This window comes from Rhineura floridana, chromosome 12 (assembly GCF_030035675.1).
Source record: "Rhineura floridana isolate rRhiFlo1 chromosome 12, rRhiFlo1.hap2, whole genome shotgun sequence".
Taxonomy (NCBI): domain Eukaryota; kingdom Metazoa; phylum Chordata; class Lepidosauria; order Squamata; family Rhineuridae; genus Rhineura; species Rhineura floridana.
The window spans coordinates 9,311,591-9,455,769 of record NC_084491.1 but is presented as its reverse complement, the minus strand read 5'-3'; the positions used below and the strand labels follow the sequence as shown (position 1 = coordinate 9,455,769).

Below are 144,179 nucleotides of genomic sequence, written 5' to 3'. Positions count from 1 at the left end.
TTGTATCCAGTGCTAAACATATTCCAAGTTAGAATATTGAAATGAATGGACATGACTAAATGGACTAACTTAGGTCCACTCATTTCAGTGGGTCTCCTCTGAGTAGAACTTAATTGGAGACAACCTTGTATTGCAAAGTTCAAAAAAGTGCAAGATCTGAAGGATAATTATATTTCAATCTGTGTATTTAGTCCGGGAGGTACAAATCAGGCTGATCTGCTTAAAATGCAGACTGAATGAAATTCTCCTCTATCCATAGAAAGCACCCGGTCACTGAATGGTTAGCCACCCTCAGTGATCCCAGCAGGCAATGAGTAACTGCATGTTTTCACAGTACTTACTGAAGCACCTCCTGCCTCTCTCATTGCATCCCAACAGTTACAAGTAAGGCCAGGAATTCCCCTCCTCCTGCAATCACTCTGTAGCAGTAATGGATGATTCCCAATAGCAAGCCACTTCATTGACTATTGTTGAATATATATAGATTATAGATATAGAATATATACTCCAGTTTGGGATCCTGGCAACCCAAGTCTTGGGCTATCATGTTCCTCACTTTCCTCTCCTCCTCCAGCATGGTTATGGGAAGGAAATCAGATGCTTCCCTTCTGTTTTTCGATAAACCTCAATTTGGTGTTACATCGGGACCCTAAACTGTGGTTAATTTGAACAATGGTTTACCAAACTGAGCCAGCTTCATAAACTGCACCTTGAGGTTGGCTTCTTTTAGTCCACCAAAATTAAGACCAACCATAGTTTGTCCAGGTTTGGATATTACAAGAAACTGCGGCTTGTCTAAGATAAACACTCCTTGTGGCCATGCCAGAGGAGGAGGGGGAGTGCATAAGCCTTGCACAGGCACATCTTCATAATGTTAAACCATGCTTTAGTAATACATGTACATGCATACTCAGGAATATAACTGATTTCCTTGCGGTACCAAGCCCTCTTCGGTGCAGAAAGCTCAAACCACAGCAAGCTGTTTATGTCACATTCAGTTGAGATGGATGTTTGCATCCAGCCAAGCAGTTGATCTCATTTGTGTCCCCCGCTTCCCCCAACAAGCTCATGGGGGAAAGGGTTATCCTTGTCGTGAGAGAAAGCCAGATTCTTTCCCATGAACATTTCCCCCTACCCCCCCTCTCTCTCTGTGACTTTGGGAGTTGTGAATTGATAAAGGCTTCCTATCAGTCTATAAAATCTGCCAATCCTCGAACTTGGCCATAAACTCATAATTGCATGCAGACTATGCCGTCCCCGTAAGTGCTAGCAGATGTATCTCCTTGCTGAAATGCTAAATCAAAGCACAAAGGTTCTCACTGTTATCTCCAATCATCAACTTACATGAAAAGTAAAGAACAGATTGTTATTTATTTCTTTATTTAATTTTGTAGGGCAGAACTGGGAGATGAAATTCCAAGAGAAGCAAGATTCCCTAAATTTTGCTGCAAAGAAAACAAAATAACTCAGAGAACAAAGCTGCGGTTTTTGGAATGTGTTTGTTTGTGGGGAGTTTTTAAACCACCCTGAATCCCATTCTAAATGAAGGACAAGTTTGTCAAAAGGAATTGCTTCCCAAGCCTGTGGCAGGTCTTCTGGAGCTGAAGTAATGCTCAGCAAAGGTTAGGTTATCAAGCTGACATCTTTTTAGCATTAGCTTTCTTGCCCTACACAATGTCTAAGCAATGCTGGCTTTCAGATGTCTATATTAGCATGTGCAAAACCGAAAGCTGCCTCCCAATGTGCTGCATGCAGGAGCTGGAGGGCCCCCAGCCACAGGGAGCCTGCAGGCCCAGCGGTGGTCCCATGTAGTGTCTCACCCAGGACCTTCCTGCCCTTTACTGAGGCTCTCAAAAGCCTTGGGCTTCCAGTTGGACAAAGGACACTGAAGAGCCTTCCAGCGAGCAGGAAATGGGGAGCATTCATAGCATTCAGGGGCAGTCACCCAGCAAAAAAGCAGGAGCAGAATCTAATCTCCTCACAGTTACCCAGGGAGATTAACCATTCTGTGCAGTTTATTGTGACAGAAATTGTCTGTGTTAGTGACAAGGCGAATTGAACCTGCAAGGCTTTGGGGCCACCAATGCCCAAGGCATTTCTATGTCATTCAGAGACAGACAGAGAGAGAAGCTTCCCCCTTTCCAGTCTTCATCCTGGGGGATTCTGGACATGGATGTTTTGCCACTGTTCATGGAGGGTAGCAGGCTGGGACTCCAGGCCAGGAATCTTGCTGAGTTGCCAGTTGCATTCTATTCCCATGGACAGGTGAGATTGGATTCTCACCTATCTCGGGATGCTTCTGAAATTCTCCTCCTTCAGAGTTCTCCCTGGATCTTGCAGTTCCAAATTCCTTGGGCTTGTTTCTGAAGTGGAGGTGGTGCATTCAGAATTCTCTCCATAGTTCTCTGGCTTTATTCCTGGATTTTGTAGACATCGCCCTGCGTACTTGGCTTCCCATACCTTCTGTCCCATCCATCCCTTCTTATCTGTTGTTCCCCTCTATACTGGGGCAGGCAGAAAGGTCGTTCTTTATCTCCTGGTGGAGGTGATTTGTGGTAGATCAGCAAGGGTTTCTAATTCCTAATTATTTAACAATAGCAGCAACAAAATGACCCCCCCCCAAATTACACTGCAGAAATTAAATAAGTTTGGGATGACGTGGGTTTTTATGAGAGCTCAGCTAGCTTCCCTCAATATTTCATTTTTTCCTTTTTTTATTTTTTTATCATTAATTTTTATTCAAATTTTCAAAGACAAAAAACAAAACAAAACAAAAACAATTAAACAATAAAATAAAATGTTGACTTCCGATTTGTCACAGATCAGTTATAGGTCTACAATATATAACAATCCTGTCTCTAAAATTATATTATAAAATCACTTTCCTCCAGTAGTTATCTTAATTAATCATCAAATCTCATAAACATTACTTTATTCTTTCCACAAAAAGTCAAAGAGAGGTTTCAATTCCTTGAGAGATATATCTTTCAATTTTTCTCCAAATAAACATGTCGCTTAATCCATCTGATTCAAATCTGTTAGGCCCAATAATTTCAATAGCCATTCTTCCATTATCTGTATTAATTCCATCTTCCATCTTCAATAATCCTGTTAAGTCCAGTAATTTCAGTAGCCATTCTTCCATTATCAGTATCCCATAATAATCTTGTTATCATAGCCATAGTCCAAATAAACATATTGATTAATCCATCTCGTCAAATCTGTTAGGTCCAATAATTTCCATAACCATTCTTCCATTATCAATATTAATTCCATCTTCCATCTTCAATAGTCCTGTTAAATCCAGTGGTTTCAGTATCCATTCATCCGTTATCAGTATCCCATGATGATCTTGCTGTCATAGCCATAGTCATATAACAAGAGTCTAATGGGAATTTCCCCCATCACAAATATGTCCTTGCCATCAATTCTGAATATGTTGCTGAAATATTGTTGTAAAGTCACATCTCTGCTCTTCTTTTTTACAAAATGCACTGGCTCATCTCTTAAAAGTTTTTCCATTGTCACATATTTGTAGTTAATTCCATAATTTTTTTCTATGTCAAGCCCCATCACATCATTCCAGTCAAGAATTCTGAATATGGTGCTGAAATATTGCTGCAAAGTCATACCTCTGTTCTTCTTTTTTACAAAATGCACTGGCTCATCTCTTAAGAGTTTCTCCACTGTCACATATCTGTAGCCAACTCCATAGATTTTTTCTATGTCAAGCTCCATCACATCATTCCAGTCCAGAAAATTATCCAAGACATTGATAACTTAACCACCAAAATCTTCATTAATTTCTTCAGAGACAACGTTGAATTCCAAACAGTAAACTTTATTTCTAACATCCATAAACTCCAAATCTTTTTCCAATTTCACATTTGTTCCAATCTCCAGGGCTTGTAGCTTCCCTTTAATTTTTCTTTTCTCATCTCTAATCTCATCAAACACCTCTCTCACAGAATCCCCGATTTCTTTAAGCTCCTGCATCATTTTGTTAAATTCAGTTTTCATCTCCTGTCTACCCTGTCTCAGGGTTTGTTTCGTTATCTCAATCTCACCCATTATTTTCTGAAACATAATTTCTTCCATGGTCTCAATCACTTTCCTGGTTGTCATTCTTAAAACCACAGAAACAAAAATTATTTCAGCCACAATTGGGTTAATATTACAGGCTTGCTGACATCAGTGTAGACAATACAGCCTGCCTTATCTTTTATGTGTTCAGGAATACAAAACAAACTTAGTTCCCAACATCAAAACAATTAGTGGCGTCATGAACAAGCAGATTCGTCAAAATGAAATAGACTCAAAAAAAAATATTTTTTTTTCCCCTCCTCGAAATAGAAATCCCTCTTCCGTTGGTATCTTTAGAATGCACCTCCAGGACAGCTTTTTGCAATAAAAACAAATATAAGCTTTTTCAATTTCTTTCCTCCTTAATTTCGTGAGTGAAAGAGAAAAGCCATAACTCACCCAGAAGTTCTTCACAGCTGATTCATTGACAAATCTCTTTTTTGCTGCAACAATTTAAACCAAGTGAAAAAAGAAAATAGAAAGAAGGATGCTTATCTGCCTGTTAGAGTCCATTTTTCTTTGAAGAAAAGATAAACGTGTCGCTGTAATCAGCTAGAGCTTGATGAAAGTCCGTCCGGCATTGCAGTTTGAACCTTCTCTCATAAATAAATGAAATCCAGTCCTCCCCACAAAAACAGGCTTTGTGGTTAATCTCTACGTTTCTCCCTGTCCAGGAGAAAATCTTTACCAGTCAAAAAGAACGTTTTGACTGATTTTAAAGCTGAAAAAGCTTCTTCTGAGACGAGAGCTCGACTCAGAGGTAGCACAGGCAAAGCAACCCTTCCCGGAAGTCTAATGTTTCATTTTTCCAATCTAACAAACAGTTCTCCACATTTCTGCAGCAATTTGCAATGAAAAAAACCTCACAAACATTTGTGAGCAATTTAGTGCAAACATCTAAGAAACATATTTTGTATGCCATTTTCCCTAACGTAATGCATTTTTGCATGTTATGTTCACTAATATGTTCATTTTATGCACACTTGCCCTTAATATGTGCATTTTTGTAAACATTGGTTGGAGAACTGCAGTCCAAATTCTGAAAGATGGGTGCGTTGCCATTCTCATCTTGTTTTGAGTAGTGGGAATTAGGTAGCTTCTCATTAAAGGCAAAAAACAAAAACACTCCAAATTTCTCACCTATCCCTCATGTGAGCTCTGTTCAGTTCTGGTACTCAGAACAAATTCCTGGGCTCAGAATGCTTTAATTCAAAGTGTTTGTCTTTTGAACCAAGTTGTGGGTGATGGATCTCGGGGTTCTAGTAAAAAGCAAAGTAGATTCTGCAAGCCTAGTGTGCCATCTCCTTTTCGACTTTAATGGCTCATGTGCTTTCTACAAGAATGTGCCCTCAGAAGCAAGGCACCCTCACAATTGGGGAGAGTGGTGTCTTCTGAGTTCTGCATTCACCATTGGCACATGACTAGGAAAATGGGCCACCCTCTCACCTTGAAAACACCACAAGCATTGCTCTGGCACTATCCCAAGGACCCGGCACCCAAGTGTTCTTATTCCAGCGGCAGAGTGCTGGATCACTGTGGTCAGCTTGCAAGAGTATTGCCTTGCCTATTCCTCAGCTTTCCTTGATTTCCCTAGACCAGTGGGGCAGCAGCTCCTGACATGATTTCATGAGCTTCTCTGGACATGGTGAACCCAATGGGAATCACTTCCTCTTCCACATCATATCTGTCTCAGGCCCTAATCTGCTCTCTCCAGCTTCAGCTTTGACTGTTTAGCCCACACCCTTATCTCAGCACCCAACCACCGAGAGCAGACCCCTGCTAAGACCTGGCACAACTGAACCTTCCAGATTTGGCCCCTTCCACAATCAAACTCAGCCAGCCCCTTCTTTGAACCTGGCAGATATGGAGTGCACAAACTGCACAAACTGAGAATTCTCATGCTGCCTCTGACCTTCTTGGGTGGTTCCATGTAAAGTAACATTTCTCTGGGGCAGTGAGTGGTATGTCCTTTTGTCAAACTTGGACCCAACAGCAAATGCCCAATATTGCTGCCCTCTGCGGCTGGTCTTGAATTATTGTCAAACAAAGTCAAGCAAATGATGTCAAACAAGCATTGGCTACTAAATTACCTACCCGGCTAAATTCAAGGTGCTGGGTCTGGTGTATAAAATCCTGTACGACTTGGGACCAAGATATCTAAAATATCATCTCAACTCTTATATACCAATTGATCATTGCATTCTGCAGGAGAAGGCCTCCTGCAGATATCATCTTGTCAGGAGGTCCATTCCATACAATGTAGGAATCGGGCCTTTAGTGACACTTACCCTTTGGAATTCCCTCCCCTTAAATATGAGACAGGTGATGTTTCTGTTGTCTTTTTGACACCTACTGAAAACCTTCCTCTTCCAACATGCCTTTTAAGGAGAGACCTTTATCCCGGCCTGCACCTGTATTGGAATTGTTTTTAAGACGTTTTAATTGTTTTATCGCTTCTGTGTTTGCTGCCCTGGGCTCCTTTGGGAGGAAGGGCAGGCTAAAATTTAATACATAAATAAATAAATGATCACATTAATATCCAAGAGAACGCCTTGTCACATACCAACCTGCCCATATCTTGATGTCAGCAAATTATGTCTGTCTGGTGGTCCCTGCTCAGGCTGACATGCATAGCACCAGGTTCTGTAGAAGGGCTGTTTCAGTGGTGGCTCCACATTTGTGGAATGCTCTCCCCACTTGAGGTATATCTAGCTACACCATTGTTTTCTTTTAGGAAACAAGTGGAAGCACAACTCTATCATCAGGATTTTGGATGAAGGTATCCGTGACTATAATACTTTATGGATAATTTGACGCTGCTGTGTACTTTAACCTTTCATTTTATTTTATTTTATTTTGTGGATGTTATTGGGGATGGGGAGAAATTTGATTCAGTTCACATTTCAAACCGCATCTATCAAATTTGCACTTTCTGAAACAATATGAGAACCAAAACACAGCCATAATTCAAAACTCACACTTGTTGTCTCCCAAATGGGTCCGTTGCCCGATGCGCAGTACAGCCAAATGACCACACCCAGGTTGAAGGGTCCAACAGCTGAGCTTGGAAAAGTTACTTTTTTGAACTACGACTCCCATCAGCCCCAGCCAGCATGGCCACTGGATTGGGCTGATGGGAGTTGTAGTTCAAAAAAGTAACTTTTCCAAGCTCTACCAACAAGTTTATTTCATTTTGGCCAGAAAGAGGTGCAAGGCGATAATTCGCAAAACAAACACACCCCTTATAGGGGTGCTACACTTTTATACATTGCAAGCAAAAATTCATGGCACATTCTAATTGGCTTCTTAGTGCCAACTTGTCACCTTTCCATTGGTTGATCTTCTAACTATGCCCTCTACTTCTTATGCACATGGCACATTAATTTCTCCTCCCATATCTGCATTCCAGTTCACCATTACAGCAGCAGCTTACAAGCACGTATTTACTCATAAGCTTCAGTAAGCATGTGACTTCCCTAGGCCTTGTAAAATTTAGTTTTTCTTCTGTTCATTTCTCTTAAAAACGCTTGCTCTGAGTCATCACACTTATCTGAATTTTGTAATGCAGTTTGCCAACCAACCAATGTCTACAAAAATGCATATAGTAGGGGCAAGTGTGCATAAAAATGAATATACAAGTAAAAATAACATACAAAAATGCATTATAGCAGGATACATTGCTTGCAGAAATGTGTACATTAGTCAGAACTGCACAAAAATGTTTTATTAGGAGAAATGTGCACTAAAATCCTAAAGAATTTTCATGAGGATTTTAAAAAAAAAATCCCAAGTTGCTGCAGAAATGTGGAGAACTGAATTTAAGCAAGGGAAAAATGAGAAACTGAAAGAACAAAACTGGACAGATTAGACTGTCCCTAATATGTGTGTTGCGTTGCTTATTATGTCACTATGTTGTCAATCACCCTGTGACTTTTTGGCAAAGGGCAGTATCAGCACTGGCACCAGACTGCAGTGGGCCCTCAGCAGTGGCAGCACAGCACGTTGGCACACCAATGCGGTAACACAGAAAGTGGCTGGGCCTATTTTAAGCCTATGCTGGTGGGGGGAGGGGTGTTGCCTGGGAGGGTAGCTCATTTCTGTGATCAGTGCTAGCATCATGTTGCGGGGTGCATGGTCCATGACCCGATGCTGGCATGGATCATGGAGCAGGAGCTACATCTACCCATCCCCAGCAGCAGGGGCCCCTCTCAGCCACAGGGGCCCTCGGCCAGTGCCCAACCTGGCCACCCTCTGGCGCTGGGCCTGGGCGGAATATTTATTTACTTATTTATTGTATTTATATACCGCCCCATAGCCAAAGCTCTCTGGGCAGTTTACAATAACTAAAAACATTAAAAACAAATATACAAATTTAAAAACACATCTTTTAAAAACAATTTAAAACACAGTTTAAAACACATGCTAAAATGCCTGGGAGAAGAGGAAAGTCTTGACCTGGTGCCAAAAAGATAACAGTGTGGGCGTTGTAAGTCACACAGACCCTAAGGCAGTTGCCCGGGTCTCCCGCTGAGACCCTGCCATGGATCAACTAATTACAGCCATTTGCGCTCACATAGCTAAAGCCAGTAGAATGACCCTGCCCTCTGAATGGGAGACTGATCTGACAGGCCTAATCCCTTCATCGCCCATTAATTCTGTTCGAGGAACTCACAGCGTCTTGCACTGTGGAGCTCTTAGGCCCACATTCAGGAGTCTGGGGCAGGGGAGGCAGGTCTGCTGAGGAAGGAGCAAATTTCTCACTGTTCTCTCAAGAGCCGAAGACTACATCTGTCTCCCCACGGCCCGGGCAGTCTCAACTGAAGTCGAACTGACAGGGTGTTTAGCAAACATTTAAACCCAGGAAGCTTAATAGCTGTTTCAGGATTATTAAATAAACATTTAGAATGAGTGAGAAGGCAGGCACAGGAAGTTGGGGGGGGGGAGAGAGAGAGAAACTAATGTAAACTTTCCAAGGCTCGAGGCCAGGGTAGGTGGATTTGGGTAGAGTCTTGCCAAGCCACGATGTCCCTTTAATAATTTGAGAAATGCCACAAATTCTTGAGATTTTGCACCACCAGGGAGTGTTAATTTTGGAAGATAGATCAATGCAAATGTTTAGTCTCATGTTAACGTTTTGTCAAGGTCAAGGCTGCATTCAGGAGGGATGCCAAGGCCTCCATCTCCATCCCTGTCAGCAGGGCTTTATGAAATTCAATTACATTGCATTTTACCACAAAAGAGATATGTGTTGGGGGCATGGCTTTGACCTTTACATATCAGGACACTATCCGCCATTTGTTTTGGGGAAGGGGGCTTATTATATTTCAACAAACAGATCTGCTGTGTCATAACTTGAGCTGAAGTATAACTACTAACCTATTGGCAAAATAATCAGTGTTTGCAAAACCCGGGGGGGGGGCATCTCCAGTTTTATTTGGGTCACCTCTGGCTCAAGGTTTGAGACAGCCTCTCGCAGAATGCCCTGTGGCTGACCTCCTTCTACACTGGCAGCTCCCTCACACACACACAACACTCCTCCAGGCAAACTTACCTGATTCAGGTTAGCAGCACTGCAATCTGTGAGTCACCTCCCACTTAAATTACCCACAATGCCCCCGATGTAGCCTTTTCCCCGCTATTGCTGGTTTGCCAACTACACCTCCCCTCGTTTTGCACAGAGATGACCTGGCCATAGTACTCCATGCTTGGGTAACCTCCAGATTAGACTAGGCCAATGCACTCTACCTGGGGTTGCATTTGAAGACGGCTTGGAAACTTCATCCAGTCCAAAATAGAATTGCCAGATTGCTAGCCAGGATTCCATTTAAAGCTCATATGACTCCTGTGTTAAAACAACTGAACTGTTTGCCAGTTTGTCTCTGGGCCCAAGATGCTCACTTGTGAGGGGAACAGCGGCCCGGGAGAGGGCTTTCACCATGGCAGCCCCTAATTTGTGGAACTCCCTGCACAGATGCATCCAGCATCTTTGTTGTACAATTTCCATCGTATGATGAAGACATACCTCTTTACCCTAGCCTTTGACAGCTAAGGTTGTTTCATTGCGTGAAACCCACCTATTTTATTGTACAAACAGTATTTATACTGTTCTGTTCTGGTTGGAATGGGTTTTACTTGTTCTTATAATTGTGCTTTATTTGTTTTTATAACTTCACATTATATTGTTGTAACCAGGGTTGGGCGAATCTGTCAACTTGTTTCTCGCAGTTCCCCACATTTCCGCAGTTCTATATGCAAACCAGTTGCCCAGTCACTGAACTGCAGCCCCACCATGGGACCATTACAGAAGGAAAAGAGAAAGAGACCATTGTTACAAGAAGCAACTATTTTCAAGTCAGTTCTCCTGCTTTGGGTGTATAATGTCCAGTTGCACCCAAATGGGGGGGGTCCCTCCTGTAACTCAGCCTAAGCACATACAATTAGGGGTGGGGGGTAGAATTTGTTTAGTCTGCTCTTTGCAGCAGACCGACCCAATCAGATGCTTTCCAGCTTGAGGTCGACCCAATTGAATCGCAACTCCCAGAGGGAACTCCAGATTTTGCAATGCAGTTTTGGTGTGGGAAAAGGATGACAGCAAGAGTACAAGTGACGAAAGACATGCTGTGATGCTGATTGGGCATGAGTAAAACATCATAACCGTGCCTACTGTGTGTGGTGAGGGTGGTGAAGAAGGCCCACTTCTCAGCCTCCATCATATCCTCAAGTGGCTGTCCAGTGGAGCTTTTCCGTATTGTCAGGGGTCTATTAACATCAACTCAAGGAAGTTTTTTTGGAAGCCCACTTTGAATTGTTTGCAAGGCACTTTGAGGGTAAAGTTGCTCACCTCTGTAGCAATCCTGATGCCCCATCTACATCTACTGTGAGTCCTCAGTGAGATGTCCAGTGCAGCATCTGCCGCAACTTCTTGGGATCAGCTTCAGTTGATGCGGCCTGATGACATAAACAAGGTGCTTGCAATGATGCAGCCAGCAATGTGTCCTCTCAACCCTTGCCCTTCTTGGCTTATTAAAGCTTACTGAAGAGGTGTGAGTGAGTAGATCTAGGGTGTGGTCAATGCTTCTTTGTGAGAGGGAGTGGTCCCAGCCACCCTGAAAGAGACGGTGATCCAACCGCTCTTGAAAAAGCCCACCTTGGACCCATTGGTTTGTGACAACTATTGCCCAGTTGCAAATACTCCCTTTTCAGGGAAAGTGATTGAGAGGGGTGTGGCGCAGCAATTGCAAGTACTCTTGGATGAAACAGATTGTCTTGACCCATTCTAAACTGTGTTCAGGCCTGCTTATGGAACTGAATCAGCCTTGCTCACCCTTTATCAGGAGAAGGACAGGGGGAGAGTGACCCTGTTATTCTTACTTGATTTCTTGGCAGCTTTTGATACCATTAACCATGGTATCCTTCTGGGCCGACTTGGTGAGGTAGGTATTGGAGGCACTGTTTTACAGTGGTTCTTATCCAACCTCCAGGGCCGTTTTCAGAGAATAACATTGGGTGACTGTCTTTCAGCCCCCTGACAGTCGAGCTGTGGGGTGCCGCAGGGTACCATCTTGTCCCCCATGCTGTTTAACATCTACATGAAGCCCTTGGGAGTGGTCATCAGGAGATTTGAGGTGAGGAGTAAGCAGTACGCTGATGATATCCAGCTCTATTTCTTGGTAACATTTGAATCAGGAGAGGCTGTGAAAGCCCTGGACCAGTGCCTGGACTCTGTGGTGAGTTGGATGAGGGTCAATAAACTGAGTCTGAATCCTACCAAGATGGAGGCACTGTGAGTTGGTGGTTCCTGAGTTCAGATTATTGATCAATTGTCTGGTTTGGATGGAGTAGTGTGTGTACGTACTGCCTTCAAGTCGATTCTGACTTATGGCAACCCTATGAATAGGGTTCTCATGAGGCTGAGAGGCAGTAACTGGCCAAAGGTCACCCAGTGAGCTTCATGGCTATGTGGGGATTCGAACCCTGCTCTCCCAGGTTGTAGTCCAACACCTTAACCACTACATCACACTGGCTCTTGATGGGGTAGGACAGCCTCTGAAAGAGCAGGTCTGTAGTTTGGGGGTGCTCCTGGATCCATCTTTGTCGCTAGAGGCCCAGGTGACCTTAGTGGCTAGGAGTTCCTTTTACCAACTTCAGTTGATAGAACAGCTGTGGCCATTTCTAGACTGGGATAGCCTGACTACTGTTGTCCATGGACTGGTAACTTCCAGGCTGGATTACTGTAATGCGCTCTATGTGAGGCTGCCCTTGAGGTCGGTCCAGAAGCTGCAGCTGGTGCAAAATGATGTGGTGTGACTGCTCACTGGGGCAGGGTGCTAAGGTGTGTGTGTTTTACATGAAAACGTGTGTCATTTTTTGTACATAACGTGTACGATTTAAATGCAGACAGTGCTTGCATGCAACTAAGCTCTACTCACAGTAGGCCCATTGAAACAAATGGGCCTGTTAGTCATGTTCATTCATTTCAATGGGTCTACTCTTAGGGCTAAGATTATACAAACCCTTTTGAGCATTTTTCCCACAAAAGTCCACACAGAGCAGAACAGAACTGCTATGATTCGCCATCGATGACTTTGAAATGGGACAGAATTAGCTGCTCAGCCCTGTATGCAACTGAAACAACCATGCATGGCTTCCCTATTCAGCACCTACCCTTCCTTCCCTCTGTTGTTTCCCCGGTTGAATTTTAGATCTTAAGCTCTTGGAGCAGGTACCTGTCCTCTTTTACTCCATAACACACTATGGCCATCTTCACACCATACATTTATTCTGCTATTATTCTGCTTTCAATGGTCATGGCTTCCCTCAAAAACAATCCTGGGAAGTGTAGTTTGTGAAGGGTGCTGAGAGTTGCTAGGAGATGCCCTGTTTCCCTCACAGAGCTAAAAGTGCCAGAGCAGTTTAATAGTCAGCCCCTCTTGTCAGGGAACTCTGTGGATTGTAGCTCTGTGAGGGGAAGAGGGCTCTCCAATTCTCAGCTCACTTCACAAACTACACTTCACAGGTTACTCCAGGGGGAAGCTATGACTGTTTAAAGTGGAACAAATGTATGGTGTAAATGTGGTCTATGCTCCTTGATGGTGCTATATTATCAGTATTATTATTTACATTGATATAGGGTGGTATTCAGTGCTAGTCCTATTCAAAGTAGACCCAATAAAGTTGATAGACAACTAATTTGGGTTTATTCGTGTCAGTAGGTCTACTGTGAGTAGTACTTAGTTGAATACCACCTATTGTTCTTACTGAGTGTTCAGAATGTGTCACATCTCTGTAATCCTTATAACAACCCTATAAGGTCATCCAGTGTTGTTATCTCTGGGCCTGTTTACATGCCAAGAAAATGTGCATCTGGTGCAAAATGCAGATCCTTTTAATTTGGACCATTTACTTGACGTTTTAGCCAATGCGTGCACATCCTACTGCTTTTGCCTTTAACTTCGGATTAAATGGATGCGACAAAAACCCAAATTTGCTTTTAAAATCCGCCTCTGCTCCTACCGTGTATTGCCTTTAAAGCGCCTTTTTTTGGCTGTGCAGTTTCTTTGGCATTAGATCCTCCCTTTTCACCGCCCCTTTAACTGTCCCTGGGCATCATTTAGTTTCTGGTCCTTGACGAAGCAACTTCCGGTTGCTCTCGCCTTCAGTCAAGCTCCGAGAAAGAGAGAAGGTAGGGCTTCCATTAGTGCAGAACAGTCAGATCGGAGACCTCATTACGGGGAAGATCAACCTGCGAAGCCCAGGCTCTGAAAGCAGGCACTGGACTTTTGTGAGCCAAGAGGTGCTGCAACATGCACACAGGCACACATGTGCCCACACCTCTGCATGTGTCGGATGCCTCTGGTGATTTCTCTGGGTCCTGCCTGCCTGTGCTTCCTCCTCCCCCTGCCCTCCCGTGATCTGCTCTCTCCTCCTGAGCTCTGAAGACCGAGAGAAAAAACTGTGGGCTGCAGGCTTGCTCGGGCTGGCTCCTTTACCGGCCGCCTCCATTTCCTGGAGTGGGGACTGTGACATCCTTCCCTGGCACCACCTGTGTCGCTCTCACTCGTGGCTACCAGCAGTCAGGATCGTCGTGTTTATTTTTACCTCTCTCCACCCTAGCACAGATCTCAAAAGATCCCCCTGCTAGGCCACACTACACAACACTCTGTGTATCCAATATAACCTCTAGACTGTGCCTTAGTCTCTTCCTGGTTATTTTGATACCTTGTGCCTGTGTGTATAGGTAATTCCCAACCCCCCTGAAGCCTCTTGCCTATGAAGCTCATAGCTCTGGGTTGCTCTGTGGTACTGGATGTTGATACAATATCTCTTCCTTCACCGCTGCCACCATTCGATACTATTTCTTCAGCCTTGGTTACTCTGCCTCCCCCATGGTCTGTGCCCCTCCCAGCTGAGGAATCAGGCTTTAAGTAAACCAAGAAAATATTTATTGATAACACTAAGAATAACAAGATTACTTATAGATTTCATTGACAAGCATATGGTCTCATATATGTTTCTCTTACGTTCCTAAATCCTACTATTTGCCTCAGAACTCCCAATCCAATATCTCAACAGCCACCTCTTACTCTCCACATCAGCCTCCCTGTCCACAACCACCCTGTCCAACCCCCATCCTGGCTCAACTGTCATCCTCTCATTTATACCTTCAGCCATTCAAACACACAGCCAATCATCATCCAGCATTATACAGCCCATGTACTCCCCCTTCTCACTCACTCCACTTACCGTATTTCCTATAATAAACCTGCACTTACCATATTTACATTACATTCACATACAGGAACATCACAGGGACGAGAGCCGGGGCGAAAGCGTGCATGTGTGTCTTTGCGCTTGCATTTTTGGGGATGCTGGAGCCCCGGGCTGCGCATCTTCCTTTCTCCCGCTTCCCCCCAATACATTTCCTCCCCCGTGTGTGTGTGGAGGACCAGCCTCTTTTGAATAAACTGGCAGACCCTCTAGCCTCTGCTGCAGAGGATTGCATTGTATGACTGCAATTGCTATGCACACTTTGGCAAAGAGCCCCATTCAGCATTTCTGAATTAATATGCTTCGTATGCTATCGTTGCTGGACTTTTCCAAGTTCTCACTGCTCACCTAAACTACTCCTGTCTGACGTTGTTGGGCAACAAAACAAAACAAAATAAGAAACCCTACTGGGGCCAGTGTCTGTGATTTTCTCTCTCTAAAGATGATTTTGCGCAGGGTGGGAGCGATTCCCTTTCTTTCAAGCACCTATTCCTTCATTTAGGGAAACACCGCCCCTTCCCCTCCTCTGCAGTTAACATGCTAATGTGTGGGTGCAGCAACAAGGAAACGCAATAAAGGCACACGAGTGTGAATGCTACAAAGAAAAATAGCCAATTTATTTGTAGCAAGGGCGGAAGTATGTGAACTGTCAAAATCAATCACGATTGAAAAAGCAGCATGTTTAAAGTGGATCTTGGGTCTCATGTAAACAAGCTCTCTGTGTTGCAATGGGGAGCTGAGACTGAAGATTAGTGGCTTGCTAAGGCCTTTCCTAAAGGTAAGATTTGAACTCAGAGCTTCTCAACTCCTCTACTTAGGGAATATACTGCATTAAGTGACTGGATGAATTGATGGGGGACACAGTCACTTTTGGGGAAGGGGGTTCTAGTCAGAACACTCCATTGTGGACATGACCAAGCCAAGACATTTTTGGTACCCAAGGCGGAAAATGGGAATAGCTTTCCTCTTACATTAGAAATGTAATCATGAAAATTAGCAGACATGGTGACATCCTTTAATAGCATTTCCCAGAAAGCTGCTGGCCTGATTGAATGGCCAGCCACAGTATTGGCCTAGCTGACCCAGGCTGTATTCGCTTGACTCTGTGGGCCGTTCTTCACACTATTATCAGGGATGAGAAACCTGTGGTCTTCCAGATGTTTCTGGACTACAATCTCCATCACTCCAGAAGTATTGGCCATGCAGGCTGGGGCTGATAAGAGCTGGAGTCCAACAACATCTGAAGGGCCACTGTTTCCCATCCCTGCTCTATATCCTTTCCTAAGGGACCTTTAGTGTTCATTGGAAACATTGCAGATCACATGTGTGCTTGGACCCTCATGCAGTTTGACCTTCTTTGCATGGTGGGATAATCAGGATCTGAAGATGTGTGAAACTATGATGGGCAACAGACTTATGACATCTAGATCTCTCTTGCCATTTCATCTAGCCCTGGACTCAGGACTTAACCTTATACTTTGGTGGTGAAACAATGTAGGATGTACTTCAGGCTGCAAGTGAGGACCAACATGACTTAATATGCTTCCATACTGGGGGTGGGGGTAGGGAATCCTTGGCCTACAACCTGGGAGGCCAGGGTTTGAATCCCAACACAGCCATGAAGCTCACTGGGTGACCTTGGGCCGGTCACTGCCTCTCAGCCTCAGAGGAAGGCAATGGTAAACCCCCTCTGAATATGGCTTACCATGAAAACCCTGTTCATAGGGTCACCATAAGTCGGGATCGACTTGAAGGCAGTCCATTTCCATTTCCCTACCATGCAAGATTTCTTTGTGCATGTTGTTTGCATGGAGGAGCATCCAATTATGTGAATGCCCACCTGCAGTCTGAAGTGGTACAGATCAGATGCACACAATACTTCGGGGAGTCACTGGCCAGAGTGGGGATGTGTGTAAGCCATTTCAAATCTCCACTGCCAGAAGCAGTGTGCTCTAAATCCCAGTTGCTGAGCATCACAGGTAGGGAGATTGTGGTTACATTCAGGTCCTAATTTTAGGCTTCCCATTGGGGCATCTGGTTGGCCACTGTAAGAACAGGATGCTAGACTAGATGAACCTAGATGGTCACAGAAGGTTTTCATCCTTTCCTTTCCGCTGTGGCCCACAACTGTATAAATAAGAAAATTGTCTTTAACAGAGTCAAAATTGTGGTTTCCCTTGGTGGTATATACACAAACACACACTTTCTTTTGCCCCATTGTCACTTCTGACCAAACAGGTATTGCAGGGTTTTGCAGCAATGCAAAACCCTACAAAACCTCTTTACCAGAGATGAAAATAGGCAGTATGAGCAGCCCATTACAATGAGTAGTAATCCTACTTTTAAACTGTTTTAAGGTCTGAAAAAACCAACAAACCTATCATCTGTCTCCAGCCCCAGAAATGCACCTGGTCCTCAAGCTAAAAGGGGAAAAAAAGGTATATGCAGATACAAAATCTTAGTACGGATTTATTTACAGACAGGTGATTAAGTCCACGGCCACTTGGGCCATTTGAAACACCACAAACCAGGGTTAGAAAACAACATCTCTTTATAAAAACACACAGAGGAACAGGTTAATTCAGCAACTTTAGTTAAATGAATGTGAATACATGGCAGACAGTGGTGGCTGGTCTCCATTGGAACTGGTGGAGTATAAAGCAGGGGGCCCAACCATAAGTGAAGTCAGAGCCAATGACAGGCTGAGCCAACCAGTTCTAATTTTAGCCCCATACTCCTTCCTGCTGAGTTCTACAAGGGAATCAGTGAGACTCAAGGGGAGGAAGCTGGAAACCAGTGCCAATCCCCTTGAAGTGGATGTAAGATGGCAGGCAAGTGGGGGCTGGCTGAGGGGAGTCTGAGTTTGGTGAGGCATTGCCCCCCTAGCCCCAATGGACCAGCCTCCACTGATGGCAGAGAAAGCACTTGAGAGGAAAACAAAAAAAGCAATCAGCCTTGCTATGTATAACACTGAAGTGGTTCCACCAGAAATGTCGATACAACTGGTACAAATGTGGGTTCTTGTTTTCAAAAAGAAAGGTACCACCACACTTGTCACAGTATCCAAGCCTCTTCCGGAAGAGAGATTTGACAAAGATGCTCCTATCATTCTTCTGGCAGTCAAATATGTTGTTGGACTAGCAATTCTCACCAACACCAAAGGAACACAAAAATCTTGTATGTCTCCAACAAGAGCTAACCATCATGAGACACATCTTTTAGGCATGCTCTGTAATAATGCTCCAGGTTGCCAGCCCTACCTGGAGATGCTAGGGATTGAACCTGGGACTTTCTGTGTGCAAACTAGATGCGCTACCACTGGGCTACAGCCCTGTGTTTGGAGAATTTGTGACTTTTCACCTATAGGAGAATATTCCGCCCACCCTAAAATTGCTGTAGAATCTGCATTGGGGAATCTCACTGCTTTACTTTGCAGTGGACTTTGTGACACCACCAGCCACCATTACATCAATCATGGCTGCGTACACACCATACATTTAAAGCACATGATGTCCCCCAAAGAATCCTGGGAACTGTAGTTTACCTCTCACCGAACTACAATTCCCAGCACCCTTAACAAACTACAGTTTTCAGGATTCTCTGGGGGAAGTCACGCACTTTAAATGTATGGTGTGTATGCAGCCTATCCCCCACAGACCTACCTGCATACCTAGCAACTAGCTCATCACACTACTGTATGGGTCAAATACTACCGTTCAGTGTTTGAAAAGAAAGAGTCAAGAATTAATGAGAGTGTTCAGGGGTGAGGAAAAATCAGCACAGCTATTGTCTCCCAACATTGTTCGGCTTGAGTGCAAATATGGAAACCTAAGGAACCCATTTTACAGATGAAAGACTGGTGATGCTCAGAAACCACCAACTGCAACCAGGCCAAAGATTTACACGCACACCCCAAACATATAAAATGCAAGAAAAGCAGGCAACTCCCCACAAAAAAAATTTTTTTAAAAATGGGAGGGGCAGGGGAACTTGCTGGGCACAAAGAGGGGCATCTGAGGGCTACATGGTGCCCACCAATGCTACTTTGGAGACCTTGGCCTAGACAGACAACTGAGGGAGATTTTCTTTCCCATATGGGGAAGCAAGGACACTTTATCCAAGTTGTGGGCAATCTGACAGAATAAACAACAAGAACTCGATTCACATTAGGCAAAGGGCCATCTACTTTTCAATGGAACTTTCTATACCATTTTGGTGGGCATCCTGCTATTTTTATTTTAAGGCAGCTCCTGTCAATCTATATGGAGAGTGGTTTTGAAACTGTGTTCTGGAGAAAATCTTTCAAGATTTTTTGGAAGCTTCCCCAGGGCTCCTCAGCGAGATGATCAAATTTCTCTGCCTACAGCGACTGAAACCTGCATCCAGTGGAGGGCATTTGGCATATTCCACATGAACTGAGAGGGCATAAAGAATAATGGAAAGTCCTTACAGGCGAGTCCAATACCCCCAAACATGATCCAGGATCCTTTGCAATGCCTAGGGCTCCTTGGGGGATGAATTGATAGAGCACAGGGCTGTCTGAAGGTAGGCAGTGTGGAACCTGCTGCCTCTTTTGAGGACATCACAAATGGTGTCATCAAAATCTATGCATTGATAAGAACCAGATATAATGGTATCGGTTACTTGCATTAGGGTATGTTGGTTTTTAACCTTTTGAGTTTCCAGAAGAGGGTTTTGGAGGGTTGAAATGTGGGAAAAATGATCAAAAACTCCAGGTATTGTTGGGAATGGAATAGGGGCTGGAACCAGGGCTGGTGCCAGCATCTGGCATCCTTGGGCAGCTGTCAGGGCTCCAGCATGCTAGCAGGACCCAGTTCTGATTCCTACCCTCAGCCCCTTTAATCTTTTCCCCCAGCCTAGTACTCCAAGAAATACCAGGTAGCTGAGTGTACCCACCATTTTAACGTCCCACAAGCCCACTCACCCAGTGCTGCTTTCTCTGCATGGCGGCAGAGCTCCAATGTGTCAGGCAAGGCCCATTTGCAGCCCTGCTACGTTAATATCCTTTTAGCTGGGAGATGCTGGGTATTGAATTCAGAGCCTTCGGCATGCAAGGCATGGCCTCTACCGCTGAGCTAGGGATAGGAGAAGCTGCCTTATACCAAGTCAGACTGCGGATACATCTATCTCTGTATTGTCACCATTGACTGGCAGTGGTGTTCTGCAATTTCAGGTAGGAATCCTTCCCAGTCCTATCTGGAGATGCCAGGCACCGAGCTTGAGAGCTTTTGCATTCAAAGCAGCTGCTCCACCACCCGTAGCATAGTGGCAAATTCAGAAGGGTCCCTTCGTGGTAGTCGCAGCTACACCCCCTCCTGGCTTCCCCCCCCCGCTGGTTGAGATTGAGAACCTTGTTATATGCCTTCTCCCACAACAAGGGAGAGCCTGGCTGTGAGTCCAGAGTCTGAGTTCAAATCCTCGTTGGTGTCTCCTGGGTGCCAAGGGCCAGCTAAAGATCACCCCCATAGCAAGTGGCTCAGGGTTATGGTGCCCTGCCACCTGTGCAGCCGTGGGCAAGCTGCATAGTCCCAAGGAGCCCAGTTGCCCCCCAGCTGGCAGTTGCAGACAAGGAAGGGGCTGGCTTGTGCAGCTGTGGCAAGCTGAGCAGGCCCTAGCCAGCTGGGGAGGACTAGCTTCAGAGGGAGGCAATGGCAAACCCCGTCTGAATACCGCTTGCCATGAACACCCTATTCATAGGGTAGCCATAAGTTGGGATCGACTTGAAGGCAGTCCATTTCCATTTACAACAACAGATGCCCCTAGGAGCCAATAAGCATGAAAGGAGAGTGTGAGCTACTGAGAAGAGTCTTCTCAGTGGCTGACTCACCTCTTTTCACTCTGATTGGTTCCAATCAGCAGGAAAGAACAAGGAAGCATGTTAGAAGATTCTTCCCAGTGGCTAACATGCTCCCCTTTTATGATGACTGGCTCATATGATGCTGGAGACCATTGGGACCCTGCTCCCAAAAAAAGTAAGGGGTCTAAGACCCCCCAAGACCCTAGATGACTACACCTGTCCACCACTGAGGTACGGCTCTTCCACACTGTTTTTTGCACCAATGGTCATTATTAACCGAATTATGGGCTGGCAGACTGCAAAAGGAAAGCAAAAGGAAAACTTAAATGCACTTGGCCCAAACCATCCCTTATGCAATGAGCCACACACAGATACAGCTAGGTTCAAATTAATTGCTGATGGGGCTGAGGGGGTCCAGGGGGTGGGGACAGCCAAAGCCTAGTGATGGTTCCCAAGAGGAATGTGCTGGGCCTTCCAGAACATTCCAACACATTTGCTTGATTAGTTTGCTGATCCGGTGACCTCTACTTGCACTTCTTAAAAGATGTACGGCCACTATGTATGAGGGCTGTGTAAGGGAGTTACGAAATCCAGATGGTTTGTTTTCCCCATCATAATAGGCGCTTGCCTCCGGAGCCAAAGCTAACTCATCCCCGCACGTGTCACTCAGCGCTTCCCCCATCAACAAGAATGATCATTCCCCTAAAGAGGTATGCCAGAGAAGGAGACTTAGCACTTAAAAAAAAAGATAGTACAGAAAAGTGAAGTGGGGGAGGGCCAACCGCCAGGCTACCTTCACTTTGCCAAAAAATAAGGTCACCCCAAGAACTTTGAGGGCTGTGCAGTCTGATCCATCACATATTTACTGTGAAGTAAGTCCCACTGAGTTTAGCAGGGTTACGCCCAAAAGATGTGCATAGGAGTACAAGCTTTGGTGGAAAACCCATATATTGCCATCTAGCCCACTTATCAGCACTGGGCACAATCCACAGGAAAGGTTCTCCTGTGTAAGCCCCATTGGAATGGGTGGGAGCACAACAGTGCTCTTTAAAATGTAAATGTACTGCCTTCAAGTCGATTCCGACTTATGGTGACCTATGAATAAGGGTTTCATGAGGCTGAGAGGCAGTGACTGGCCCAAGGTCACCCAGTGCGCTTCATGGCTGTGTGGGGATTCGAACCCTGGTCTCCCAGGTCGTAGTCCAGCACCTTAGCCACTACACCACATTGGCTCTTCAGTGCTCTTTACCCACAGCAAAAACTAAATAAAATAGCATTTGAGTTGGGCCAGACTCTGCACAGAATAAATCCAATACTTTTGCTCACCCTTTCCCAAAGATGGAACTTTATTGTATTACTATGCAAACCACCAAGTTCTGGTTGTGGAATCTCTCGCCTTGTCTCCTGTTCCCTCAAAAGAAATCCATTTGTAATATTCCTGCTCTTCATGACCTTGTATTTGTTCATTTCTCAGAATTGCCCCCTTCATTCTTGGTTTGCCACCTTTACATTTGAGGGAATCTAAAATTCCATTCGCTTTTTTCTTTCTTTTTAAAAGCCACAGTAAAAATGCAAAACTTTATGCAAATTGGGCATATCTGCAATTATTGAGCGAATCTGCAAAGAAGGCTCAAAGAATACTATGTCATTTCCCAACCAGATTTCCTCCACGTTGCTGGACTTCAGCTCCCATCATCTCTGACCACTGGCCATGCTGCCTACCCCAGATGGGAGCTGCAGACCAGGGGTGGCTGGTGGGTCTATGTCAGTGGGGCAGTGCAATCTGCTCTGTGTTTTAGTCCTAACTTTCACCTTGGACAGCTCCCTGAAAGTCAGGGCTAAAACCCAGAGCGGATTCCACTGCCCCACTGACATGAAGCCACCAGCCATCACTGCCAAGAACATCTAGAGGGCACCAGGTTGGGAAAGGCTGGAATATTGGGTCAAGTTGAGGATGGGACAGGTGCTGGGTTAAGGCAGTTGAGGATCATGCAAAAAATATGCTGTGCTGAGTGCACAAGTCCCAAACACCCCATTTGCTTTCTCATCTTAGAACTGTAGATGTGCTTTCTGCTAGATCCCTGACCCCATTTTAAAACGAATCTGGATTTGTGCTAGAAGCCTTCTGCAGGCAATCATAGGGTTGTATTCAATGTTAGTCCTACTCAGAGTAGACCAACTGAAGTTAACAGCAAAGGGCAGAGCCACACCATTCGTTTAAAGCACATCCAGTGCACATTTAAAGCACAGGACTTCTCCCGACGAATCCTGGGGACTGTGGTTTCCTCCTCACAGAGCTCAAAATTCCCAGCACCCTGAACAAATTATACTTCCCATGATTCTTTGGGGGAAGTCACGTGCTTTAAATGTGTGCTGGATGTGCTTTAAATGTATGGTGTGGATCTGCCCTAACTTCGATTTATTTATTTCAGTAGGTCTGAGTAGACCTAAATTGACAATAATCAGTGTTTTTTTGGTATAAAAAAAAATGTGGTGCCAGTAGTACTCATATTTTGATAAAAGCACTGTGGGTTCCAGCACAAAATGGTTGCCATGGGCAGTAAAAAAAAAAGTGGTGCTGGTATTCCATACCAGTGAATATTGTCACACAAAAAAGCCCCAGATATACTAGATATAACCCATGGCGCCGTTGTGGATATGCAGATTGTGAGACCACCAATCTGTACAGGCTTGGCTACAGGGTTGGGGGACCTTCATTCCTCCAGATTTTATTGGACTCCAACTCCCATCAGCCCCAGCCAGCATGGCCAATGCTCAGGGATGATGGGAGTTGGAGTCTAGTTAACCTCTGGAGGGCCCCATCCTTGCTTCTCAGCACAACACAAATGTTTATTAGTAGCCTACAAAGATTGCAAAATGACATGGAAGGTCATTTTAAAACGAATCTGGATTTGTGTTAGAAGGTCCTCTTCTTAGGTGCTGTTAGTGTTATGGAAAACAATACTAAAAGAAAAACAAAACAAAACAAAGTCTCTTTAGAAACACAAACTCCATGCTTAAACCTGAAGGCATCGCAGTTAACAACAAAATAACTGAATAAAAAAGGGGAGCCAGGAAATAAGAAAACAGCATACTTTAAAACTAGAAAAGCTTTAAAAAAAAATCAAGGAAGTCTTTCATGGGGAAAAAAGGATTATAAACAATTAGGGTACTTGTACCTGCTAGAAAACAACAGGAACACAGGAAGGACCAAGCACTTGAGGCTGTAATTAACGACACTTCATTCGATTACACTTTTAAATAAATGATTAGGGGAGGGATGGCAATCCTGAGCCAGTTCCAACCCCCAGAGCAATTTTAATCTAGCCCCTGGTGACACTCTCCACATTTCAGTCAGTGTAGTCAAAAGCGTCATTCATAAGAGAGATAAAAATGTTTTCAAGTTATAAGGCATATTCCACTCGTCAATGTTACATCTCTTTTTGGATCCCCTACATAGTTTCTAAATGTAAATTCCACTGGCATGCAATGTGCTCTCCCTGAGTGCATGATGTGCTCCATAAACTGGTAATGCTGGATGGCACCAACTTCATGATGAAGCCTGAACACTCAAGAGGGATCGCTTGGTGCGGCAAAGAATACTCCTCCCACAAACCCCTCAGACCACCATCTAGAGCAGCCTCTCCCAACCTGGTGCCCTCTAGATATTTTGGACTACAATGCCCATCAGCCCCAGCCAGCAGAACCAATGGTAAGGAAGGATGAGAGCTGTGGTCTAAAAACATTGGGAGGGTACCAGGCTGGGGAAAACTGACCTAGAGAATAGAACAACAACAATACACTGAGAATACAGACGTTGGTCATTTCTGAACTATGGTATTCTTCAATGTATTCTACTCTCATTCTGCCAATGTAACAAGCAACTCCATTACTTTTCTTAATCCTATGCCTTGCTTTAGCAAGGCACAGGACAAACAGTGGGTAGAGAAATGTTTTTCTCCCTTTCTCATAACACTAGAACTCATGGACATCTGATGAAGCTGAATGTTGGAAGATTCAGGACAAAGAAAGTCTTTTTTCACACAGCGCAGGACATCTGATGAAGCTGAATGTTGGAAGATTCAGGACAAAGAAAGTCTTTTTTCACACAGAGCATTGTTAACCTACAGAATTTGCTCCCACAAGAGGCAGCGATGGCCACCAACTTGGATGGCTTTAAAAGAGGATTAGACAGTTTCTAGCTACTAGCCATGATGGCTGGGCTCTGCCACCAAAGTCAGAGGCAGGATGTTTCTTGATTCCAGTCGCTGGAAAACACAGCAGGGGAGAGTGCTCTTGCATTCCAGTCCTGATTGTGGATTTCTCATGGGCATCTGGTTGGCCACAATGAGAATAGGATGCTGGACTAGATGAGCCATTGGGCTCATCCAGCCAGCTCTTCTTATGTTCAGTCACAATGACTCTAGAACCCAACTATTTTTAAAACTTTTTGAACTTGGGTCTCCCCTAGGGTTGCCAGGTTCAATCCCTGAGTCTGATCCTGTATCTTTAGGAGAAGAGAAAGTCAGCCAAGTGCAGGTGTTCTTGCAACCCTGTAATGGGAAAAACCACAAGGTGGAATTCTCCCTCCCCCCTGCACAACTTTTAAAGCTATAGAAGACCTCTTCATTGCCAGGCCTGGCCTCCAAGAGGTCTTTTGTATCTTTAAAAGTTGTGCAGGGGGAAGGGAGAATTCCACCTTGTGGTTTTTCCCATTACAGGGTTGCAAGAACACCTGCACTTGGCTGACTTTCTCTTCTCCTAAAGATACAGGATCAGTCACAGGGACTGAACCTGGCAACCCTAGTTTCCCCTCTTCCTTGTGAAGGGTCCCTCACAACCCAACTCCTTCAATATGTTCCACAGGAGAATATGCAGAGATTCTCATGCGTGATTTCACACCACCTGCTGCTGGTCCATGTGAAGATCTGTGGACTTAAGCACTAGTCCAACTTAGAAACATAGAAAGCTGCCTTATATTGAGCCAGACCCACTGGTCCAACTAGCTCAATACTGTGTACACTGACTGGCAGCAACTCTCCAGGGCTTCAGGCAGGGAGTCTCTCCTAGTCCTACCTGGTGATTGAACCTGGGACCTTCTGCATGCAAGGCAGATGTTCTACCAGTGGGCTACAGCCTTTTCCCTTTGGAGAGGAACCAGACAGGCCACTGAATTCCACCTTTCTACATCCAAGCCTGAAGAAAGTTTGTTAGAACAAAGCAACTCTTCCAGGCTTCCTTTTTCCCAAATAGGTTGACGAGGAGACATTACTACAAATCCAGTATGAATCAATGAGGGTCCTCTGGCAAGGGACATTCAACTAGGCATGGGGGGGGGAAGCTCAATGCAGTTTGCCTTTAAAGGCAAACCTACCGAATTTGCACTTTCCAAAACAATATGAGAACTAAAACACAGCCATCTTTTGAAATTCACACTTCTCCAAATTTTGCAATGCAGTTCTCCAGCCAAGTAATGTGTACTAAAATGCATCTGCTCAGGTAAAATGTGCATAAAAATGCAAATGTTAGAAAATAAGATGAAAAACTACTTTATATTAGGGAAAACTGCTTTGCAAAAATGTGTATATTAGGCAAAATGCATATAAAATGTGTATATTAGGATAAATTCACACTAAAATATTGATACATTTTCATGAGGACTTTTTTTTTAAAAAAAATTGTAAACGGCTGTGGAAATGTGGAAAACTGAAGATTGCAAAAATGAGAAACTGAGAGAAATCTAAACTGACAGGTTTACCCACCTCTACATTCAACCCACCCATTTGTTGGCTGGAACAGAGAGAAGGAAGCACCCACCTGCCTTGGGGGTCCCTGGAACTTTGCACCTCATCTCCCTTCAGATGGATGCCTACCGAAGGGCAAATTTCAAAACCATTGCCACACCACTCCACTGACCACTAGTGAGCGATCTGACATTAGCTTTAAACAATGAAAAAACAGCATCAACATATCTGCAGACATTAGATGTCAATACTAGGGCTAGCCCAACATCTTTTGGTACCCATAGCAGAGAATTAAAATAGCACTTTCCTTCCTCCTAAAGTAGTGGAAACTAGTGGCGCCAATGTCAATGGGGCAGTGAATCTGCTCTGGGTTGTAGTCTGAGCATTTCATTTCAGCACTTTGGACAACTCCTTGAAAGTTCGGACTAAAACCTGGAGTGAATTTGCTGCCCCACTGACATCAGAGCCACCAATCTACACTGTGCTAATGAACATGGAGCATGGGCACCAAGAAGTTCTGTTCCACAACCCTCCTTGAAATGGATTGGCCATGCTCCTGTGCGCACAGGCACAGAAAGAGAGAGAGAGAGAACTTTCACACCATACATTTATTCCACTATTATTCCATTTTAAACAGTCATGGCTTCCCCCAAAGAATCCTGGGAAGTGTAATTTGTGAAGGGTGCTGAGAATCATTAGGAGACTCCTATTCCCCTCATTGACCTACAGTTCCAGAGTTCTCTGCAAAGAGGGACTGACTGTTAAACCACTCAAGGAATTGTAGCTCTGTGAGAACAGGAATCTATTAATAGAATAGGAATGTATAATAGGTCCCTGGATACTGTGGGGGAAGCCAGGGTTGTTTAAAAAGGAATAATAGTGGAATAAATATATGGTGTGAATGTGGCCTCATGCACACCTTTGTTTCAACAGAATGGAGATCTGGCCAAGATACCAAGTCCTATCAGGAAAGATTGAAAGAGTGGGGTAGTTTTAGCTTGGATGGAAGATGATGAAGAGATAATATGATAGACACCTTCAAATATTTGAAGGCCTGTCACTTAGAGGATCGAGCAATTTTTCTATCTGACCCCAAAGCAATAGATTCAAGTTACAAGAAAACGGATTTAGAGTTATCATTAAGAAGAACTTCCTGGTGTTACAAGCTGTAGAACAGATTGACTTGGAAGGTGCTAGACTCTCCTTTAGGGTTTTAAAGCAGAGGCTGCAAGGCCACCCATCAGGGATGCTATAGCAACATATTTCCTGTATCGGCAAAAGGTGTTAGATGACTTTCTAGGTTCCCTTCCAAAGTTATGATTCAATGAATAATCAGATAGTCTGCTTAAAACTTTGCTTGTGGTAAAATATTTGCTTGTGATATTTTGGGGTACTTTTTTTTGGCATTACATGTGTGAATGGTCTTGCGGTCCTCTTGACTTCCTGTTGTGTATGTGATGCACCTTCAGGCATCCCAGACTAAAGCTAAATTGAAATTACTCACACTTTTTTGCCATTGCTTCCTGCAGTGACAAGGGAAAAAAAGAAGCCTTCTCTTACTTGCAATTTCTGGGCTTGCCTTGCCAAAAAATAAAGAGAAAAGAAAAAAAGAAACATTGACTTATTCATTTTATACTGTCCTGCCTTACCTACAGTGACATCGTCACAGAGCCAAATTTAATTGGCTACGTAGCCCTATGACATCATCCAGTTCACTGCATGATCCCTAACTTGGGAGAGGGGACCATCCATGCTTCTTTTCAATATTCCCTAGAAATTGCTGTGTTTGTCATCCCAAAACTACCTACCTACCTTCTGAACATTCTCTAATGGGGATGTAACTGGGGTAAGATTAGGGCAGGTCTGAGGAACCTGGGGCCCTCCAGACATTGCTGAACTACAACTCCCATCAGCCCCAGCAAGCATGGCCAATGGCCAGGGATGAGGGGAGTTGCAGTGCAGCAACACCTGGAGAGCCGTATGTTTCCCCATACCTGGCTGAAGGTGAAAGAGTACAAACCAAGAAGCTCTAAAGCAGGCATAGGGAATATTTTTCAGCCTGAGGGCCACATTCCCTTCTACGCAACCTTCCTGGGGGCCACATGCTAGTGGCGGGCAGGGCCTGAGGCAAACTGGGCAGGGAACAAATGTAATGTTGATCTTTGCACAGTAGGTTCGTTCTACATACACGCACACATCTTCCTGTATCCTCCATCGGGGCAAGCAAGCAGCATAATCAGAGTTCAAGGCCATATTCCAGCCCGGCAAAAACACTCAAGGGAGGGTTACCTGGGAAGAGGAGCCTGGCTGAGGAGGAAGTGTAGCCTGGGGAGAGTACCAAGGGCCAGACATAGAGGCTTGGAGGGCCGCATTTGCCCCTGAGCCTGAGATTTCCCACCCCTGTTCTACAGAAACAAACAGAAAGAAACACCAAGGAATCAAGGTACGGTGTCCGCTATGAGCTACCAAGTCAAAAAGTCTGTGCAAGTTCAGGTCAGCCAAAAAAAAAAAAGAGCAAAAAACAAAGAAGAAAAGAAAAGAAACATCCCAATTCTGGTGCCATCTGATCATTTGAAGACAGACTGAAATGTGGGGCACTCGGGACTTTTCATTTTCTTCATGAACTTTTTGAACTCTTTGCTTTTCTTATCCCACTTGTGGATGGCCGTCAGCAGGTACTGAGTCTTCACCTTGCGCCCCATGATTAGAAACTGGTTATTGAGGTTGTCCAGCTGGTGGCAAGGACAGTCTGCCCCATTCTTTAAGTACAGCACCAGCTTCTTGAGATCTTTCTTCTTGATGGTGCCCAACTTCAAGGGTTTCTTCTTCTTGGGGATGATCTTTTTGTCTCCGTTTTCTTTTTTTACCTCTTTTATTTTCATCTTTAAAGCTGGAAGTCAAGAGAAATGGGAAAATGAAATTAAGGGACGCTTGGTCAGCAGATACATGTGATCAAATTATGAGAGAAACCAGGATCCCATTTCACTTATGTTGAATGACTGTATTTCTTATACTAAGAAAAACAAAGCAACAAGACAGACAGACACAGACACACACACACACACACCTAAAAAGTATGCTTAATTGTGGAAATATTAATGGTGGCAGGGATGGAAGGGGCTGTCAGTTTCAGTTCTCTCAGTTTCACATTTTTCTATTCTTAAATTCAGTTCTCCACATTTCTGCAGCCATTTGCAGGTTTTTTTTAAAAAAATCATGAAAAATCCAGCATTTTAGTGCAAATTTCTTCTAATAAACACATTTTTGTATGCAGTTTTGACTAATGTACATAATTTTGCAAGCAATTTCTCCTAATATAATGCATTTTGTATACTATTTTCACTAATATATTTATTTGTACGCACACTTTCCCATAATATATGCATCTTTGTAAACATTGGCGAACTGCTCCTTGGACAGCTCCTTGGAAGTTCGGACTAAAACCTGGAGTGGATGCCACTGCCCCACTGACATGGAACCACCAGCTGCCACTGCACAAAGGGATTCACTTTTGAGTATAGGATTGCACTGCAATTCATTCTAGACATGGGTCCTATAGCAGCGCACAATCATTGCTACTGTGAAGCAGAATGGCAAGGCTGCTTCCAAACCTCTGGTATCCAAATGACTTTTTGTTGCCCAACAGGCAGTATCATTTCTCCCAGCCGTGTGTGTGTGTGTGTGTGTGTGAGAGAGAGAGAGAGAGAGAGAGAGAGAGAGAGAGCATATACCCACTTTTTATGGGGCATTTGCATGATATCTTCTACCCATGTTTTTCCCCATAACGTTTTTTCCCCATAGAGGTCAGCTGCACAACCTTCCTAGATGTAGATGACCCATCACCATGCAGTTATCTGGCAGCTTTTTTGGCCAGTGATGGACTCTGCAGAGTGCCCCAGCCAGTTCCATCTCTGTCCTTCCTCTCTGAGAATCAGCTCTATTGCCTTGCTTTAACTCTTCCCTTTCCAAATAGCATTGCCTTTACATCCCCTTCTTTTCATTTCCTAAATGGCAGCCGCAGGTTAGAATGTGAGATTCTACTTGAGACTGTGCAACAAAAAATAAATGCAACCCCCTTCAGGATCCTGGAGCAAGCCTTTCTGAAGGTATGCTGACAAAAAGGAGACTGGCAGGGGACTTCCGGGAAGGGTGACTGGACTTCCGGGAAGGGTGACTTAGCCTGTGCCTGCTTTTGAGACGGGCTCCTGCCTCAAAAGAAGCTTATTCAGATATATCAGTCAGTTTTTTCTTTTTTTTTTGACTGATTAAACTTCTCCCGGGTAGGGAGAAACGAAGAGATTAACCTCAAAGCCTATTTTTGTTGGGACGACCAGATCTCATTAATTTATGGGACGAGGTCCAGCCGACGAAGGTGGGACGGATTTTCAACAGCAAGCTCTATCTGTTAAAGCGAACGTTCATCTTATCTTCTAAGAGAGAACGCACCAACAGGCAAGCACCCTTCTTTCTATATTTTTCTTTTACTTGACTTAAATTGTTGCTGTTTAAAAGAGATTTGCCAGATTGATCAGTTTTTGACATCTCACTGGGGAGCCATAACTTCTCTCTGCTACGCACTAATTAATAGCTTATCTCTGTTTTTGTTGCAAAAAGCTGTCCTGGATTTGCATTCTAAAGATATACACAGAAGAGGGATTTCTATTCCAGATTTTTATTTTGAAAAATATTATACTGTTTTGAGACTACTCTCTTTTTGGTCTATTTTATTTTGACGAATCTGTTTCTTGACGATTGCCATTAATTGTTTCGATCCTGGGAACTGCATTTTGTTTACTTAACTATTGGAGAGATAAGGCTGTCTGCACTGTTTATACTGTGATGTCACCAAGTTTGGAGTATTAACCCAATTGTTGCTGAAATAAGAAGTGGTTTTCCTATATTTTTCTTTTAAAATGGCAATTAAGAAAGTGGCTGAAAATCTGGAAATAACTATGTTTCAGAAAATAATGGATGAGATTGAGATAATGAAAATTGAATTGAGTAAAATGAAGCAGGAGATTAAAGATATAAGGGTCCCTGTGAGAGAGGTGACCCTGGAAGGGGTCCCTGTGAGAGAGGAGACCCCGGAGATTGGAACAGGGGTTCCTGTGAGAGAGGAGAACCTGGAGACTGGAATAGGGGTCCCTGTGAGAGAGGAGATCCCGGAGATTGGAATCAACGTGGAACAGGAACAAGATTTGGAGTCTATGGACTTTAGAAATAAAATCTATTGTTTGGAACTCAATGTTATCTCTGAAGAAATGAATGAAGATTCTAGAGATAAAGTTATCAATGGCATGGATAATCTTCTGGACTGGAATGATGTGATGGAGCCCAATATAGAGAAAATCTATGGAATTAACTGCAGCCATGTGACAATGGAAAAACTTTTAAGAGATGACCCAGTGCATTTTGAAAAAAAGAACAGAGATATGATTTTACAGCAGTATTTCAGCAACCTACTCAGAATGGATGGCAAGAAAATATTTGGGATAGAGGTAATTCCCATCAGACTCTTACTATATGACTATGGCTTTGACAGCAAGATTATTATGGAATACTGATAATGGAAGATTGGATATTGAAATTACTGGACTTAACAAGACTACTGAAGATGGAAGATGGAAAATGGAACTAATAGAGATAATAGAACAATGGCTACTGAAATTATTGAACCTAACAGATTCTGATGTGATAGATTAATTGAAATGTTTATTTTGACTATGGTTATGACAATAAGATTATCATAATTAGTAATGAGATGGATTAATCGATATGCTTATCTGGAAAAAAAAATTGATAGATATATTTCTTAAAGAATTGAAACCTCTCTTTGACTTTTTGTGGAAAGAATAAAGTAATGTTTATGGGATTTGATGATTAAGTAAGATAACTACTGGAGGAAAGTGATTTTATAATATGACTTAAGAGACAGGATTGTTATATATTATAGACTTATAACTGATTTGATCTTTGACAAATGGGAAGTCAATATTTTACTCTTTATTTTTTATTTTTGTTTTTTTTTTCTTTTTTTCTTTTTGTTTAACTATTTTTGATTTTGTTTTTTGTCTTTGAATGTTTTATGATTTTGTCTTGTATGTTTTATGAAAATCTGAATAAAAATTATTGAAAAAAAAAAAAAAAAAAAAAAGGAGACTGGCAGGGGGCAGTCCCACCCACCTGTCAAATTTGGCCCACGAGGAATAGGGCAGCTGGCCCACTTGGGGAAAAGGTTCCCTGTCCCTGATGTACAGACTTCAGGCTTTTGTATGGCTGAAATGAAGCCTACTTTACAAAGATGACACCCATTGACCCACCCATTTTTGCCTCTGGCTCAACCCACTACTGGCATATAGCCCTCAGAAGGTTGCCCATGAGGGAATTTGGTCCTTCGGCTGAAAAGGGTTCTCCACTCCTGACCTAGATGGTGCCACACCTCTCTCTCCCCCCCCTCTCCTTTAATTCCCTCAAAAAAACCACACCATTTCTTTGGATTAACTCCTTTGCCCCTCTCCCCTTTCAGAAATTAAACCTAAGTATGTGGAACTGTATGTGTCCAAGCTGGTTCTCTGTTACCTTTGCTTCTCTATTCACCCCATCCTCCCTTTCCTCTGTCATTTCCTTTCCTTTGAAATTTCTATTGTAAACTCCTCAGGACAAAGATCCATCTTTCCTTTTGCTTAATGTTGGAAGATTCAGGACAGACAAAAGGAAGTACTTCTTTACTCAGCGCATAGTTAAACTATGGAATTTGCTCCCACAAGATGCAGTAATGGCCACCAGCTTGGACGGCTTTAAAAGAAGATTAGACAAATTCATGGAGGACAGGGCTATCAATGGCTACTAGCCATGATGGCTGTGCTCTGCCACCCTAGTCAGAGGCAGCATGCTTCTGAAAACAAGTTGCCGGAAGCCTCAGGAGGGGAGAGTGTTCCTGCACTCGGGTCCTGCTTGCGGGCTTCCCCCAGGCACCTGGTTGGCCACTGTGAGAACAGGATGCTGGACTAGATGGCCCACTGGCCTGATCCAGCAGGCTCTTCTTATGTTCTTATGTTCCCTTGAAAACTTTTCTGCATTCCAGCCATTGCCAGTCTAGTCTAACCACGGTAATTATACTTTCTTTGCATATCTTCCTGCCTGGCTGGCTTTCTCTACAGTTTAACAGTCTGACCCAGCCTTTCCCAACCTTCGGGTCCCCACATGTCGCTTGACTACATTTCCCATCATTCCTGACCATTGGCCAGGCTGGCTGGGGCTGATGGGAGTTGTAGTCCAACAACAAGTTATAGGAAGCCAGATTTCAGCTGAACATCAGGAAAAACTTCCTAACTGCTAGAGCGATACAACAATAGTGTGGTAGGTGGTAGGCTCTCCAACACTGGAGGCCTTCAAGAGGCTGCAGGACAGCCACCTGTTGGGGGTGCATTAAGCTGGATTCCTGCACTGAGCAGGGGGTTGGGCTTGATGGCTTTAGAGGTCCCTTCCAACTCTACTACTCTATGACTCTAAAAGCCATAGGTTTTCCCTCTCCCAAACCGAATGCGATAGGACTTACTTCCAAGAAGGGATGTAGGAAGACATAGCTTGATGGCCTTGGAATCTATGGCCTTACTATTCTATTCTATGATTCTATGAACATCTGGGGATCCAAAGGTTGGAAAAGGCTAACCTACATGATTTCTTGAGATTTGAAGTGGTGACTAAACTTGCCAGAAGGAACACTCCAATCCAATCAATTGTTCTGCACAGCATGGATTCATTCAGTTTGACAATGATTTTGTGCTCAGTGATGCCTCCAGCATCCCTACCTCTTGCTTCACTCGGCCCTCAGCTCCTGCCTTCAGAGGCTTTTCCCTTTTCCTTACAACCAACTTGTCTCACTGGGTGCTATTCTCCACTTTCATTACATCAGCTGATGTTGGGGCTCTGTCAAAAGATCTGAAGCCCCAACTGTGCCATCGAACTCAATGTTTTGGGGGAACAGAGCCACAGATCAGTGGCAGAGCATCTGCTCTCATGCAGAAGGTCCTAGGTTCAATTCCTGGTGTCTCCAGGTAGTGCTGGGAGTGTCTCCTGCCTGACACCCTGGAGAGCCACTGGAGGATAGTATAGACCAGGGATAGCCAATGTGGTGCCCGCCAGATGGTGCTAGACTCCAGCTCCCATCAGCCCCAACCAGCATAGCCAAAGGTCAGAGATGTTGCCAGCAACATCTGGAGGGCTGCAGGTTAGTCAGCCCTGATGTAGACATTATTGAGCTAGAGGGACCAATGGACTGAATCATTATAAGGCAGCTTCCGATGTTCCTATTGGGGGGCAGCACAGATACTGAAGCATTTTGGTGGAGTAACTTACCTTTTAAAAACAGTTTTCTAAAGAACTGTTTGCTATCACTCCTTTCAGGGGTGGCAAGAGAGCTCCTTGTGTCAGCAGCCCACCATTTTTCTCCTTTGAATCAATACTGGTGACCGGCAGCCAGCTGTCATGAGGTTTCTTTAAGCAGAGTAAAGTTCAGACTAAAACCCAGAGTGGATTCACTGCCCCACTGACATCGGAGCCACCACTTTGGACAGCTCCTTGAAAGCTCAAACTAAAACCCAGAGCGGATTCACTGCCCCACTGACAGCGAAGCCACCAACTTCCCCTGCTTGTAGGTCAACCCTGACATTTGTCTGCCTGGCTCTGTTGCATTTTTACATCTAACTGTGCTTTCCACCTGCTCCTAAGGCTCCTAAGGCACCACTGACAGGCAAAACCCTCCCCTTGTCGGGACACTGGCCTGGCCACTGCAAGGACCTTGTTGTCATCGGTAATTACCCTGGCATCTGCAGAAGCCATCAGGCAAATTGTCAGAGGGGGGAAATGCTGACGTGGATCTCGCCACTCTCCTCTGGAAAGATGCCTTCACCCTTCAACGCCCCACCCCACGTTGCACAAGGGACAGAGCAGTGTTTAAATCCAGCCACTTATCAACAAAGATTGGATCTTGGCTTTTGGCCTTTAGCAGAGCTGCCAAAGCAAACAACTCCCCTTCGCTGGGAGCCCAGCTTTCCCATCAGCTCAATGTATCCAATCCTAGGAGGGACTCCCAGAGCACAAATGATTGAGAAGCTAGAATCCCATCCAGGTCAACGGCGGGTTGGTCACTCCACTCATCCCGTCACCGTCAGTCATCCCTCGTCCAGCTCATTATTCACCCAGAAAGGAGCTTGGCAAATTTTCATTTACAGCCTCACCAAATAATGTGCAGGAAATACACAGCTGGATGTAGTCAGAGAAAGAAAAGAGAGTGAAGGGCCATAGCTCGGCAGCAGAGCATCTGCTTTGCATGCAGAAGGTCCCAGGTTCAGTCCCTGGCATCTCCAGGTAGGGCTGGGAAAGAACCCTGTCTGAAACCCTGGAGAGAGACTGTCAGTCAGTGTAGACAATACTGAATTAAATGGGCCAATGGTCCGTCTCAATATAAGGCAGCTTCCTATGTAAGAACACACAGTAGGCTATAGGCAGCAAAGCATGAGGTACTGGAGCTGAAATGCAAGCAGGGCCGGTCCAAGTCAAAGGGCCAACGGACACCCCCCTCCCCATTCCACATACGGAAGCAGACTAGACTAGCAGTTGGCTCTTGCTTCAGCGCTGGTGTGAGAGCTTTCACCATCACCCCACCAGAGCACCAGGGGTTCTCTTGCTTTCAGAAAAGGACCTTGGTGAGCGCTTCACTCACATGAGCTTAAAGCCCTTCTGAGATCTGCTTATTTAAGCAGTCTTGCTCCCTCAGTACTCTCCCTACCATTAGGTTTGTAAATAGCCTCTACCTTCCTGTAGTTTACCCTTCGACTCGCCACTGGGCTGGCTAGCCCCAGAAATGCTGCCTTCTCCTTCCCTGTCCTGTGTCTCATGTCGCTGTGGCAAGGCTTGCCCATAGCCTAGCTCTTTACTCTTTCCTTTTTCTGCTACTTCTTCCCGATCATTGCTCCCTCTCTGCTTGGAACTCCCTCTAAATGTGCCGCTCGCCATGCCTTTCTCCCCCAGCTGACCACGCATCCATCCTTCTCCAGTGGGGCCACCCTGCCTAGCCTCTTTTGGTCTGTTTGACTCACCCCTGCAGCTGACCGTCAGGTTGGCAGCATGACCAGAAAGCTGCTGCACCAGCCTGTCCTGATAACTGCTGCCAACTGGACAGTGTCCTCTACTGCACCTGAGGGCAGACAGGCATTCTTAGGGGGCGCAGAGCGGTCTGCATGGCACACACGGCCCTGTCCTCCAACATTCCATCTCTGCTTGCACACCATACCAGCTGGTGCCTGCTTGCTGCCGGTTTGAATAAATGTTACACTGCAGCAGTGGTGCCAGCATAGATCATATGAGCAGAGCAACACATGCTCAAGCACATGCATACCAGGGATGGGTGAGAATTTCAATTCAGTTTGCATTTCAAGCCGAATGTATCAAATCCGCACTTCCCAAAACAATATGGGAACCGAAGCACAGCCATCATTCGAAATTCACACTTATTTGAATTTTGTGATGTGATACACCAATCAAAGTTTACAAAAATGCATATATTAGGGGGAAATGTGCATAAAATTAACATATTATTGAAAATAACAATGCAAAAATGCATTATATGACAAGAAACGGCTTGCAAAAATGTGTACATTACCTAAAATTCCCTACAAGTATGTGTTTATTAGAAGAAAATTGCACTAAAATGCTGGAGCATTTTCATGAGGATTTTATTTTTAAAAAATAGCAAATTGCTGCAGAAATTAATTTAAGATTGGAAAAAAGAGAAACTGAGAGAAGCGAAACTGAGAGATCTTTCCATCCCTAGTGCACACAAAAAGTCTGCTGGGATGCACAGCTGAGGCTGGCTGTTTCCCTGTCTCCTCATTCATTCAGGGGAGTTTCCCAACAGTGCTGTCTGTGAATGCAATCGGAGAAAGTATCTAGGTGGCCCATCTGTTCTGATCTATCAATAGCACAAGACATGGCAAGATGGTGGTTGCACCACTGTGGAGAGCTACAAGTGACCAACTTCCTATAAGGATGGATGGAGGTGAATTGAGGCCTTATGAGCGCCCCCTCCAGTCTATCTCTCCTAAGCTCCACTCTCTGCCTGAAGAATCCTTGAAGAGTCCACTCTCTGGCCTGAAGGTGAGCACTTCTCCTTTCTGTAGACTCCTGCCGGGCAAACTCTTTCCACCTTTGGGGAGCTGTAGCTTAACCACTCGCTAATAATAGAGTAATAATAACAGAGTAACAGGGTAATAGCTTGCAACAAAAGTAATTTAGCCACTAGCTAGTAATAGAGTAACAACTAGTAGTAAAAGTAATTTAGCTGCTAGCTAGTAACAGAGCAGCAAGCTAGCATGCTGCTGCGCACAATGAAATTTAGCAAATGCCCTAGGAGCGGTGGGGCTTATTGATGTGCTGTTGCTTGAAGTGATTCTTACATTTCTGCTTGAACAATGATGCCAAAATTTTGGTATTGCGGAACTTGCATATGTAACAGTGGCTCCTGATGATTCTTCCTGTTACTCTTTTGTATTTATGGTTGCAAAAAAAGAGTAATCACCCCCCCAACCTGTGCAGATTTTTAATGATTCATGCCGATTTGTCCTTTAAAACTCGCACGACGATGAGATGAAACTGACCTTTGCACAGCCCCCTGATGAACTGGCCCAACGTGGATTTTGTCCTTCAGCCCAGCTCTAATCACTGCTCCTGGAGTACCAGCTCAGGAGAATGGAAACAGCTGAAGGATGCAAGCAGATTGGCCAGGAAGGTCTCCAGGGGAACAGCGAGGGGAACGCTGCCACTACACCCCCCCAACTTCTACTGCCCCAGGTGGCTGCCTTTTAAAACTTTCAAATAAAATAAAAAATGGCAAGGAGCCACTGCTGTGACGTTGTTGTTGTTGTTGATGATGATGATGATGATAACCCATCCTTCACCCAAAGATCCCAGGGTTACAACCATTTTTAAAACCGTAAGCAATCCCCTGCTGCGGTAACAAAATTGAAATGGCCACTCTAGTTCGCCATGTTTCAATGCAGCCCCAGTCCACATACACCTGTTGTTCAACCCACTGCTGCCTCTAGTGAAACAGGGCTTGACGGTTTTTGAAACTATGCAAAAACCTACCAAATATATTGACCAGGAACAAAAGCGCTTACACATGATGTTCCACAAATGAACTCTCCCATCTACCAAGCCTCAACAAATGAGAAGTCATTAGCTTCCTGTAGAGACCTGTCACAAACAGGAACAGAAAGTAATTGCTGCCCATTTTTCATGGGCTGCTCCAAAAGGAGCCATTCTTCAAAGCTGTCCATCTCACTGCTGAATGCACTGCTCTCACCATTCCTGGGAGATTCTCAAGGCTTCCAAACGTTTCCAAAACTGGGAGTTTCCAAAAGTTTCCAAATGATCACAGGGATGGAGTGTCTCCCCTATGAGGAAAGGTTGCAGCATTTTGGGCTTTTGAGTATAGAGAAAAGGCAAGTAATAGGCAGCATAATAGAATTGTTTAAGATTATGCATGGCATGGAGAAAGTGGATAGAGAAAAGTTTTTCTCACTCACTCATAACACTAGAATTCGGGGTCCTCCAACGTAGCTGATTTTTTCAAAGATTCAGGGCAGACAAAAGAAAGTCCTTCTTTGCGCTTGTTGTTGTTGTTATGTGCCTTCAAGTCCATTATGACTTACGGCGACCTCCAAGAGCGTCTGTCATGAACCACCCTGTTCTGATCTTGTAAGTTCAGGTCTGTGGCTTCCTTTATGGAATCAATCCATCTCTTGTTTGGCCTTCCTCTTGTTCTACTCCCCTCTGTTTTTCCCAGCATTATTGTCTTTTCTAGTGAATCATGTCTTCTCATGATGCGTCCAAAGTATGATAACCTCAGTTTCATCATTTTGGCTTCTAGTGAGAGTTCTGGGTTAATTTGTTCTAACACCCAATTATTTGTCTTTTTTGCAGTCCGTGGTATGCACAAAGCTCTCCTCCAACATCACATTTCAAATGAGTTGATTTTTCTCTTATCTGCTTTTTTCACTGTCCAACTTTCACAGCTTTCACCTGTCACAACTTTCTTTGCACAGCGTATAGTTAATCTATTGAACTTGTTCCCACAAGCGGCAGTGATGTCCACCAACTTGGGATGACTTTAAAAGAGGATTAGACAAATACACAGAGGATAAAGCCATCAATGGCTACTAGCTCTGATGGCTATGGTCGGAGGCAGTATGCTTGTCATGGCCCCGTCAGAGGACTCCTCAGATGAGGACGACTCGGGAGTAACAGCAGCAGACCCAGGAGCAGCAGACTCAGAAGGAGACACGGAGGAGCCTCCTGAGAATCCAGCTCCTTCTGCCCCTCTGCTGCAGAGCACCCCAGATACAGCAGAGGCCCTGCAGCCAGACACAGACAGTGCACAGGATACTCCCCCCTCACCTGCAGAACGTAGACAGCAGAAGGTCAGGCAGAAGAGGGGCAGGCCTGTCTCCTTAAGGCCCAAACGCTGAGGGCTCACACCTGCTGTCAACCCTGCTCTTGATAAGGCACACCTTGGCTGCAGCTTGTTGCTGACTGCAACGTCAGGCGTGGCTTGTGTGTTCCTAGTTTCCTGGCACCCTCTTTTGGACTGACCCCTTGGCACTTGATCCTGGACCTCTACTGACCTCACTTCTGGACTCCTGACTCGGCAAGTACGCTTCAGACAAGCCTGGCCCTTATCAGCTCCCCTCCTCCTAGACCTGGCAGATTTATGGCCAGACTGCCGGCTAAGGACTTTGCTTCCCTGCCAACCACCCAGGAATTTCCAGCCCCCCACCGGCACTGCTGACGCAGTGTAGAGCTGACAATGCTTCAAAATACCAGTTGCTGGAAACTGCAAGAGAGAGTGTTCTTGCCCTCAGATCCTGCTTATAGGCTTCCCATAGGCATCTGGTTGTGAGAATAAGATGCCGGACTAGATGGGCCACTGGCCAGATCTGGCAGGGCTCTTCTTACGGGCTTATGTTCCCAACCTCTTTGGCATGGTGACCCACAAGCCCAAACTTACTTGATATGGTGACTCATAGACTTCTGTCTTCTCTGCTGCCAGCTATCAGAGTAAGTTTTCCAAATGTTAAAATGTAAGATTCGAGGTTTTCCAATGTTCAGTTACAAGTGTCAACTAGTGGTGGCTGATAACCCCGTATCAGTGGGGCAGTGGAATCCACTCCAAAGTTTGAACTAAACCCTAGAGCGGATTCCACTGCCCCACTGATATGGAGCCACCAGGCACCACTGGTGTCAGCACAGCATTATATCATGCCAAAAAAAAAAGTTGTAAGAGGTATTCATCATACTAGTTAAGGATTACAAGCAATCATTTTGGGTTTACTTATAAAGCCTGTGACCCACTTGCATAGGCTTCATGACCCCATTATGGGTTATGACCCACAGGTTGGAAAAAGCTGCTTTAGAAGACCTTTCTCAAAATGCCTTCCAAGGGGAAATGGCAGCAAATCCTGCTCTTCCCTGCATTGCCGACAATGGGCAGCTTGCTATGCACAGGGACCCCAGCTGCTGCAAAGAACCCAAGAGGAGTGCTTCACTCTGTTAAGAGAGCAGAGTTTCCAAAATTTAACAATTGCTAAAGCACATTCCTTCCCATGTTAAAATTGGAGACACACTTCATTCTCTCACTGAAAAAGTTTCACTTCTGTAGCGTGTGAAAGAGTAAGAATGATCCATCCTCAGAGAAGCCAACTCACCTCTTTTGCTTTTACATGGCTCACTGCTCTGGATGTGATTGGAAAGAGACAAGCCCAGTGCTATGATTCATCCAGAGATGCAATGGGAAACCTCCTCTGATGGAAGGTAATTCTGCTGAAACATCCCCCCCCCCGAAAAAAACTCCCATCCATGATGGGCCTGATAGATGCAGCAGAATTAGACACCTACCTGAAGATAACTGGAAAGAGGTAAGGCCAGAGGAATGAATCATGCAGATGCACAGTGGGCACGCTTACCCTTAATAAGTGGGTAGTTTGGGTTTACAGGTGATTGAATCAATGCATTTATTTCTCTTGGCATGCCGGCCATTCTCTTGAAGCTCTGTAGCATACTATGCCACATCATTTAGTTATTACATTTTGGCAATGACCATAACAGACCACAACAAAGCCCCTATCAGGACTTCAAGAGGTTACACTGGTGCATAAGCCAGCATCACCACTCTCCCATGATGCAGCAAAATGTTCTAAGGTGGAGGGCTCTGACTTGCTGCTGTTCAGGATGCCAGCCATGCCTTTTCCCAAGATACTCTATTTCACCCCCCCTTTTCCATTTTTTTCTTCCAAACGTCAGCAAGCATTCCATGGCCACTGAGCATGCTCAGTCCTCTTTGGGCTACTATTTGCCCCCTTAACTTATTTTCCTAACTTTTTTTTTAAAAAAAATGGGTTTTTCTGAGCCAACTGAAAGCTCTCCTCCCTCACATGCATGGGCGGTACTATTTTGTCTATGTAAATATCAGCACTTAGCACTGACCACTGAACAGATGCACTATTTACCTATCAACACACATACACAAGCAAAGTTTTCTTCAAGGACTTCAGGAATGCATAAAGAAGGAACTCCAAGTTTATCCTTACAACAACCTTGTGAAGTAGGCTTGACTGAGAAACTGCTGGGTGTCACCAGGTTGGTGCTGACCATGACAGGGCCTTCCCGGTAGTGGTTCCCTATTTATGGAATGCCCTCCCAGGGGAGGTGTGACTGGCTCCCTCATTATTAACATTCAGGAGAAATTTAAATACATTCCTGTTCACACAGGCATTTGATGGCTGAAAGACACTGTGTTGTATCGAACTCACTTCTATTTTTTTAAATTAATGGACCTAAGTTAGCCACGTTTAAGGTTCAAGGTTCTGGCTTTAGTGTACAAAGCCCTATAGAGCTTCAGACCAGGATACTGAAATATTGTCTTACCCCTTGTATACTCAGTTGATCACTATGCTGTGCAGGTGAGGGCCTCCTGCAGATACCATCTTATCAGGAGGTCTGTTCTGCACAACACAGGAAGTGGACCTTTAGTGTGGTGGCACCAACCCTTTAGAATTCCCTCCCCTTAAATATTAGGCACCCTCTCTATTATCTTTTTCAACAGGTTTTAAGTAGAGACCTTATCCCAGTCTACATCTGTGTTGGAATTGCTTTTTAATATATTTTAAACCTTTTAAAAATGTTTTTAAAGCTTTTTAAAAATGTTTTTAAAGATGTTTTGTTTTAATATGTTTTTAATGGTTGTTGTGTTTTAATATATTTTGAATTCTGTTTTTATGATGTTTTAAAGTGCTTTTAGTGCTTTTGTTCGTTACCCTGGGCTCCTACTGGGAGGAAGGGCGGGATATAAATTTAATAATAACAATAATGTTCATTAATTTCAGTGGGTCTGCTTTGAGTAGGACTAGCATTACACAGAATCTTGAAATTATTAGCTATGAGGATATGGACTAATTTTAAATGCTTTCAGATGTTACTTAATGCAGTGGTTCCCAAACATTTGACACCCACAGATAGGGATGGAATCTGTCAATTTTGGTTGTCTCAGTTTCTCATTTTTCTAACCTTAAATTCCATTCTCCACATTTCTGCAGTGACTTGCAATTTCTTTAAAGAAAAATCCCCATGAAAATCCTTCTGCATTTTAGTGCAAGTTTTTCCAAATAAATACATTTTTGTATGCAGTTTTGACTAATGTACACATTTTTGCAAGCAATTCATTCTAATATGGAACATTTTTGTATGTTATTTTCATCAATGTATTTATTTTGTCCACACTTTCCCCTACTGTGTGCATTTTTGTAAACACTGATTGGTGAACTGCATTACAAAATTTGGATAAGTGCGAATTTTGAAGGACAGGTGTATTTCAGGATTCATACTGTTTCTGAAAGTGCAAATTTACATTTAGGTTAGGATTGTGGAAATATTTTTATTGTTAATATCAGCGAGCAATGTTTTTATTTTTCCCCTTTCTCTTTCCTTCTTCTATATTTACATTATAATTTTTTTAAAAAAAAATAAAGATATAGGCTGATCTGCCCATCCCCATCTGCCACTGAGAAAAGTGGTTTTCCAACTAAAAGACTGGAGACCTTCTGCCTGACCCAAGAGAGATGGATGGAGCAAAGAGGAATAGGGAATCAGAAAGCCCACTTCAGGCAAGCCTCATTATTCCTTGGAAGGAAAGCTGCCAAGACATCCATTAAATCTGAAAGACAAGAAGGCTTCAGGCTACGACCTGCCAGTCAGAGGGTTAAGAAAACAAAACAGTGCACTGATTTAATTTCAGTTTCCATTGCAATTCCTAAGAACACAAGAAGAGCCCTACAGGATCTGACCAGATGTTCATCTACCCCAACATTCTGTTCTGGCACGGCCCAGCGAGATACCTGTGGGAAGCTCAAAATTAGGACCCGTTATGGAGAAAGCGGACAGAGAGATGTGTTTTCTCCCTGTCTTCTAATGCTAGAATCAAATGGAGTCATCTGATGAAGCTGAATGTTGGAAGATTCAGGACAGACAAAAGGAACGACTTCTCCACAGCGCGTAGTTAAACTATGGAATTCACTCCCACAAGAGGCAGCGATGGCCACCAACCTGGTTTAAAAGGGGGTTAGACAAATTCATGGGGGATAAAGGCTACTCACTATGATGGCTTTGTACTACCCCTGGTATCAGAGGGGGTATTTATTTATTTATTTATTTATTTATTTATTTATTTATTTATATCCCGCCCTTCCTCCCAGCAGGAGCCCAGGGCGGCAAACAGAAGCGCTAAAAACACTTTAAAACATCATAAAAACAGACCTTAAAATACATTGAAACACAACATCTTTAAAAACATTTTTAAAAAAAGCTTTTAAAACATCTTTTAAAAAGGGTTAAAAACATTTTTTAAAATCATATTAACAAGCAATTCCAGCACAGACGCAGACTGGGATAGGTCTCAACTTAAAAGGCTTGTTGGAAGCCTCTGAATGTCAACTTCTGGGAGTACAAGGGAGGAGTGAGCTACGGTACTCAGGCCCTGCTTACAAGCTTCCCATTGGGGCATCTGGTTGGCCACTGTCAGAACAGGATGTGGTAGGCAGGCCTCTGATCTGATCCACCAGGGTTCTTACATTCTAATGACACAACAGCACTCTCCCGCTCACAGACCCCAGCAACAACTGGTATCCTGAAGCATACTGCCTCCATTAGTGGAGGTAAAAGGCAGCTATCATGACTAGTACCCATTGATAGACTTCTGCACCACCGATTTGTCTGATCCACTCTTAAAGCCGTCCAAGTTGGCAGCCACAACACCTTGTGGTAGTGAATTTCACAGTTTAACTACATGTTGTACAAAAAAGTACTTCGAGAAGGAACTCCGCAGACTGGCTGAATTGCAGAAACAAAATGAAGAGATCTCTCTCCAAGGAAAGTGGTGGTGGAAGGAGTGAATTCGGAAAGTTGCAGGATGAACTGAACAAACACGGTGTGAGAAATGTAGCGTGTTCTCCTCCTGCAGGTAGGATTGCTGAGATTGCAAAGGTTAACCAAGATGCAAAAGAGACAGAGGTGGCTGTGCTTGGCCGTTTGTGGCATCTGACCAGAGAAGTATACACACTCCCCAAGTGAAACAAACAGGAACGCTCAAGGTTCTCCTGGATCCATTGCTGTCTGGATCCATTCCTGAGGCACAGGTGGCCTCAGTGCCATGGAGTGCCTTCCATCAGCTTAGGCTGGTGGTCCGACAATGACCCTATCTGGACAGAGATACTCTGGCAGCGGCAAACTATGCTCTGGTAACCTCAAGGCTGGATTATTGCAATGCATTTTATGTAGGGCTACAATTGGTTTGGAAGCTTCAATTAGTGCAGAATGCAGCTGCCTGACTGTTCATGGGTTCAAGACGAACAGATTTAACCCCAATTCTGTTCTATATGCTTCTGAGCCCAATTCAAAGTGCTGGTTTTGACCTATAAAGCTTTTTATGACCCAGGCCCCCAATATCTTCTGGAATGCCTCTCCTAATATGAACCTACCCGGCAGGACCAGATTGAGCTGAGGAGGGCCCGTAGGCTGATTGGTGTTTGGGGGGCCCTTCTCCTCTTAGGCACGCATGCGTGCCATCAACCAAGATGACAGCAGAGGCTTCAGCCCCTTAGGGAAACCTTGGCCGCCATCTTGATTGATGGCAAACCGCAAAAAACAGAGGAGAAAAAGGTAAGTGAAGCGAGGGATGGTGGGCAGTTCGAAAGCTCTTGCATGGACCCCCAAGAGCTCCGGGCCCCTAGGCTTCAGCCTACTAAGCCTAATGGATAATCCGGCCCTGCTACCCAGACCCCTACATCTTCTGAGGCCCTTCTCCAGGTCCCCCCTCTGAAGGAGGCTCAGAGGGTGGTGACAAAGCAGAGGGCCTTTTCAGTTGTGGCTCCCAGTTTGTGGAATGGTCTCTCCAGTGAGGTGTGCCTGGCACCTTCACTGACATCTTTTCACCATCAGATAAACACTTCTTTCCCCCCAGACTTTTAATAGACTAAGATGATATTGTTTGTTATTAGTGCATTACCAAAGTTTCCGATGGCTGTAGGGGCAGAAGTTGTTGTTGCTGTTTTATTGTTTTGCTTTTATGGTATGATATATTTATTTATGTTTTTAACAATGCTGTAAGTCACTTGGAGACCTTTAGGAAACACTCAACTAACAAATATTATTATTATCAAGCTTTTGTTCAGCTTTTGAATTTTTCAGTGAGGTTTCTAATGAGTTGGGACTTGTCATTATTATTATTATTATTATATTATATTTATTAGTTACCCATCTGGCTGGTTGACCAGCCACTCTGGACGACGTACAAGATAAAATACATTGAACATTAAAAATTAAAATTTAAGAACCCAACAGTAAAACTTAACCCATTCCAAAGGCCTGCCGGAAAAGCCAAGTCTTCAAAGTCCGGCGGAAGCTCATCATAGAAGGGGCATGGCGGAGATCATTTGGGAGAGAGTTCCATAGTGTGGGGGCCACTATTGAAAAGGCCCTCCCTCTGGTCCTCACCACTGTTTTAACCGGTGAGATCGAGAGAAGGTCTTCTGAGGCTGATCTTGTTGAGCGGCATCCCTGCCGATGCTGGAGGCGCTCCTTCAGATAGACTGGTCCAAAACTGTATAGGGATTTAAAGGTTAAAACCAACACCTTGAATTGGGCTCGGTAAGCAACCGGTATCCAGTGCAACTCCATTAACACTGGAGTGATATGGTCCTGCCAGCGGCTGCCTTTGATCAGACGAGCCGCTGCATTCTGTACCAGTTGCAACTTCTGGACCGTTTTCAAGGGTAACCCCACGTAGAGCGCATTACAGTAGTCTAGGCGAGAGGTGACCAGGGCATGTACTACTGGTGGGAGCAGATGGTTGGGAAGATAGGGGCGCAGCCTCCGTATCAGATGGAGTTGATACAGCGCCGCCCGGCTCACAGCCAAAACCTGAGCCTCCATGGACAGCTGGGAATCAAGGATGACCCCCGGGCTGCGGACCTGGTCTTTTAGGGGCAAACAAACCCCATTAAGCACCAGGTCTATATCCCCCAACCTTCCCTTGTCTCCCACAAACAGTACCTTGGTTTTGTCTGGATTCAGTTTCAGCTTATTCCTCCCCATCCAGCCACTCACCGACTCCAGGCACTTGGACAGCGTTTCTACAGCCAACCTTGGTGAAGATTTAAATGAGAGATAGAGCTGCGTGTCATCCGCATACTGATGACACTACAGCCCAAATCTCCTGATGATCGCCCCCAGCGGCTTAATATAGGTGTTAAACAACATCGGAGAGAGGATGGAACCCTGTGGCACCCCACAAGTGACAGGCCAAGGGTCCGAAACCTCCTCCTCCAATGCTACTCTTTGGTATCTACCGGAGAGGAAGGAGTGGAACCACTGCAATACAGTGCCTCCCACGCCCAACCTCTCCAGGCGGTCCAAGAGGATACCGTGGTCAACGGTATCAAAAGCCGCTGAAAGATCGAGGAGGACAAGGAAGGTGCCTTCGCCCCTATCCCATGCCCTCCTCATATCATCTACCAAGGCGACCAATGCTGTTTCAGTCCCATGTCCAGGCCTGAAACCCGATTGAAATGGATCCAGATAATCTGCTTCCTCCAAGTGCGCTTGCAACTGCTTTGCCACCACCCGCTCAATGGCCTTGCCTAAGAATGGCAAGTTTGAAACTGGGGGGAAGTTATTCAAATCTCGAGGGTCCAAGGAGGACTTCTTTAACAGTGGTTTTATTATTGCCTCCTTGAGCGCTGATGGCATTACTCCCTGTTCAAGTGAAGCATTTACCACCAGCTTGATCCCCTCACCCAGTTTATCTTTACAGCTCATAATGAGCCATGATGGGCAAGGATCAAGTAAGCAGGTGGTTGGCTTTAAGGTTGAAAGCACCTTGTCCACTTGTCATGTGGAATTAGGACGGGTTGGGAACCTTTTTGGCTGTGTAGGCCAACTTTGACAGGTGGCGGGGGCACCCCGCCTGTCAATTTATTTATTTATTTATTTATTTAATTACATTTCTAGACCGCCCTATAGCAGAAAGCTCGCAGGGCGGTGTACAACAAATAAAATCACAATTAAAATATGAGCAAGTGTGGAAAATATATATATATATAGTACAATTATAAAACATTAATAAAATTGCCATTGAGATTTATAAATTAAGATCATATTAAGTTTAGAATGTTAAATTTAAAATATTTAAAAATTTACAAAATTTAAAAAGCCTGGGCGAAAAGGTAAGTTTTTGGCTGGCGCCGAAAAGATAACAGAGAAGGCGCCAGGCGTATCTCGTCTGGGAGGGCATTCCATAGTTCGGGGGCCACCACCGAGAAGGCCCTAGATCTAGTTGTTGATCTCCGGGCCTCTTTATGGGTTGGGACCCGGAGAAGGGCCTTCGACGTCGAGCGTAGTGAATGGGTAGGTACATAGCGAGAGAGGCGCTCCATCAGGTATTGCGGTCCGATGCCGTTTAAAGCTTTATAGGTAAGAACCAACACTTTGAATCTGGCCCGGAAACATATCGGTAGCCAGTGCAGCTGCGCCAGGACAGGTGTTATATGGTCAAATTTCTTTGTCCCAGTGAAAACTCTGGCCGCAGCATTTTGCACTAGCTGAAGTTTCCGAACCATCTTCATAGGTAGCCCCACGTAGAGTGCATTACAGTAGTCCAATCTAGAGGTTACCATAGCATGGATAACTGAGGCAAGATGCTCCTTGCTCAGATAGGGTCGTAGTTGGGCTACCAGCCGAAGCTGGTAGAATGCATTCCGTGCCACCGAGGCTACCTGAACCTTAAGTGACAGGAGCGGATCTAATAAGACCCCCAAACTACGTACCTGTTCCTTTAGGGGGAGTGTAACCCCATCTAGGACAGGTCGAACGTCAACCATCTGGGCAGAGGGTCCTCCCACCAACAGCATCTCAGTCTTGTTAGGATTGAGTTTCAGTTTATTAGCTCTCATCCAGCCCATTATCGCGGCCAGGCAGCGGTCTAGTACATCAACAGCCTCACCTGAGGAAGATGAAAAGGAGTAGTAGAGCTGCGTATCATCAGCATATTGCTGGAAACGCACTCCAAAACTCCTGATGACCTCACCCAGCGGCTTCATATAGATATTAAAAAGCATGGGGGACAGAACTGAACCCTGCGGGACCCCATATTGGAGTACCCAGGGACTCGAGTAATGTTCCCCCAGCATCACCTTCTGGAGACGATTCCCGAGATAGGAGCAGAGCCACCGCCAAGCAGTGCCTCCCACTCCTAAATCCGTAAGTCGCTCCAGAAGGATACCATGGTCGATGGTATCAAACGCCGCTGAGAGATCAAGGAGAACCAACAGAGTTACACTCCCTCTGTCTTTCTCCCGACAGAGGTCATCATACAGGGCGACCAAGGCCGTTTCTGTACCAAACCCCGGCCGAAAGCCCGATTGAAATGGGTCTAGATAATCAGTTTCATCCAAGAGAGCCTGGAGTTGGCGAGCGACCACACGCTCTAGAACCTTGCCCAGGAATGGGACATTTGCTACCGGCCTATAGTTGTCCAAATTATCAGGGTCCAAGGAGGATTTTTTTAGGAGCGGTCTCACCACCGCCTGTTTCAGGCAGGGTGGGACCACTCCCTCTCGTAAAGAGGCATTAATCACCTCCTTGGCCCAGCCGGCTGTTCCATTCCTGCTAGCTTTTATTAGCCATGAGGGGCAAGGATCCAGAGCAGAAGTGGTCGCCCGCACCTGTCCAAGCACCTTGTCCACATCCTCGAGCTGTACCAACTGAAACTCATCCAATAAAACAGGACAAGACTGTGCTCTGGACACCTCATTAGGATCAACTGCTACAATAATGGAGTCAAGGTCCCGGCGGATGTTCATGATCTTATCACGAAAGTGTCGCGCAAACTCATTACAGCGGGCAATTGATGGTGTTATTGCGTCCTGGGGACCAGAGTGTAAAAGTCCCCGGACAACTTTATAAAGTTCCGCTGGGCGGTTAAGGGATGACTGAATAGAGACAGCAAAGTATTGCTTCTTTGCTGCTCTCACTGCCTTCACATAGAGTTTGGTAGAGAGCTTCACAAGTGCATGATTACAGCCGTCGGGAGTTCGCCTCCATTTGCACTCAAGCTGTCTCCTTTCTTGCTTCATCACTCTTAGCTCCGGAGTAAACCAGGGAGCCAATTGAGCTCTGCAACGGAGAGGGCGCACCGGGGCGATCGTGTCAACTGCCCGGGCCATTTCCGTATTCCACAGCATGGCCAGGGTTTCGACAGGACCGTCAATTCTATCAGCCGGAAAATTCCCTAGAGCCATCAGAAAACCCTCAGGATTCATTAGTCTCCGGGGACGGACCATCTTAATTGGTCCTCCACCCTTGCAGAGGGGAGAAAACAGTGTGAGTCTAAACCTTAATAGGCGGTGATCTGACCATGACAAAGGAATAGATGAAAAATCCCTCACTCTCAGATCACCATCCCCTAATCCAGTGGCAAAAATCAAGTCCAGAGTGTGCCCCAACACATGCGTAGGGCCAGTAACAAATTGAGACAGCCCCATGGCTGTCATGGAGGTCATGAAGTCCTGAGCTGCTCCAGATAAAGCGGCCTCAGCATGAATGTTGAGATCCCCCAATACCAAAAGTTTGGGGGAACGCAACAATAGATCCGAGACCACCTCTGTCAGCTCAGTTAGGGAGGCTGTTGGGCAGCAGGGTGGACGGTACACCAACAGAATTCCCAGTCTGTCTCGCTGTCCCAATGTTATGTGCAGACACTCTAGACCATTAGCCATCTGGATAGGGTGCCTAACAAGAGGGATGGAACTTCTATAGACCACAGCGATTCCCCCTCCCCGACCCTCGGATCTACCCAGATGCTGAACCAAATACCCAGGTGGGCACAACTGGGAGAGATTAATACCTCCCAGATCGCTCACCCAGGTCTCGGTAATACATGCCAGATCGGCCACCTCATCCACAATTAGGTCATGAATGAGGGAGGTTTTATTATTTACCGATCTGGCATTAAAAAGCAGCAACTGGAGATCCGAGGGTTGGCTGATAGAACTACCAGCAATCCTGTGGGTGTGAGGAGGACCGGAACACGTCACAGCCACCAGTTGTCTGGGGCGAGTTCCCCTTAACTGGCATGTCCTACACCCATTGTATCATGTGTATCACATGATACACCCATTTGGATGATGTCACCTGATTGACAGGTGGGCATGGTTTTAAGAAAATGGCCTTGTGGAACAACCAGCCAGATGGACAGCCAGCCAGATGGGCGACTAATAAATTCTATAAATAAATAAACTTAGAACCCCTGGTGGGCCAAGGTTGGCCCATAGGCTAGAGGTCCCCCACTCCTGATTTAGTAGGAGGAAGAGCTGCTATTTGGTTCCCTACCACCACAGGCATAAAAATATTTCAAGCTGGTCTTGACAGAAGAGCTGCCACAGGATTATCTCCTTCCATTTCTTCCTGTGAGCTGAGAAACTCAACACTGGTGAACCCAAAGCAGCAAACATGGATGCTGGACTTAAGTACCCAAGAGCAAAGGCAAACTAGAGATGGTATGGAACTTTATGATTACCTGACTTGGCATATAAATATCTTCCACTTGTAATGCTTGGCTGCCATTTCCCCCAAAATCTTTCTTTGGCTCAGATCAATAATCTGAGTCCATGAGCCTCCCTCCCAGTTACCTTTTGTAATGGTAGTGACTTAGGTGGCAGGGATCCCGGGACATGTAGATTCCAGGGCATGTGACATTCATGCTAAAGACTCAGTGACCCTGGGAAAGTTATATTTCCCACTGTCCCTGGAGCCTTACATGCAGCTGCTGCAGCAGCAGCCTTCAAGGCTGCCGGCGAAAGGCCTCCAGTGAGACTTCCTCTCAGCTGTGAGTGACCGCCAGCTAAGTGGGAAGCCAAGAGAAGGGCAGGGTGGGAGGGGAGGTCATCATACCCCTAATCAAGAGTGCTACAGGGCCCAAACTAGTTTTGGAATGAGGGGGAATGGGACACGTTTCTTCCCAATGGTGAAAGAAATTGCTCAGTTTACTAAGCCCAATTCCAAATGAAAGATGGGGGTGGAGTGAGGAGAGAAAGTGTGTTGGCCCTCTCTCTCTCACACACACACACACAGATACACACACACACGACTCAAACGAGGCTGGTGTTGGTTCCCAGTTCCTTATGTGATTCAAGTCCCAGTCTGAATAAGAACCTATTTGTTTATGAATAAGGCTACTAGCCATGATGGCTTTGCCTCCATAGTAGGAGGCAGTATGCTTCTTTTTTGCTAGAAAACCGCAGGAGGGGAGAGGGCTCTTGCGCTCAGGTCCTGCTTGCGGGCTTCCCATGGGCATCTGGTTGGTCACTGTGAGAACAGGATGCTGGACTAGATGTGCCACTGGCCTGCTCCCGCAGGCTCTTCTTATGGTGCAGCAGACAAAGACATTCCAAAAGTGAGTCTAGAAGGTGCCCCTGGACAATCAACAAACAACCAGGGGGCCGCAGGAGGTATGAAGCTCAGTGGTAAAGCACCTACTCTGTGTGCAGAGAAGTCCAGGTTTCAGACTCTAGGTAGGAGCGGGAGAGACCCTAGTCTGACATTCTTGAGAGCTGCTGCCAGCCGGTGTAGACTAAGGGTATCAGTGTGGTGCCCTCCAAATGTTGTTGGACTCCAACTCCCCCAACATCCCCAGCCAGCATCAGGAAAGATGGAACAGAGCTTGGAAAAGTTACTTTTTTGGACTACAACTCCCATCAGCCCAATCCAGTGGCCATGCTGGCTGGGGCTGATGGGAGTTGTAGTTCAAAAAAGTAACATTTCCAAGCTCTAAGATGGAAGGTGTAGTCCAACAACATCTGAAGGGCACCATGTTGGCTATGACTGGTATAGGCAATACTGAGGCCAATGGGCCAAGGACCTGACTCGACAGCTGCTTCTCAGGCTTCATGCAAGTGCAAACGTCTGTGGAAGGCAGAGCTCAGACCGAGGGGTTCAGAGGATGCCAAGACCATCTCCTCTCACTGCTGGGGTTGCATTCCAAAGCTTCCTTGGGGAGGGGGGTAAGGGGAGAGACAAACTAAAACCATCTCAGACCACTTCTCCCCACAACTCACACGCACCATGACAATGTAAGCTTTCATTGTACGGACCTGGCTTTCTCCCCAGAAACTGTTACCTGCCAGCTAACAGTGTTTACCTTGGTGGGAATTCATGAGAATGCTGAATCTGAATAGATTAGAGTTTATGTTAAGTGCCAGGCATATGGCTTTGTCTGATAAGACACCCCACTGGGGAATGGCGTCCTTCAAAAGACTAGACAAAAGAACTAGCCAGACTTCTCCAAGAGGATTCCCAAGGCTGGAGGCTGCTCCAGGTGGTGGTACCAGCAGAACAGGCCAGACGCTGAAATGTAGGAAATGAGATTGTATTCTTTATGTTCTGTACTTGCCAATCTGTGAGAAGACACTGAGGCCCGTGTCAATAGTTCAGATTTATTTATTAAATTTATACCCCGCCCTTCCTCACAGAATGAGGAACACAGGAAGCAGTCTTATGCTGAGTCAGATCATGGGTCCATCTAGCTTAGTACTGCCAACACTGACTGGCAGCAGCTCTCCAGGGTTTCAGGCATGGGTCTCTCCCAGCTCTACCTGGAGCTGCCAGGGATTGAACCTGGACCTTCTGCATGCAAAGAAGATGCCCTACCACTGAACCATGGTCTTTCCCCAGGCACATGTTTAACAGGCTGTAGTCTGAAGACACATGAGGCCAGCTCCCTGCTGAAGCTAAGCAGGGTCAGGTCTGGTCAGTGCCTGGATAGGAGACCACCTGGGAACCAGATGTAAGCCGCCTTGGGTTTCTAGCATGAAAAGAAAGGCGGGGTAGAAATGAATTAAATAACTAACAAATAATACTTCCTTTATGTCCACTCCATTTTCTTTCTCTTAGACACACCCATATAGGCACATTATTTGCACATGTGCCATTCACTCTAGGCCAGTGCCCAGCCTCCATACACATACAACCCTCTGAGAGGTGGCGGGGATGAAGTGAGCATGCTTCTGAAAAGGACAGAAGGGTACAGATTTTTTTTTTTTAGGGTCCAGAGTGTGTGAGTGCTTGTGCTAACCTTACAAATGCAACGAGATGGCCAAAGGATTTCCCTCCCCCCACCTTAAAACCGGTTTTAAACTCTCCTTTCACACTCATAGCAGTGCAAGGCTCATTGGAGAAAGGTTTCCAGCCCAGCAGCATTCCTGGAAAGACCATGCAACGTCACATGGTCACAAGTCTGGGGTTAAGAGCATGGCACTCGCAGGTGCATCCACCAGCACCTCCTATAGCATCCCATCACACTGGCCCTGTCCACCCCCAATTTTCCCACACCAGTGCATAGGAAGCTGCCTTATACTGGGCCAGACCATTGCTCCATTTAGCTCATTGTTGTCTGCACTGACTGGCAGCAGCTCTCCAGGGATTCAGAAAGGGAATCTAGCCATACCTGGAGATGCCAGGGATTGAATCACGAACCTTCTGCATGCAGAACAGATGCTATGGCAATGAGTGCAAAGGTCTGATTCTATGCATATTTGGCTGAATGCACTTCGGATTCTCCCTATGATTAGGAGTCCAGACGGTGCCACATTCCCAGTCGCAGGGAGGCTTCTAAGCACATTCAGCTGAGCATGCTTAGAATCTTTTTTCAGATGCACAAAGGTCAGGATGGGGCGGAATGTACAGGGAGATTGGGCAGGACTGGGGCACACAATCCCATGCCCCCTACACAGTTTATGCCCTCGCACATTATTTTTGAATGCCTGAATAGGACCTCTGGCTCAGACACACTCTCAAAATGCAGCAGACCAATATTCCCTTCTAACCTACAGCACGCAGCCTCATTTGACCCTGGACCAGGTGCGATGACACTGCATTTTACCTTTCTGAGCAGCTGGCATTTTTGCAAACATCCTATAACCCCCTCAGCAGCAGCTAGGGAGGGCTTAGTTCAATATACTGAAGCTAGAAGTACTGAATGTTTCAAAAACTGTAAGGAAGGCATGATAGAGATGTACAAAATTATGCATGGTGCAGAGAATGTGGATAAGAAGACACTTTTCTCCCTATCTCACAATAGCAGAACTTGGGGACAGCCAATGAAGTGGAATGTTGGAAAATTCAGAATATATAAAAAGAAAACACTTCTTCAACATAAACTGTGGAATTTGTTTCCACAAGTGATAATGATGGCCGCCAATGGGGATGGCTTTAAAAGAGGATTAGACAAATCACAAAGGATAAATCTTGCAATGGCTACTAGCCACAATGGTCACCATCAGAGACCTCTGTATACCTGTTGTTGGGAATCACAGGTGAGTAGACCGCTATTGCACTCAGGTCCTCCTTGTGGACTTGCCTTATGCATCTGCTTGATGCATCAGGATGAGCTTCTGGTCTGATCCAGCAGCCTGGCTTTTCTTAATGTTCTTAACTGCAGCCTGTATTCACTTCAAGGTTTCCTTGTGCCAATTTTCTCTTATCGAGGAGGTATTTCTGCAATCTCAAGTTCAGTTCTTCACATCAGTCAGATTTTTTTTAAAAAAACCATCAGCATTCTCTTAATATACATCTTTTTTTGCAATTTTGCCTAATATGCACATTTTTGCAAAGGAATTTCTCTTAATATAACGCATTTTTGCTTGCCATTTTCACAAATATATGCATTTTTGTGCACACTTTACCCTAGTATGTGCATTTTTGTACACATTACTTGGCTGGAGAACTGCATTGCAAAATCCAAATACTGTAAGTGCGACTTCCAAAAGGATGTCTGTGTTTTGGTTCTTGCATTGCTTCAGAAAGTGCAAATTAGGGAAGTTCACCTTTAAATGCAAACTGAATCAAAATTCTCTCCCATCCCTACCTACATGACCTGCTAATAAGCTAATAAGCTGCCCTTACTTTACAATTCTGGATCTGGCAACCTTATCCCAGAATTACAAACTAGCCACATTCACACAGTGTAAACCAATTAAAGAAGCACTTCCAGATTTGAAGTCACACGCTGGGTTTTTGGCAATTTAGCAAGATAAGGCTAGCTATGACTGCTGGCCAATACTTGAAGAGAGAAGGGGGGAAAGCCCATTGTACGATGCCTGGCTTGGCGGAGTCTTTTGATTCCCCTTTCCAAAAATCAATAGAAGCTATCAAAAGAAAAACAAAGCACAGAATTGCCAAATAATTCCTAATAGGCCTGTCTGGAAGAACACTGAGCCAACTGCAATTAGGACCAGAAGACAGGAAAAGCAGCAACGGACTCTGCCAAACAACAGTAATAATAATTTGGCTGCAATCCACTGCAGCAGGACTCCTCAAGAGTAACTGTTCCTCCAACCACAGCATTCAAAGCAGCTGTTCCAAAACTTTGCCTTTGGACCAAACAAGCATGGTGTGGGAGTCACAGTATCTTATTTCAGGGGTTCCCAAACACCAGTGGTCCGTGAACTTCATTCAGGTGGTCCGTGGCATGTCTATGAAGAACGCTGGCAATCTGACGTCTCTAGAATTTCATGGAATTAGGCCTTCCTCCTGTGTGCTGTGACCCTAACCCAAATTACACCCTCCCCCATTGCAGCTGTGTGTGCTTGTTGTTAGAAATGAAATACATAAACCTAGGAAGCTGCCTTATACTGAGCCAGAGCATGGGTCCATCTAGCTCAGTATTGTCTACACTGACTGGCAGCAGCTCTCCAAGATTATCAAGCAGGAGACACTCTCCCAACCTGGAGATGCTGCCAGGGATTAAACCTGGGAGCATCTGCAGGCAAGATGCTCTGCTACTGAGCCACAGCCCTTCCTCAGATATGGGGGACTAGCCTAGATGGCCCTTTGGCCTGATGATGATGATGAATTTATATCCCACCTTTCCTCCCAAAGAACCCCGAGGAGCTCTCCTACCTGCTGAACCAAACGGTGACAGCTCAGCCAAGTTCAAATGATTGTAAAGTCTTTTTAAGCTACAGCACACATACACACACTTAAACAAAAAGAAACCCATGCAAGGATATTGGTTGTTATGCATAATGGTCTCTTTACCTTGCAAGCACCAGTGACCTCCAATTGCTCAAGCATTCAGGTCCAACCTGGGTCCAGATCCTCCCCCACCTCCCGCTACTCCAGCAATAACTTAGTACCTTCCTTATTAGTTTTTCTTCTATCGGAACATAGCCTTTTTCATGAGAGGATAAGGCTCTCAGCTGATACTAGCCACAATGGCTATGTCCTACTTCCGCTGCTCAGGTCCTGCTTGCAGGTCAACCCTGCACATCTGATTGGCAGCTGTGAGAACAGGATGCTGGATTAGATGGGCCATTGGGCTGATCCAGCAAGACTCTTTGTGTCCCCTTTTGATATCTCCATTTGAATCCGGGCATCCCTTTCCAATTGGCTTTCTAGACTTTTAGCTTCCCCTCTGTGATAACCTCTCACTCAATTTCTTGCATATTTCTTGTAATATGCAGTTACTTATTATAAACAATTTTTGTCTCCCAAGACAGTAAACCAGACCGTCATAATTCAGCCCCATTCCTTTTTTCTTTATTTAGACATTTGTCAAACTGTCCTGCCAAAAACCCTGATCTATGCACATTTGCTACTGAAAAACAGCATTCACCAACTTTTTATTTAAAGATCTTCCACGAGAATGAGCGCTTCTGGGGAGAAATTTGATTCAGTTTGCATTTAAAGACGCATCTATCAAATTTGCACTTTCCTAAACAAATATGAGAACTGGAACACAGCCATCCTTCAACATTTGTACTTGCCTGAATTCTGTGGTGCAGTTCTCTAACCAAGCAATGTTTATAAAAATGCATATATTAGGGGAAAGTGTGCACAAAATGCATATATTGTTCAAAATAACATACAAAAATGCATTATATTTGGATAAATTGCTTACAAAACTGTGTGCATTATTTTATTTATTTATTTATTTTAGTCAAAACTGCATACAAAAATGTATTTATCAGAAGAAATTTGTACTGAAATGCTGAAGCATTGTCATAAGGATTTTAAAAAAATTAATTCACAAATTACTGCAGAAATGTGGAGAACTGAATTTAAGATTAGAAAAATGAGTCCATCCCTAGACTTCTGCTTATTTTGAGTTCTGTCTGCTTTTAGTTATCATTCTGTGTTAGTCCCCATGATTTTCCTTCTTTCTACCTATAGTTAATCAAAGTACAATTTATGCGCTATATCTATATATCTATGTGTGCATGTGAATTGCTGCATGATTGTCATGTTACTCCCACAGATGGCAAAGAGCTTAGAGCAGCACCTCCATCAAATACCTCTGAGTCCAAAACCATAGGGAGATATTCACAGCATCCTTATTCTATATCAGATGTAAGGGAATCTTTGGCCCTCCAGATGTTGTTGAACTACAACTCCCATCAGCCTCAGCAAAAATTGCCAATGGCCGGGATGATGGAAATTATTTATTTAGTTAGTTAGTTAGTTACATTTCTAAACCGCCCTATAGCTAACAGCTCCCAGGGCGGTGTACAACAAGATAAAATCACAATATTTAAAATACAAGCAGGTGAGTATTGCGCCATACAATTATAAACATATTAAAACAGAAATAAAATTAAAAATAAAATAAAATAAAATTAAAATAGGCTTAAAATGCCTGGGCGAAGAGGTGGGTTTTTACCTGGCGCCGAAAAGATGACAGAGAAGGCGCCAGGCGTATCTCATCTGGGAGGGCATTCCATAATTCGGGGGCCACCACCGAAAAGGCCCAAGATCTAGTTACTGTTCTCCGGGCCTCTCTATGAGTTGGGACCCGGAGAAGGGCCTTGGACGTCGAGCGGAGTGAACGGGTAGGTACATAGCGAGAGAGGCGTTCCATCAGATATTGTGGTCCAGTGCCGTTAAGGGCTTTATAGGTAAGAACCAACACTTTGAATCTGGCCCGGAAACATATTGGAAGCCAGTGCAGTTGGGCCAGAATAGGTGTTATATGGTCGAATTTCTTCGTCCCAGTAAGAACTCTGGCCGCGGCATTCTGCACTAGCTGATGTTTCCGAATCGTTTTCAAAGGTAACCCTACGTAGAGAGCATTACAGTAATCCAATCTAGAGGTTACTAGAGCGTGAATAACTGAGGCTAGGTTCTCCCTGTCCAGATAGGGTCGTAGTTGGGCCACCAGCCGAAGCTGGTAGAACGCATTTCGTGCCACCGAGGCTACCTGGGCCTCGAGTGACAGGAGCGGATCTAATAAGATCCCCAAACTACGGACCTGTTCCTTTAGGGGGAGTGTAACCCTATCTAGGGTAGGTCTGACATCATCCATCTGGGCAGAGGGCCCCCCAACCAACAGCATCTCAGTCTTGTCAGGATTGAGTTTCAGTTTGTTAGCTCTCATCCAGTCCATTATCGCGGCCAGGCAGCGGTTCAGTACAGCAACAGCCTCACCTGAAGAAGATGAAAAAGAGAAATAGAGCTGCGTATCATCAGCATACTGCTGGAAACGCACTCCAAAACTCCTGATGACCTCACCCAGTGGCTTCATATAGATATTAAAAAGCATGGGGGACAGAACTGAGCCCTGCGGGACCCCATATTGGAGTATCCAGGGACTCGAGTAATGTTCCCCCAGCATCACCTTCTGGAGACGATTCTCAAGATAGGAGCACAGCCACTGCCAAGCAGTGCCTCCAACTCCCAAATCCGCGAGTCGCCCCAGAAGGATACCATGGTCGATGGTATCAAAAGCCGCAGAGAGATCAAGGAGAACCAACAGAGTTACACTCCCTCCGTCTTTCTCCCGAGAGAGGTCATCATACCAAGGCTGTTTCTGTACCAAACCCCGGCCGAAAGCCCGATTGAAATGGATCCAGATAATCAGTTTCATCCAAGAGGGCCTGGAGTTGGTGAGCGACCACGCGCTCTAGAACCTTGCCCAGAAATGGAACATTTGCTACCGGCCTATAGTTGTTAAAATTATCAGGGTCCAAGGAGGGCTTTTTTAGGAGCGGTCTCACTACCGCCTGTTTGAGGCAAAGTGGGACCACTCCCTCTCGTAAGGAGGCGTTAATCACCTCCTTGGCGCAGCCGGCTGTTCCATTTCAGCTAGCTTTTATTAGCCACGAGGGGCAAGGGTCCAGAGCAGAAGTGGTCGCCCGCACCTGTCCAAGCACCTTGTCCACATCCTCGAGCTGTACCAACTGAAACTCATCCAGTAGAACAGGACAAGACTGTGTTCTGGACACCTGATTAGGTTCAACTGTTACAATATTGGAGTCAAGGTCCCGACGGATGTTTATGATCTTATCTTGGAAGTGCCTCGCAAACTCATTACAGCGGGCCGTTGATGGTAATATTGCATCCGGAGGACCAGAGTGTAAAAGTCCCCGGACAACTTTATAAAGTTCCGCTGGGCGGTTACAAGATGACTGGATGGAGGCAGCAAAGTATTGCTTCTTCGCCGCCCTCACCGCCCTCACATAACGTTTGGTAGAGGCCTTCACAAGTGCATAATTACAGCCGTCGGGAGTTTGCCTCCATTTGCCCTCCAGCCGTCTCCTTTGTTGCTTCATCACTCTTAGCTCCTCGGTGAACCAAGGAGCCAGTTGAGCTCTGCAATGGAGAGGGTGCAGTTGATTGTGTCAACTGCCCGGGTCATTTCCGTATTCCACAGAGTGGCCAGGGTTTCGACAGGATCGTCAGTTTTATCAGCCGGAAAATTCCCCAGAGCCCTCTGAAATCCCTCAGGCTTCATTAGTCTCCGGGGATGGACCATCTTAATTGGTCCTCCACCCTTGCAGAGGGGAGAAGACAATGTGAGTCTAAATCTCAAGAGGCGGTGATCTGTCCATGACAAAGGGATAGATGTAAGATTCTTCACTCCCAGATCACCTTCCCCCATCCCAGTGGCAAAAATCAAGTCTAGAGTATGTCCTGACACATGCGTCGGGCCAGTAACAAATTGAGACAGCCCCATGGCTGTCATGGAGGTCATGAAGTCCTGAGCCGCTCCAGACAAGGCGGCCTCGGCATGAATGTTGAGATCCCCCAATACCAAAAGTTTGGGAGATCGCAACACCAAGTCCGAGACCACCTCTGTCAGCTCAGTTAGGGAAGCAGTTGTGCAGCAGGGTGGACGGTACACCAACAGTATTCCCAGTCTGTCTCGCTGACCCAACGTAATGTGCAGACACTCCAGGCCATTAGCCACCTGGATGGGATGCCTAACAAGAGAGATGGAACTTCTATAGACCACAGCGATTCCCCCTCCCCGACTCTCGGATCTACCCAGATGCTGAACCGAATACCCAGGTGGGCATAACTGGGAGAGATTAATACCTCCCAGATCGCTCACCCAGGTTTTGGTAATACATGCCAGATCGGCCGCCTCATCCACAATTAAATCATAGATGAGGGAGGTTTTATTATTTACCGATCTGGTCAATCAGCAATATCTGGAGGGCCAAAGGTTCCCCACATCTGGTCTCTATCTAGAAGTCGACCTTTTGGGGCCCATGAGCACATTTGCAAACTGGAAAAACTGCTGTAACCACCACCCACACGTCGCAACCAAGCATATACCACACAACCAATGCTATTGGCTACAACAGAATGCTTCTGTAAAGCCTAATTTCAGTGGGGAGGGGGATGGAGAAGAGACCCTGCAAGCACCATGGAAAACCTCTGTGGGTGTACAGTATATATACCTGGAAGATAGTCTCACCCCTTATATACCTAGTTGATCACTGCACTGTGCAGGTGAGGACCTCCTGCAGATATCATATCAGGAAATCCATTCCACACAATATAGGAATTGGCACCTGCCCTTTGGAATTTCCTCCCATTAAATATGAGACAGGTGCCATTTCTGTTGTCTTTTTGGCACCTACTCAAGACCTTCCTCTTCCAACAAGCCTTTGAAGTAGAGATCTTTCCCAATCTGCATCTGTATTGAAGAAGAAGAAGAAGAAGAAAGAAGAAGAAGAAAGAAGAAGAAAGAAGAAGAAGAAAGAAGAAGAAGAAGAAGAAAGAAGAAGAAGAAAGAAGAAGAAGAAAGAAGAAGAAAGAAGAAGAAGGAAAAAGAAAGAAAAAGAAAAGAAAGAAGAAGAAAGAAGAAGAAAGAAGAAGAAAGAAGAAGAAGAAGAAGAAAGAAGAAGAAGAGGACGAGTGCCCACAGAAGCCGTGTTGGTGACCCCTGCTCTAGGCTAAGAGATCTGCAATCCCTGTGCTTGGTCTAAAGCAGCTAAAGTGCATTCTCAATGACGGACAAGCAGATTTGCAAATGTACACTTGCCTGGTCCCTCAGGTGAACAAATACTGCCTCCAGCCAACCAGGCAGTCGGGAAGGATTAAGAGACTAAGGCTGTACTAACGGGCTCTGGCATGTTCCATTTAAAGCCAAACAACTCATACTACAAACTTGGAAAGCCAAGAAAATCCACCACCTCTGAAATGTTTGCTGTTTTATGTATAGCCAACCTTTCTTCCACAGAACTCAATGCAATATATACAGAGTTCCCAAGCAATCTCCCATCTAGGAACTAAGCAGACCTGGACCTGCTTAGTTTCAGCAAGGCTATTGCATCGCATGCCTTCAGTTTGTGCCGCAGGAAATATGAATCTGGGTGGTGAGAATGATGGATTTGGCTACAGAACAGAATGCTTACAAAAGAAGACAATCTTTACAAACATCTTTGGGGGGGATGGGGGGAATCTGAAAGTTGTTTTTGTTTGTTTTTGCTAAGTACTTCACTGCTGGTGTATTTGTTCAGACATCAGGACTGTCTCTTAGTCTTTCTGGTTCACACTTTCCATATTTTTATGATTTTTACACATTTTTACAATTCTGTAAAAATACAAACACAATTTGGATTGGTCTTTCACAGTCCACTCCCTGTGTAGCTTGGAAGAATGTGGTAACATGTGCCTCTGACCATATCATGAGTGGTGGCAACACCTGCAATCAGGGCAGCACTTCCAAAGATAATTACATTTTTGTATGTTGGTGTTCTTCTTACATTGTTTCTTGCCTGTGTCACTACTGTTTCTATAGACAACCTAACCTAAAAAATTATATTTCTCTCATTATTCATCCTATAAATCTGTGTCAAATTTATTTTTTATTAATTTCAGAGCCCTTTTATTGGTCAATATCATATGATGGTGAAGACAGCCTTTTGTGTTTCAAACTGGAGGTTATATTCTATTTCTGTTTTGGGTACATTAACAGTTGAATCTGAAACTGCAGTTTGATGTTAAATCAGACTGATTACAATATGTTGCTGGAGGGCACCACATTGGCAACCCCTAGGTTAAAGGGATCCACTGAGGGTGTAGCCCTGAAGTGTTCGGAGCGACTCAGGAGCATTGTGGAAGAAGCTGCTCCAGTTCCAAGCCTTGTTTTCTGGTCCCAAAGTGCTCTGAGCACCTCAGTGATGCAGCAGCAATAGCAATCAGTCCTGGCCTTCCACTCCAACATGGCTGTTCTGCTGCTGCATCCTTGAAGCACTGGAGGTGCCTTGGCAATACAGTTATTAAGGAGGCTGCAGCCCTCCACTACAGCTCACGGTTGGGAGGAATGTCAGGACTCATCATGATCCAGTGGTGGCTGGTACGCATTGGGACTGGTGGGGTGGAAGACAGGGACCCAACAGGAGGTGAAGCCAGAGCCAATGGCAGGTAGAGTCATCCCCTGGCTGGTGGAAGGAAGGAAGGAAGGAAGGAAGGAAGGAAGGAAGGAAGGAAGGAAGGAAGGAAGGAAGGAAGGAAGGAAGGAAGGAAGGAAGGAAGGAAGAGCTAACTGAAGTTGGTGGGGCAGTGCCCCACTTGCCCTTCTTGACCAGCCTCCACTGTTGTGACTGCCAGAGTACAATGGAACATCCACCATGGCGAGCACATGCTTTCATAGACTATAACCCACTTTGGCCAAGGCACAGAACTTCACCCTCATTTGAAAGATGTCTGTGTGTATAAAAGGGGGGGAGAACCTAGGTTCTCTAGATATTGACCACAGCTCCCATCATCCTTGACCATTGGACATACTGTCTGTGGATGATGAGAGTTGGAGTCCATCAACGTCTGGAGAGCCATAGGTTCCCCCTCTCTGCCCAGTGAGGGCAGCCATTCTTTTCCCCCCAACAATGCTCCTAGGTACAATCCTACATCATGACAGAGCAGCATTCCCATTGGGCATTTATACAGGAGACAGAACGGGTGGCTCCATAACCACCTGAAGTTGCACTAAAACTTTTTTCTTTAAAAAGATACATGTTGAGAGAATCCTTGGTTTACTCATGGTAGACCTTTGACACACACACACACACAGAGAGAGAGAGAGAGAGGGAGGGAGAAATCCCCATGTACATTCACAGTGGCATAAATAGTGAAGAAGAGAACTTTCAGCCTAGTGTTAACACAATGGGTTGCCTCCAATTAGATTGTACTAAATAGACCCATTGAAATTAATTAGCCATGTCCATTAATTTCAATGTGTCGATTCTGAGTATGACTGGGGCCATTCCCAAATCTTCTCTGAAGGGTTGGAGGGAACACCCAAAACAGTTTTAAGAGGCATGCAGGAGGAAGGAGAAAGCCTTGCATCAATAGAACAATCTGCTTAGTGCTATGTTGAATACAATCCAAAAAGTACAAAGGAGGGAAATTCAAATTTCTTTGTATTCATGCATATATATGTCACGAATGAGGATAACATTTCATGCATCTGATGAAGTGGACTCAACTCCACAAAAAAGCTTATGCCACACAATAAATCCGTTTGCCTTGGCGCCAAGTCTTTGTGCTGCAGCAGAAGAGCTTTCCGGCACATTCTGTTTGTCAGCCTTCCCTAACCTGGGGCCCTCCAGGTGTTTGGGACTACAACTCCTGTCGGCCATGTTGCCTGGAGCTGATGGGTGTTGTAATCCAAATCATCTGGAGTGTCTCAGGTTGTAGAAGGCTACTTTAGATATTTCCCAAAGACTCAAATATTTCCCATCTTGAAATATTTTAGCATTTGACCAGTGACATCATGTTTCATACATACAAGACTTGCCAAAATTACCGAGATATACAAGACAGTCAATGCACTTAAATTTCAGCGTCTGGGGTTCAGTTTCATACCCAAAAAGATTTTGACTTCAAAGATCTCACCACCTTGGCAGGATGAAATTGGCCATTTTGTGAATTTCAAATATTTGCAAATGTGCGCTACGGTTCTAGCCTGCACTCGGGTGTTGGAAGTTGGGCTGCCATTCTGAATGAAAATCTTGGCATTTACCCCATCCAGGCTGAACCAGGAATGTTCTGGACAAGCCAAGACTCAGAAGTGGCTGTGTTTATATTATTGTCCTGGTACAAAAATGTTCCCAATATGCACTCTGGACTTGAAAACATTTGGCAAAGCGGCCATCTGGGAGAGTCAAGAATTTGCTAAAAGGAAAGGAAAGTTCCGCTTTCTGCCTTGGCAAAACACAGCGCACCCAAGAGCTAATCCCTGAGGAACGCACACCTTGCTCAACAGGCTTTGTATATTCTTCCAGGAAAATTAGCTTTCCCAAGAAGGTGTAAACATGGCTCATTAGAATTAATCTTGTGCCAGCCAAATCCCAGAGCCAGTCTTGGCTAGAGGGTCATCCTGGATGGGCATTGACTGCCACAACCCACCACACGCTTGATCTCCCTTCTTCAAGATGAACTGGGGCAATACCAAGCAGAGGCAAAGCATGTCTCTCTTCTCTGGAACAACGGTTGCCAGCCAATCAGATTATAACGCCAGGTTGGTGTGGTGTTTTGCTTGCTTGCTTTCTGAGCAGTTGCTTGTTCAAAGCTGTGAACAGACAGCTTTAACATTAAGCTCTGACTCCAAATCCACCAAGACCACATTCACACCATGCATTTACTCCACTATTATTCCACTTTAAACACTCATGGCTTCTCCCAAAGAATCCTGGGAAGTGTAGTTTGTGAAAGGGTACTGAGAGTTGTTAGGAGACCCTCTATTCCCTCTCACAGAGCTACAATTTGCAGAGTTCTCTGGGAAGACGAGGTATTGATTGTTAAACCACTCTGGGAATTGTAGCTCTGTGAGAGGAATAGGGCTTCAGCCCCACCCCATCAATGACCTCCTACCATCCAAGCCCATAGACATGAAGCCCCTTACTGCTAGGTAATGCCACCTACATCATCCTTGAGTCTGATTGTTCTGGTCCCCAAGAGTACAAGCATTTGCCATCCCTGGCCTAGAGCACTTAAACTCAGAAAGGAGTTTCCTCACCAAACTCGCTGGCACACAGGTGCTCCACGATGGCGTCTGCCTTCATCTCATTGTCACAAGGAGGACACACAGCCGTGCCTGTCAAAAAAGGGGAGAACTTATTAATATGAAGGAAACTGACAGCAGTCACAAAAAAGCACAAAACAATTCTTTAAGATCATAGAACAGTAGAGTTGGAAAAGGCCTATAAGGCCATCAAGTCCAATCCCCTGCTCAATATAGGAATCGAGCTTAACGCATCCCCAACAGGTGACTGTCCATCTGCCTCTTGATTGCCTCCAGTGTTCGTTTGTTTATCAAATTTATATTTATTTATTTATTTATTTATTTATTCATATCCCACCCTTCCTCCCAGCAAGAGCCCAGGGCGGCAAACAAAAGCACTAAAAACTTTAAAACATTATAAAAACAAAGTTTAAAACACATTAAAACAAAACATCTTTTAAAGCATTTGTTAAAAAAAGCTTTCAAAACATCGTCTAAGATTAAAAACATTTTTTTAAAAAGGTTTAAGAACATATTAAAAAGCAATTCCAACACAGATGCAGACTGGGATAGGTCTCAACTTAAAAGGCTTGTTGAAAGAAGAAGATCTTCAATAGGTACCGAAAAGATAACAGAGATGGCGCCTGTAATATTTGCAGGGTTTGAAATGAACCACAAATGCTGGTTAGAAGGAACAAAGTTTACTTCACAGTGTGTTACTGCATAACCAAAAGCTCTAATTTCGTTTTCCTACTGGTCCCACCCCCAACTGATTCCCCCATACAATTACTTCTAATTCACTTGAGTTCCTGCTCACATTACATCTCCCATTTTATTTTTAAGAAAAAGATAGAAACTACTGTCTATATCGAATTGGTTGTCTGATCACTCTGCCTCTTGATGTAGTAACAGGTAACTCAGAGTCCAAAATCTTCTCTGGTATATCACTGGCACTTTGTGCTACAACTGTTCCACTTTTGTTGTCTTGAGACTCTGATAGGTCTACCTCTGATGGAGGTGCAGTTGCAGTCTCAGTAGTCTCATCCATTTTTGGTTCACAACTTGGAGCGCTTTGAAGATCTCTTATGTTCCTTCGGTAGACAGCTAAATCATCAGTCTGAACTGAATATGATCTTGGAGTCATGTTTTGTCCAGTCACTCTCGCCAGTTTCCACACTCCATTTTGCCGAACATTAACAGAATCACCACCCTGCAAAGGTGGTAAAGGCTTTGAACCTTTGTCAAAGTAAAGCTTCTGTTTTTCTTGTCTTCTCTTCAGATGTGTCTGTATGTCACGTTTTACCTGCTGAGGTAGTAACAACGGTGCTGAGGTAGGCAACCTGGTTCTTAAATATCTCCCCATTAAAAGTTGTGCAGGTGAGGCTGTATCTACTGTAGGCGTATTTCTGTAATCCAATAAACTAAGATAAGGATCTGTGTTATTCAGACTAGATTTCTTAAGAATCCTCTTTACTGTTTGGATCGCTCTTTCTGCCATTCCATTTGATTGAGGAAATAGTGGACTGGATGTTGTGTGAACAAAGTCCCAATCTTTGGCAAACATTTTAAAGTCTCTAGAGCAAAACTGAGGGCCATTATTACTGACAACTTCTTCAGGTATACCATGTCTTGCAAATATAGATTTGCAGTGTAACATTACTGATCTACTTGTAGTGTCTTCAAGCAAACATATTTCCACATCTTTTGAACAATAATCAACCAAGAGTAGATAGTCCTTTCTTTCAAATTCAAACAAGTCCATTCCTAGCTTCTGCCAAGGTCTTCTTGGAATTTCATGAGGTAACATTGGTTCTTTTTGGGTTTTATTTCTGAAGGTGTGACATGTGGTACATGACAGTACCAATTCTTCAATTTGGGCACACATACCTGGCCAATATACAGCTTCTCGTGCCCGCTTTTTACATAATTCAACACCCAGATGACTCTCATGTATAATATTCAATATCTCTTCCCTCAAATCTTGTGGTACTACGATTCTGTCACTTTTAAAAATGAGTCCATCATGAACACTTAATTCCTCTCTGTAATTCCAATAAACACATATACACTCTGGAACTTCTACTCTTCTATCTGGTCTCCCCTGCAAAATGGCATTTTTCAGGATTTGCAAAATGCTATCATTTTCAGTAGCCACCTGAAATTCTTTCAGTTTTGATTCGGAGATTGGTAAATAAGATAACATGAGGTTAACAGCAACCTCAGCTTCTTCAGAACTTATTCCTTCACCCTGTTCAAGATATGCCCTGGACAGGGTATCAGCAATGATTAATTCTTTGCCTGGTCTATAGTGCACTTGTAATTGATATTTCTGCGGTGTTAACTGCCATCTTTGGATTCTTGGAGGTGCATTATGCCAAGGTTTTCTGAAAATTGCCTCCAATGGTTTGTGGTCTGTTTCCACAGTCACTTTTTTGCCATAGAGAAATTGATGGAATCTTGTGCATCCAAACACTATTGCCAACATTTCCTTTTCTATTTGAGCATAGTTCTGTTGGGCCGCAGTCACTGCTTTAGAAGCATATGCAACAGGTGCACCTCTTTGCAACAGTACAGCACCTAAGCCTGTAGAACTAGCATCCACTGACAGAGTTACAGGTTCTTTCACATTATAATAGTTCAAAACAGGAGTTTTTGTTAATAGTTCTTTCAAGTGTGTGAATGCTGTTTTATGAACTGACATCCTGCAAAATTCAACATCTTGGACCAACAGCTGTCTTAAAGGGGTTATTACTGTTGACAAATTTGGGATAAACTTTGCTAGGTAAGTCACCATTCCTGGAAATCTATGAAGGTCAGTTTTGTTACTTGGGCTGGGCATTTCAGTGATGGCCTCTATTTTAGATGAATCAGGTTTTAGTCCTTCTTTGGTTAAGATGTGTCCTAGATATTTTATTTCAGTCATGGCAAATTTGCATTTCACTTTGTTCAATTTCAGATTCCTCTCTCGGCACCTGTCCAGAACTCTCTTCAGTCTCTCATTATGCTCCTGTTTGGTCTTCCCCCACACCAGGATATCATCTATGTAGCATGTGACCCCATCAATACCCTCAAATGTCTGTTGGATCATCCTCTGATAGACCTCAGGAGCTGAAGAGATACCAAATGGCATTCTTGTAAATCGGTACCTGCCAAAAGGTGTATTAAATGTACATAGCCTGGAACTGTTGTCATCTAGCTGAATTTGCCAGAATCCACTACTGGCACCAAGAACAGTAAACAATTCTGCTTCTGCTAGCTTACTGGTAATTTCGTCTACAGTAGGCAATTGAAAATGTTCTCTTAAAATTGCTTTGTTCATATCTCTTGGATCTAAACATATTCTTATCTGATCCCGGCCAGGCTTGTCTACAACCACAATTGAATTCACCCACTCTGTAGGTTCTTTTACCTTAACTATGACTTTTAATTGCTCCATACAAGTCAGTTCCTTTTGGACTTTATCCCTTAGTGCCACTGGAACCTTCCGAGGTGCATGAATTACAGGTGGAACATTTGAATGCTGAAGTGGTTCAGCTTGCAAGGCTTTGTATGTTTTTTAAGACATTGCATTAGCCTGTGCTCCTGTGTCAATCTTAAAGGTCACATACGTGTGATCATTTATGAGAAGATCCACACACCATTCATCTTCCACAGCTGTAGAATTCAATGTGCCAATGACGAAATCATGAGCATTTTTAGCTGTATCTGCTACTGAGAACATTTGTCTGCATTGAAGTTTTCTATCTCTAGTTTTACACATTTTAGCAAAATGATTAAGTTTGCCACATCTTCTGCATTCCTTCCCATATGCAGGACAAGCATTTATGTCATGATGACTGATACCACACTTGTAGCAGGCCTTTGCTGCCACTACAGGCCTCTGTGGCATTTCCTTTTCTTGGGGGCTGGTAGTAGTGCCAGGGCTCCATTTGCTCTGAGGCTGGCTTACTTTTGGCTTTTCAAAGGTACTTTTGCCCTGTAAGGCATCCATTTGTTTTTCTGTTGCCCCAAAATCTTTCATCTGTTTTGCAGTCACTTCTTTTGCCCTGCATATATTCACTGCACACTCAAAGATTAAATCACTCTCTCTCAGTAACTTGGCTCTCAATCTGTCTTTCTGAATGCCACACACTATGCGATCCTTAATAAGAGAATCACACAGCTCCCCAAATTCACAGGTCTGAGACAAAAGCTTCAAATCAGTCACATATTGGTCTATCCTTTCTCCTTCACTCTGTATTCTAGTGAAGAACCTGTGCCTTTCATAAGTAACATTTCTTCTGGGCACACAATAAGCTTCAAATTTATTCATCAAAACTTGAATTTTATATTTATCTGCATCATCATCAAACTGGAAAGTATTAAATACCTCTCTTGCTTCTTCACCTGCCACATGCAGAAATAATGCTGACTGGAGTCTCTCATCTTTCTTATCTGCTCCACTTGCAATGCAGTACAATTCAAACCCTTGCTTCCATCTTCTCCAGTTCTCTGCTGCATTTCCTTCAAACACCAACGTTCCTGGAGGCTTTAGCTGGTCCATTTTTCACTGTCTTATGTTTTTAGGTAGTCTTCTGACACCATGTAATATTTGCAGGGTTTGAAATGAACCACAAATGCTGATTAGAAGGAACAAACTTTACTTCACAGTGTGTTGCTGCATAACCAAAAGCTCTACTTTCGTTTTCCTACTGGTCCCACCCCCCAACTGATTCCCCCATACAACTACTTCTAATTCACTTGAGTTCCTGCTCACATTACAGCGCCTGTCTAGTATTTAAGAGTAGAGAGTTCCACAGGGTAGGTGCCGCCACACTAAAGGTCCGCTTCCTATGTTGTGCGGAACGGACCTCCTGATAAGATGGTATCTGCAGGAGGCCCTCACCTGCAGAGCGTAGTGATCGACTGGGTATATAAGGGATAAGATGGTCTTTCAAGTATCCTGGTCCCAAGCTGTATAGGGCTTTGTACACCAAAACTAGAACCTTGAACTTGGCCCGGTAGCATATGGGCAGCCGGTGCAATTCTTTCAGCAGCCTTTCCTCCCAGAACATCTTCAGTAGGCACCAAAAAGATAACAGAAATGGTTGCCTGTCTAATATTTAAGGGGAGGGAATTCCAAAGGGTAAGTGCTACTATACTAAAGGTCTGCTCCCTATGTTGTGCAGAACGGACTCCTGATAAAATGACATCTGCAGGAGGCCCTCACTTGCACAACACAGTGATCAACTGGGTATATAAGGGGTAAGATGATATTTCAGGTATCCTCATCTGAAGCTGTATAGGGTTTTGTACACCAAAACTAGAACCTTGAACTTGGCCCAGTAGTTAATAGGTAGCCAGTGCAATTCTTTCAGCAGCAGGGTGACGTGTTGGTGATAACCTGCCCCAGTGAGCAGTCATGCCACAGCACTTTGCCCTCTAGCGACAAGGATGGATCCAGGAGCACCTTCAGACTATGGACCTGCTCTTTCAGAGGGAGTACAACCCCATCCAAAGCAGGCAACTGATCAATTATCTACATTTGGGAACCACCAACCCACAGCACCTCCATCTTGCTAGGATTCAGACTCAGTTTATTGGCTCTCATCCAGCCCACCACCGTGTCCAGGCAGCGGTCCTGGGCTTGCGTGGTCTCTCCTGATTCAGTTGTTACAGAGAAATAGAACTGGGTATCATCAGCATACTGCTGACATCTCACCCCAAATTTCCTGATGACCACTCTGAAGGGCTTCATATAGATGTTAAACAGCATTGGGCAACAGCACAACTGTCAAGGGGCCGAAAGACAATCACCCAATGCTATTCTCTGAAAATGAACCTGGAGGTCGTATTGGAACCACTGTAAAACAACGCCTCCAATACCCGTCTCACCAAGTCAGCTCAGAAGTATTCCATGGTCAATAGTATCAAAAGCCGCCGAGAAATCAAGTAAATAACAAGGCCATATTCACCCTGTCCTTCTCCCAATAAAGGTAATCCATCAGGGTGACCAAGGCAGATTCAGTCCCATAATCAGGCCTAAACCTGGTGTTGGAGAGCCCACCACCTCCCTAGGTATTTGGTTCCTTTGTTCTACTGCTCTGACAGTTAGGAAGTTTTTTCTGATGTTCAGGCAAACTCTGGTTTCCTGTAAATTGAGCACATTATTCCGTGTCCTGCACTCTGTGATGACCAAGAAGAGATCCTGGCCCTCCTCTGTGTAGCAACCTTTCAAGCACTTGAAGAATACTGTCCTATCTCCCCTCAGTCTTCTCATGCCCAGTTCTTCCAGTCTCTCCTCCATCCCTGGTGCCTCCAGCTAGAACTGGAAAACACCCCTGTCTGAAAACATGGAGAATTGCTGCCAATCAGTGTGGATCAGAGGTCCCCAAACTGTCCCCCCTCAAGGACCACTTGAAAATTGCTGAGGGTCTTGGCAGATCACCTAATGATTTTTCTGCCTCTTGTAGCAATTGCAACGTGCTGAGCTAGATCCTGCATTATTATTATTATTATTATTATTATTATTATTATTATTATTATTATTATTATTATTATTATTATTATTATTTATTAGACTTTTATACCGCCCGACTAGCAATATCTCTGGGCGGTGAACACAAGAAATACAATAAAATCACATAGTATAATACAACAAAAACATATAAAAATAAAATAATCTAAAATCAATCACAGCAGATTTTAAAATTAAGTTAACTTAAATTAGTATGCCTTGGAAAAGAGGAAGGTTTTAACTTGGCGCCGAAAGGATAACAATGTCGGCGCCAAGCACACCTCCTCGGGGAGACTATTCCACAGTTCGGGGGCCACCACTGAGAAGACCCTAGATCTTGTCACCACCCTCCGGGCTTCCCTATGAGTCGGAACCCGGAGGAGGGCCTTCGTAGTAGAACGTAGAGTACGGGCTGGTTCGTATCGGGAGAGGCGTTCTGACAAGTATCGTGGTCCCGCGTTGTATAAGGCTTTATAGGTTAATACCAACACTTTGAATCTGGCCCGGAAGCATATTGGTAGCCAGTGCAGGCGAGCCAGAACAGGTGTTATATGCTCGGACCGCTTGGTCCTAAATTTTAAATTGTATTTTATCGCTGCTTCTGTTTCTTACATTGAATTTTACTGCCTTACAATTTGCATTTCATAGAATTCAAACTGAAATACAATAAAACACAAGATAAGAAATAAAAGAAGCAATAAAATGCAATTAAAAATCAATGTGAATATTTAACGTGGGCATGCCGTAGACCACCTGAATGAAGCTCGCAGACCACTGGTGGTCCATGGACCACTGTTTGGGAACCCCTAGTGTAGATAATATGAGCTAGCTAGCCCAAAGGTCAGGCTCCATGTAAGGCAGCTTCCTATTGTATGTTCTCATTGTATGCAGAGGTGAGGGGTATATTTGGCATCCATACAACACAGTGGAGTCTAACTGCTAAGGATCTTTGTGACATGTGCTCATTTCTTTTCTTTTCTTTCTTGCGTAAGGATGCACCCAGATCAATTTTTGCCTGCTCTGCAGCCAAGTCTCATTCAAAGAGACAGAATCCACACCACATCCCATGACTGGTCATTTATGGAGAGGAGGGGGAGGGCAAAGGGTTCCCACATCAAAGCTTAAAATGGCTACAACTTTCCCCCCTCTTTGGCCAAAGCAGATGAAATTTGCAGGCACAGGAGCCACTCCAAAATGGATTAAGCCTGTCCAATTGCAGACAAATTGCTTGAGGGGCTTTTTGTGGGGAAGGTGAAAGGGACTGACTTTCCCCATAATCCCTTATGATTGCTTGCTCTTTCTTATCTTGAAATAATTAAAGTAATTAAGAGATGGCCAAGTGGTGTGGATTCTTACTTGTACATATTATGAAACTTTGCAGCCTTTCTGGTGCTGGGCCTTACAAGCCTCCAACAGGCCTTCTTTCAGTGTGAGGCTGTGTAGAATGCTGCCCGCAAAATTCTGAAGAGCTCTGCGTTTATTTGTTTTTTCTTAAAGTACAGCAATGTATGATTTTCTAAAAACTTAAAAGAAGGTTTTTACTTTAAAAAAAATTCTCCACTGCTCTGCTTAAAAAAATATATCTAGAGTTCTTTAGTGCTCTGCAGGCAACATTTTGGACAGCCTCACTTCTTGCAAAGCCTATGGACCTAGATAAACATAGAAATATATTAAAACATCCAGCTATTCTGTACATAAAATGTACAGAATAACAGAGCACTCTGTAGCTTTGTGAGGGCCCTAATCAAATTTGGGGTCCTACTGGGAGGAAGGGTGGGATATAATAATAATAATAATAATAATAATATTTCAGGAGGTTATTGACAGCATGCTTTGACTCAGGAGGAAAAAGCCCAGACTCCCCCCGTTACCTCATTATTTGGCCTACAAAGACAGTCAATGTATACCCTTAATATATAGTAATAACAAACTCAGTCCTCAGAGTGTGGATCCTCATGTAGCCAAAATGACACAATGCATTCACAAAGGAAGTTATCAGGAGGCTTGAGTGAACCCCAAGATTTGTGGAAGCATGAAAAATATTTTTTAGAACCCCCCCCCGAAAGCTCACATGCTTAGTGGCCATGGAACACTGATTAATTGATGGAGGTTCAAAAAAAGGTGACTAGAGGAATTGATTGAAGTATCATGGAAAAGGGCACAGGCTGGCACCCAAAACAGAATCACTCTCAACTGCAACATTTTGTTGCAGGTCCTAGTTATATTTAATCAAATTGATGGTAGATGCCTTGCATTGCTTCGTGGTAGAAGCTTCTCTGGTTCATGGATTGGGCGCAGTCCCCTTTCCCTTGATTTTATCAGAGCTTGGAAGTAACTAGTTACAAGTAATGAATTACTTGTAATTTATTACTTTTTTGAGTAACGAGTGGGTACCTTCATTATATTTTGCTGGTAATAGAATGAGTAGTAATATTTTGAGGAGTAATTGCAATGTTTCCAGCATTACTTTTGCGTATTACTTGGGGGGGGGAGCAGGGGAAGTCTTCTGCTCCTCTGATTTGTGAATAAAAATCATGTGCTTCAAATTGGGCTTCTGTGCAGCGTTGTTCTTCCTTCATGCTCTATGGGTGCTTAAGAGGCAACGAGGGAGGAGGTGGAGAGCGAGACAGCGTGGAGAAAACAATTGTTTAAAAATTGACAGGAGTGGAAGGAGAAAAGAGCTGGAGGCAATATATATATACAAAAATATGTGTGTTCGGGTATCATCATTGCTGGGGGTGGGGTGAGGGGATGTGAGATTCTGTTATGCCATTCTGTTAATCTTATGGATAAAAAAAATTCTACTACCCTCTGTGTGTGTGCGCTTTTTAATGTTGTTTTAGGCTACTTCGATGTGCAGCAGCCAAGGCCAGCACCTTGTAGGTGTTTTCTTTTTAAAGTAACTAAAATGTAATTGTAGCAATTACTTTTGAGTAAAAGTAAAGTAATCAGTTACTTTCAGAGCAATTGTAATTGTAATGGTAATTACTACTTTTTGGGGCCATGTAACTGTAATGTATTACTTTTTAAAAGTAATCTTCCAAGCTCTGGATTTTATCTATCAAAATGTGATATGCCGCTTCCTCCACAATGGCCAAAGTGGCTCACAATAAATATCAAAATACCACATTTGAAAATAAATGTGTGTTATTAATATTACAAATTGCGTGAAAAAATGAAATCAATCCTATGAACGACACAGCATAAAGACAACATTACAATAAAACAATACAATCTGCTAGTCAACTCACACTTCATACATGGCAGTCAAACATGAAGGCAAGATCAAAATAAACGGCTACTAACCATGATGGCTGTTTTTTACCCTCCACTGTTGGAGGTAACATGCCTCTGAATACAGGTAGCTGGGAGTCACAGGTAGGGACAGTGTTGGGCTCATCTCCTGTTTTCGGGGGTCTCATTCAGGCATTTGGTTGGCCATTGTGAGAGCAGAATGCTGGAGTAAGTGGGCCACTGGCCTGATCCAGCAAGGCTCCTCTTACATTCTTTTGGTGATTAACTAGGGGCTGCCACCCCTGCTTGCTTCGCTTTACTCACCTCCCCCCCACCCAATAAACCCCCTCTTCAAACCCATTCTCTCCCCACAGAGCTCACCCAAACCCCCCCACTAACCTGAGGAAGTTGCCAGAAGTGCCGGCTGGTGATTGGCAGCAACTGACGCAGCCGATTATCAGGCTGTCTGGCTGCTTCTGGCTGTCTTCCTCCTTTCCATGCTGCTCCTCCTGCTGGACCGACTCTTCATGCTATTTAGCCAGGTGGTGGCAGAAGAAACAGATCCCCAAGCTGGCCGGGGAGGAGGAAGGTGGCCAGCAGCTGCACCGGCCAGCCTGCAGATCTGGATATCAGAGTCCAGGGCCCCATGGCCAGCAGCTGAGGAGCAAGCAGAGTTGGGGAGCTGCTGCAGCCTGTTCTGGCTGCCCCTTCACAGTTTGTCTGAGCTATCCATCCACCACTTGTTGCCATGCTGTTGTTTGCAGTGCCACTTATCTGTGGCCAAGCAAACTACAGCATGACAACATTTTAAAGATTTTTGTGTAATATGGAAGAAACGAAACAAAAACAAAATTGCTAAACAAAGTTAAGCCCTGGCTGCTGGTGCTAATCTTGCTGCATTTTCTAAGAGTCTACAGCAGCCTAGTTTATATACAGTTTGGGATCCAAGGGGAGGTCTTTTCACCAGGCTAGATGGCTGTTCAGATCTTCCTGGCTAGTCTTTTTTTTAAGAAAAAAAATCACTGTGGTTATTGTGTAATTCCTTCATACAGCACAGCCATACTACCCTGAACACGCCTGATCTCGTAAGCTAAGCAGGGTCAGGCCTGGTTAATACTTGGATGCGAGACCGCTTGGGAATACCAGGTGCTGTAGACTTAGAGGAAGGCAATGATAAACCGCCTCTGAATACCTCTTACCATGAAAACCCTATGAATATATCCAAAAAGATTCATAGATTCGCCATAAGTCGTAATCAACTTGAAGGCATGTACCAACAACAACTTCATACAGCACCTTTTGACAGCAACTATAGGACCACCCACCTGTCAAAGTTGGTCTGTGGGGAAAATAAAGATCTGGCCCACGGGGCCAAAAAGCTTCCCTACCCCTGCTCTTAGATAAGGATCTTCCAAGTTTGATTTTGTTCTAGTAAATTTTACCAAGGCTAGAGGCTGGACGACTTGACCCCTGATGATATCTTCAAGTTCTGGGTATGCTCATTCAGCATAACCAGAAATTCTTTCAGGTTCATCTGCAAACCCAGACAAACAAAATTCTTGATTGAGACCTTTTTTTAACAAGCTTCAGATATAAAACCCGGACAGCCTACCAGCCTTTTCCCATCTAAACAGATCGCCAATATCGGCAATCAAAGCCTCAGTAGTTGAACCCATTTTGTTATTTCCTGCTGGTATCTTTACAACGGAACAGTTTTCTCATCTCTGTATCCCCCCCTCTGCACACACACTTTATGTTTCACTTACCCCTTTACTCATTCCTCCTATGGTGTTTATATAGCCCCTGAAGTCAGGAATGAAAAATGTGGAAAAGAGCTATGAGATTTCCAAAGCGATATGTATCCAAAGAAAACTTCCTTTTCAAGTTGAAACTTTAGTATACAAACTCCAGCAAAGATCCTAGAAGTTCCCAGAAGGCAGCCATACCTGACTCCCTCTGTGTGTGCATATCTGCAGGTGTGTGAGGAGGCAGAGGATGTCTCTGCAACAAACAAAACCAGATTCAAATCTGGTTCTTTGCCAAGGCTCTCAGCCACATTTATGCTGGGAACTGTAGCTCCTTAAGGATCTCCAGCAGAGGATTCTCTGCAGCTTCACAAAACAGTTACAGATAAGGATATGGGAGAAATTTGATTCTGTTTCCGTTTTAAAAAGAACCTATATAATTTGCATGTTTTGAAACAATACGCAAACCAAAACAGCTGTCCTTCCAAAATTCACTCTTCTCTGAATTTTGCAATGCAATTCTCCAGGAAAATAATGTGTACAAATGCATATATTGGGGCAAAGTGTGTGTTAAAATGCATATATTGGTGAAAATAACATACAAAAATGCACTATAGTGCTTTACAAAATGTGTCTATTAGGCAAAATTGCATACAAAAGTGCAAATAAGGAGAAATCTGCCCTAAAATGGTGATGAATTTTCAGAGGGTTTTAAAAAAAAAAAAATCACAAAATGATGTGGAAATTTGGAAAAACGAAGACTGGAAAAATGAGAAACCGAAGTGGTCAGACTTGCCCATCTCTAGATACATATTAGGTTTCTTGGAAGGGACTATGGCAGTTAAGGTGACTTGAAAGTGGTTTAGGCTTTAAAATCTTGGTGTGCCAAGAGGAAGAAGAGGTAGTGGTACTTTTTTGTTTGTTTTTGTTCCTTTAGATTACTGCTGCTCTGAAGAATAAATAGGCACAAAAAAGCTGCAAATCCTCGGCAGAGTGAGACATCCTCCTTAGGCGGCAGATTCTGGCAGATGAGAATCAGCTGTGGAGGACAGACCTGTGTGTACTGTATGGCCTGTCTTGGGCCCCAAAGTGTTGGTCAGTGACACAGGTTGTGAGACTCACAGACAAGGTTTTTAGCAGAGAGAGAGAAACCTGAAGCAGAAGGGTTAAGCTGTGAGAACAGAGTTCCAGACAATCAAGGTCAGTGTGGCTGACTGAGAGTGTGATAAGGTGGGAACTGGCAGGATCTCAGAGTGTGGGGGAAGCAATGTCAATGGAGGAAGATGTCTCTAATGTCTTTGCCTAGTAAAGACTCTTACATGAAACTTGCCTGGCCTGTCTTATTCCTGTTCTAAACGGCTTTTGGATTCAAACCACGTCTGACCTACACACGCAACTTGCAACAGGGGTTATGGGCCCAGATTATGAGGCGTGGTAGCGGGTTCGAGAGCCGGTGAAGTGGCGTTGTTGCAGAGAGAAACAAAGCGCAAGTAAGAGGCAAGTAAGAGTGGGCAACATGGCTGTAAATCTGTCTTCCAGGATGCCGATGGAGAGGCTGAATGCTGTAAACTACTCCAGCTGGAAGTGGAGAATGAGAGCAGTTCTGATTAAAGAGGATTTGAATGATGTCGTGGAAAAACCCCCTCCGGCAGCTCCTTCAGCAGCGTGGCTGAAGAAAGACGAGAAAGCGAAGGCTTTTATTACTCTGGGGCTATCAGATTCACAACTGTTGCTGGTGAGTAATGAGCCGACTGCTAATCAGATGTGGGAAAAGTTAAGAGCCGCGCATGTACAGCAAATTGCGGGAAGCAGGCTGTGTTTAGCACGGAAGCTATATCAGATGCGTTTTACAGATGATGTGACTATGGAAGAGCATTTGGCTGAATTTCGTAGATTAAATGCAGAGCTGCAAGATCGAGGCATTCATCATAATGACTTACAGATGGTGTATCTCCTGTTATCTTCATTTGATCAAAAATGGGACGTGCTGGTCTCTGGTCTGGAAAGTCAACCTGACGGGAATCTAACTTTGGACTTTGTGGAACAGAAACTTCAACAAGAGTGGTATAGGAGGAAAGAGAATAAGAAAATAGATTTAAAAGAGGATGAGACTGTGTCTGTACAACAACAAAATCAAAGAAGCAGGGAAGAGACTAAAACATGTTATTTTATTTTTTTTACAATAATTTTTATTCAAATTTTCATAAAACATAGAAAACAAAATCATAAAACATTCAAAGACAAAAAACAAAACAAAACAAAAATGATTAAACAAAAAAAAATAAAATGTTGACTTCCCATTTGTCACATATCAAATCAGTTATAGGTCTACAATATATAACAATCCTGTCTCTTAAATCATATTATAAAATCACTTTCCTCCAGTAGTTATCTTAATTAATCATCAAATCTCATAAACATTACTTTATTCTTTCCACAAAAAGTCAAAGAGAGGTTTCAATCAATTTTTCTCCAAATAAACATGTCAATTAATCCATCTCGTTAATAATTATAATAATCTTATTGTCATAATCATAGTCCAAATAAACATTTCGATTAATCCATCTCATCAGAATCTGTTAGGTCCAATAATTTCAATAGCCATTATTCCATTATCCCTATTAGTTCCATCTTCCATCTTCAATAGTCCTGTTAAGTCCAGTAATTTCAGTGTCCAATCTTCCATTATCAGTATTCCATAATAATCTTGCTGTTGTAGCCATAGTCATATAATAAGAGTCTGATGGGAATTTCCTCTATCCCAAATATTTTCTTGCCATCCATTCTGAATAAGTTGCTGAAACATTGTTGTAAATTCATATCTGTGTTCTTCTTTTTTAGAAAATGCACTGGCTCATCTCTTAAGAGTTTTTCCATTGTCACATGACTGCAGTTAATTCCATAGATTTTCTCTATATCAAGCTCCATCACATCATTCCAGTCCAGAAGATTATCCAAGCCATTGATAACTTTATCTCTAATATCTTCATTAATTTCTTCAGAGATAACGTTAAATTCCAAACAGTAGATTTTATTTCTAAAATCCATAAACTCCAGATCTTTTTCCAATTCCACATTTGTTCCAATCTCCAGGGCTTGTATCTTCCCTTTATTTTTTCTTTTCTCATCTCTGATCTCATTCTCCTCTCTCACAGGGTCCCCTATTTCTTTAAACTCCTGCGTCATTTTGCTCAGTTCAATTTTCAGCTCCTTACTACCCTGTCGCAGGGTTTGTTTCGTTATCTCAATCTCATCCATTATTTTCTGAAACATAATTACTTCCAGATTCTCAGCCACTTTCTTGATTGCCATTTTTAAAACCACGAAAACAAAGCAAAACAAAAATAAAGAAGAACCACTTCTTATTTCAGCAACAATTGGGTTAATATTCCAGGCTTGATGACATCACAGTATAAACAGAGCAACCTGCCTTATCTCTCTATGTTCAAGAATGCAAAACAAATTTAGTTCCCAGCATCAAAACAGTTAGTGGCGTCGTGAAGAAGCAGATTCGTCAAAATAAAATAGACCAAAAAGAGAATAGTCCCAGACAATATAATATTCCTCGGAATAGAAATCAGGAATAGAAATCCCTCTTCTGTTTATTATCTTTACAATGCACTTCCAGGACAGCTTTTTGCGACAGAAACAGAGATAAGCTGTTAATTTCGTGAATAACAGAGAAGAGCTATATCTCACCCAGAAGTTGTCCAAAGCCGATCAATCTGACAAATCTCCTTTTGCTGCAACAATTTAAACCAAGTAAAAAAAATAATAGAAAGAAGGGTGCTTGCCTGTTAGTCCGTTCTCTCTTTCAAGAAAAGATAAACGTATCGCTTAAGCAGATAGAGCTTGTTAGGAAGTCCGTCCGGCATTGTTGGCTGGACCTTATCTCATAAATTAATGAAATCCAGTCCTCCCAACAAAAACAGGCTTTGAGGTTGATCTCTACGTTTCTCCCTGCCCGGGAGAAATTTCATCAGTCAAAAAAAAAAAATGTTCTGACCGATTTATATCTGAATAAGCTTCTTTTGAGGCGGGAGCCCGTCCCAAAAGCAGGCACAAGCGAAGTCACCCTTCCCGGAAGTCCTAAAACATGTTATTTTTGTGGATCACGTGGGCATATACAGAGACATTGTTTAAAGAAGAGGAATAACAGAAACTTTGAAAGTCAGAGAGCAAGCGTGAACTTTGTTTCTAAGGAGAGCAATAAACTGATTAACTCTAAATGGCTTCTTGACAGTGGAGCGTCTAATTGCCTAATCACAGACTCTAGTTTATTTTTCACTTCAAAGCCGACGCAGGAGAAGCTTTATCTGGCTGACGGATCAACTCAGGACGCTACTGCGAGAGGAACGCTGAAGATTGGTAATTTGGGAATTTTAACAGATGTATTATTGATTTCTGGTTTAAAATATAACATTCTATCAGTGAGAAAATTGGCTCAAATAGGTTGTAAAGTTACATTTGAAGGGGATAGATGTTTTGTGAGAAAAGATGGTGAAATATGCATGCAAGGGAAATTACAGAACAATATGTTTATGGTTGAGTGCAAGCTTGATAAAGACATGTGTGCTTGGATAGCAGTAAATAAAGAGAAACATGATAATTGTGTCCATGAATGGCACAGAAAACTAGCACACGCCCATTTCCAAAAGATACAAAACACCCCAAAATATAGTCAAGATTTGAAGTTAAAACACTGTGAGCATGTGGATGAGTGTGAGGTATGTTATAAAACAAAAATGACTGTGAATCCAGTAAATAAGAGCTGTGAAAGCACGACTTCAGAACCCTATCAGCTCATACATGTGGATTTAGCTGGACCTTTTCAGTGCTCAAAAGGTGGAGCAAGGTTTTATTTAGTGATTGTGGATGATTTTTCCAGATTTACACATGTGTTCTTATTGAAAAAGAAAAGTGATGCAGAAGAGAAACTAAAGACATTCATACAGAGAACAGAAACACAACATGGGGTTGTTATCAAAAATATCAGATCAGATAGAGGTGGTGAATTTACCAGTAATTCATTTCAAACATATTTGGAAAAGAAGGGAATAATTCAAAGTCTAACTGCTCCCTTCAGCCCATCCTCCAACGGAACGGCAGAGAGGAGGAACCGGTCATTGCAGGATTCATTGAGAGCAATGCTAGCAGATGCAGATATGAATCAATCTTATTGGGGTGAATGTATTCTGTACACTGTTTATATTCAGAACCGCCTAATGCACAGAACAATAGGCATGTCTCCCTATGAGAAACTGACTGGAAGAAAACCCAGGGTGAAACACATAGAATGTTTTGGGGCAAAATGCTGGGTACATGTTGCAAAACAGTCAAAAGCGCAGGCAGGATGCATTTTGGGATTTCAGAATTCATATTATAGAGTTTGGTTACCTGAGAAACAACAAGTAGTGTTAAGCAGAAACATAAAAGTGATAGATAAACCTTGGAGAGACAATCAAACAGTGATCTTAGAAAGTGAAAGCAAACAGGAAGCTGCTGATGTTCCTTTCGGGCAGCAAATTCCATTAAAAACTGCATTAAAAGATTTAATTCATAGTGGCAAACGTACTGTTAAAAGACTGAAACAACACATGATACAGAAATACCTAGTACTAGTGGTGCTGGTCCGAGTAAAATTGAGAGTGAAGAAGAAAAGAAGAGAGAAAAACGAAAGGTCAACCTCCTCAGAGATTTGCATTTAATGTCACACAACAGAATAATGAAACAGATGAAATTCCAGTAGAATGGGAAAAAGAGGGACCAATTGATAAAGAAACAATGGATCTAATGTGGAAGTTTTGTGTTGAAGAATGAAATGTAAATGTATCATCAAATAAAAGCAAACGTGAATCTGTGAAACTTGTGTAAATAAAGAATAAAGAAAAACTGAACTGAACTGAAACTGTAAATAGAAACTGTAAGAAAACAAACCATGTACTGAAATGTATTTGTAATGAAAAGTTAATGTTGTAGAAATGTAATAATTGTAACATGAAGTTTTGTAGTCTGTAAGTCTCAGGTGGGGGCTGTTGGTCAGTGACGCAGGCTGTGAGACTCACAGACAAGGTTTTTAGCAGAGAGAGAGAAACCTGAAGCAGAAGGGTTAAGCTGTGAGAACAGAGTTCCAGACAATCAAGGTCAGTGTGGCTGACTGAGAGTGTGATAAGGTGGGAACTGGCAGGATCTCAGAGTGTGGGGGAAGCAATGTCAATGGAAGAAGATGTCTCTAATGTCTTTGCCTAGTAAAGACTCTTACATGAAACTTGCCTGGCCTGTCTTATTCCTGTTCTAAACGGCTTTTGGATTCAAACCACGTCTGACCTACACACGCAACTCGCAACACAAAGCCACCCTGTGACCCTCAGGTGCAGTAGAGGACACTGCTCTGTTGCCAATATGTTGGGCTCTGTGAGGCGCCCTTCCCTGGCTCTCCCTGTCAGGTTCCTACCTGCGCGTGGCTACTGCCTGTCACTAGGCACCACCAGGGACTCCACCAGTCCGGACTGTCCTTTTTTATTGTTTCTCTCCCCGCTCTAGCACAGATCTCAACAGATCCCCCTGCTAGGCAACCACCAGTCACATCCTAATACTAGTATTCCCAGAGACTCTGAATACTGGTATTGTTATTCTCTTCACCGCTGCCACCATTTGTTACAGTTTCCCTTCAGCCTTGGTCATTACCTTACCCTCCCTTCTGGTCTGTGAAACCCCAGCCAAGGATCAGGCCTTTGGTAAACCAAATTAAGTATTTATTAAAGATAACAAAGCTAACAAGATTAACAAGATTTCTTCTTAAGGCACATAAGCATATGGTTTTACTCAATACTAATCCGAACTCCACCCCCCCTCCTTCTCCACTCTCTCCTGGTAAACCACTCTCTCAAACCCCACCAAGCAACCTATCAACATCCACTCCAACGTTCACCACCTCACATCCGCCCAGATTTACCTGTCATACTTCCTTTTATACTCTCAGCCATTTTAAAACACTCAGCCAATCATCCAGCATTCTACTGCCCATTCACTCCCCCTCCTCTTTCACTCCACTTACCATGTATCTTCTAAACAACAACACTTACCATATATACATTAATATAGGAACATCACAGGCTCCTACTGGGAGAAAGGACTGGACTGGAAGCTGGACTGACTGTTAAGCCACTCTAGAAACTGTAGCTCTATGAGGAGAACAGGAGTCTCCTAACCACTCTCAGCGCCCTTCACAAACTACAAATCATCCCTCACCATTGGTCATGTTGGCTGGAGCCAATGGGTGCTGGAGCCCAACAATATCTAGAGGGCCACAGGTTCCTCATCTCTGCTTCAGAGGAACTTCTCAAGAGGCAACTAAATAAATGAATGAATTATCTTCCTAAAATAGCCATAGGGTTTTAGCTCAAGGAAAAAGAGGGAATGTACAACACAAACTTGTCAAATCCATGAGAGGTGTGGAGTAAGCCGCTCAGTCAAGGCACAGCTTGGAATGACTGGGCCCAAGTTTCCCGCAGGGAGCTATGCCTGTGCCTCATTTTTAAAGGCATCCCCGCGTGACTCCCCACACAGACACTCGATACACGGATGCCAAGCCCAACCAAACATCTGAGCAGTCACAACAGCTCAACTACAGAGAGCACCCACAATTCCAATGGGCAGGAAGAACACACACCAGCCCTCCTCAACCTAGCCCCCTTCAGATGTCTTAGACTACAGCTCCCATCAGCCCCAGCCAGCTGTGCTGTATAGTCCAAAACACCTGGAGGGGGCCCGGTTGAGGAAGGCTGACATACACACACCCAGTCAAGCCCACAGCAAGAACACAAAAGAGTTTTGTTGGTGCAACGGTAACTGTGCTTCAGCAGTCCTCATGGAGATCTTTTCTCTACTCCAATTTAATCCTGCAACTGCAGTCTGTAAACCACAGCACAATGCCACCAGCCACTTCCCCGTGTGGATGGCCACAGTGATTCTATCCCATGAGAAAAGCCAGGAAACTGTTTCTTCATGAAAAAAAGAGGGGGGGGGATTCAAGAAAGAATGACCAATGGCAGAGCAACTGGAAGAAGAATACTTTTATTGGACCAATACGTTTGACCCCATCTGCACTATACATTTAAAGCAGTATCACGCCACTTTAAACAGTCATGTCTCTCCTTACACACATACCCAAAGAATCCTGGGAACTCTAGTTTGTTAAGGATGCTGAGAGTTGTTAGACCTCTCTTCCCCTCACAGAGCTACAGTTCATAGAGTGGTTTAACAATCAATCCCTCTTTCCCAGGGAACTTTGGAAATTGTAGTTCTGTAAGGGGAAGAGAGGTCTCCTAACACCTCTGAGCCTCCATCACAAACTACACTTCCCAGGATTCTATGGGGGACACCATGACTGTTTAAAGTGGTATGATACTGCTTTAAACGTACAGTGCAGAAGAGACCTTATCTTGGACCAATACTGGACTAGTTCTAGAAGGAAGCTTTCTGGTTCTATGGAATTCTTGTGGCTTAAGCATTTAGAGCAAAATATTGTATATTATCCATACATGTGCAATTTGGGTTAATATTTACTGAGCTCAAGAGTGGGGAACCTCAGGCCAGAGGGCTGCATTTGGCCCCTGGACATTCCTATATGGCTCTCAGGAACACACTTAGGCCATGCTCCCACCCCAGGCCACAACCCAGGCCACACCTTTCAAGTGATTTTACTTGGCTTGAATGTGTCCTTGAACTGCCTCTTGCTTACTTAGATAATCAGGGTTGCATGTGTGTGTGCAGAAATCTCTGAGTTTTGTGTAGTTGGAATGTAGCCTACTGCACAACAAGAGTCACATCTAAGGATGGGGAGAATATTTGCTAAATTGGATTTCTTACCAGATTTTGACATAATCCGACAATCTGCATCATTTTTGGACTGCTGTCAATTGGCATTTTTTAAAAAAAACCCACTCTGAAGTTTACGTTATTGCTTTGTAATCAGCTTTCCTCCAAGCTGATGTACTCTTAACTTCTGTCTAGGTGATAACAATCTCCATTAACAATCAAAAGTACTGCAAAACAACAAGAATGGCAAAATGAGAGGGGAGAGAGACAGTCCTCATTAAGCAGCACAGCAATTAGCCTGAGGCAAGAGACAGAATTAATGGGCGATTAGCTGCCTAATTGATATTTAAACGGGGGGGGGGAATCAGTGGAACGAGTGCCTACAGCATAAGCATTTTCATTAGCATTTTTGTTAGCAATTATGTTCTTTTTTTTGCTAGAAAAAAAGCAAATTGGCAATTGTGAAAACAAAAGGGAACAAAAAATGACAGATTGGTACTGAAAGCCGGACTGTAGGAATTCAAATGATTAAGAACCAGCTACCAAACCCCATCCCATGTCATGTCCATTGCTCCACCCACTTTTGCCTCTCTCCCAAAGGTTCCCCCGCAAGGGAATGTGGCCCTTGGACTAGAAAAGGTTCCTCACCCCTGATCTAGCTGAATCTCTGCTCCTTCTAGGCAGCGTAGTAACCAATAACTCCTCATATTAGGGTGATTGCACATATGATGAAAAAGGTAACTCATGTTCACCATCAAGTTTACACTCAACAGGGAACTTCAAAGTTTTATAAATCAGAAAATTAAAAACCATTTAAGTCATCATTACACCATCACTTAAAACAAGGGCTAAAATGTTTAATTGGTTGTTTATTATTATTATTACTAGTAGCAGTAACAACAACAACAATCTAAAAGACACAACACAAAAGGAAAAAGGGATGAGGTAAACAAGCAAACTCATGGCCCCCGTTCTTAAAGTTACCAAATTTCTTATAACAGCCAGCTTGAAGACAGTTCTGGAAAGAGAGAAGCCAAATTGTAGCTAGTCTCTTAACCCATCTGATGGAATGGGCCCTGTTGTCCCATCTTTTCCTCTGCTCCAATCATATTGATTTAAAAACATTTAAGCTACAATCCTGAAACCAGCCAAGGATCTGCTGTGGTGCTGCTGGATGTGGCTCAAGGAGGAGGGAACCAGAAGCGGGACAAGCAACAGTTACATACGCATTCTATCTCCTGCTGTGGCTAGAGATGGGAGAAAAATCCAATTCAGTTTACATTTAAAGCCAAATGTATCAAATCTGCACTTTCTGAAACAATATGAGAATCAAAGCACAGCATCCTTTGAAATTTGCACTTACCCGAATTTTGCAATGCAATTCTCCAACCAATGCTTACAAAAATGTATATTTTAGGAGAAAGTATGCACAAAAATGAATATATTAATGAAAATATGCATATACAAAAATGCCATATATATGGAGATACTGCTTGCAAAAACGTGTACATCAGTCAAAACTACATACAAAAATGGATTTATTAGCAGAAATTCACATGAAAATGCTGGAGAATTTTCATCCCCCCCCCCCCAAAAAAGCAAATTGCTGCAGATATGTGGGAAAGCTCCAGGGATTCCTGGATGAAACGGAGTATCTAGATCCATTTCAGTCTGGTTTCAGGCCTGGTTATGGGACAAAGACGGCTTTGGTCACCTTGGTGGATGACCTACGCAGAGAACTGGACAGGGGGAGTGTGTCCCTGTTGGTTCTGCTGGACCTCTCAGCGGCTTCGATACCATCGACCATGGTATCCTTCTGGACCACCTTGCTGGGATGGGACTTGGGGGCACTGTTTTACAGTGGATCCATTCCTTCCTGGAGGGACGAACCCAGAAAGTGGTGCTGGGGGATTCCTGTTCGACTCCTTGGCCATTGGCCTGTGGGGTCCCTCAGGGCTCAGTTTTGTCCCCCATGCTATTTAACATCTACATGAAACCACTGGGAGAGGTTGTCCGGGGGTTTGGGGTTTGGTGCCATCAGTATGCTGATGACACCCAACTCTACTTCTCCTTTCCACCTAACTCCAAGGAAGCTGTCTTGGTTTTAAACCGGTGTCTGTCATCAGTGGTGGACTGGATGAGGGCGAACAAATTGAAGCTTAATCCAGACAAGACAGAGGTGCTCCTGGTCAGTCGAAAGGCAAATCAGGGAATAGGGATTCAGCCTGTGCTGGATGGGGTTATACTCCCCCTGAAGACGCAAGTTCGCAGTTTGGGTGTGCTCCTGGACTCAGCTTTAAATTTGGAGGCCCAGGTTTCTGCGGTGGCCAGGAGTGCTTTTGCACAATTAACATTAGTGCGCCAACTGCGCCCGTTCCTTGAGCCGTCTGATCTGGCCATGGTGACACATGCCTTAGTTACATCCCGTTTAGATTACTGTAACGTGCTCTACGTGGGGCTGCCTCTGAAGACTGTTCGGAAACTTCAGTTGGTGCAACATGCTGCAGCCAGAATGTTAACTGGGGCTGGTTACAGGGACCATATGACTCCCATGTTACAAAAGCTCCACTGGTTGCCACTCTGTTTCCAGACACAATTCAAAGTGCTGGTGATGACCTCTAAAGCCCTATATGGCTTAGGTCCAGGCTATCTGTCAGACCATGTCTCCCTATATGAGCCTGCCCGGGCCCTGAGATCCTCAGGAGGGGCCCTTCTCTCAATACCTACATCCTCACAAGCACAACTAGTGGGGATGCGAGATAGGGCCTTTTCGGTGGCTGCCCCGACGCTTTGGAACTCCCTTCCTAGGGAAGCAAGAATCGCACCCTCCTTGCAGTCCTTCCATCGGCAAGCAAAGACTTTTTTTATTTCAACAAGCCTTTGGAACTGAAAGCTGTTAAGGACAGGACTTGAAGGGTGCTGCATTGCTATGGTCTAACTGTATTATTTTAAACTGAGTTTGAATTATTTTAACTGTATATATGAATGGTTTTAATACTGTAAATAGTTTAATTCGATTATAATCTAGACTTTTGTATGTTTTTAATTATATGTGTGCTTTTATCTGGAAGCCGCCGTGAGTTCCAGTTTTGGAAAAAGGGCGGGGTAAAAATAATGATAATAAAAAAATAAAATAAAATAAATTTAACATTGGAAAAATGAGAAACAGAGAAACTAAAACTGATCCTTCCATCCTTAGCTGTGGCTGCTGCTAGACAGCACAGATTCACACACACTGATTGTTCTGTTAATCAACTAAAAAGATGTCGCTGATTAATCAGGCATATAATTTAAGAATTTAATACAAGTACTTAAAAATAGCAAGTCTCTTCTTAAAAGAAGCATAGGAAGCTGTGGCCCTCCAGATGTCGATGGACTCCACTTCCCATCAACCCCAGCCAGCATGGCCAATGGTCAGAGGAAGGGTTGGGGAATAAATTCAATCTGGCTTGCATTTAAAGGTGAATTTATCAAATCTGCACTTTCTGAAACAACACGTGAACCAAAACACAGCCATCCTTTGAAATTTGCACTTCTCCAAATTTTGCAATGCAATTGTCTGGCCAGGTAATGTGTACAAAAATGCATATACAGAGTAAAGGGTGCACAAAAGGGCATATAGTTGTGAAAATAACATACAAAAATGCATTAGGGAAATTTGCTTTGCAGATATTAGGCAAACTTGCATATAAAAACGTGTATTTTGGGCTAAAAAGCTGGTGAACTTTCATGAGGACTTTTTAAATAAAAACCCGTAAATTAATGTGGGTATGTGGAGAACTGAACTTAAGAGAGGGAAAATGAAAAACTGAAAAGGACAAATTCATCCATCCCTAGTCAGGGGTGATGGGAGTTGTAGTACAGCCACAGCTAGCAGACCACAGGTTACCCTGATCCAAAAACATATTGTGTGCTTCCTGCTTCAGAAATATTGGTTGTATCCACATGCATATCCATATTTAAATCAACAGATTAAATGATGGATCTGCCTCAACTCATCAAATTTTCTTAAATGAGACTGCAGCCCTCCTTAAAGCCAACCTGTCTCTAATGTTAGTCCATGCCCCATCTTAGAGACAGCCAATGGCATTTGAGAGAGTTGAAAGCAGAATGTCATCATTGCATGTGGTGTCCACACCTATTTCTTTTGCCCTACTATCATTTCTGGTCAAACAAATTGTAGTGTTTTTGAGGCACTAAGAGAACTCTGCAAAACCTGTTTGATCAGGAATGGCAGCAATGGGGTGGGGAGTTCTTTGAACATTGTTGAACTAGAAATTATTCCTATGCAAATTACGTTAATTTGCATCAGAAAATGTTCAGTTTGCAGCAGACAATTTTCAGTTTGTATCGGAAGATTTTCTGATGCCATAGGGCAGGGGTTTCAAAACTGTGGTTCGTGGTCCACCAGTGGCCTGCATGCTTCATTCCGTGGCATGTCTGCATTAAATAAACTGATTTTTCATTGTATTTTTATTGCTTCTTTTATTTCTTAAACTGTATTTTATTGCAGCACTATCTGAATTCTATGCAATGTAAATTGTGATACAATAAGAACATAAAATCAAATAATAAATAAATATTTAACGTTGTTTTGTTTTAATGTATTTTAAGGTCTTTTTATGATGTTTTGATGTGTTTTAAGCATTTCTGTTTGCCGCCCTGGGCTCCTGCTGGGAGGAAGGGCGGGATATAAATAAAATAATAAATAAAATAAATAAGAATCTAAGTTGAGCCTGCTGGATCAGGCCACTGGCCCATCTAGTCTAGCCTCCTGTTCTCAAGGTGGCCACTCAGATGCCCATGGGAAGCCCGCATGAAAACCTGAGTGCAACAGCACTCTCTCCTCCTGCAGTTTCCAGCAACTGGCAGTCAAAAATATACTGCCTCCGACTGTGGACCAGAAACATAGACATCATGGCCAGTAACCACTGATAGCCTTTTCTGCCATGAATTTGTCTAATCCCCCTTTAAAGCCGTCCAAGTTGGTGGCCATCACTGCCTTTTGTGGGAGCAAATTCCATATTTTAACTATGTGCTGTGTGGAGAAGGACTTTCTCTTCTCTTCCCTGAATCTTCCAACATTCAACTTCATTGGAGGTCCACGAATTCTAGTGTTATGAAACAAGAAAAACTTCTCTCTCCGCATTCTCCATGCCATGCATAATTTTATAAATTTCATCTCTTACCTGCATTTTCTCTAAACTAAAAAGCTCCAAATACTGCAACCTTTCCTCATAGAGGAGTCACTCCCTCTCCTTAATCATTTTGGTATCCCTTTTCTGAACCTTTTCCAACTCTATAATATAATTTTTGAGGTAAGGGGACCAGAACTTTACACAGTATTCCTAATGCAGCCACACCACAGATATATATCGGTTTTATTTTCACTACGTTTCCTAATGATCCCTAAAATGGAATTTGCCTTTTTACAGCTGCCACACACTGGGTCAACATCTTCATCGATCTATCTACTGCGACCCCAACTGACTGAACACCATCAGTTTAGACCTTATAGATATGCGACCTTAATTTTTTTGCTCCAATAAGCATAACTTGTTTACAATGAATTGCATTTGCCATTTTACTGCCCATTCACTCAGTTTGGAGAGATCATTTTGGAGCTCTTCAAAATCCCTTTTTGTTTTAACAACCCTGAACAATTTAGTATCAACTGCAAACTTGGCCACCTCGCTGCTCACCCCTAACTCTAGATCATTTATGAACAAATTAAAAAGCACAGTCCCCAATACTGATCCTTGGGAGACTCCACTTTCTACATTGGGACAACTGTCCATTTAAGCCTACCCCCTGCTTTCTTATTGTTTCCTAGCTAGATCCTGATCCACAAGAAGACCTCTCCTCTTATTTCGTGACTGCTAAGCTTGCTCAGGAGTCTTTAGCAAGGTACCTTGTAGAAAGCTTTTTGAAAGTCAAAGTACACTATGTCAATCTAACTATATGCTTGTTGACACTCTCGAAGAATTCAAATAGATTAATCAAGCAAGACTTACCCTTGCAAAAGCCATGACGATTCTGCTTCAGCAAGGCCTTCTATATGCTTGGTTAATTCATCTTTAACAATATTTTCCACCAGTTTTCCCAGGACAAATGTTAAGCTAACCAGCCGGTAATTTCTGAGATTCCCCATGGATCCCTTTTTAAAAGTTGATGTTACACTACCCACTTTCCAGTCCTCAGATATGGAGGCAGATCTGAGGGACAAGTTACATATTTTTGTTATAAGACTGACAATTTCACATTTGACTTCTTCGAGAACTCGCAGGTGGATGCCATCTGGTCCAGGCAATTTGTCAGTTTTTATTCTGTTTACTAAGCCTAGAATTTCATCTCTTGTCACCAAGTATTTGTCTCAGTTCCTCAGACTCCTTTCCTGCAAAAGTTAGTTCAGGCACTGTGTCCTCCGCAGATGCAAACAATTCACTTAGCTTCTTTGCATTCTCCTTATCCTACTTTAGCACACATTTGACTCCCTTAGCATCCAAAGGTCCAACTTGCTCCCTAGACAGTCTCCTGCTTTTAACGTATTGAAAGAGTTTTAAGTTGGTGGTCTTTATGTTTTTAGCAACGTGTTCCTCAAATTCTTTTTTAGCATCCCTTATTGTCTGATTGGTATTGTTTTGCCAAAGTCTGTGTTCCTTTTTACTCTCCTCATTCAGGCAGGACTTCCATTTTTTGAAGGAAGCCTTCTTGCCTCTAATAGCATATCTACCTCTGCATGTTAACCATGCTGGGATCCTTTTTCATTTCAATAAAATACAATATATAAAACATAAAAGAAACAAATACAATTAAAAATAATACAGCATCTAGCACAGTGCATTACAATTGCTACAACAGGCAATTGAAAAATGGTCCGCCAAGACCATCAGCAATTTTCAAGTGGTCCATGAGTGAAACTGTTTTGGGAACCACTGCCATAGAGAGTGATCAAATTTAGAATGTTTATTTTACTTGTATTTAATAAACAAAACTAAAAAAAATGAAATCGCCATGCTTGCCTAATATAGTGTTTGTAATTCGCATCCATTCCTTGTAACTAATGAACTTATAAAACGGGGGGGGGAATTCCACTCCATGTCACTGGTTGAGAGTAAAACAGCAAAGGTGAGTATTTGTATCAGGGGCAACAATGGCTCTATCATATAACCAACAGCTATCTGGGGGGAAAAATTGGATTGCAACCAGGGCTGTGGAGTCGATACATCAAACCTTCAACTCCGACTCCTCTATTTTTCTACTGTCCAACTCCAACTCCTTCATAAATGGCAAATGTATATTAATTTTTCTACTGTCTGACTCCAACTCCGACTCCTTCATAAATGGCAAATGTATATTAATGTATTAATATTAATATTAATTTTATTTTGAAGTAGGAGTCAGTACATTTCTACCGACTCCAACTCCACCCAAAATTGCTTCCGACTCCGACTCCACGACTCTGACTCCAACTTCACGACTCCGACTCCAACTCCACAGCCCTGATTGCATCTGAGTGCTATTTACAGTAGACACACTGAAATCAATGGACCTAAGTTAGTCACTTCCATTGATTTCAATGAGTCTATCCTGAGTCGAACTTAGCTAGATGCAATCTGCAGTCCACATGAAAAGAGCTATCAAAGAACTGTTGTTGTCCATGAGCATGCATGGTCATTATTTTTCTGTCGATTTGTAGCCTCTGGGCAAACAAGTCCTGCAGATTTTTGAAGCGCTTACCCCAGGCAGCAGCAGCAACACCCATGCTTAATTTCAAGAAATGAGCGATGCCAGAGGTACAGTTTGTCCAGAGAAGAAACAGCCTTTGAACTAGAAGCCTGTGATCTCTGCAATTACTCAGTGGCAGGGCTTTTGGGGGGATGGTACAGTACCTCTTTTTTCTGCTACCCATAGCAACCATTTTGTGCTGCTACACGTGGCACTTTTGTCAAGTACCGGCACCGCATTTTCGTTTCACTAAAAAAGCACGAAGTGGTGAGTAAAATGTTCACGTCAGGCTACTGAATGCACTAGCCAAAAGTGCTCAGTGCTGAAGCAGCAAGAGTAACTGGAACTGTACAGACCATATGACTGATATTGTATCAATAATCTGATTCAGCATTTGTGATTTGCTCTGTATTTGATGATGCTATAGTTTTGTGATATTTTAATGATTTTTTTTTGTACACCACCTTGATCTTTTTAATGAGTTGGCAGTTCTTAAATACTCTCATAAATAAAATAAAATAAAAACTTCACTGGCTCCCAGTTGGTCTCTGGGTCCAGTTCAATGTCCTGGCATTGATCTTTAAATCCCCAAATGGTTTGGAGCCAGATCTCACCTTCTGTCATACAGGAAGCTCCCTCAATCTGAGCCCAACCATTTGTTCATCTACCTCAGTATTTTTTCCACAGACTGGCTGTAGCTCTCCAGGATGGACGTCACTTTCCCAACCCTACCAGAAGTTTCCAGGTGAAAGAATCTGGGACTTTCTGCAAGCAAAGCATGGGCTCTGTCACCGAGCTGAAACCTTTCCCCAACCACAAGGAACACAGTGAGCTGTCATAACACGGGCAATTGGTCCATCAAGCTCAGCGTTATCTACCTGGATTGGTGGTGGTATCTCCAGAGTTTGAGGCAGGGGTCCTTCCCAGCCCTACCAGAGATCTTCCGCATGGAAGGCAGATGCTCAGCTATTGGCTAGTCCTCCTTTGGCAGCCTCCCGTCATCTGATGCAAAGGTGGGGAACCTTTTTTTGCCTGAAGTCTACATTTCCTTCTAGGTAACCTTCCGGGAGCCACAAGCCAGTGGTGGGCAGGGGCAGAGGCAAAAGTGGGCAGAGCAACAAACGTGAATTTTACCTTTGTACTAGTTTCTTCACACTCCCCTCTCTATCCTATATGCAGACGAACAGGAGCCATTGTGAGAGTTCAAGGACACAAGGAGGGTCCAAAGCAAGGCCAGTAAAGTGTGGCTAGGGAGGGTTTGTGGCTGAGGGAGAGTCCAAGGGCCAGTTAAAGAGGCTTGGAGGCCAGCCTGAGGTTCCCCAACCCCAATCTGAGGTGCAGTGGGCAGTTACACACAGCAGGGCCTTCTTAGTAGTGGTGCCAAACTTTTGGGACACCCTCTCAAGGGAGATTTGCCTGGATTCCTTGCTGATGAGTTTTAGAACAGGCCTTTAAAGTCTGTTAAAATCTTGCTTTTCCGCAAGCCTTTTGGAAAGGCGCACCACTTAGCCAATTGCTTTTTCCTATTCAATTTGACTTTCTATTGTTATTCTGTGCCATCATGTTATTATGCTGGGTTTTAATGCAGTTGTTTTTATTTCGATGCATGTTGCCTTTTGTTGGGAAGGCAGAATGTAAAGCCAAGCTCCAAACTGCAGAACCACAGCGGCTCCACGATTAATCCAAGGTAGCTCGAGATGGAAAATCCAAATGGCACTCATCCACTAGTTCTATAGCCTCATTGAACTGAACGCGGCCAACCCAGGAGCCCATTTCAAGCAGTCAAGCCCATTTCGAGAGAGCCAGTGTGGCATAGTGGTTAAGGTGTTGGACTACGACCTGGGAGACCATGGTTTGAATCCCCACACAGCCATGAAGCTCACTGGGTGACCTTAGGCCAGTCACTGCCTCTCAGCCTCATAAAAACCCTGTTCATAACGTCACCATAAGTCGGAATCGACTTGAAGGCAGTACATTTACATTTTTAAGCCCATTTCAGAGGGGCTTGGACAAGAGAACACAGGAACCTGCCTTATACCAAGTCAGAGCATAGATCCATCTAGCTCAGTATTGTCTACACTGACTGGCAGCAGCTCTCCAGGATTTCAGGCAAAGATCTCTCCCAGCCCTACCCAGAGATTCCAGAGATTGAACTTTGGACTGTCTGCATACAAAGCAGATGCTCTCCCTCTGAGCTTCCATAAACTTGGCCGTGTTTTCGCCTTACATTTATAGCAGTATCATACCACTTTAAACAGTCATGGCTTCCCCAAACGAATCCTGGGAACTGTAGCTTGTTATTGTAACCTCACAGAGCTACAGTTCCCAGGGTGGTTTACCTATCAATCCTTTCCCCCAGGGAACTCTGAGATGTGTAACTCTGTGAGGGAAATAGGGGTCTCCTAACAACTCTCAGTACCCTTTACAAACCATAGTTCCTAGGATTCTTTGATGCTCTTTGGCATTTCTAAAAAGATCATTTGGTATAGCACAGTGGGGAGGAGAGCCTGGCTGGGAGTCCAGAGTCTGGGAGTCCAAATCCCCACTCGTGGCTCCTGGGCGTCAAGCGCCAGCTAAAGATCACCCCCACAGGGAGTGGCTCAGGGGTTACGTGCCCTGCCACCTGTGCAGCCATGGGCAAGCTGCAGAGTCCCAAGGAGCCCAGTTGCCCCCCAGCTGGCAGTTGCGGACAAGGAAGGGGCTGGCTTGTGCAGCTGTGGCAAGCTGAGCAGGCCCTAGCCAGCTGGGGAGGACTAGCCTCAGAGGGAGGCAATGGGAAACCGCTTACCATGAAATCCTTATTTATAGGGTCACCGTAAGTCGGTATCGACTTGAAGGCAGTCCATTTCCATTTCATTACTGCCACATGGCATTTCTTCAAACTTCTTAAAACAGGCCATCTTGGTAATCTTTACAACAACCTTGAATGGTAGCTTAGTATTATTATAATCTCTAACATGCAGGGGGAGCGGCGAAAGAGAGCACCTTTTCTTAAACTCAAGTCAGTGTGAGCCAGCATGGTCAAATGGTTAGAGTGTTCGACTAGGACCTGGGAGACCAGAGTTCAGATCTGCACACAGCCATGAAGCTTGCAGGGTGACCTTGGGCCAATCACAGTCTTTCAGCCTAACCTACCTCACAGGGTTGTTGTGAGAATAAAATAGAGAAGGAGGAAAACCATGTATGCCACCTTGAGCTCCTTGGAGGAAAGGTGGGATATATAAGAATAAATAAAATAAATAATAAAGCCTATGCATGTTTTACTTGGAAGCAAGTCCATAAAGTGTACATAAGGATCACACATATTTCTCATGGCGGAGGCAAGATTTATGCCAGGGATGTCTTGGTCCAACAGTTAGCAGGCAGTCTCTAAGTTGTCATACTGTACTAGCTCTCAGCAGAACCAGATGAGGGATGGGGGAGAAATATTATTCAGTTCGCATTTAAAGCCAAATTGATCAAATTTGCACTTTCCCCAACGATATGAGAACCGAAACACAGCCATCCTTCAAAACTCATACTTATCCAAATTTAGTGATGCAGTTCACCAACCATGCGATATTTACAAAAATGGATATATTAGGGGAAAGTGGGCATAAACATGAATATACTGGTGAAAACAACATACAAAAATGCATTATATAAGGATAATTGCTTGTAAAAATATCTACATTAGTCAAAATTGCATACAAAAATGTATTTATTGGGAGAAATTCGCACTAAAATGCTGAAGGGTTGTCATGAGGATTTTGGTTTTTTTCAAAAAAAGATCACAAGTAGCTGCACAAATCTGGAGAACTGAATTTAAGATTAGAAAAATGAGAAACGGAGAGAACCAAAACTGAAGGGTTATTGCATCCCTAGAACCTGTCTGTGCCATCTGGTGACAACCACTGCTTTGACTTTCAACGGGAAGGATGAGGAGGAGATGATCAACAGCAACCATTAGTGGCGGAAGCATCTGACTGGCCATTTTTGGGAAACAGAACACTGGACTAGATCAGCCTGCCAACCCTGGCACCTTGCAGATGTTTTCAGACTACAACTCGCATCAGCATCAGCCAGCAAGTTGGCAAAGGTTGGACTAGATGTTATCTTCGCTTTGATCCAGCACAACTCTTAGCAAGCTGCCATACACAAAGTCAAACCATCAATCCATCTACCTTAGTGTTGTCTACACTGATTGGCAGCTGCTCTCCAAGATCTCAAACAGGAGTCTTTCTCAGCCCTACCTGGGGATGCCGGGGATTAAACCTGGGATCTTTGGCATGCAAAGGGGGTGCTCTGCCACTGAGCTACAGCCCTTCCCCTCTTCTTGGGTCCTCATTAACTACACCTGCCTTATGCTGAGTCAGACTATTTGCCCATCTAACCCTGGACTGTCTACTCCAGGGTTAGCCAATGTGGTGCCTTCCCAACGCTGTTGGACTCCAACTCCCATCAGTCCAAACCAACATGGCCAATAGTCAAGAATGATGGAAGTTGGAGTCCAGCAACATCTGGAGGGCACCACATTGGCTATCCCTGATCTGCTCCATCTTTCCCACAGATATGAGTCTTTCCAAGCCCAGAGAGCTTGACATAAAGATGCTGGGGGAGTAGATCTTCACATGAAAAGCACATGCCCTTCCCCCAAATCCACAAGAGCTTCCCAAGTGGGTCCAAGCTGCCTGTCTCCCACCCTGCCACCCCAAATCTGCCATCCAAAGGGGCCATCTCAGCCTGGCTCAGTCCTGCACCTGCCCGATGAAGAAGGGCTGCTCCCCAGGACTCCTGCCTGGCTTCTTGTCGGAAAAAGATGCCACTCGTGGTGGCCCCTTACCTTGAGGTTTGGACGCCTCCGTGGCATTGGGGGCAGTCATAGCGATGCACACGTCATCCTGTGGGAACTGGTCGCACTTGAGCATCTCAGGCCAGTAGAAGCCAAAGAACTGCATGACGGGCTCACAGGAGTCGCGCACAGCCTCGCAGAGCCAACGGCAGGGGTAGATGGGCCGGTCCAAGCAGACCGGGGCAAACAGGGAGCAGAGGAAGACCTGGGTGCCAATGTGACAGTTCTTGTTGAGCAATGGCACCCAGCTGCTGGCTTGCTGCTTCACCTCGGCCATGGTCTCATGGTCCAGGAGGTTGGGCAAGACCATCTTGTCATAGCCCACGCTGTGGCACAAACGCAGGTCAGCCGGGATGGCCACACACTGCGGGGGCTTGGTGTAGAATCGCCCGCTTTGGTAGGCGCTGATGTCAGACTGGAAGCTGACATAGTCATATTCGTTGGCTCTGACAAGGCCAGGCAGAAGGAGGACCCCAAAGGCCACCAGGGCCACCCTGGGCACCTTCCAGGCGGGGCCTCTCAGCAACAAACAGGCTGTGTCCATGCTGGGAAGGAAATAAAAAGCAAATCCCCGGAGATGGGGGCTGCTTGTCACCACACTGCCTGCTCTTGCCTTCTTTTCCTACTGTTCTAACTTGATGATGCTTCACCAACCAAAGAATTAGCAGGGTGCTGGTGCGGCAATTGCAACTGCAGCTGCAGCGGCTCTTCCAAAGCTCTTCCCCCACGTTGCCTCCAAGGGGACAGGCGGGGGAAGCAAACCGCCCCGCTTCGCTCCTTGCCCGAACCCCCTTCCAGATTACAAAGCAACAGCAGGACCCGAGGATGACCACCAAAGAGTACTTTCTTCCCGAGAGTTTCTGAACCCCTTTCCCCCACCAGCCAATCAGCGCCGGGCTGCTTCCCTCCCCTTTCCCCCTCCCTCTCCCCCTCCCTCTCCCCTCCTTCCCTCCCCTTTCCCCCTCCCTCTCCCCCTCCTTCCCTCCTCTACAAGTGTCACTCACGGGCTCAATTAGCCAATGGCGTCCCTGGTGGGTCCTCGTTTCCAGGCTGCGCGGGTCACCTCCCCTCTTCGAGGCTGAAGCCCGGAGCCTCTGCGCGGGGGGGGGGGGGGCGCCGCAGCTGAGGAGGAGACTGCGCGCCCAGGCCGTGTTTTTTTTTTCTTTCGGGCAGCAAGAGCGGCGCTCCATTCGCTGCCGGCCGTTGACCGCGTTTCCTCGGAAAGAAGCTTGGCTGGTTTGCATCTGGCCGGCTTTCCAATAAGCACGCGTGGTGTTGCGACCGGGCAGCGCGATCCTGTGCACGCTTACTCCCTAGTAAGGTGGGGAGAGGGTGGAGGGGGGACTGCCTCCAATTGCAGCTGGCTTTTATGCCTGCATATTGGGAATCAGCGCCGGAGCCTAAGGAAAATGGTTCCCGAGGGAGGGCGCGAAAGATTTGCAAACTACAGCAGCGTGCTTACCGACGGGGCATGCACACATTTACGCGGAAGGGAAGCCCCCTTTGCTTGGAGGGTTGTGTTCGGGTAGCCCGGTCCTCTGCCCTTGTGCTCAAAAGGAAATGAGCAGCGCCAGGAGTAAGTCGTGTTGAGTTCAGTGGGGTTTGCTCAGATGCTGTCCGGTAAGTGGGGTTAGGATGGCAGCCGACGTGCCGCAGCGGAGTTCAAGGGAACTTAATATAGATGTGTGTGTGTGTGTATTTGTGGATGTGAATTTGAGAGATTGAGGCTCAGATTTTCGTTCCTAGCCTTCTTAGGCATTTCTGCTTGGAGATGTATTTTGGGGGGTGAATAAGACCCCCACCCTAACCCTTTTCTGCCCCTCCCCATTCATCTGCATTCAGTGTGGGTTTAGGGTTGCACCCTTTAAGCGAGATCCACTGCAGTTAACCTGCAAGGGTGCTTACACAACATATACATTTAAAACACGTTTAAAGCACTCCTATGCCACGGCCACCGCGGCTGCCAAAAGAATCCTAGGAACATTAGTTTATCCCTCACAGGTCTACCATTCCCAGCACCCTTAACAAACTACAGTTCCCAGGATTTCATATAAAATGTGCTTTATATGAAAGTTTGAACCCAAATAGTTCCAATCCACACCTACATGACTGCAGGGACTTAAGATAAATCTAAAGAGCTTGCTTTTTAATTGGGTCACAGTAGAGCATCCCATAAGCCAAGGAAACCGGCTAGTTGGCTGGTTGTTGCAAAGCCAGTGTGGTGTAGTTGTTAGAGTGCTGGATTAGGCCTGGGAGACCAGGGTTCAAATTCCCACTCAGCCAGGAAAGCTCACTGGGTGACCTTGGGCAGGTCACAGTCCCTCAGCCTAGCCTACCTTCACAGGGTTGTTGTGAGGATATAATTGGAAGGAAGAGGACCATGTTTGTACACCGCCTTGAGCTCCTTGGAGGAAAGGTGGGATATCACTATAATACCAACAGCAACACCAGGCTGCAAGGAAGGCAGAACAATCCTGGAGAGCTTCCAAAAGCAAACCTTGTAAAAGACCCAGCACCCAGATGTTCTCACACATGCACACAGAGGTTTGCTTACTGGACGGGACCACAACCAGGAGCAATGGGTCACCTGTTTTTACCTGTCTGCAGGTGTGCGCTTGGCTCTTTACCTTGGCATATAAAGTCTTTGGCAAATAAGTCAAGGACAAGGCTGGAGAGGAAAAAGACAGGAATCCAGAACAGCCAAGAGCTCAGGCTTAATTTGAGCTCATGTTGAGCCCCTGAACCTATTGTCAGGGTCAGAGCTCAGCCCTGGAATGTGTAAAGCAATCGTGAAGATTAGGATGTCTCTAAGCATAGGAACAATACAATCCTCTCACCTCTACATAACAACCACCTACCCATCCCTGCTGTGCACGGACCCCAGAGGCAGGTGGGCACAGCGCATACACACACACCAATGACCACAAAAAAAAGATTGTTCTTGTAGTCAGGGCTGATAGATGCTCCGTAAGTTTGCTCTCATACATGGCTAGTTCATAATTTTCTTTCTTTTTTTAATTCAAGTTTATGTACAATTCCGTTAAACTCATTTCAGCTATGTGGCAGCTTCTGTTATTTGTCCATTAAATATGTAGATGCAGGTATATGTTGAAAGCTGGTAGGTACAGCAGAGTGCTTTACAACACACACACATCGTCCCACACACACACACTGAAAACAGTTTTGGGGGCCCTGTTTCTGTGATTATAAAATAATTTCTGAACCCAGTGATCTGCTAAGCATCTTTTTTTCTTTTTTTGGACTGGTACTTTACACACACATACACATGCACACAAACAGATAAAACTGGAAGACTAACTGGTGTCCTTTTGGCTTCTTTTAGGCTGCAATCCAATACATGCGCTTACCTGGCAGAGAGTCCCACTCCCAACCCACTGGGGCTGCCTTCTGATTAAGAAGTAATGAAAGAGCTACACAGCAAGACTGAGGTCAGTCTGCCCCTGGCCTGGAAGCAGTTTCCTATCGCCATGAAAAAAGATGACAGAGGGCGGACAAGAGTGGGATCATCTCCAAGCATACCCCCACCCCATTTCCCTGGCAGCTAGCTAGCCATAGCAGCAGTTGGACATATTAATTAGGGGTGGACGCTCCTTCGGATGCCCTCCAGTCTTGTTCATTTTGTGATAAATCAGATGGAGACCATATATTGTTCAGCAGGAGCCTTACTGGTTTGTTTGTTTATTTTTATGTTCCAGTGGGCTGCATTCCTGCTTTCAAACTCATATGGAGGGGAGTTTTCTTCCTCTGCTGACATGTTCAGAGTGGAGGCTCCCTTTGAGGCTTGCAGAGATGCCTCTCCAGAAGCCTCATCAGAGTGGAAGAGGAGCTGCCCAAACGATAGATGCTGGAGAGAACAGCAGACCCAATGGGTGTGCCAGGGATTACCAGCCTTCTCCAACCTGGCGCCTTCCAGATGTTTTGGACTACAACTCCCATCAGCCCCAGACTCTGGGGCTGATGGGAGTTGTAGTCCAAAACATCTGAAAGGCAGCAGGTTGGGGAAGGCTTGATTAGTCAAAGAAACCATGCTTAAACGTACCATTTTTAATGGGGCGGCAAGTAGCAAATAGAACATATTGAACAGGCTTGGCACAGTTCCATGTAAATGTGTGCTAAACTCACAGGACAAGCTAGGTTTACAAATCTCTTTTCCGCACACTATGTGGGGAGGGGGGGTTACAGCATATCTATCTGTTCTTTCAGAGTCCAGCTGGTTCTGCTTGTACCCTGCTTCAAAAATATAAATTCCTGTCTACCAGTAAAGGCCCCAGATTTGTATGTGCATTTTGCTCACAGTTGCACTACATCATGGGTTTTGTAATCTAAGGGCCTCCACATAAAGAGGCTTGTGCATCACACTTCCCCAAATGGTTGCACTGCATCCATGGGTTCCATAATATTAATTACAATTATTAGTATTTGAATTTATATTTATCTGCATGTGTATAAGCTAAATATAGGAACATAGGAAGCTGCCTTATCCTGAGTCAGACCATTGGTCCATCTATTGTTATTGTTTATTATTATTTATTTAATTGGTTAGTCGTGCCATACCCAGTGGTTTTTAGGCAACTTACAGCACATTTTAAAAACATACAATATAAAATAAATTTTAAAACATACAATATACAAAATTTAAAACACAAATGAAAAGGACTAAGACAGCATACTAAAGGCCTGAGTGAAAAGGAAGATACTTGCTTGGCGCCTAAAGATAGACAGAGAAGGCGCCAGGCATGCCTCCCTGGAGAGGACATTCTACAGCTGGGGGGCCACCACGGAAAAGGCTCACTCTTACTTTGCCACTCTCTCAGCCTCATGTGGAGGAGGCACACGAAGAAGGGCCTCAGATGACAAATGCAGGGTCCCGGCCGGTTCATATGGGGAGAGGGGGTCCTTGAGATTTTGAGTTCCTGAGCCGCATAAGGCTTTATAGGTCAAAACCAGCACTTTGAATTGAGCTCAGTATTATTATCTGGCACAGTATTGCCTACCCTGCACTGACTGACAGCAGCTCTCCAGCATTTCAGACGGGTCTCTCCCAGCCATACATGGGGGATTGGACCTGGGACTTTCTGCATGCAAGGCAGATGCTCTACCACTGAGCTACGGCCCTTCCCCTACACTGTCAACTGGTGTAGCATACTGGCTAAGAGCCTGAATCAGATGCTGCCAGTTCCAATCCCTCAATATTTTTTTATCTCATCATTCTCAAGAATGAAGCAGGAAAGGGGTTTGCAGAGGGACCTGAGCACTTTAAATGGTGTTCCCTCCACCCCTCAGCATTAAAAATGCTGGCTGCAGAACCTCTTGATCCACCCTAGTCTGTTTGTGGAATGCCCTCCCAAGCGAGGTGTGTCTTTCTCCCTCAGTATTAACTTTTAGGGGAAAATTTAAAACATTCCTGTTTACCCAGGCATTTGATGGCTGGAAGTCCTGTCCCTGGCAACCCTGAACTATATCCAGTGCTAGTTCCACTCGGGGAAGACCCACTGAAATTAATAAGCATGGCTAAGGCAGGTCTATTAATTTCATTGGGTCTGCTATGAGTAGATGTTAATCGGCTATGCCCCCTGGAAATCATTTGTTTTGAGAGTAGGTGATTGTTTTTAGGAGTCCTTAACTGTTTTTCAAATGTTGTTTTTAGAAGTTTTCATTGCAATGTTTTGGTATTGACATGTTTGCCTGGAGACATAAAAAGAGCCTGCTGGATCAGGCCACTGACCCATTCTAGTCCAGCATCCTGTTCTCAGAATGGCCAAGTGGATGCCTCGGGGAAGCCCGCAAACAGGACCTGAGCACAAGAGCACTCTCCCCTCCTGCATTTTCCAGCAACTTTGGAGAAAGGACAGCATATAAATGTAACAGATGAGGTCCTTGTTTCAGTATCTCTTGTTGCAAAGAAACCCTGGATGGGTAACCTGAAAGAAACATATTGGATTATTTAGCCTCACTGCTCCTTCATCTACCATCTCACACCAAACATGAGCAAAGACATTTCTGGGGGAGCGCAGAAGATGTATCAGTTGCTGGGACAAAAATCCACCCAATGTTGCAAAGAAGATAGATGTTCGTCACTCAAATTTCGGACTGCTGGGTAACTCCCTAAGAAATCCACCTGCTGTTGGTTAGTGCTAGTTGGATCTCCTCAATCTGCATCTGAGAAATGTTTTGTTTGTTTGCTTGGAGAAAAGGAAGATTCATTTCAAACTCTGCCTGCTCCACTTTCCCAAAAAACTCTGTGAGGTCCTGAAACTCAGCCAGGCTGTGGAGCATTGCAAAGAGGGGCTTGCCTGCTTACTGGGCCTGCCGGGAGGTCCCCACCACCACAACATCCCCAAAACAACAGCATTTCTGCTTTGTTCCTGCTTGGAGCACTGATACAGAACACAGCTGTGAAATTTGGCTTCTGTGGACATGCATTAAAAATTTGAGAATTGGCGAAGGCTACAGAGCACATAGGCTGTTGCACTTGTGTTGAAATCTGTTGTTCATAAGACAGAAGCAGAATCCAAATGAGATGGCGGGAAGGGGACTCTCTCCTGTCCTGGGTATACTTTGAAGCAGTGCTTTTTTTTTGTAAAAAATGAGGAACCTGTATTCATATATTGATAAATGTTGTGGATGCCAGCTAGAGATGTGCTAGAATTCAGTCCAATTTGGATTTGGCACCAAATTTTCCATTAATTTGCTTATTCTCTGTCATTGCAGATCGGATTCTTATGTAGCAATTTACTGCAGCTATTTTCAAAAAGGGTTTGTTAAAAAAATCTGCCTCTAAAAGAATGATCATTTCATCAATATTTCCATTCATTTATCAATATTCCCTTTAAAATTACTGATATTAATAGTAATATTTTTGTGGAGGGAAAAAAGACAGATTGGTAAAAGGATTGATAAGTGGACAAACAACGAACTCAAATCGATACTGGCCTGTTCGATTGACGGAATGGTTTTGAAGCAGCACTGGCCAACGGATCTCATCCTTAGTGCCAGCAAATAATGGCTGCTATGGGCAGCAAAAAAAGAGGTGCTAGTACTCTATATCGGTGCGTACTGTCACAAAAAAAGCCCTACTTTCAAGTACCCCTGCTGAAATTCAGTCCAGGGCAGGGGTGGTATTAGGCCCAGCATCAGCATACAATATCCTCAGGCAGTGTCCAGAGCAAGGTAGCCATCCTGGTGTCCTCCAGATGTGACCTACAACTTCATCATCTCTGACCATCAGCCATGCTGGCTTGGACTGATGGGCATTGTAGTCCATGACATCTGGACAGTTGGATATCTCTGGTCCAGAGCACATACTTGCCCTGGGTCCTCCTGCAGCCGGGATTGGGAGCTGCCATTGTAACGCCCCACAATGTCCCTAACATAAGTTGCTCTGGGGCATTATGGGAAACCTAAATGTAAATATGCCTGGCAGCTGCCATTTTAATTTCCCACAATGCCTTGGAGCCTTACCACCCAGGGATATCATGGTAAATTAATATGGCTGATTCCAAACATCTACACACAGAGACACACACTGGGGCCACCTGGCACTTATTAGAGTGCTGCTGCTATCACCACAAGATGTGGAGGGAAAAACTTGGGGCTTATCCAGACCATACTAAAAATCCACATTTTCCATATTGGAATTGTTCACTGGTAGTCCAAACTTTCTTTCTACTTGAATCAAACTTTTTCCTCATCCATACTTGTAAATGTGCTCTTTTTTGTTTATAAACCATCCCTCCCTCTTCCTTATCTTGTTGTGTTGCTGATTGGCTCAGATTAGAAGGGAAGAGGGGTGAGGGAGCCAATGGGAACCCAAAAGAAGCAGATGTTAAACTGCGAGCAATGGTATATAGCTGGTATTGGAAACTCTGGATCAAGGGAGGGGAAAGTGCAGGAAGGAGAACATATGGATGAGGGAGAATTAATGGAGGCACAAGGGGCTTACATTACCAATTACAGGGATGTATGGATGAGCCCCTGGGCGGCACTACTTGAGGCTGGAACGTGTCATATTTTTAATGCTAACACGCACACACATAACCCATGCATGTAGGAAACAAATACATCCAGCAGAATAATTCAGCATTGCCTTCTCCCTGATTTGGTAGCTTAGTACAAGCAGGCATTTTTTTTTAATGCAGGGGAACATTATGAAATATGACATACCCTCCCACCTGTAGCCTGAAGTGGTACAGTTCAGAACTCTGCCCCCTCATTCTGCATTATAAAGAGCCATGAAAATCAACCCAGTTTCCACAGTTATTCCTTCTGGCTCTCCAAATCTACACTTGCAAGGTCTCAAACAGAACCAACCCAAAATGATAGAACCTGGTTGCTCTCAAAAGAGGGAGGGTGGGAAGAGAGAGAAAAAAGGAATACTTTTTCAGATACAAATGGCATTCAGCCTCAGTTTACAGAGCCCTCTATTTCCTCCACCCCTCCCTGGCCTGTGCCAGAACCCAAATAAGAATTAGCAGAAGCTCTCTCCCAAGCCTACTGCACAGCTCTTCCATTGAGAGCATGGTTACACCAAATATTGCCATTAATTTGAAACAGATGAACCAAAGCCTCAAACAGTATAGAACTAGTATCACAGAATGACCTGACCTTTGCAACTTGCTGAAAGGCACCGTGAAATTCACCAGAACACATTGCAACTTCTGTCAAGAGTTATTTACTGCAAACCCATACATAATATTTGTTATGGATTTTCCCTGCCAATCTAGAACATGAATTAGATTTGGGGTGGGGTATGTGTGGAATTGCTTGAGTGTCAGTCAGATGTGTGAGTGGTGCAGAGAGATTTTAGACGTGAACACCCGGTGATTGCCAGGTTTGTTGTTCAGTTGGCTAGATAAATTACATCAGCAGAAAGCTTTGATGATCAGTGTAAGGAAGGAAAGATTTTTCATCAACCCTTTTCAGCTCTTTCTAGTTCATGTTTGTGTGGATTGAAAAGGAAAGTCCCCACCCTTCACCACTCAGACTTTGATATTAAGAATGTAACGTTGGTTTCCAGAAAATGCTGAATCATCAATTCAATTAGCCTCTTTTTTTTAAGCGGCATTATTTGGCTTGTTTGAAAGCAATTGATTTCCAAATAAGAACCATGAAAGTCTGCCGTCAGGGATGAGTGGATTCCTCAAATCCTCTCCAGAAATAATCTGGAATAACCAGATTAATTTCCTGGATGAGGGTGGAATGTCTAGGAAATTAATCTGGACCACAGACTGAGGTCACTTCCAGACAATCTGTTTATTAGCCTTTATCCTGAGCTGGTTGCAAGGTGGTTAGATGACGTTGCATCAAGCAAGAGGATTTCCATACTAGGAATCCTCAGGAAAGGAGCTGAAAATAAAGCTGTGAATGTTATAATTATACAAATCTAGGGTGTGACCACACTTTAGGGATGGAAAGAGCACCCAGCTTTGGTTCTCTCCGTTTCTCATTTTTCCTTTTTTTTTTTCAATAATTTTTATTCAGATTTTCATAAAACATACAAGACAAAATCATAAAACATTCAAAGACAAAAAACAAAATCAAAAATAGTTAAACAAAAAGAAAAAAAGAAAAAAAAAAACAAAAATAAAAAATAAAGAGTAAAATATTGACTTCCCATTTGTCAAAGATCAAATCAGTTATAAGTCTATAATATATAACAATCCTGTCTCTTAAGTCATATTATAAAATCACTTTCCTCCAGTAGTTATCTTACTTAATCATCAAATCTCATAAACATTACTTTATTCTTTCCACAAAAAGTCAAAGAGAGGTTTCAATTCTTTAAGAAATATATCTATCAATTTTTTTTTCCAGATAAGCATATCGATTAATCCATCTCATTACTAATTATGATAATCTTATTGTCATAACCATAGTCAAAATAAACATTTCAATTAATCCATCACATCAGAATCTGTTAGGTTCAATAATTTCAGTAGCCATTGTTCTATTATCTCTATTAGTTCCATTTTCCATCTTCCATCTTCAGTAGTCTTGTTAAGTCCAGTAATTTCAATATCCAATCTTCCATTATCAGTATTCCATAATAATCTTGCTGTCAAAGCCATAGTCATATAGTAAGAGTCTGATGGGAATTACCTCTATCCCAAATATTTTCTTGCCATCCATTCTGAATAGGTTGCTGAAATACTGCTGTAAAATCATATCTCTGTTCTTTTTTTCAAAATGCACTGGGTCATCTCTTAAAAGTTTTTCCATTGTCACATGGCTGCAGTTAATTCCATAGATTTTCTCTATATTGGGCTCCATCACGTCATTCCAGTCCAGAAGATTATCCATGCCATTGATAACTTTATCTCTAGAATCTTCATTCATTTCTTCAGAGATAACATTGAGTTCCAAACAATAGATTTTATTTCTAAAGTCCATAGACTCCAAATCTTGTTCCTGTTCCACGTTGGTTCCAATCTCCGGGATCTCCTCTCTCACAGGGACCCCTATTCCAGTCTCCAGGGTCTCCTCTCTCACAGGAACCCCTGTTCCAATCTCCGGGGTCTCCTCTCTCACAGGGACCCCTTCCAGGGTCACCTCTCTCACAGGGACCCTTATATCTTTAATCTCCTGCTTCATTTTACTCAATTCAATTTTCGTTATCTCAATCTCATCCATTATTTTCTGAAACATAGTTATTTCCAGATTTTCAGCCACTTTCTTAATTGCCATTTTAAAAGAAAAATATAGGAAAACCACTTCTTATTTCAGCAACAATTGGGTTAATACTCCAAACTTGGTGACATCACAGTATAAACAGTGCAGACAGCCTTATCTCTCCAATAGTTAAGTAAACAAAATGCAGTTCCCAGGATCGAAACAATTAATGGCAATCGTCAAGAAACAGATTCGTCAAAATAAAATAGACCAAAAAGAGAGTAGTCTCAAAACAGTATAATATTTTTCAAAATAAAAATCTGGAATAGAAATCCCTCTTCTGTGTATATCTTTAGAATGCAAATCCAGGACAGCTTTTTGCAACAAAAACAGAGATAAGCTATTAATTAGTGCGTAGCAGAGAGAAGTTATGGCTCCCCAGTGAGATGTCAAAAACTGATCAATCTGGCAAATCTCTTTTAAACAGCAACAATTTAAGTCAAGTAAAAGAAAAATATAGAAAGAAGGGTGCTTGCCTGTTAGTGCGTTCTCTCTTAGAAGATAAGGTGAACGTTCGCTTTAACAGATAGAGCTTGCTGTTGAAAATCCGTCCCACCTTCGTCGGCTGGACCTCGTCCCATAAATTAATGAGATCTGGTCGTCCCAACAAAAATAGGCTTTGAGGTTAATCTCTTCGTTTCTCCCTACCCGGGAGAAGTTTAATCAGTCAAAAAAAAAAGAAAAAACTGACTGATATATCTGAATAAGCTTCTTTTGAGGCAGGAGCCCGTCTCAAAAGCAGGCACAGGCTAAGTCACCCTTCCCGGAAGTCCTCCGTTTCTCATTTTTCCAATCTTCAGTTCTCCTCATTTTGGCAGCAATTTGTGAATTTTTATTTTTTTAAATCCTCATGAAAATTCTCCAGCATTTTAGTGTGAATTTCTCCTAATAAACACATTGTTGTAGGCAGCTTTGACTAATGTGCACATTTTAAAGTATATAATGCATTTTTGCATGTTGTTTTCACTCTTATATTTTTTATGCACGCTTTCCCCTAACATACACATTTTTGTAAACATTGGTTGGTTGGCAAACTGCATCACAAAATTTAAATAAGTACAAATTCCAAAGGATGGCTGTGGTTTGCTTCTCATATTGTTTCGTAAAGTGTGAATTTGATAGATTTGGCTTTAAATGCTAATTGAATTGAAACTATTTCCCGTCCCTATCACACTTGTAATACTGTGTGCAGTTCTGGTCGCTTTATCTCAAAAAGGATCTTGTAGAGTTGGAAAAGGTTGAGAAAAGGGCAACCAGAATGATGAAGGGGTGGAGTGACTCCCCTATAAGGAAAGGCTGCAGCATTTGGGGCTTTTTAGTTTAGAGAAAAGGCAAGTAAGGGGACATGACAAAGGTGTCTACAGTTATGCATGGTATGAATAAAGTGAATAGAGAGACGTTTTTCTTCCTCTCTCATAACTCTAGAATGCATGGACATTAAATAAAGCTGTATGTTGAAGAGATTCAGGACTTTTTGATGCAGTGCATAGTTAAACTGTGAAATTTGCTTCCACAAAAGACAGTGATAGCCACCAACTTAGATGGCTTTAAAAGAGGATTAGACAAATTCCCACAGGCATCTGGTTGACCACTGTGAGAACAGGATGCTGGATGAGATGGATCATTGGCCAGATCCTGGAGGCCTTTCTTATGTCCGTGAGTGTTATTCCACACCTTCCAGTGCATTTCTCCATGACTTTCCTTATCACAAAAAGTTCAGTTTGGGGAGGAAGTAGGTTTGTTGCACAAGAGTGCTAAATTAACTTTAATTGTGGAACCTGTATTTGCTGATATGTGACTGAATTCCCCCCCCCAAATAGTAATGGTCTGGAAGCACCCACAATCTAGACTGAGCACTTGGGCTGTGGCATGTGACAATAGCCCCACCCATATTGGAACCCCTTTCCTTTTCAAGCCTTTGTTGACTGTTCTGCTGTTGGTTTTCAATGGAATTGCCACTCTCCATAGGACAATCTATATTCTTCCATATCCTCTGCCTTCATTGCCATTTATAACCTTAACCTCCATGAATTTGTTGAATCCTCTCTTCAGGCCTTCCAAGATGGCAGCCATCACTACATATAGTGGGAAGGAATTCCGTAGTTTAATTATGCACTGTGTGAAGAAGTACTTTCTTTTCTCTGTCCTGAATCTTCCAACATTCAGCTTCATGGGATGGCCCTGAATTCTAGTATTATATGAGTGGAATAAAAACTTCTTCCAGGAATTTCAAAACCCAAATTTGTGCACATCAGTTGTGACACAACTATTATTGGATCCCCCACCCCACCCCGGATCTTGTTCAGTACTCATTATTGCTTGTCAAGAGCTGAAAACTGAGAGCTCGCAGTAGACTTCAAGCCGTGAATAGGGCCGTGCTCCTCTACAAGACTTCCCTACTTGACATTACCTATTAGAAAGAGTGGAGAGAGCTCCTTTCCTGTCCCAAGTTGACAACGGGAACCATATGTAAGCCACCTTGGGTTTCTATGATGAAAAGAAAGGCATTATTATTTATAAATGTAATAAATAATAACGGAACCTTGAGCTCTCTCTCACCTTAGTAAGTAATCTGAAGTAAGATTGGCAGGGAGAGCTTGATTTGTGGACAGGTCCACATCCCTGGCACTTGGGAACAATCTCATCACCTTATGCAGAACCTAGAGCAGGGATGGGGGAACCTTCGACCTTCCAGACGTTTGGGGTTTTTTGGACTCCAATTCCCATCACCCCTGACCATCAGCCATGCAGGCTGGGGCTGAAGGGAGTCAGAGTCCAACAACATCTAGGGGGACACAAGTTCCCCACATCTGGCTTAGAGGCCTCTAAGGGCATAAACTATAGAATTGGCTACCACAGGATATAGTGATGGCCATCAACATGGATGCACTTGAAATGATAAAAGTTTGGAGGAAAAGACTATCCTTATCCTGGCCTGCTTGTGAGCTTCCAATAGGCATCTTGATGGCCAGTGTGAGAACAGGATGCTGGACCAGATGGACCTTGGGCCTGATCTAGCAGGGCTCCTTATGCTCTTATGACCAGAGCTTGGAAAAGTTACTTTTTTGAACTACAACTCCCATCAGCCCCAGCCAGCATGGCCACTGGATTGGGCTGATGGGAGTAGTAGTTCAAAAAAGTAACTTTTCCAAGCTCTGCTTATGACAGACATGGAAGGTATCCTCAGCAGTCAAATCAACACAGAAAGGGTTTCAGGGAGGTAGGAAATCTATAAAATGATGATCTACCAAGGCAGGTATCACTGCAGTCAGGTTCTGGTTTGGAATGTTCTAGATTAGAGCATGGACATCTTTAAAAGCACCATAAGATGTTTCCAGATTTTGAGAGCTGCTGCTGTGACCAGGACAATTTTTCCAATTCCGCATTGAGGTGATCAAAGTTGGACTCATCGCAGGTCACCTAGACAACCTTACGTTTCAATTTTGGACTGAACCTTGAATGGTCTCCAGGCTGATTCAAAGTGGATCCCTGAGGAACAAGCTTCTTCCCATTCAGACTTCACGTGCCAATATTTTCTGCAGGGGAAGAGGACAGAAAATGCTGTGGCACTTGGAGGACTCACCAGTTTAAGGTGGCACAAGTGTCCTGCTTCATCACATGTGTGACATGGATTGAGAAGGTGGTAGCTATATAAAAGTAGGGGATCTGTAGTAGACAAGCCAGTTTAGAAGCTGAGAGCCTTAGGTGTCATTTATGCTGCCATTCATTATGTCATAGACTTCAAAGTTGATGTCAAGGAAACAATACATTTGAAGTCTCATGTAGGAACTAAAGGGGAATGGAGTGTCCTGGAAGTAGGCATGACTGGCTAGAACTGTGAACAGGAGCACTTTATACTGCTAGATTTTATTGCAAGTTCTGTTTGTTTTGCATATATTACAAAGGGTAGCGGCGGCTGGTACAGTGGTGCAGAGGGTCACAACTGAATGGCAACTGACAGGAAGTGTTCCCCTGGCCTTCCCAGATGGAATGGTGCAAGATGGCAGCAGAGAGAAGGGCTGACCGTTCAGCCCTGTGCAGTCACATAGGAGCCACCACAGGAGGCACATAAGAAGGACCTGTTGGATCAGGCCAATTGCCCATCTAGTCCACCATCCTCTCCTCACTGTGGCCAACCAGATGCCTACAGGAAGCCTGCAAGAAGAACCTGAGTGCAAGAGCACTCTCCCCTCCTGCAGTTTCCAGCAACAGATATTCAGAAGCACTGACTCCAAAGTGGAGATAGAATATGGCCATCAGGGTTAGTAGTCAGTGATAGCCTTATCCTCCATGAATTTGTCTAATCCTCTTTGAAAAGCTACTCAAATTGGTGGCCATCACTGCCTCTTGTGGGAGCGACTTCCATAGTTTAACAATGTGCTGTGTGAAGAAGGGTGTTCACTGGATGTCCGTAAGTTCAAGTGTTAAGAGAAGGAGAAACCCTTTTCTCTATCCACTTTCTCCATACCATGTATAATTGAATGTGCTTTTGTCATGTCCCATCTTACTGGCCTTTTCTCATTGTCCTCCTTTCAGGTGTGGGGAATGTTTGGTCCTCCACATATTGCAGAACTACAACTCCCATCAGCCCCGGCAAGTATGTCCAATGGACAGGAATTATGGGAGTTGCAGGTCAGCAACATCTGGAAGACCAACGTTTCCTTGCACCTGCTTTGTGCAAAGGATTATCAGATCTTAAATTCAGTTCTCCAAATTTCCACATCAGTTTACAAATTTTTAAAAAAACATATTCTCATGAAAAATCTTCAGCATAAAGTACGAATTTCTGCTAATATGTACATTTTCATATGCAATTTTGCCTCAAATACACATTTCTGCAGAGCAATTTCCCCTTATATAATGCATCTTTGTATGTTGTTTTCACTACTATATACATTTTTTACCCTAATATATGCATTTTTGTACACATTACTTGGCTGGAGAATTGCATTGCAAAATTCAGAGAAGTGTGAATTTGAAAGGATAGCTGTGTTTTGGTTCTCATGTTGTTTTGGAAAGTGTGAATTAGGTAGGTTCACCTTCAAATGCAGACTGAATCAGATTTCTCCCCCATCTCTAGTTTTAGATGTCTAGCTGATCAATCTTATATTGTTTTATTGCATTTTTATGTTTCCCTTTGTACATGACTCTGAAAGCCACGCCTGAGGAGCTGCTAATAAATAAAATGTAAATGTACTGCCTTCAAGTAGATCCTGACTTATGGCAGCCCTATGAATAGGGCTTTCATGGTAAGCAGTATTCAGAGGTGGTCTACCATTGCCTCCCTCTGAGGCTGAGAGGCAGTGACTGGCCCAAGGTCACCCAGTGAGCTTCATGGCTGTGTGGGGATTCGAATCCTGGTCTCCCAGGTCATAGTCCAGCATATTAGCCCTTCTCTGTACTGTTTTCACTTAAAGCCACATGAGGGCTTGTAAGACTGTTTGCTAAATTATTGGTTTTTTAAAAAGCTTTCCTCTCAAATGGAGAGCCTCAAGATGATTTGCAGATGTAGAAAGAGATGCAGATATTCTTACTGTTTGAGTTTGAATAAATTTTGTTATTAAGGCTCTCTGGGCAGAATGTTTTAAAAGAAGAACACCACTATATAGTAAATAACTTGCAGCTCATCTTTTGATTGCAAAACATCTACTGCAGACGTTTGGTTGGTTGCAGGATGCCTGGCAAACTTTAATGATGATAAAAGTCATATTATGAACAACTATGGGAAACAAGGCCTTTCTGCTTTTGAGCAATTCAAAACTATGATCTGTTGGAGTCCTATTAAGACATGATGGAGTTTATGTGTATGTAGTGTATGTACATAAGTAGTATGTATATGTAGTCATAGAGCAGACCTGCTGAAATCAGGAGTATGACATGGTGGCTTATGACTCATCGAACATTGCATAGAGGTCCACATGGATGGACTCCCCAATCTGGATGTTGTTTATGGAATATTTGCTGCATTTTTAATTTTTATTTTGGTTTTATTTTGATGTAAATAAAAATGGTTAAATCTAAATTTGAAGATTTTTTGTGTGGTATTGAAATTATTGCCTTAATATCCCATGCAAGTTAAGTAATGCTCAAGATTCTACAACAAAGGCTCTTGCCATATATGGAGCGAGAAATGCCAGATGTCCAAGCTGGATTTAGAAAGGGAAGAGGCACCAGAAATCATATCACAAACATATGTTGGATAATGGAACGGACCAAGAAATTTCAGAAGAAAATCACCCTGTGCTTTATAGACTACAGCAAAGCCTTTGACTGTGTAGATCATGAAAAACTATGGAATACTTTAAAAGAAATGGGGGTGCCACAGCATCTGATTGTCCTGATGCACAACCTATACTCTGGACAAGAGGCTACTGTAAGGACAGAATATGGAGAAACCGATTGGTTCCCCATCGGAAAGGGTGTGAGACGGGTGTATTTTATCACCCTATTTGTTTAATCTATACGCAGAACATATCATACGGAAAGCGGGATTGGACCAAGATGAAGGAGGTGTGAATATTGGAGGGAGAAACATCAATAATTTAAGAGATGCAGATGATACCGTACTCTTAGCAGAAACTAGTAATGATTTGAAACGAATGCTGATGAAAGTTAAAGAGGAAAGCACAAAAGCAGGACTACAGCTGAACGTCAAAAAGACTAAAGTAATGACAACAGAAGATTTATGTAACTTTACAGTTGACAATGAGGACATTGAACTTGTCAAGGATTATCAATACCTTGGCACAGTCATTAACCAAAATGGAGACAATAGTCAAGAAATCTTCTTCTAAGGCTAGGACTGGGGAGGGCAGCTATGAAAGAACTAGAAAAGGTCCTCAAATGCAAAGATGTATCACTGAACACGAAAGTCAGGATCATTCAGACCATGGTATTCCCAATCTCTATGTATGGATGTGAAAGTTGGACAGTGAAAAAGGCAGATAAGAGAAAGATCAACTCATTTGAAATGTGGTGCTGGAGGAGAGCTTTGTGCATACCATGGACTGAGAAAATGACAAATAATTGGGTGTTAGAACAAATTAAACCAGAACTATGATTAGAAGCTAAAATGATGAAACTGAGGTTATCCTACTTTGGACACATAATGAGAAGACAGGATTCACTAGAAAGGAGAATAATGCTGGGAAAAACAAAAGGGAGTAGAAAAAGAGGAAGGCCAAACAAGAGATGGATTGATTCTTAAATGAAGCCACAGACCTGAACTTGCAAGATCTGAACAGGGTGGTTCATGACAGATGCTCTTGGAGGTCGCTGATTCATAGGGTCGCCATAAGTCATAGCCAACTTGAAGGCACATAACAACAACAACAACATTGAAATTATGTATTTTTTAACCCTGACATTTATGTCATTTCCAAGTGTCCAAAGCAGCCTTCTCCAACCTGCTGCCCTCCAGTTGTTTTGAACCAGAATTCCCATCATTCCTGACCATTGCCTATGTTGGCTGGGGCTGATGGGAGGTGTAGTTCAAAATATCTGGAGGAGCCCAGGTTGGAGAAGGCTGGTTCAGAGAATGACACCTTGACATTTTCCTGGGTTCCAAGACCAGAAAGAGGAACACACACCCAAAACACACACTGCCATTCTCACTTTGCACAGAGGACCCCAGAAGTTCAGAAGCAGAGAGAAAAATTTCCATTTGGACATCACACTTCTTCCAGGTTAAGAGGAAATACTGAGGCTTAGACTAAAAATGACATCAATCACGTGGAGCTTTTCACTTGCATTGTGATTGTTTCCTCCTCCTCCTCCCTAAAGCAACTGCCCAGGTTGCAGTCTCAATGGAAGAGGAGGAGATGCATCTTAGCCCTTTCGGCCTGTTTTCCACTTCTGACATGCACCCCAAGCTGCACTGAGCCCCAGTGGAGAAAATGAAAGGCTTCCCAAATCCATATCCCCAGCCAAAAGAACAGGGTGACAAACAGCTGGAATGGGAGAACTCAGAGGTAGAAAATAGGCAGAGGGGAATGAGTTAACCTGCCCCTCCTTGCAGGCACCAGTCACCCACCCATTGGGGAATAAAGCCTAGGATGTAGCTGTAGGTAATCAGAAAACACTAGGGGTGGGTTGAGGGACTAATTGACTAATGCCATATATATTAATGTCATACATTGTTTGAGCCTAATGGGGTTTAGCTCAGAGGTTCCCAAACAGCGCATTACAACTGCAGCCACAGGCAGAAAAATCATTAAGTTCATCAGCAATGAATCATCAGCAATTCTCAAGTGGTCCGTTGAGGCTGAAAAGAGGTCCCAGAGCCTGTAGTCTGCACTGAAAAACATAGCCTCCCTTTTATTATTTTTGGCACTCCTCAGATCTATCCATTTTCATTGCCCTGAATACTTTTCGTCCTCCTAGATTGATTTCACCCACCTTCAATGACATCACTATGTAACCAAAACTGATTGGTTGCATAGCATTTTGACAACATCCTGTTCATTTCATGATCCCTGGTTGGCTGGAACTGCCGATGCGACTGATCCAGGAGATATTGTTGTTAGTCTTAGTTGACCACTTACCTTCAGTGATATTATCACCTAGCCAAATCAGATTGGTTATGTAGTAATATGGTATCATTTCATTCACTGTGTGACCCCTGATTGTTTGGGATGTGGCTGATCCAGGAATGAGGAAGAACCAATTGCCCATGGGGAAATGGCACCAAAGCAGCAGCCCCGGACAGGATCAAAACTATTTGCTCACAGTGTGTTTGAGGAAATATTAGCATCCCACTGAAATTGCCATTTAAAAACAAAAAACAAAAACAAACCTTAAAAATATCCATCATAGCCCTAGCCTTTATTTCACACTAGGGATGGGTGAGAAATTAGATTCAGTTCACATTTACAGCTGAATTTATCAAATCTGCACTTTCCAAAGCAACATGAAAACTTAAACACAGCCATTCTTTGACATTCACACTTATCCGAATTTTGTAATAAAATTCTCCAATTAAGCCAAGTTTGCACAAATGTTAGGGGAAAGTGTGCTTAAAAATGAATATATGAGTGAAAATAACATACAAAAATGCATTATATGATAATAAATTGCTTGCAAAAATGTGTTTGTTGTTTGTTATATGACTTTAAGTGGCTTACAACTTATAGCGACCCTATGAATCTTTTTGGATATATTCATAGGGTTTTCATGGTAAGAGGTATTCAGAGGTGGTTTACCATTGCCTTCCTCTAAGTCTATGGCACTCAGTATTCCCAGGCAGTCTCCCATCCAAGTATTAACCAGGCCTAACATTAGTCAAAACTGCCTACAAAAATGTGTTTTTTATAATAAATTGTCACTAAAATGCTGAAGAATTTTTATGATTTTTTTTAAAAAGCAAGATGCTGCAGAATTGTGGAGAACTGAATTTATAAATGAAAACCCGAGAGAACCAAAATTGGCAGATCTTTTTAATGATGTTAAATATCTATTAGCGGATCCAGTCAAGGACCATGCATACACTGCCAAATGCTGGCCTATGCATTAGCCTTCATTGGATACGTTCCCTGGTTCTATTCGCTCAGCAGCAACCTTGTGAAATGAAGAGGAAACCACCAACAAACCACCGACTCAGGACTGTAACTGAAAAGAATGCATTAGTTTATTAAAGGTATAAGGTTCACAAGTAGATTTCATAATGAAAAATCATGATAAAATAAAACAAAGTACAGTGACCACAAGTTACACTGGTGATGTCATCACAACCTTAATGAGAAGTTGAAGCCATGTGAGCATGAAACAATACTTTTCAGAATAGAGCAATTATGATTGAATTAATGATTGAAGATGAAATTAACCAAAATTAGCATGATAAAGTGAATTAGCAACATTAGGAAGACAACAGAATTAGTAAATACTGAGAACATGTTGTAATAATTATTGAGAACAAAACATACATTAATTAGTTAATTAACTTTTCTACAGTTATTTGTATAGTGTTACCTCTAAGTCCTCTAGATCATCATAAGAGTGAAATTCATCGTTGTCGATCAGATACAAAGATCCAGGCCTGAATAGATAAATGGAAGGAAAGCCAAACAGCAAGCAGGGAAGCCTGGAAGCAAACAGGAAGCAAACATAATCAAGAAAGCAAGAGGCATCCCTATTTCATGCTCCAGTATACAAATATTAGGGTCTAAAGGCCTGTGAAGGGCCCATGAAGCCAGCTGTGCCATTGCATACAGTTTGCACTAAACTGCCAGGAAGCAGTCAAGGTCAGTGATGGAGCCAGTAGGCAAGACCCCAGTGGCACCCTCCTTTCCATGCCTTCATTGGGGCCCATGCAAATGTACGGAAAATGTTGGACAGAATGAGTTGGATTCAATTAAGTCTAATTCAGAATAGATCAACTGAAATTAATGAACCTAGTAATAGGTCTACTGTGAGTAGAATTATCATGGAATACCACCCAGTGGCATTGGCAATCTAATTCAAATAAAGTCAGGTTTATCAAAAAAAACACGGGTCTGGGATACCTCTTTGCAAGAACTAGCAATATTGCTGCAGGAGGAGATCAGAGGGAGTTTGCCAGTGGATCATTTAATTTGAACTTGCTGCTTTTTTTATCCAGTGCAGGAGAAATTCCCAGTAGAATGAGCCCTAGTTAATTGGGGGGGGGGCTGCAGGTACACTTGAATTTTCCCCCAAGGCATGGAATGTCTTCAGCCACCTCTGGGTGCACACACATCTCTCCCCTTCCCCCTGATTGCACCCTCGTTGCAAGAAAAATGTGTATGTGTGACAAAGACAGGCAGACAGCTGATCAATAAATGCCTGGACAATAGCCACTGCTGCTCTCCTATGTCTATCTGTCCAGGCACTGGAGTCCTCCTGGAAAAAAAAGCTTGACATGAATGATTTGATGTGCCTCTATTTTGTTATCTGGCCTTGCCCTTTCCCCTTTCCCCTTTGCCCAGCTTCAAGGGCAGCAGAACAGGGGTCTGGCCACCGGACAGAGCCAGCTCAGCTCCCATGGGAACTGAAGGCACCTTTTTGAGCTACCTTCAGCTGGGAAGCAGAATCTGGAACGACTCTCTCCATTTCCCCAGCATGGCAATTGTGACACAGGGAGATGCCTTTCCAGGGAATTCTGCTGCTAATAGCAGCATCCTCTCTGGGAACTCTTGCTCTGATGATGGCTTCCCATGTTGCTTTTTTTCCCCCTTCTGGGTGGTAAAAGCAGCCCAGGAAGCAATGATGAGCTATGGAAGGGGGGAGACATTCAGTTCAGATTTGAATGCAACACTTCCTGGAACAATACGCAAACCAAAATGTGTATTATTGTTTGAAATTCGCATTGTTGAAATTCTGCAAGGCAGTTCTAAAAATAAAACACATATAAAAATGTGTATATTATGGGATAGTGTTATTAAATGCATACAAAAATACATTCTGTTTGGGGAAATTGCTTGCAGAAATGTGTATCCTACACAAAATTGCACAAAAATAAATGCTTTTTTGTGAGGACTTTTTTTAAAAAAAAATCACAAACATGAAAATGTGGCAACCTGAATTTAAGATTGGAAAAATTAGAAACTGACAGAAACTGACATTGACATATCCCTCCATCCTTATGCTGAACCTTCAATTAGTTTCTATGCTACACCCCATGGGATACAGAAGATTATACCCACTCTTCCCACAGTACTTTAAAAATGTGCAAAGTCAATTACAGTATTATTCTGCTTGTCCTCTCACTGTGATGTAGATAACCTTTGATTCCCATCTTTGTAGATGGTGAAATAACACTGCAAAACATGCCAAAGTAATCCATTCCTAATTCGGCTTTCTTTCCCATTTGCAATAGACTTCTATTATGTGACTTAAAATTTATTCATGAAAGGGTCACATACCTCAGTGCTTTTTTAACTGAACATGTTTGTCAATTTAATGTTGCAATGCATCTTGGGTTTCATAATTATAAAGCTCTGCTCTAAAAGATGATTCCACAACTACTTACTTAGCTTGATTTCACACTGCACTAGGGATGCTGTCATACTAAAATTGTGTGACTGCATAGTCGCATGCATTTCAGGATGGCAACAGAGCTGAAAGAGACTGCCTGAATTGATGTGCAACAGATTTCAATAGTTTTCCCGCAGTATGGGACAGGCTCTTCTTTTAGCAGATTAGCACAGAATTTGGCAGCAGTCCTGGTTTAGTTTTACCAAAACTAAGATCTAAAACCTGTTTTCAGTACTTGATTCATCCAACTCTACATCATATGAAGTAATATTAAAGAAAAGCCCCAAAGAGCATGTACAAAGTGTCTTCTGCGTACCACTGAGTAACTACAAACTGTCCCCTCATATTCATGATACCTTTGTTAATGAAAAATTATTATGCCCTGTAACTGATGAATGGCCATCTATATTCACCAGCTGCCTTTGCTGAGCACCCCATTTGAAACAGCAATAAACTACTACAGCTTGATCCCCAGGCAATAATTTAACCCCAAATTCTGCCTTTCCTGTATTAGACTAGGGTTGCCAGGTTCCTGGCCTGATCCTGTATCTTTAGGAGAAGAGAAAGTCAGCCAAGTGCAGGTGTTCTTGCAACCCTGTAATGAGAAAAACCACAAGGTGCAATTCTCCTTCCCCCTGCACAACTTTTAAAGATACAGAAGACCTCTTGGTTGCCAGGCCAGGCCTCCAAGAGGTCTTCTGTATCTTTAAATGTTGTGCAGGGGGAAGGGAGAATTTCACCTTGTGGTTTTTCCCATTACAGGATTGCAAGAACACCTGCACTTGGCTGACTTTCTCTTCTCCTAAAGATACAGGATCAGTCTCAGGCCAGGAACCTGGCAACCCTATACAGTATTAAACCATACAGAAACCTTACAAGAGGGCTGTGGGCACACTAAATGCTTCAAATGCAGCCAGAATAGTTTTTCTGGCTGCATTTTGAATTGACTGCCCTCTGCTGGACACACCTTTCTTCCCCACTGCTAACTTCAGACCTTTCAGGACTGCCCACAGCAAAGCATTGGGCCAATCACTATCTCTACCTGAGCCTGCAGCAAAGTGTTTCTGTTGGACACACCTGGAAGACAAACAGGTTGATCTACCAATTAGTTGCGAAATCAGCCTGAAACTGAATAAAAAACAACACTCAAATTGATCCAATCAGGGTTTTAGAGTACAAAGGAGTGGAGTTGAACTGGCGTCATGTGCCCCCGTTTTCAGAAAAGAGAGTTGGAGACCCATTGGAACTGGCTCAACAGTAAGTGTGTCTCTACCCTCTCTACCCAAGAACAGGTGCACCCAGCAATTGCCCCAGCAGCACATTAGGTATAAAATGCCAGTGCAAGGGCTCACAACCAGTGATGAGCCCCCTACTTTACTGCTCTGGATGCCAAGATGCTAACACATTTCACCTAAATTGCAATGTTGAGGTGAAATTGGAGATCTCTGCTCAGGCAAAACATCCGAGGAATTCCAAGCGGAGCCAACTGTGTTTCTGTAAGAATATTATTCTGATGTTAGCTTGACCATTGGGGTCTTTCCTTGCTAATCATTCAAAGTAAGTAAAACAAAATGTTTGTCAAGAGACAAGCCATTTTTCTCAGGTGGAGGGGTCTTCATGTCCCCTATCAGGAAGGGTAGACACAAATAATGATAATGATAACATTGGTGCCATGCCCTTGTCACCAACAGCACGGAAGACAGATATGGTATCCCAGCCTCCCAGGTATGTTTGCATGCAGAGGGCGATCAAGCTCAGAACCTCACTTGGACAACTGCACACTGAACAAGCCGGGAGAGACAGAAGCTAACAACATAGGAATGGCAGGGGGAGATAATCTACTCCTCCAATGATTTACCAGAGTTGTGCATGCATGGTACTAAAGGTTTGTAAACATCTGCTAATGGCCTGTTGTAAATCTAGGAAGCTTCTCAAATCCAAGTGTAGCTACAGCAGGAGTCCCTGGAACATCAGGACAAAGCCAGGAACCCCCCTTATTTCCTGGGCTCAGACTAGGTACTACCTGTGTAATTCACAGCACAAATATTGTATATATCTTAAGGTCAAAAAAGGTTTGAACGCTGGAAGTAGGTTTTAAAGATAGGCAATATTTCTCTCTCTCACCCCCCCCCCGGCTCCCTGTAACTTCATATATTTAGTGAAGTTTGTCTCCAGGACATTTGATTTCATTTGAGTATCCCTGAAATGGATGTCTGTGTTTTCACTGACGGTACTGGAAGCTTCTTTTGTAAATCACTGGAGCAGAGCATCATTAGTGAGAAGTGCAGAGAAGTTATATAAAGAAGTTGCCAAATCACTAATCAGCAAAAACCCTCATCCATCTTAATGAGACAGGGTTAAGAAAATAGCAACCTAAGCTGCACACAATGGGGGCCTTTCCAAGCTGTTTGTTTATTGTGTTCTAAAGTAGTTCAGAACTTGATGATGCACTTGTGAGAGATGGTAGTTGGGTCTTCCAAAAGTACCCTTGCATGCCACAACACAACACCTAGAGATTGGCACAATGTACAGACCATAATGGGTAAAAGCTGGGGGTTCAGAGATAAACCATTTAATATTATCATATCATGCTGCTTGATGTAGTCTTTATTATTTGTATCCATCACTCTGAGTTCCCCTAGGGCAGCAGTTCCCAAACTATTTTCCCCATTACATGAACCACTTGAAAACTGCTGAGGGTCTTGGTGGACCACTTAATGATTTTTCTGCCTTTTGTAGCAATTGTAATGTGCTGTGCTAGATGCTGTATGGTTTTTAATCTTTTTTTTCTAGACACACTACAGACCACCTGAAATGAAGCTCGCGGACCACTGGTGGTATGCAGACCACAGTTTAGGAACCACTGCCCTAGGGGAAGAAAAACAAGACAGAAAATGTTAAGATGATCTGCAAAACACCTACAGGTCTGCTGCGATGCAGTGGCTGGGCCTGACATTGGCAACTTGAGGTTCTGATGCTGTCGGGGGAGTCCCGGCCCAGCAGCTGATCCTGTGGTACATCAGAACTGGATATACAGCACCCACAGCCCTGTTGAAGCTCTTTTTCTATTCTGAGGATGGGCTTGAAAAATGCTATCTGTACCCATGCAAGACTTGTCTCTCCTTTTATGACTTCACCCACTCCGAGCAAGGCTGTTTCTTTGTTGGCTTTGCCCATCTGTCATGAACACCAGAACAGTTACCATATCCCTCAGCTGACCCAATCCTCGTCTAGTTCAGAATTACAGCGGTATCACTGTACATATGCTGGACATTCTGCTCAAATCCAGAACAGTGTCTCACTTAGGGATGGAAAGATCTGTCAATTTCGGTTCTCACGGTTTCTCATTTTTCCAGTCTTTAATTCAATTTGTCACATTTCTGCAACAATTTGCATTTTTTTAAAAAAAAAATCCTCATGAAAATTCTCCAACATTTCAGTGTGAATTTCTCCTAATAAATACATTTTTGTAGGCAGTTTTAACTAACGTACACATTTTTGCAAGCAATTTCTCATCATATAATGCATTTTTGCATGTTATTTTCATTCGTATATTCACCTTCAAGCACACTTTTCCCTAACATATGTATTTTTGTAAACACTGGTTGGCAAACTGCATTGCAAAATTCAAATAAGTGTGAATTTGGAAGGATGGCTGTGTTTCGGTTCTCATATTGTTTTGTAAAGTGCAAATTTGATAGATTTGGCTTGAAATGCGAACTGAATTGAATTTCTCATGCATCCCTAGTCTCACTACAGGGTTCAGCAGCCTTCCCAGATGCCAACAACGAAGTTCTGGAGCTCAAAGGAACTATCATGTTAGATCAGTCTGTGTGCTTTTTGTATGCCTCTGTAATTTCCTCTCAGCTTATTCATTTGTAACATAAAGCATAATGTATGGAAGATACAAATGGGAGAAGGTGGCCTTATGATGCCCATCCCCAAGCTATTTATATGCAATAAGTGACCAATCACCTGCCACAAGGTTGGGACAATGCAAATTGGCATCACCAAAGCTGCTCGTAGGCCACGTCTGCAGCCAGGTGTTGGGGTAGAACAGGGTGGGAACCTGTGGCTCGCAGGGCAATCATGCCTGCTGATGTCACTTGTTATGTCATCTGATGTCATCAGAAAGGCAGAGTTAAATACTGTGTTGCCTGTGCACATCAACAGGGAACAAGGACATGCAGCTAAAAAAATAGGATTTAACCCCCCCTTCTTATCAGCTGATGAGCAGGGATTAAATCTTGCTCAATTCCATTGGATTCAATGCAAAATCAATGCATGGAATCTTCTGTTAAAATAAAGGGGGGAAACCTTCATTTTAGTTGCACTTTGCAAGATGCTTTGAAGTCCCCACTTTGGGACTTCAAAGCATCTTGCACCTGATGACATTGTGACATCAGGTGATTGACCGGTGGGTGGTCCCACCCACCTGTCAAATTTGGCCCACAAGGACCTGGTGCACGGATGAGGACCTGGCGCACAGAGCCAAAAAGATTCCCTACCCCTGAGGTAAAACGTGCATCAGGATAAGACAAGGCTTAGTGATTCAAGAGACAGAGCTATGTGCCAATGACTTCTCAGAATTTTTCTCCCTACTTGTGGGCAGAGAAATGAGGAGACAGTTTCACCAAATTTATCCAAGGGGAGGCGAAATTCTCCAACAGTTTCTCAGAGGTGGAGCTCGTCATTCATAGTGGCAGTAGTGCAGCCACGTTCTTTGTTTCCAGTGGGGTGGAGGTGCAATGCTAGCTTCCCATCAGGGCCACTACTGCTCCCCGTGAGGGAGAAGGTGAAGGATGAGGCAGTGAGAAGTTCAGTGTGGGTCCACCAGTGGAGCCAGTCTGGTACTCCTGCAGTATGCCCAGAGCTTAGAAAAGTTACTCTTTTAAACTACAGATCCCATCAGCCCCAGCCAGTACGGCCACTGGATTGGGTTGATGGGAGTTGTAGTTCAAAAAAGTAACTTTTCCAAACTCTGCATGCCCACACCATGCCACCACCTCTCCTCTCCCTCCCAGTAAGTGGCAGTGACCCTGCTGTTGGAAAGGTAGTATTGTGACTTTGCCCCAGTGAGCAACAGGAGAAACCTTTTTCCTTGTTTGTTGTGGGGGGTTTTTTTGTTTGCTTTGCTGCAGGTGGCAACATCTGTGTTGACAGCCTCATCACATTTTGTATCCTTTACCATGCCCTGGACCTAGCATCATTCTGGGGCATTGCAAGGGAGAGAACAGCAGCCACTACTAGGGATGGGTGAGAAATTTGATTCAGATTGCATTTCCAGCCAAATCTATTAAATTTGCTCTTTGCAAAACAATATGAGAACTGAAACACAGCCTTCCTTCAAAATTCACACTTATTTGAATTTTGCGATGCAATTCGCCAACCAACCAGAATTTACAAAAATACATATGTTAGGGAAAAGTGTGCATAAAAATGAATGTATTAGTGAAAATAACATAAAAATGCATTATAAGACAAGAAGTTGCTTGCAAAAATGTGCACATTAGTAAAGACTGCCTACAAAAATGTATTTGTTAGGAGAAATTCACATTAAAATGCTGGAGAAATTTCATGAGGCTTTTAAACACACACACACACACAAATTGCTCCAGAAATGTGTAGAACTGAATGTAAGATTGGAAAAATGAGAAACTTGAGAGAATTGAAATTGACAGATATTTCCTTCCTATAAAGGGATCCTCCAGACTTGGGGGGAGGGGTTGTGTATGTATTCAGCAATATGTCATTAATGCAACAATGACACAACAATGCTGATTTATACTGGACTGTCTACACATCATTCCACTTGTATTATTCTGCAATGCTTCCCAATGATATTTGTATTATTGACGTCAGCGGGGGGGCACTCTTGCACTATACCACAACAAAAGTGGGACAAAACAAAACCTCCTGAAACAGTTGTGGCATGAAAAGTTAGAGGATTTTAGCAGGAAGCTATGGAACATGCATCAATTGAAAACAAATCATCCTGAAATTTTTGCATGTGCGAACAGTATTGAAAGTAGGATTGCTTATACCTGTCCCCAAACCATCAAAAGCACATATGAACATGAATTGCACAATAAAAAGGGTGTCTATAGGGGCCCCAAGAATCATATTTCATTTTCCCAAAGGGAAAGACTCACCATGGCTTGAAAGCATTCAGCAGCACCAAGATTCCCTTGGATGATGCCTTTGGCCTTATCAGTACCAGCTTCTGAACAAGCCTCAGGGCCCTGGCTAAAAGCAGGAGGCAAGAGAGCCCATGGGCCAGTTTCAAACTAATGCTGTGCCCAAATCTATCCACCAACTTCTCAAAAATTTTCTTCCCCTGTAAAAGAGGCTTCCATTTTTTCTGCCTCATCTGTAGGGCACTTTGGAATGTATTTAGATGCAGGGTTTGCCAGTGTGGCACCAGTGGGTGCCAATGGGCCCGTCAGTACCTCCCATGGTACCTATAAAATATCTCAGTAAATAAAAACTCAAGAAATTCACAATGTCCAAGAGGCTGTTTGCTCTTCCTTCTCAGTTCCTGTTTGCACGAGATCATCCTCTCCTACAGTGAACATGTCCCCTGAAACACGCCCACTTTCATAGGACACCAGGACTTGACCCCTACCTTCCTATCTGTTCTAAACAGAGGAGAGGTATGTGACGTTCCCTCCTTTGGCTCCACCTGTCAGGTTCCCACCTGCTTGTGGCTACCGCCTTTCACTAGGCACCACCTTAGGACACCACCAGTCAGGATTGTCATTTTTATTTTTTTCTCACTCCGCTCTAGCACAGATCCCTCAAGATCCCACTGCTAGGCAGCACCACCAGCCACTCCCTGTAAACAATACTGCTGGAGACTTTGCCTTAGTCTCCCTATGGCTTGTTACTTTGTGTCTGGGTGCCCTTGCTGTCCACAACCCCCCTGTATCTTTGTCTATAAAGCATACAATCCTGGGTTGCTCTGGATACTTGATGTTACACTTTCTTCCTTCACCGCTGCCACCATTAGATACAGTTTCACTTCAGCCTTGGGAATTACCCTGCCCTACCTTCCGGTCTGTATATCCCCAGCCAAGGATCAGGCTTTTGGTAAACCGATAAAAGTATTTATTTGATAACACTAGGAAATAACAAGATTACTTTAGGAATGTTTAACAAGCGTATGGTTTCATATAGTGTCACTCTTATGTTTCCAGTTATATATATTCTGTCCAAATATCAGCCAAATATAATCCAACCCTCCCTCAGAACTCTGCCAGCCAACCCATCCAAATAACTCTCCACTAATGACTCTTCAACAACTCTCACCCACCGACCCACTCTCAACTGTCATCCTCCCATTTATATCTTCAGCCATTCAAACACTCAGCCAATCATCATCCAGCATTCTCCAGCCTTCCAACCCATGCTCTCCCCCTCTCATTCAATTCACTTACCATATATCCCTTAATAAACCCGCACTTACCATATTTACAGGTTTTAACATATAAGGACATCACAACGTGCAAAGAGTTTCTCTCTATGAGCAAGCACAGTGATGGCTGTTGTAGGTGCCTTTTTCCCCACTGAGGGGGCAGCTGATGGGGAAGCAGGCCCACACCATTTTATGGTCTCTTTTTCTGCTCATTTAGATGTGGCAGCCAATTTGTCTTTTGCTACATCCCTAGAGTAGCCATTTTGTGACGATTGCCCACAGCACTTTTTCAAAATTCCAAATGTGGCCAGCACTGACCCCAAATGGTTGGCGACTCCTGCTTTAGAATTTTGAGGGGTGTGTTGGCAGAGTGAGGCTGTAGATCAGCAGCCACACAAGGGATTGAGAATGTGTGTAGTGTGTGATGGTAGGCATGCATGTGTAGTGCACAGGAGGTGCATGCTGACAAGACAGGCTGGTAGTGCTGGTGGATAGGTGGGTTTATTTAAGCCCCATGCTGCCTGTATTGGTCAGGAATGTTCAGCCTTACAGTGCTGCTGGCCCAGGGCCAGCTGGTGCCCAAGGGTCCAGTCATGCCTGGCATTGGCCCTGGGCAACATGCCAGCTGGTTCGAGGTCAGTAATCAGAGCCAGGATCTAGCAGCCTCTGTGACGCCCTTCCCTGGTTCTCCCTGTCAGGTTCCCACCTGCTTGTGGCTACTGCCTTTCACTAGGCACCACCAGGGACACCACCAGTCCGGACCGTCCTTTATATGGTTTCTCACTCCACTCTAGCACAGATCTCACTAGATCCCACTGCTAGGCACCACCACCAGTCACCTCCTATAACCAATACTCCCAGAGACTTTGCCTGAGTCTCTCTCTAGCTGGTTACTTTTGTGACTGCGTGCTTATGCTGTTCCCAACCCCCTCGTATCTTTATATATAAAGCATACAACTCTGGGTTGCTCTGGATACTTGACTTGTTACTATTTCTCCCTTCACTGCTGCCACCATTAGATACTGCTTCTGTTCAGCCTTGGTAATTACCTTGCCCTCCCTTCTGGTCTGTATATTCCCCAGCCAAGGATCAGGCCTTTGGTAAACCAAAGAAGTATTTATTTACTAATAACAGGAAATAACAAGATTACTTTAGGAATGTTTCACAAGCGTATGGTTTCATATATGGTTACTCTTTATGTTTCTGTTCATATATATCCTCTTTAAATATCAGCCAAATCCAATCCAAACTTCCGTCAGAACTCTGCCAACCAACTCAACAACCTCTCTCTAACCGACTCTCTCTCCCACCTTCCAACCGACTCCCTCTCATCACTCACAAACTTCCATTTATACTTTCAGCCAACCAGCCACTCAGCCAATCATCATCCAGCACACTTCAGCTTCTCACCCATGTACTCCCCCTTTCTCTGTCAGTCAATTACCATACATCACCCAATAGACCCGCACATACCATATTTACAGATGCTAACTTACAGGAACATCACAGCCTCCTCCAGCAATTTGAGCCAGAATGAGGGAGGACAGCAGATCTGAATTGCTTTGTGTCAACCAGTGGCACCAGATTGGCCCGCTAGTCTCAGCTGACTCCTGGGCCAGAAGGTTATGGGTCATGGTGTGACTATTCCAGGTAAAATTCCCTGTAAGTCTCTTTTCTGACTCTCAGGCTCAATGCTACAGTGCACCAGTGTGTGATTCCAGGGATGTGTTCAATGATATTCTAAATAACTATTCCCTAGACCAGTTGGTCATGGAACCGACCAGAGGGACGGCAACCCTGGACTTAATCCTCAGTGGGGACCGGGACCTGGTGCAAGATGTAAGTGTTGTTGAACCGATTGGGAGCAGTGACCACAGTGCTATTAAATTAAACATACATGTAACTGGCCAATTGCCAAGAAAATCCAACACGGTCACATTTGACTTCAAAAGAGGAAACTTCACAAAAATGAGGGGATTGGTAAAAAGAAAGCTGAAAAACAAAGTCCAGAGGGTCACATCACTCGAAAATGCTTGGAAGTTGTTTAAAAACACTATATTAGAAGCTCAACTGGAGTGCATACCGCAGATCAGAAAAGGTACCGCCAGGGCCAAGAAGATGCCAGCATGGTTAACGAGCAAAGTCAAGGAAGCTCTTAGAGGCAAAAAGTCTTCCTTCAGAAAATGGAAGTCTTGTCCAAATGAAGAAAATAAAAAAGAACACAAACTCTGGCAAAAGAAATGCAAGAAGACAATAAGGGATGCTAAAAAAGAATTTGAGGAGCACATTGCTAAGAACATAAAAACCAACAACAAAAAATTCTATAAATACATTCAAAGCAGGAGACCATCTAGGGAGACAATTGGACCCTTGGATGATAAGGGAGTCAAAGGTGTACTAAAGAACGATAAGGAGATTGCAGAGAAGCTAAATGAATTCTTTGCATCTGTCTTCACAGTGGAAGATATAGGGCAGATCCCTGAACCTGAACTAACATTTGCAGGAAGGGATTCTGAGGAACTGAGACAAATAGCGGTAACGAGAGAGGAAGTTCTAAGCTTAATGGACAATATAAAAACTGACAAATCACCAGGCCCGGATGGCATCCACCCGAGAGTTCTCAAAGAACTCAAATGTGAAATTGCTGATCTGCTAACTGAAATATGTAACTTGTCCCTCGGGTCCTCCTCTGTGCCTGAGGACTGGAAAGTGGCAAATGTAACTCCAATCTTCAAAAAGGGATCCAGAGGGGATCCCGGAAATTACAGGCCAGTTAGCTTAACTTCTGTCCCTGGAAAACTGGTAGAAAGTATGATTAAAGCTAGATTAACTAAGCACATAGAAGAACAAGCCTTGCTGAAGCAGAGCCAGCATGGCTTCTGCAAGGGAAAGTCCTGTCTCAGTAACCTATTAGAATTCTTTGAGAGTGTCAACAAGCATATAGATAGAGGTGATCCAGTGGACATAGTGTACTTAGACTTTCAAAAAGCATTTGACAAGGTACCTCACCAAAGGCTTCTGAGGAAGCTTAGCAGTCATGGAATAAGAGGAGAGGTCCTCTTGTGGATAAGAAACTGGTTAAGAAGCAGAAAGCAGAGAGTAGGAATAAACGGACAGTTCTCCCAATGGAGGGCTGTAGAAAGTGGAGTCCCTCAAGGATCGCTATTGGGACCTGTACTTTTCAACTTGTTCATTAATGACCTAGAATTAGGAGTGAGCAGTCAAGTGGCCAAGTTTGCTGACGACACTAAATTGTTCAGGGTTGTTAAAACAAAAAGGGATTGCGAAGAGCTCCAAAAAGACCTCTCCAAACTGAGTGAATGGGCAGAAAAATGGCAAATGCAATTCAATATAAACAAGTGTAAAATTATGCATATTGGAGCAAAAAATCTGAATTTCACATATACGCTCATGGGGTCTGAACTGGCAGTGACCGACCAGGAGAGAGACCTCGGGGTTGTAGTGGACAGCACGATGAAAATGTCGACCCAGTGTGCGGCAGCTGTGAAAAAGGCAAATTCCATGCTAGCGATAATTAGGAAAGGTATTGAAAATAAAACAGCCAATATCTTAATGCCATTGTATAAATCTATGGTGCGGCCACATTTGGAATACTGTGTACAGTTCTGGTCGCCTCATCTCAAAAAGGATATTATAGAGTTGGAAAAGGTTCAGAAGAGGGCAACCAGAATGATCAAGGGGATGGAGCGACTCCCTTATGAGGAAAGGTTGCAGCATTTGGGGCTCTTTAGTTTAGAGAAAAGGTGGGTCAGAGGAGACATGATAGAAGTGTATAAAATTATGCATGGCATTGAGAAAGTGGATAGAGAAAAGTTCTTCTCCCTCTCTCATAATACTAAAACTCGTGGACATTCAAAGAAGCTGAATGTTGGAAGATTCAGGACAGACAAAAGGAAGTACTTCTTTACTCAGCACATAGTTAAACTATGGAATTTGCTCCCACAAGATGCAGTAATGGCCACCAGCTTGGACGGCTTTAAAAGAAGATTAGACAAATTCATGGAGGACAGGGCTATCAATGGCTACTAGCCATGATGGCTGTGCTCTGCCACCCTAGTCAGAGGCAGCATGCTTCTGAAAACCAGTTGCCGGAAGCCTCAGGAGGGGAGAGTGTTCTTGCACTAGGGTCCTGCTTGCGGGCTTCCCCCAGGCACCTGGTTGGCCACTGTGAGAACAGGATGCTGGACTAGATGGGCCACTGGCTTGATCCAGCAGGCTCTTCTTATGTTCTTATGTTCTTATGTTCTTATGTTCTTAACACAAACAGAAGTTCCCTGCAGACCTTCCTCGCACAACCTAGGGAACGTTGGGGGTTGCTAGGAGGTGTGATTTGCATGAAGACACTGAGGTGGGGCTTGCCTGCCCACCCCAGCCCCTGCCCACACTTTGAGCCTTTGCATGTTCTGCCAAACTGGGGCAGTGGGGAGTTCTGCAACTGGAACGCCAATGTAATTTTCTTCCCCAGAAAGCAGCCAAGGGGAATTATTTGGATTGGTGTGGAGGGAGGGGGTTAAACCTTTGCCTCCATGCTGACTCCCCAGTTTTAATGTTAGAATCCCTGTTAATCAGGATCTTTTGTTCTTTTGCAGTCCCACTGATTTATACATCATACCACATTCAGTCAGGGATGGGCGAGAAATTTGATTCAGTTCACATTTCAAGCCGAAACTATCAAATTTGCACTTTCTGAAACAACATGAGAACCAAAACACAGCCATCCTTCCAAATTTGGCAATACAGTTCACCAACCAAACAATGTTTACAAACATGCATATGTTAGGGGAAAGTGTGCATAAACATGAATATATGAGTGAAAATAATATGCAAAAGTGCCTTATATGACAAGAAATTGCTTGCAAAAATGTGTGTGTTAGTCAGAACTGACTACAAAGAAGTATTAGGAGAAATTTGCCCTAAACTGCTGGAGAATTTTCATGAGGATTTTTTAAAAAAAAAAAGTTACAAATTGCTGCAGAAATATGAAGAACTGAATTTAAGATTGGGAAAATGAGAAACGGAGAGAAATGAAACGGACAGATCTTTCCATCCCTACATTCAATTGCTCCAAATAAGATCTTTCTGAGAATTTCAGTTCATGTTATTGTTAATAATAATAATAATAATTTAATTTGTGGGTCGCCTATCTGGCCAATGGCCACTCTAGGCGACGTACAATTTAACAACAATACATTACATCATAATAAAATACATCATAAAATACAATATAACAATAAAACAATAAAACAGTTCCAGTACAGAGTAGTAGGCTATTCGTCGTAAAAATTTAACCCTCCCCGTAAGTTGCCAGCTGATGATGCCAGATGCCCCCTCCATCTGTCACCATTTTTTTTCAGGCTCTGCCCTTGCACCACTAGTTTGGGTTGTTTTTAACTGTTTTTAATTATAGGTTTTTAAATTGTTGTAATCCACCCTGGGACCTTTGGGTGAAGGGAGGGTAATACATTCCGATGATGATGATGATGATAAAGAATCCAGTCCCCAAGCAAAAAGACCATTTTGTGTCAGTTAAAGAGATAACCCAGGGCAGAGAAGCTCCAGTGTAAGGTGGAGATTGAGTATGCCTCATTAGCCTGTGCTCATAGAATACAACCTTATCATGCTGTTGTGCAACTCTTGCTTGCTCCCATGGGACTCACAGAAGAGAACTTCCTAGTGGACTGGATTGTGGTATAAAAAAAAAGATACAGTGAATGTTTAGGAGTCTCTTTTAGAGGGTACATGTTATCTCAGATGCATCCTAAGGGGCAATGGTGTAGCTCAAAGCAGAGTGCATACTCTGCATGCAGAAGACCTCATATTTAGGGCACAGGCAGGTGTCAAAGCCAGAGCAGCAACTGAGGAGAGGGGGCAGGAGCTTATGCAGAATCATCACACAAGAGACAAGGGCAAAAGACATAGATCAGTGGCAGAGCGCATGCTTTGCATGCCTGAGGCCACAGTTTCAATCCCCACCATAGGTAGGTCCAGATAGGTCTGGGAAAGGTCTCTGCTGGAGAACCAATGCCAGTCAGTGCAGACCAGGGAAGAGGAACCTGTGGCCTTCCAGCTGTTGTTGGACTCCAGTTCCCATCAGCCCCAGCCAGCAGGGCCAAGTGATGATGGGACCAGGGATGATAGGAGTGACAGACAGCTGGAAGGCAACTAATTCTCCATTTCTGGTGCCAGACAATGATGGACTAGATCAGTGCTTCTCAAACAGTGGTCTGGGACCTACGACCCTTCTTGCAATCCCAACACCTTCACAAGTGCGACTGGTGGGGACACGAGATAGGGCCTTTTCGGTGGCTGCCCCTAGGCTCTGGAACTCTCCCTAGGGAGGCAAGAATGGCCTCCTCTGTGCAGTCCTTCCGCTGACAGCTAAAGACTTTTTTCTTCCAGCAGGCCTTGGGAACTGAAGGCTTTAAGGGTAGTGATTGAAGAGGGTGCTGTATGTTATTGTTTTACTTGTATGCTCCTAAACTGGGTTGCAGTATTTTAAGTGTATGTCTAATTGGTTTTAACATCTTAATCGTTTAATTCTGTTTTAATGCTGATTTTTATATGTTTATATGTTCTTAATGATATGTACTTACTTTTATCTGGAAGCCGCCTTGAGTTCCAGTTTGCAAAAAGGGCGGGGTGTAAATAAAGATAATAATAATAATACCAGTTGGCTTTGGGCTACTTTCAGGTGGATGTCGGTGCCATAAGCTGCCCAGTGCCTTCTCACTTTCCTGTCCTGTCCCTTAGCCATCCCATGGCCTTTTGGTTGGGCTGATTGACACCAGCTCCAGAAACTGTTTACATGCTGAATAAAGGTGGCTGAGAGAGACGTTCAGGGGGGAAGGAAAGGACCAAAGGAGCTGCTGAAGGAAATTAAAAAATGAGATAAAGTATTCATATTTATTATTAAATGAAAAATAAATAAATCCATAAACTGGGGAAGAAAGGTAGGGGATACAAGAGTGAGTTGCAACAGGAGGAAGATGTGGATGCTTTGTGTTGAAGATGTTTTCATTGTTTTATGGCTTGTTTACTGGCCTGAGCTCCTGTTCAAGGAAAGGCAGGAAGGAAATATAACGGCAGACCAAGCCAACCCAGGGGTAGCCAGCGGAGGAGGGGCCAGCGGAGGAGCCGACAAAAGCTCTGCGTCATCCACTTGCTGCTCAGGAGCTGCCGGCCCAGCTGAATGCAGGCTCCATTGGGAGCTGCATGTGGTAGCCAGAAAAGAAGAGCCCGCTCCCACGAATAGCACTACCAGGGAGTAAATGGTCCCCATAGAGCACCAATGGAATTGTTTTCCTCTGCTGACCTTTTTGCTGGCAGAATTCCCATGTGGATTGGGACCCAGGGGAGTTCTCTGAGGGGGACTTGGATGCCGCATAAGTCCCCCTATGGCTCCTTCCCCCCCCCACATCCCTAGAACTCCCCGTTTTGGGGCTACCGCCATCTTCCCCCAGCTCTCTGTCTGCTGGGCTGGCCATTCCTGGCAGACCCCCAGCCGAGCTAGCAGAGTCCCAGTGGTGCTGTAGCCAGGATATGGAGCTTCTGCTGGCGGTGCAAGGAGCCTGCCAGCTCAGCCAGGGGTCCGCCACATCCAACTCCCCCCATCCCGGCACAAATACTAGTTTGACTGTGCACTAATAATAATCCTCATCAGGGCTTGTGTGTGTGTGACAGCACTCACCAGCATCTCTCTTCTTTTTCTTTTTTCTTTTTTTCTTTTTCTTTTCTTTTCTTTTTTGCTGCTGTGCCAGCCATTTTGTGCTGACACCCATGGTACTTTTATCAAGGTATGAATACTGGCACCTCATTTTTTAACAAAGAACTATTGACGATGACGACGATGATGATGTAAAAGGACCAGGGAGGAGGGATGAAAGCAACTGGCAGTTTGGGAGACTGGGAATAATGTACAAGTTGAGTGTGAATGGAGAATAGAAGAAATTACAGGAGATGGGTAAAAATACTTTGAGATGCATGTGGGGATGGGAGGGGAAATTATAAAAGAAAAAGCCTTCTCCACTCAGCTGGATTATATGTCAGTAGTTGCCAGCTGATGATGCCAGATGCCCCCTCCATCTGCCACCATTTTTTTTCAGGCTCTGCCCTTGCACCACTAGTTTGTGACTGGTGGCTTTTGGTACATTGTAGCCTTCTCAAGTGGACCATGGTGGTAAAAAGTGTGAGAACCCCTCTGCTAAATGGACCAGTGGTCTGACTTGGTATAAAGTAGCTTCCTGGGTTTCATCATTTCCAACTGTCTGGCAAGTGATGATAGATACGTGGCCATGTGTCTTACTTGACAATTCTCTGTTTAAAAGACTATTAGAGGATAGTCCTCTCTTTGAAGGCATCCTCTATTTTGGAAGGTCTGAATCATCTGATCCAAGCCAAGTTGAAAGATGAAGAACAGCAAAAGGGGACAGCAAGGGCTGTGATGTTGCCCATGAACAGTTAGCAACTGGACAGCAAACAGGTTGCTGTGTCACAGTCTTCCCCACTAGATGTGTTGTATTTTTATTTAAACTATAGTAATACTTTCTAAATGTGCATATATATATATTCACTAATAGGCAAAAAACCTTGCAGTTTAAGAATATACTTATAGCCCACAGATATTTCTACCAAACTTTAAAAAGCAGGGAAATTGGGCAGCTATAGTGAATGTATCAGGGGAGCAGGAGACCTGAACTCCTCTCTGAGATATTGTACTGCTCTACAAATTTGTCAAAATGCAAACACCATTTGGGTTGGTCTTTCACAGTCCAATCCACTTGCTGTGTAGCTTGGAAGAATTTGGTAACATGTGCCTCTGAGCATATGGTGAGTGGTGGCAACACCTATAATCAGCCCAAATAATAGAAAGAAGATATGTCCTGTGCTGATCTTGTTTTAGCAGGGAGAAAGCAACATTATTAAGACAGTTGATATAGGTCAGATGGTCACTTTAAATATGTCTGATTTACTTTGCAATTTTAGTGAAGTTTTCTATAGGAAATCATTTTCTTTTGCTTTTGTTTCTATGAATATGTGAAGTACAGCAACACTTTGCAAAATTTATACTAAAAAAACTCCAAACGTAATTGTGGAATAATGGCACTGACTTCTGCAAAATAGTCTCCAGTGGACCTCAGAAGTGTCTCAATTTGCACAAGATAAAACAGTGGGAGGTGAAATATATTCTAGCAAAATTTATTTATTTATTTATTATTTCAATTTATATACCGCCCTTAGCAGAATAGCTCTCAGGGCGGTGAACAAACAAGATAAAATACAATATATCATAGTAAAAAATCACAAAAACATGTACAAACAAACAACAGAAAGCACAACAAAAACGAAATACAACACAAATTAAGAAGGATACATGTTAAAAGTAGAAACATTAAGAAAATTAAAAGATTAAAATGCCTGGGAGCATAAAAAGGTCTTTACCTGGCGCCGGAAAGATAGAAGTGTAGGCGCCAGGCGTACCTCTTCGGGGAGGCTGTTCCACAACTCAGGGGCCACCACAGAAAAGGCCCTAGATCTAGTAACCACCCTCCGGGCTTCCCGATGAGCTGGTACCCGAAAGAGGGCCTTAGATTCTGAACGAAGTGAACGGGTAGGTTCATAGCGAGAGAGGCGTTCCACAAGGTATTGAGGTCCCACGCCGTGTAAGGCTTTATAGGTCAAAACCAGCACCTTGAATCTCGCCCGGAAGCAAATAGGGAGCCAGTGCAGACGCGCCAGAATAGGTGTTATATGCGAAGACCGACTGGTCCTCGTCAATAGTCTGGCAGCCGCGTTCTGCACCAGCTGAAGCTTCCGAACTGTCTTCAAGGGCAGCCCTACGTAGAGCGCATTACAGTAATCCAATCTTGAAGTTACCAGAGCATGAACAACGGAGGCGAGGTCGTCCCTGTCCAGATAGTGGCGTAGTTGGGCTACCAGACGAAGATGGTAAAATGCATTCCGTGCCACCGAGGCCACTTGGGCCTCGAGAGACAAGGAAGAATCGAAAAGAACCCCCAAACTACATACCTGTTCTTTCAGGGGGAGTGTAACCCCATCCAGAACAGGGTGAACATCCACCATCTGAGCAGGGAAGGCGTTCACCAGCAGTGTCTCGGTCTTGTCTGGATTGAGTCTCAGTTTATTAGCTCTCATCCAGTCCATTATCGCGGTCAGGCAACGGTTCAGCACATCAACAGACTCACCTGAAGAAGATGAAAAGGAGAAATAGAGCTGCGTGTCATCAGCATATTGATGGCAATGCACTCCAAAACTCCTGATGACCACACCCAGCGGCTGCATGTAGATGTTGAAAAGCATGGGGGACAAGACCGACCCCTGAGGGACTCCACAATGGAGAGTCCATGGTGTCGAGTGATGTTCCCCAAGCACTACCTTCTGGTGACGGTCCGCGAAGTAGGAGTGGAACCACTGCCAAGCAGTGCCCCCGACACCCAACTCCGCGAGTCTCCCCAGAAGGATACCATGGTCGATGGTATCAAACGCCGCTGAGAGATCAAGGAGAATCAACAGAGTCACACTCCCCCTGTCCCTCTCCCGACAAAGGTCATCATACAGGGCGACCAAGGCTGTTTCGATGCCAAAACCGGGCCTAAAACCAGATTGAAATTGATCTAGACTGCAGTAGATGAAGGTCAGAGTATGGAGCAACATCAGTATTAGGATTACAGGTACTCTGTGAACATGGCTGATTTTTAATGAAAATTCTAGGTGTGCTCTATGTTTTTAATTGATCTTGAACACCTTGCCTTAAATAAAGTGGTTTAAACATAGCAGGCTGAAAACATGCATCCTCTTTTTTCCAACAACTAGAGTCATTGCTAAAGTAGCAGCATATTGTAATCAGTCTGATTTTACATTAAACTGCAGTTTCAGGTCCAACTGTTACTGCACCCAAAATAGAAATTTAAAACAAACCTGTCCCTGGCCACATCCACACCAGGCCTCTATTACACTTTGGACAATCATTATTTATTTATCTATTCATTTAGTGTATTTATATACCGCCCCATAGCCAAAGCTCTCTGGGCGGTTTACAATAACTAAAAACATTAAAAACAAATATACAAATTTAAAAACACATCTTTTAAAAACAATTTAAAAGAATTTATCATGGCTTCTCTCAAAGAGTCCTGGGAAGTGTAGTTAGTGAAGGGTGCTGAAAGTTGCTAGGAGATGCCCTGTTTCTCTCACAGACCTTTAATCAAAGTGGCTGACTGTTAAACCATTCTGTCAGGGGAATAGGAGTGTCCTCTCAGCACCCTTCACAAACTACACTTCCCAGGATTCTTTGAGGGAAGCCATGACTGTCTCAAGTGAAATCAAGTCTGGTGTGGGTGTGGCCCTCTGATTAGCCAAGCCCAGCAGCTGTGAGGCTTTTAGAACACTGACAGTTGGTCCTTACTGAGCATGCCCTGCGTTATAATAGGCTTCCAGCCAAAATTTCTTAAATTAATTAAAAATCAACCAGGCATTTTTTTAACTTTTAAACTGCAGTAGATGAAGGTCAGAGTATGGAGCAACATCAGTATTAGGATTACAGGTACTCTGTGAACATGGCTGATTTTTAATGAATTTCAACAGAGTATAACTCTCAGAGAAAAAAGTCCAAAAGGGCTCTGAGGTTTTTCTCTCTCTTTTTAGACTTTGAACTGTCTAGTCTCTCTGACTGTTTTGTGTATCGCCATGAAAATTGACAGGGTTGTTAAGCAAGCGTTTCTGAGTTCAAAACTATAAGTTTTGTAAGGTTTTGTTTTGAAATGAGCTTATGGGAAGCCTCAGAATGGCATGCGGGGGTATTTTCCATTTAACATTGCGGAATCTGAAAAATCCCCGCTGACTATAGTATACAGCCACTCTTGTGGCTGTATAAGTGGCTGTATAATTAGCATATAGATATATATTAGCATATGCAATCTTCATGCAAATCTGTGTTCTCTTTTGTCCGCTCCTCCCTTTTTTGGCAATGTGTAAGCGATGGAATGAGCAGATTCCTTCAACAGGTAAAGCCAGATTGGCAGCTATAAGAAGCTTGGGCTTTTGTGGGTGTGTGTGGGTGTGGGTGTGGGTGTGGGTTTGTGTGGGTTTGTGGGGGGGGTGGGGGGGTGGGGGGGTGGGGGGGGATGTGGGGGTGGGGGTGTGGGGAACAGTCTCTGAAGAGATGTCCGCCAGGCTTATTCGAGTTGCAAGAAAGGTGTTAACACACACAAACATTTATTTATTTGGAAGAGTATTAGACAAATTCAAGGAGGATAAGGATAGAATGATCTGTCAATTTCAATTCTCTCAATTTCTCATTATGTTCTTAGAGGGCTTTTTGGAGCTGAAAGCCAAAAGAGATATGACATTCTTATATGATTTTCATAAGAAATCTAATAAGTAAATAAATTAATAATTTTAAAACCATGAGACCTGTTTGAAACCATCCTCATCACACCCAATACAATACATATCTTTTTCTGCCCCAAGGCAAGTTCTTGAGAGGGGACAATTCTGCAACTTTTCTGCATGGTTCAGGTGGAAATGGCTATTGGCTAGTGCCTGTGACAGCAGCAATACATCTAGCACTGCAGCTGTTTGGGCATTGTTTAAAATAATAAGGTGAAGAGTGAGTATATACACTTCCAAACATAGGTATTATTTTTGTATTCATTATTCTGTTAAAGTGGGCAACTTACCTGGAGCAAGAGGAAGGGGGCAAGAATGACAGTGGAGGCAGCATTCAGTTGCTTATATGTATCGGTATAAGACAAATTGCAAATGCAGGACTGCAATTAGATCACAGTCGGAACAGTACTTCTGTCTTCCCCCTGACTTATCAGAATTGCAAAGCCAGGATCACAGCAATGGTGAAGGACCAGCTGTGACCACAGTCAACATATTATTTCTGTCTTCCCTCTGACTTGTCAGATCATACATCTAAAAATCAATGAGTTAAAAAACACCTTAAACCAAAAGTTCGACCTCATTTTAGACTTGGAAATGGTGTTTAACAGAAAGCAGGTTTGTGGGTCTGTTACTAGGATAAATTGTGACAAGTGTTTTCTGTGAGAGCCAAACCCAGCACTGGTGGGGCAGTGATGGAGAGGGGGCTCTTCTCTATATTGTTTAGCTCTTAATCATTAGAATGGGAAAATGAGGCAGTGTCACGCTCTGGGCTCCGGGCCTCTGGTTCCATTCAGGCCTTTCAGAAAACAGGGTCAGATGTGTCTTCTGACCTCTGACCTCTCGCTTCCCTCCTCACCATAATTATCTTATACAGCGCTCCCCCTGTCAACTACAATGAAACAATTTGTCAGTTCAATTGTCTGTCAGTCAACAGTGAGCCCCTTTTCAACAGGCCCAACACATGTTTTTTTGAGAGCTTGTCAGCAAGGCCTGTCTAGCCAGACACCATAACCACAGAAAATGGAACCTTTGTTAATTCTGGTTCTTAGAAAAGTAAACCCATTCACTCTCCACCCCTTCCCCCTATCTCCTCTCCGTTTCTCTCCGCCCTAAGGCCTTCAGTTTGGTCTTTCCACCAGAAGCTTGAATTTCTCCTGATCCTTAAATGATCGGTCAAAGGATTTGCATGAGGAAGCAGAAAATAATTATTCTTTTCTTTTGCTTGTTTTCTTTCTTTTCTTTCTTTTCTTTAAAAAAAATCTGTAATTGTGTGTTTAGAAATGAGATTACATTATGGAGCAGCGCGAAGGATCTTGGAGGAATTGCTTTGCATTTATTTAGCTCCTTAGAGTTAAGATTCCCCTAATCATTTAAAGCATTTCCTAAGAATCTCTCCCTTTGCTTTTGACATTAATGACTAAACAAAGATTGGGCTTCATTCCCCAAAAGCTTTTTTGGCAGCTCTGCAGGGCAAGGGGAGTAGGAGAAACTGGAGGCTTATGTCTCTAGTGAATTTTTGTATTATGTTGCCAGCATCTTGGTACCCAAAAGGCCTTTGCCACTCAAACCAAAGATTTTGGAAATTATAAAATGTCCCCAGTGGCTTTGGAATGGATCTGGATGTACTTTCATCAAGCATCTGGGTTTCAGTCTGGGGCAAACTAACCCAAACATTTCCACATTCTCTGCCAGGATTTTGTCCATCCCATAGATCCAGTTCCAAATCTGGTCTGTAACACTATGAGTCACACTCAGATGGGTACCCAGGAATAATCTACTACAGGACAGACTAAGAAGAGAAAATGACAGGCTACCATTTGTTGTCACTTACAACTTCCAGCTGAAACCACTTCCAGTGTTGTATCATCAATGATCTACAGCTAGGGATGGGGGAGATATTTGATTCAGTTCACATTTAAAGTACTTACCTAATTCTCACTTTTTGAAACAAAACAAAGCCAAGCTTCAAAATTCAGTTTTCCAAATGTTGCAATGCAGTTCTCCACCCCAAGCAATGTGTACAAAAATGCATTTGTTGTTATGCACCTTCAAGTCGATTACAACTTATGACAACTCTATGAATCAGTGACCTCCAATAGCATCTGTCATGAACCCCCCTGTTCAGATCTTGTAAGTCCAGGTCTGGGGCTTCCTTTATGGAATCAATCCATCTCTTGCTTGGCCTTCCTCTTTTTCTACTCCCTTCTGTTTTTCCCAGCATTATTGTCTTTTCTAGTGAATCATGTCTTCGCATTATGTGTCCAAAGTATGATAACCTCAGTTTCATCATTTTAACTTCTAGTGATAGTCCTGGTCTAATTTGTTCTAACACCCAATTATTGGTCTTTTTCACGGTCCATGGTATGTGCAAAGCTGTCCTCCAACACCACATTTCAAATGAGTTGATTTTTCTCTTATCCTCTTTTTTCACTGTCCAGCTTTCACATCCATCCATAGAGATCGGGAATACCATGGTTTGAATGATCATGACTTTAGCGTTCAGT

At 43.8% G+C, this 144,179-nt stretch overlaps 1 protein-coding gene across 1 annotated transcript; it reads right to left on the bottom strand.

The window, feature by feature from the left end:
* Window positions 1-25,426: 25,426 nt before the first annotated feature.
* SFRP1 (secreted frizzled related protein 1) lies at window positions 25,427-100,002 on the bottom strand. The gene is made up of 3 exons (XM_061592970.1): window positions 99,150-100,002; window positions 66,320-66,397; window positions 25,427-29,302 (listed from the first exon to the last, which is right to left on the bottom strand). Exons 1-3 carry the CDS (start codon window positions 99,700-99,702, stop codon window positions 28,980-28,982), a joined length of 954 nt encoding a protein of 317 aa, XP_061448954.1. The 5' UTR covers window positions 99,703-100,002; the 3' UTR covers window positions 25,427-28,979.
* Window positions 100,003-144,179: the final 44,177 nt, after the last annotated feature.

Coding starts and splice junctions, on each gene's coding strand:
- SFRP1 (XM_061592970.1), bottom strand. CDS start 99,702: ATGGACACAGCCTGTTTGTTGCTGAGAGGCCCCGCCTGGAAGGTGCCC. Junction 66,398..99,149: donor GGAGGCGTCCAAACCTCAAG/GTAAGGGGCCAC, acceptor CTTTTTTGACAG/GCACGGCTGTGTGTCCTCCT. Junction 29,303..66,319: donor CCTGTGTGCCAGCGAGTTTG/GTGAGGAAACTC, acceptor CTTGACTTCCAG/CTTTAAAGATGAAAATAAAA.